Source organism: Lissotriton vulgaris, chromosome 1_1 (genome assembly GCF_964263255.1).
Source record: "Lissotriton vulgaris chromosome 1_1, aLisVul1.2, whole genome shotgun sequence".
Taxonomy (NCBI): domain Eukaryota; kingdom Metazoa; phylum Chordata; class Amphibia; order Caudata; family Salamandridae; genus Lissotriton; species Lissotriton vulgaris.
In genome coordinates, this window is record NC_141685.1 from 2,020,336,782 (window position 1) to 2,020,458,677 (window position 121,896).

The following is a 121,896-nucleotide window of genomic DNA, read 5'->3' on the forward strand; positions in this document are numbered from 1 at the left end:
ATGAAGCAGTGCTTTGTTCATGTGGAACACAGAGGAAGCAGCTGTAGAATGCCTTTTGGTTCTGCTAGGTTTTATTCCACATCCTCCTGGAGACACCTCCGGTGCAGGCAACATATTTTTTTGTTTCTTGACCTTTCTGAGGAAGTCTTCTGCTTGCTGAGGTGTATTGAAGATCATGTGCGTCCCTAGATGTGCGATGCGACGTCGAGCTGGATAGAGTAGGGCATAGTCTATTTGGGCCTGTCTACGTTTTTGCTTAACAGAGATAAATTTACGCCTTTCTTCTTGAACGTGCATCGTAAAATCCGGATACATGGTAAAGGGTACTCCTTCATAATTCAGCTCTTTTTTCTCTCTAGTCACTCGTAACGCTGTATCTCTGTCCCTATAATTCAAGAGGCGCGCGATGATGGGTCTGGGTGTGTTCCCAGGGGGTGGTCTGGACCCGAGTTAGCGGTGGGCCCGTTCAACAATGAAGTGTGGGGACAGGGACTCTGTTCCTACCACAGCTCTGAGAAGTTTTTCTACATACTTCTCCATCTTGCTTGTGTTCGTACTCTCCGGTATTCCCAAAATACGAATGTTATTTCTTCTACTGCGAGCTTCTATGTCCTTATTCTTGGTGGCTATGCTTTGTAACAGCTTATCCATTTGTGTAACTGTTTTCTGCATGTGGGCCGGCGTGTCTTCCGTTTCGAATATTCGTTGTTCAGCATCTTTTATGCATGTTTCGTGCCCTTCGAGTTTGCGAGGCATTGCATCCATACGTGTTGTCAACGTGTCCATCTTGTCTGCATTAGTTGCGAAGCCTTGTTGCACTTCCGAGAGCATTGACTTCAGATCTTCACCTGATTCTGTTTGGTGATCCTGTTGCCCGCCCTATGCACCACTGTCTCCTTCTATTGATTGTTGTCGGGTATTCTTCTTAGCCTCAAACGTGAGACGTGGTTGGCGTGTGTTCGATTTCCCCATTGTGGCGCCTAGAACTGCTGAGGGGCCTACCGCATGAACTGGGATGCCTGTAGGGCGCTCTGTGTGATTCAAATTCGATTGTCGCGATCGACACCAGGTATGCTATCTGTTTCTGTTACAGCAAATTGTGAGTTCATATGCTTATTTACAGTGTGGCGCCCTTGCCTCAGTAAGGTAGTGTGATCACGCACAGCGCCCTGCTCTTGGTCCACCTACGGGACCCTTCATTTGCTCTCTCTAGGCCACAGTCACATCAGTTCGTAATCCACTCAATGTGGTGGGTTTTGAAGATATCGCCTGTCTGACATCAATCCCCTCGCCTCCTCAATTCACCTTCTGGGGTGTGGTATGCCGCTTTCCCAATGTGGCGTGTCCGTTAATTCAAACTCTTACGGCCGCCCAGTAGAAGTTTTATCAGACCAGCCGTGTCCCTATCTGATCTTACCACCACACCGAAACGCCTTCACTCTGCTGTTAGGTTATTCAGAGCGCGTCCCAGGGCCCGGGTGAACAGACGCCGCACCGATCGTGAGCTTCTTCAATGCCTCAGCACTTCCATATTGTCCTGCCGGGCCAGTCACTGCGTGCGCGCCCCGGATCTTGCGTGCTCATTGTGCCCCACTCACAGCTCCAGGAGGACTAGAGGTGCGTCCCATTCTCAGCTGCACCTCGCTCTTCACTGCCGTAGATTACTGCAATCACCGCAGATTTCAGCTCCGCTCCTCCCTCATATGTTTTTCTTTATTTACCCGTGCTCTCTAAGGTACAACTGCTGGACTATAAGTCTCCACCTCGGCCTGTGAGGCCTGCAAAACTAAGTTACATTGCCAAACCAAGTAAACATGGCAGGCGGATTGCAACCCTCAGCCCCGAACACACAGAGACAGCCCCCACCCTAACCCTGCGGCTAAAGCCGTGTTCAAAGGACTGTTTACGACTGTCTGGAACTGGTCACTGATCAATGGGACTCTGTTATGGTGTGCAAACAGGCCTCGAGTGGGAAGGCTGAGAGCAGTGCATGGACAATCCCCACTTGATATGGTGTGCAAACTGGCCTCGAGTGGGATGGCTGAGAAAGATGCATGGACAATAATCCCCTGATATGGTGAGCAAACTGGGCCTTGAGTGGGGATGCTGAGAACGGTGCGTAAATAATGTTCGCTGGCTAGCTGGACGGGGCTTATGCTTTCAATTATATAAGATTGTGCACTGCGGAGTAAAGCAGCAGCCTCCGTCGAATTGTCTGAAGACCGTTCTGGGACTCTGTATTACTCAAGTTATTAGAACAATAAACTTCCTTCTCCCTTCAGCTGGTGTCCTGCGTCTCTGATTTAATAATTGCGGGTCCTCTAGGAGGTCCAGGTGAACCCGAAGATTTAAGATGAGCCCTGCACCGCTGACCCGGCCCTTCCTTGAGGAGGGGTCTTTGGGGGTCAGTTCTTCACAACGATGTGTTTGGACGAGGATAAATGAAGGATTTCGGCTGGACTGCGGGAGCCTCACTCAATGGCGGCCATTCCGCTCGTGCGCAATCTAGCGCCCCCAATTGTGTTTGTTACTTGAGTGGCACTCTCAGCCCTTATATGACCCAATTTCTTACACCTGCCAATCCCCCTCCTTTCCAAGTCATGATGCTGCACGATATTCACGTAGGCCCCAGGATCACCTTCTATAGACCTGTATGTGTAACCTTCTCGAGAAAACCCTTCAGAACTTAGTCCTGCACTCTGTTGGAGATGTACATATTTATCAACGTCATGGACTGGTGAAGTATCTGAATCTGTAATCTCAGAAACTTGCCTCCAGTTTCTCATCACCTTGGGTCTAACACCTCCCAGATTACCCTTACCTAGAATGATAACCCCTGCAGTTTTCGTAAGTGCAAAGGTACAAAATTGAGAGGGATGTGTTCTATGTTTAAGTCTGAATTGGTGCTTGTGTAGTAGGTGTGTTTCCTGAAGGAAGATACTGCCTAGGTCATGGGTTCCCATATATCTCCAGAACCTGAGCCTTTTATTTTGGAAATATAATTCTTTCACATTAAAGAAAATAAAATTGAATGTGCCTGTTCATGTAGTCTCCTTGAACCTCTTTCCAAATACTGGATCTTGTTGCCTGTACATAGCATTGCTTCCCCTAGCCCTTAAAGGATGTGAGAACAGACGTAATCTTACACTGCTATGCACAAGATACAATAAATGACCCTGGCAACGTTTTGTAGATAGAATTGTTTCGCAGGTTTATCGATTATACAGGTTGGGTTCGCTGTCTATTCAGGGAACTTTGCGTAATGAAGCTGAAATTGGATTGTCAGGTTAAACCTCCTCTTTGACAGCTCAATTGCAGGGGTCAATTTTGCCCCCACCCACACCATTCCTTACATAGGATAATTTCTGTGTAACCTATTTTGCAGTGGCCTGCAACACTGTTTTCACTGCTGTTATTGCTAACTTTCCTGTAATTAGCCACTAACGGTGCTCTCTTTGCATCTTTGTAAATACTTAGCCTCATAGTCCACTTCGCTGTTGCCTATTTTGTCATATTTGTTCTCTGCTGTACTGTTTTGTTTCGCTGCTACCCCAGCGCTGCCTGTTTTTCATGCCATTTTCACCCACTTTTCTCCCTCATGCACCCCCCTTCTGCCAGCCCTGCTAACCCCAACACCCTGGTGTTGTGTAGTTCCTAGGACCCCCCCAGAACCTGTGCGTTTTGTATGACCTAAACTGAGGCCTCTGTGTGCAGTCAGACTCTGGACGCCCTCACAGGATGAGTCAGCCATTAGACCAGCTAGCTCTATGATGCCACTACCACCCCCTGTATTCTTACAGTGGTGTATGTAGTTTCTGGCAGGCATTGAACATGACAACCCCGATTCCTCAGGTATCGTGGAAAGAATGTGGTATCTTTCGCTCAGTCACACATGCTTACTTTTCTCAGAATGCATAGAACGACGATTGGAATAGTTTCAATAATTATTTATTGGTCAAGCGTCAGTCTAGTATGAAACATGTTAGCTACGACAATCAAAAGACAGGAGCAGACAAATGTAATTGCTACTACCAATATTGTAAAAAGTAGATACATTTCTACCATAGTGCTAATAAGATAAATAAAAGCATATTACATAAAACAATAACATTGGTGTGCTCTTACGATGCATAGCTTACCTAACCGTGCCTAGCCTAGAGATGTAGGTGAAGCATGTATGTGTAAGTGCTAGGATATGTCCTAATGGAACCTAATGGAGCCAAGACTTTTCCGGGGAAGCGCTAACCCCTCACCTGATGGTTTTGAATGAAGGACCCCATCTCCTCGTCGAGGATGGCACCCCGCAAGGGATGTCAGATCTCTGCTTGTCGAAGGATCAGCTGGCAGAGCCTCGTCTCAGCTTGGAAGGAAATTCTCATATGTTTGTCTAAGGGGAAGTGAGGGTCTTTTATACTAAAGTGGTAATTTCGGGGGTTTTCTACAAATATGTTTTGGAAACATTTACTAATCCCCTGCTAAGCTTTTTCTAAACAATTGTGATCATGCACAGCTGGCTGTTGGCCATTGAAGAAAAAAATGGTGACCCTTGTACAGAGTAAATCTACTGTGCCTGGGGACATGTTATGTATGTCAGGTACAGGGATTAAGATATGGTACCAGGAGCCTGATGTCAGAGAGAGGGAAGTAATCTAATAGGTAAAAGGTCACCTGTGTAAGGCCATTGTGTCATGTGGATGGGACACAATGTATGTAAACGGTATGAACATGATGTGTTTTATCTAGGACCCCGATACCTCATGCCCCTATACAGCTATAATCAATACATATCCCTATAATGGCATAACAATCAGAGCCATATTTCAGTAACTCGCCTCTGCAGTCCATGACAGTCCATGACACAGCAGAAGCCACTTCCTTAGATTCCTAGATAGCACACCGAGTTCTTTCGACATACCAAACCCCCATCAACCTGGGAAAGCCCCGCTTGCTTTGTTTTGATTAGTAATAGAACTCCTGCGAGCACTGTAAGAACGACCAGTTCTTAGTGACATCTTTATTGACGTCTTATGTCCAGGTATAAATATACCAACGTTGCCTTAAGCAAGCACACGGTGGTAGTGAATACTGGAGCAGAACAGCTGTCCCTTGCAGAGAGCCCAACAGATGCGAGAAGCCCACGGACGCTGCCCCTCCTCCTTGACGCGCTGAGAAAGACGCTGTCTTTTCTCCTGCCGAGAAAATCCAGCACCGGCGTTTCCAGCCTACCCTTGTGGGTGACTGGGATATCGGGTCCTAAGAAGGAGATACCAGACCTCCTACATTCTATTCCAGAGGTACGGTGCTGACTAAACCCTTAGAGAGAATTCTTGAAACAAACTCTTGGCAAAACCAACTTAACTTAAATTGCTACCTACTTACTCCCTCCCATGTATTAGGCTTAGGTCAGGTACACCGGGGTAGGCGTAGTTAGAAGCACCAGTTGAGGTCGTTAGCTAATGTATATATGAATGTATATATTTTATTCATTTTAACTATCTTATGGCTAAGAAACCATATCAATGCTTTTACAGTATTATTTCGTAATACTCCTTTTACTGTACGCACTTTTTATAATAACAAGTCTTGCAATTGTGGCAATTAATTTCTCTTGCATGAGAAGGAAGACTGCTCAATAAATAATATCTTTTATTGAAAAACGCCCGTCTCTCCATTCTCTGCACTCTGGTGAAAGTAAATCTGCACAACTGACTGAGTGAAATAGCTGTCTATTGTTTCACACAACTCTAGAGATTGACTCTTATTCTGAGGAGCAAAGTTGTCATGTTTATGCGGTTGTCGGAAGCTGAATCCCTTCTTGTCTGAGCCAGGGAAGCTGATCACTTCCTATTCAGTCAAGAAAGTTTCCAGTGACCTCTGAGCTAGCTGGCGCAAAACTAAATTAAGTCTAACATAGTCAGTAGAGACCTAGAAGACCTCAGTCCTACGTCTACACTGCTGTTTATGTTATTCCAATGCGCAAGGCCTATAGGAAAAATAGGAACTACACTACAAACATGATGGGACTGACTGACCTAAAGGACATGACACTGGCTCTCCCACCACCCGAAGCTACATAGCCACCGAGCTCTGGGTCCTGGACCCTGCAACACCAACTGCTGCTGCACCTTACCTCGTTCAATGGTAGGACCTTTTACCTGCTGGCACAGTCTCTTCGCCTGCAACACTAGAGCATCAGCTCACACAGCAACCACCACAATGCCGACCACTACCACCCCAGAAAATCTCCACTGCTTGCTGCTCAATGCACACTCTCTCTGCAAGCACACCACTGAGATCTGGGACATCATCTCCTCTCATACACCGATGTCATGTTCCTCACTGAGACCTGACTCAACCCTGCATCTGTATCTGACATTGCCTCAGCTATGCCCGACGGCTACAAGATAACTCACCAAGACTGAATCAACAAGCACGAAGGTGGAATCGCTATCATCCACAAAGAATCCATACACTGCACCACCACCACAGATGTTGCCACCCCGTAAATGGAGCATCTCAACTTCCAGCTACACACTGATGGCAAAACCACAATCATAAGCCCACTCGCCTACAGACCCCATGCCTCGCACAAGCTTTGGCTACACCCTCCCTGATTTCATCGCACTGCACACCTTCAATTCCAAGAACTACATCTTCCACAGAGACCTCCACTTCCACCTCGACAACCCTGACAACACCACCAACCTTCTCAATAGCATGAACACCCTCGGCCTCATCCAACTAGTCACTGACCCTACGCATATCATAGGACACACACTCGACCTCATCTTCACAGTCAGTTACAGAGTCAAGTATAGCCATATTACCAAACTTACCTGGATAGACCACGCCATTGTGCACTTCACCATCATGGGTGTGAGAAGTTGGCCTGGTATATGATGCTCACTAGTTCTAGTGATCACCTTGTACCATGCCAAGCAACCCTTATGATGATTGGTTGTAAGTCAACCTTATAGACCAGCTATCCTAGTAGCGTGGACAAAGCAGTCTTAGGCTAAACTCTGTAAAGGCATGTGAAGCAAGCTGTTTTACCATACAAAATTCCCTTGAATACCAAATGAAAAGACACCACACAGATATATATTGAAAATATATATATATATTTATTTACTACAAAATCCCCTATACTCTTTATGAGCATAGAAGCAAATGCGTTAAAACAAAACACAGTTTAAATATACAAAAGTTGCACAATATGGATGAGCCCTAGGGGCCACCTAAACCATATACTAAAATAGGGGTATAAGAACCACCTAGCTGAAAGGAAGTAGGCCTAAGGCCTGGGGAATCGCTGGAGCTGTTCGGGACTAACAGTGATGAAGTCGGAAAGGCCCGCGGGACTCGGGTGCAGTGCGGAAAGTGCACGCATATACCAATGTAAGTCAATGGTGCGTAAAAGTTACAAAGTTAGTCATTAAGGAACCTTCCGAGTGACCTAGAGGAGTGAAACTTTAGACACAGACACTAGAGGTGTGTACGAGTGTAGGAACACCGGCGTTGCTGAGTTACCTCACCCACAGGAAGCGGGTGCACAGGTGCGAATTAGTGTCGGGTTTCGTCACGCAGGTCAATGGTGCTTGGAGCTGAAGATGCTGCAGGCCGCTCGATGTGAAGAGTTCCGGTGGATCCAAGGGTGGATCTAAAGTGGTGAAGACCTGAAAGCAGAGGGGACAATGTTCAAAGTCACTTGCCAGTGACTACCGTGGAACCAGGATGGAACCAGGCGATGTCGGGTGCAAACAGGCGATGAGGTGTAGTTTCTCTCTGCAGCCACGTGGACACGAAGAGGTCGAGGACGTCCAGGCGTCAGTCACGAGCTGTCCCACAAAGGCTCTAGCTTCTGGCCGTGTCGGCTTCTTGATCAGAGCAAACAGGCCTAGGCTAATGCAAGCCACGCAGGAAGTGAAAAAGGCTTATCACTCGGACCAGCAAGGTCAGAGAAGGTGCTCCTTTTTACAGGAGCGAGGGCAAGTCTGGATTAACGAGACCCGCAGTGTAGATTGTAGGTTTCGTCGCCAAGATGGCCGCTGACCACGTGGCAAGTGGCCGGGATGGCGCGTCGAGTGGCACGATGCAAAAGGGCCCCACGCAGATCGTGGAGATGCTGGGGGGCTGATCTTCAGTGCAAGGGCTGCTCGGTTGTGGGGCTTCTCAATCCCCAAAGCACAGCATCGAGGGTGCCTCGGGTGCTGCGCAGTCATCTTTTTGGGGGTCTTCTGAGATGTCCGGTCCCACGTCTCTCGTGCCTCCACGGGTCCCTTCTTTGCAAGGACTGTGGATCGGGCGGTGAGAAGTCTGGGAGTCTGGGTCTCGTCAAGCACTGGGCTCGGGCTCCGGCGGGAGGCGGCGGCAAAGCAGACGTTGAGTTGCTGGATGGTGCCTGTGTTCACAGGGTGGCCACTCCTAGGCCACAAGGGAGATGCTCTTCAGTCTTCTGTACAGCAGAATGTCGAAGTCCGGCGTCTTCTTAGTTTTAAGTTGATTTCAAGATGATCTGAGGTGCTATGGCACTGCTCCCACTCTTATTCCCAATCTGAGGGGTGGATCACCTGCTAGGTCCTTCCTCTGGGTGGGACCAGGAAGGGGGGCGGTTACACCCCATTTCCTTTGTCCAGCTCCTCGCCAGGCCTGGGTCTGGAAAATCCCAGGAACGGTTTGGACTGGCTTATGCACGAGGACACCTTGTGTGCCCCGGGCATGTCTGTTTCTATTCAGCCCTGTCCTACCCAATACACAAAATCCTGTCTGGGGTGGTGCTCGCACCTCTCAAGGCAGGAAACCCTTTGTCCAAGCCTCCCTCGCTGGAAGGACTCCCAGCAGCAGGTGGTCGGACTTGTGTCTGTGGTGTCAGCATCCATTTTGTGATGCTGAGGCTCTGGTTAACTTTAACCGGGGTTCAGGTTATGTACATGTCGTGTCCCTCTAGAAGGGTGGAATGCTATCCCCGTCGACAGAACTGTCGAGGGGATAGTATTCCAAATCGTATGCCACCTTACTCGACATGTTTTGATAAAGCCAAACCAAAGTTAGCATATAACCGCGAGGATTATAATGCACTTAAGAGTATATGGTATGGCAGTATCCCGGAACAGCTAAGGGAGTTGTTCCCGACAGCTGCATACAGGCTCAGCTCATGCTAGAGCACCATCTCACATGAAACCACGCACTCTGCCCCCAGGATTGCAGGGGCCTTCCATAGGAATGGCTTATAGGTTAACATGTGTCCAGTTACGGTTAGATATGCGGATACTATATCTAAGTAAGAGGTGGTTACACCAACTTACTCCAGCTGAGTGATCAGCCAGTTGTGTCAAATATGGAGGCCAGGCCAGGGGTGGCACAATACATGCTGCAGCCCCTGGTAGGCCTTGGCTACACCTATGCCCTGGGTACCTATGGTACACTGTTACAGGGGCCTATAAGGTGAACCAGTTCCAATTGTGTATGCACCTAAGGTACATGGAGTCCATTTTAAGGAGAGAGCAATTAGCCTGGGGCCCTGAATAGCAGGATCCCAGGCCAACTATGTCAAAAAACAGCTAAACACCAGGCAAAAAGTTTGGGGGTAAACACAGTCAGATATCCACCTTCCTACACAACCCCCCCAAACGAAAGGAGATAAGGCTATCCTTGACCAGGTAAGCCTATATTGCCTACGTGGCCATATAAGGAAGTACCAGCTCTGGCTTGGTTACCCCCTGTCTCATGGTCCACTACGCAATCCCTCACCCTAAGGGTATCTGAGGGTCTCCACCATAGAGAATCTCTACCTGTGGTGTGTCTTTGCAAAGTTAAAGGCTGGTGTTGGGATGGAGTACTGAAGTGAGATTCTTCTGTAGGACTCAGCTTCCTCCAATCACTCTCCACCATGTGTGCCTTTCTTTCCTTGACTGAGTTGCACTGTGCTCTCAGGGTCAACCTCTGGCTACCTAAAGCTGGAGGCTGGGTCCCTTTGTTTGGTTTACTGGAGGGACAGGTCAGGTTTGGGCCCTTTGGGTCCCAGGTTTGGCTGTGCCCAACAATATCCATCTGGGGGAGGTCCCTAACTATTTTTAAGGGGGATCCCTCAGGAGTTTTTAAAGTTTTCACCTGGCTAGGGCTGCTAGCTTCGGTGCCCCTAATCTGTTGATGGGGGTACTTTATTTGTCAGGGGGCCCTTTGGGGCTCACTGTCCTTCTTGTCCTCTGCAGCCCTGGGCTGACTAAGGCATGGTAGAGAGAAGCAGGTTACCTGCTCCAGACTGGGTCCCACCTGAGAAGGTTCCACTGCCATCAGAGGCTCTGTCAGGCCAGGCCTAACAACCTCTGGGACAGTTCCTTCATCAGGGGTAAGATCAGTTCCCTGAGGAGGCTGATCCTTTCCTAATGTCTGGTGGGAGGGAGATTTCTCTTCCTCCTCAATGCTCTCAGTTTGTGTGGAGTGATCCATCATTTCAGGCTTCACAACACAGGTATCAGTTTGAGTTTGGGCTGTGGCCATCACAGCCCCACCAACCTTTTCAGGAGGAGACTCAGTTTGGGTATGGGCTGTTACCATCACATCCCTGCTAATCTTTTCAGGAGGGAAGTTAGCTAAAGATGGGGCTGAGGTTTGCTCAGCCCTCCCAACCTTTTCAGGAAGGACATCTTGGATTGGGGCTGTAGCCATCACAGCCCCACTAACCTTTCCATGGAGATTTACCATTCTAAAATGGGTTTGCTGTTCAACCTCTGCCCAGGCTGAGATTTCCAAATCATTACCAAGTAGGCAATCTACAGGCAAGTTTGCTGACACTGCCACTCTCTTTGGGCCAGTGACACCTCCCCAGCTAAGATTGACTACTGCCATGGGATGTTTAGTTTCTATTCCATCAATGTTTGTCACCTGATATGTGGCATCAGGTAAAAGTTGCCTCGAGGGGACTAGACATTCAGCCACCATGGTGATGCTAGCCCCTGTGTCTCTAAAGGCCTCAACTTTCAAACCATTGATGAGGGGCTACTGTCTATACTTGCTCAAAGTGTTTGGGCAAGCAGGGAAATTGGCAAACCCCATGCCAGTTTCATAGACAAGAGTATCTGAGGTAGGGGACCTGGTTAGGCTAGAATCCACCTGAGCTCCAAAAGTAAACCCACCCAAATTCTTGGGGGTGCTCCCTATGACACCGTATCGCACCCGATCCTTCTGCGTCGCTTAGAGGAGGTTGGTGTCACCGGCGTGGCTCTCCAATGGTTCCGGTCCTTTTTAGCCAATCGGGCCTTTAGCGTGACCGTCCAGCCTTACCAGTCCAAATACCATCCGCTGGGCTTGGGGGTTCCCCAAGGCTCCTCGCTGAGTCCTACGCTGTTCAATCTTTACGTAAGGCCGCTAGCTGAGGTTGTCAGGCAATGGGGTATGACGATGGTGTCATACGCCGATGACACCCAGCTAGCGGTTACGATCAGCGGGGATGCCGATGTCGATGCCCCCAGGTTCCAACAAGGACTGCGGGCGGTCGCCGGCTGGATGACGACCAACTGTCTCCAGCTGAACGCTAGTAAGACCGAGGTCATGATTTTTGGCAAACAACCGGAGCTTTGGGGAGAGAGATGGTGGCCAGGGGATTTGGGTCCTACTCCCATCCCAGTTGCCGAGCTAAAAAACCTCGGGGTCTGGCTGGACCCTTCCCTTACGTTTGCTTGTCATACCAAACGTACGGCGGCTTGTTGCTTTGGCATCTTGCGCGGGCTCCGTCCTGTGCTCAAGTTTTTTGATGCCCCCACTAGGCAACTCATGATCCAAGCCACTGTCATCTCTAGGCTGGATTATGCGAGTTCCCTATTGGTAGGTCTGAACCAGGCAGAGATTGGGCGTTTACAACGGATCCAGAATGCCGCAGCAAGATCGGTGGTAGGATTACCTAGATCGTGCCCCACTTCTAGTACTTTGCGTTCATTGCACTGGCTCCCGGTGGCGCAGCGGATCCAGTTTAAGGTCCTCTGTGTCGCTTATAAGATTCTGAAGGGGTCCCCAGCTATGATTCTTGCTACACTTCTGGCCCATTACATTCCAGCCCGAGCTTTAAGATCTGCGGATTTAGAACTGGCTGTTGTCCCACGCTTTAAGCGGAGCAGGGCCGGTGGGCGTTCTTTTCAAGTTCGTGCGGCGGTTCTCTGGAACTCCCTTCCCCCGGCTATCCGTGCTCTTAGGGATCTGCTCTCCTTTCGCCGTGCGGTGAAAACTTTTTTATTCCCTTAGTTTAAATTTGTCTGATTTATTGTTTCGTTGTGTTGTGCAGCTGCCTTGTCGGGGGCCAGGACGCTCCTTGGCTGGAGCATCTGCGCGCCTAATAAAAACACATAACATAACATAACATAACATAACCTGGGGGACCACTGCTGACAGTGACAGGAGGTGTTGGAGCTTTACCTGGAGGTATATTTTCCTTGTTACCATTCTTTGGACAACAGCTGTCTGATTTCCAATGTCCAACCTGTTTACAGGCATGGCAGTAAGGCTTTTTCTCTGTAGAGGAAGTGTTTTGGGGCCCACCCTTTCCATTGGAATTTTGGGGTCCTGGGGAAGTCTTCTCTTTGGATTTATCCCCACCCTTCTCTTGAGGCTTGGTAGTCTTTTTCTTTTGGTCACCACCCTGGTTCTTAGGCCTGATCCTGGTTCTGACCCATTTGTCTGCCCTCTTACCCAATTCTTGTGGAGAGGTCAGATCAGAGTCAACCAGGTGCTGATGTAGAAGCTGATTTTGACAATTACTTAAGATTTGCTCTCTCATAATTAAATTATACAATCCTGTATAGTCAGTAACCTTACTTCCCAGCAACCATCCCTCCAGAGCCTTAGTGGCACATTCAACAAATTCAGACCAGTCCTGAGTCTGTGTCTTCTGGGTGTCTCTGAACATTAACCTGTACTGTTCAGCGGTTAAGCCTAACCCATCAATCAGAGCACTCTTCAGGACCAGGTAGTTTCTAGAATCCCCATCACTAACTGTGAGGAGTCTGTCTCGACCTCTACCTTCAAAGGAGAGCCACAAGATTGCTGCCCACTGCTCCTGAGGGATCTGCTGTACTTTGCAGGCTCTCTCAAGTGCAGTCATCCATTTGTGGATATCATCCCCAGCTTTGTAGGGGGGCACAATCTTACTCAGGTTTCTGTTATCAAAAGACCTGTATTTATCCTTAGGGATAACGCTGCAACCAGTGGATCCTAATCCACTCTCTCTAGGCTGTCTTGCTCTAGCAAGTTTCTCTTGGACCAGGGCAACTTCTAGTTCTTGCTTCTGGATCCTAAGCTCAGCCTCTCTCATTTTGTTCCCTTCTCTGAGGGCTAGTCATCTCCCTTCTGGAGCGACCATGAGAGCCTCTAGAAGCTTGGGAGGTGTTGGATCCACCTGAGTGATTCCTCCTCCTCCTTTGCTCCTGGTTAAGTCCACTTGGGGGTCTGAATGGGTTGGACCCACTTTCAGTCCCAAATAGGCTTAAGTTAGCCTGGTTAAGCCTGCTGACTAACACCTGACTATTTCTGCCATCATCAGAATCATAGCTCCACCCTTCTGTCTCCTCTTCTTCTTCCTCCTCATCAGGCTGAATATCTCCAGTGACTTGGTCATCCTCATCTACCTGGACTATGGGGACAGGGGTATCAGTATTGTCATCTTCAGTGGGAGAGCCTCCTTCAGCATTCCCTGTGGGGTCTGCTTTAGAGGTTTTTAGAACTTCAGACTGGTCTAAAAGCTCTCTAAGGTGGTCTGTAGTAGGTGTTGGCCCTGTCCTAAGACCTCTTAAGGCACAAAGCTGCCTTAGTTCCTTAAAGGAGAATATAACAAATTTGGATGGTGCCTTTGGAGGGTCACTCTCAACAGAGACATTCCCAGTGGAACCCTCTTCTCCAGACATTGCTCTAGTGTGGGTGGATATGTTGCAATCTACCTACACTGGTGTTTACCTACTAAACCTATCTAGTAGTTGTAGTCAGGGTGTGCTACTCCCTATCCTTGACAACAACTAAGTTCAGTAGAACTTAAGTATACTAGTCTTGTTTTATATGTACCTAGCAGGTAGCTGTATGATCTTTCAAATGATACTCTCAAAGATTGTAATGGTAAAACAACAGCAAGCTCAAATCCCAACCGCTGCTCACCATTGTGAGAAGTTGGCCTGGTATATGATGCTCACTAGTTCTAGTGATCACCTTGTACCATGCCAAGCAACCCTTATGGTGATTGGTTGTAAGTCAACCTTATAGACCAGCTATCCTAGTAGCGTGGACAAAGCAGTCTTAGGCTAAACTCTGTAAAGGCATGTGAAGCAAGCTGTTTTACCATACACAATCCCCTTGAATACCAAATGAAAGAACACCACACAGATATATATTGAAAATATATATATATTTATTTACTACAAAATCCCCTATACTCTTTATGAGCACAGAAGCAAATGCGTTAAAACAAAACATAGTTTAAATATACAAAAGTTGCACAATATGGATGAGCCCTAGGGGCCACCTAAACCATATACTAAAATAGTGGTATAAGAACCACCTAGCTGAAAGGAAGTAGGCCTAGGGCCTGGGGAATCGCTGGGGCTGTTCGGGACTAACAGTGATGAAGTCAGGAAAGGCCCGCGGGACTCGGGTGCAGTGCGGAAAGTGCACGCATATACCAATGTAAGTCAATGGTGCGTAAAAGTTACAAAGTTAGTTATTAAGGAACCTTCCGAGTGACCTAGAGGAGTGAAACTTTAGACACAGACACTAGAGGTGTGTACCAGTGTAGGAACACCGGCGTTACTGAGTTACCTCACCCACAGGAAGCGGGTGCACAGGTGCGAAGTAGTGTCGGGTTTCCTCACGCAGGTCGAAGGTGCTTGGAGATGAAGATGCTGCAGGCGGCTCGATGTGAAGAGTTCCGGTGGATCCAAGGGTGGATCTGAAGTGGTGAAGACCTGAAAGCAGAGGGGACAATGTTCAAAGTCACTAGCCAGTGACTATCGTGGAACCAGGATGGAACCAGGCGATGTCGGGTGCAAACAGGCAATGAGGTGTAGCTTCTCTCTGCAGCCACGTGGACACGAAGAGGTTGAGGACATCCAGGCATCGGTCACAACCTGACCCACAAAGGCTCTAGCTGCGGGCGGTGTCAACTTCTTGATCGGAGAAAACAGGCCTTGGCTAATGCAAGCCATGCAGGAAGTGAAAAAAGCTTATCACTTGGACCAGCAAGGTCAGAGCGGGTGCTCCTTTTTACAGGAGCGAGGGCTAGTCTGGAGCAACCAGACCCGCAGTGCAGATTGTAGGTTTCATCACCAAGATGGCCGCTAACCACGTGGCAAGTGGCCAGGATGGCACGTCGAGTGGCACAATGCAAAAGGGCCCCACGCAGATCGTGGAGATGCTGGGGGGCTGATCTTCGGTGCAAGGACTGCTCGGTTGTGGGGCTTCTCAATTCCCAAAGCACAGCATCAATGGTGCCTCGGGTGCTGCACAGTCAGCTTTTCAGGGGTCTTCCGAGATGTCCGGTCCCACGTCTCTCGGTGCCTCCACGGGTCCCTTCTTTGCAAGGACTGTGGATCGAGCGGTGAAAAGTCTGGGAGTCTGGGTCTTGTCAGGCTCTGGGCTCGGGCTCCGGCGGGAGGCGGCGGCAAAGCAGACGTCGAGTTGCTGGATGGTGCCTGTGTTCACAGGGTGGCCACTACTAGGCCACAAGAGAGATGCTCTTCAGTCTTCTGTGCAGCAGAAAGTCGAAGTCCGGCGTCTTCTTAGTTTTAAGTTGATTTCAGGATGATCTGAGGTGCTATGGCACTGCTCCCACTCTTATTCCCAATCTGAGGGGTGGATCACCTGCTAGGTCCCTCCTCTGGGTGGGACCAGGAAGGGGGGCGGTTACACCCCCTTTACTTTGTCCAGCTCCTCGCCAGGCCTGGGTCTGGAAAGTCCCAGGACCGGTTTGGACTGGCTTATGCACGAGGACACCTTGTGTGCCCCGGGCATGTCTGTTTCTATTCAGCCCTGTCCTACCCAATACACAAAATCCTGTCTGGGGTGGTGCTCGCACCTCCCAAGGCAGGAAGCCCTCTGTCCAAGCCTCCCTCGCTGGAAGGACTCCCAGCAGCAGGAGGTCAGACTTGTGTCTGTGGTGGAAGAATCCATTTTGTGATGCTGAGGCTCTGGTTAACTTTAACCGGGGTTCAGGTTATGTACATGTCGTGTCCCTCTAGAAGAGTGGAATGCTATCCCCGTCAACAGAACTGTCGAGGGCATAGTATTCCAAATCGTATGCCACCTTACTCGACATGTTTTGATAAAGCCAAACCAAAGTTAGCATATAACCGCGAGGATTATAATGCACTTAAGAGTATATGGTATGGCAGTATCCCGGAACAGCTAAGGGAGTTGTTCCCGACAGCTGCAGACAGGCTCAGCTCATGCTAGAGCACCATCTCACATGAAACCACGCACTCTGCCCCCAGGATTGCAGGGGCCTTCCATAGGAATGGCTTATAGGTTAACATGTGTCCAGTTAAGGTTAGATATAGGGATACTATATCTAAGTAAGAGGTGTCAAATATGGAGGCCAGGCCAGGGGTGGCACAATACATGCTGCAGCCCCTGGTAGGCCTTGGCTACACCTATGCCCTGGGTACCTATGGTACACTGTTACACGGGCCTATAAGGTGAACCAGTTCCAATTGTGTATGCACCTAAGGTACATGGAGTCCATTTTAAGGAGAGAGCAATTAGCCTGGGGCCCTGAATAGCAGGATCCCAGGCCAACTACGTCAGAAACCAGCTAAACACCAGGCAAAAAGTTTGGGGGTAACCATAGTCAGATATCCACCTTCATACAATGGGGCTCCCGGACCACCACCAAACAGCCCAGCACCTCTCACTGAAGCTGGAGCATGTTATCAGGGAGCAAATGGACCAACACCCTCAACCCCACCTGACACCTCAACCAATCTACAGCAAGCTGTCAAGACATTTTCTGCCTGGATCACTGACTGCGCCCACCAAATCACCCGTAAACCTAGGAGACCCTCCAAACAGGTCAGCTGCTACATATCGGAACTTAGAACTACTAAATGCATCTGCTAGCAACTTGAGAGAAGATGGCATAACAACAAGGACACCGCAGACTGGACATCCTACAAAACATCGCTCAACCAGTACCACCTACTCCTGAAATGGACGAAAAGGAGTGCTCTCGCCAACCGCATCAAGGCCAGTGCAAACCATAGAAAAAGCTAGTCAATGTTGTCAGAGAATTCTCAAACCCTCAGCCTCCGAAAGCATCATCACCTTCTCCCAGGAACTCTGCGATGCCCTGGCGGACTTCTTCCATGACAAGATCACTGCCATTTACAAAATCTTCAAGCCCGAACCCACTGCTGCTGACATCCTCAGCCTCAACATTTCCACAGAGGCAAACCCCGACCACCTGTTAAAGACATGGGACCAGCTCACCACTTAAAACACTACGTCCATCATGAACTCCATCCACTCAGGAAGACCAACAGACCCCTGCACCCACCACATCTTCAACCTTAGGAGCAAGACAATCAGCTACAAAATCACCACCATCTTGAAAGCATCCATTGCCATGGCCATCTTCTCGGACGAATGGATCCAAGCTTAAGTCAAACCCCTTCTCAAGTACTTGTCCGCCAACCCCAGCAAACTCAAAAACTTTGGTCCCATCTCTCAGCTCCCCTTTCACAGCAAAGTCCTTGAGAAAGTCATCAACCGCCAACTCAGGGAACACCTGGACAACAACAACCTTCTGGACATCTCCCATTTTGGATTCCTCACCAACCATAGTACAGAAACCGCCCTCATAGGCATCATTGACGACATCAGAGCACACCTTGACTGAGGAGAAACAGCAGTCTGATCCTACTTGACCTCTCAGCAGCATTCAATATCCTATTCCACCACACCCTTCTCAATAGACTCCACCACATCAGGATCCAAGGAGACGCCCTCAGATGGATTGCCTCCTTCCTGGCTGGGAGAATCTAGAGAACGCACCTGCCTCTCTTCACCTCTGAACACAAAAGAAACATCTGCAGCATCCCTCAAGGTTCATCCCTCAGTCGCACCCTGTTCAACACTTTCATGACCCCCCTGGCTGACATCTTCAGAACCCATGGACGAAAAATCTAATCCTATGCTGACGACACCCAGCTCATTTTCTTGCTATCAGAAGAGCCCTCCACCATGAGGACCAGCTTCTACAGTTGCATGAGGAACATCATAGACTGTATGTAGGACAAGTGCCTGAAACTCAACACAGAAAAGACTGAAGTGCTGAAGTCCTGGAACAGCACATCCCTGTGGAATAACTCCTAGTTGCCATCCAAATTAAGACCCTCACCCATGCCAACAGACCATGTCGGCAACCTCAGCATCATCATGGACAGCAAACTCACCATGAAAAAACAGATCAGCGCAATCTCTCCCGCCTGCTTCCTCACTCTTTGCATGCTCTGCAAGATCTTCAAATGGCTCCCTGTCAACATCAGACGAACCATCACCCAAGACCTAGTCACCAACTAGCTGAACTAAGGCAGGAATCAACTCACACCACAATCCGCTCACTGCATAGGAACAGCTCACAACCCAGAACACCACAGCCATCATGAACTCCATCCACTCTGGAGCACCCAGGGACCCTGCTCCTACAGTCTCTTCAACCTCTGAAGCAAAGAAATCAGTTGCCAACTCACCACCATTCTCAAAACATCCATCACCACAGCTACCTTCCCTGATGCATGGAAACACGCAGAAGTCAGACCCTCCTCAAGAAATCCTCAGTTGACCCCAGCAAGCTCAGGAACTACCATCCCTTCTCCCTGCTCATATTCCCTGCCAAGGTTCTTGAGAAGGCCAACAACTGTCAGCTCACCGAAAACCTGCAGAGAAACAGCCTGCTAGACTCCTCTCAATCCGGTTTCCACACCAACCACAGCACCGAGACTACCCTATTCACCGAAACCAAAGACATACGTACTCTCCTAGGCAGGGAACAATCTGTGGCCCTGATCCTCCTGGACCTCTCAGCAGCTTTCAACACCGTATCCCACCACTCACACATCAAGACACTGCACCACACGAGGTACAGGGTGACACACTCAGCTGGTTTGCATCCTTCCTGTTTCCTTACTACAATCTTTACCTGCAACCCGAGACTCCTATCTTGAGAATAAACCTTATGCTGTTTCCCCTTCTATACTACTGGCTACCCATTTATCACAGCCTCCCTGTGGAACGACACCAGGTGGCCCGGAGAACTCGGACCTACTTCCACACCAACAGATTACACCCGCACCCTCAGCATCATGAAACTCACCATAAAAAAAAAACATATCAGCATGGTCTCTGCCACCTGCTTCCACACTCTCCGAATGCTCCTAATGATCTTCAAATGGCTTCCGGTCACCACCAGGAAAACAGTCAGTCAAGCCATAGTCACTAGCAGGCAGGACTATGGCAACCCACTGTATGCAGGAACTACCTCCTAACTCCTCATGAAGATACTCCAGATGATACAGAACTCAGTGGCCAGACTCATCCTAAACATGCTCAAATGAAAACCCACATCCCCCCACCTCAGAAACCTCCAATGGGTCACCGTCCAGAAAAGATGCCAATTCAGGATGCTAACACATGCCTACGAAGCCCTCCATGACAAAGGACCAGAATACATCAACTCCCGCCTGAACTTCCACCAACCCCCCAGAGACCTCGCTTTGCCTCACTCGCACAGACACCACGCATTCCGCCGAAGTTTCAGTGGAGGCCGTTCCTTCTCCTAGCCCGCCGCCAAGTCCTGGGACAGCCTTCCCCACCACCTCTGATCAGAACCCTCTCTAGCGGAATTCAGGAAGAGACTCAAGACCTGGCTTTTCGACTGAGCACCACAACATAGGGCCTGGATACCCTTGCGGGTGAATAGTCGTGCTCTACAAATACATATTGATTGATAGTGACATATTGATTGATAGTGGTTAGAGATCAGTTACCAACATCTACTTCTAGAAATTGTCATACTGTTCAATACTGCCACATTCTGGATGGATAAATAGCTGAGTTCCTGTACCCAGTCAGATAAATCTGTCACCAATATCTGTAATTCAAGACCTGGCTGGCCTCACGATATTTCGCCCAGTATCAATCCTACAATGTTGTGAACTGATTTTTCTTTAATATCTCAACTCTTGATATATATTCTCCCATATAGCCTTTTACTTTGTGACATGCATGTTGTTCTTGATGATCAAGGGGCTAGCATACCCTCTTCACACCTGCACAGGGCAAGATTCTTGATCCAGGTGCATGCTGTAAGTGATAGCTCACAATGCCAATTTACAGTGCCTGGTAGGACATCCCCTAATTTGTGCCAGTTCTTCCCCTATCCACCATCCCTCCGCTTCCTTGAATGGGTTCTGAGGCAAAAGAGAGAGGGGAGTTTGTCTGCTTTAAAACTCAATGTCGACCAGATTCATACTCAAAAGAAAGTAGGTATCTTTATTTGCCTGACATTCCATCTACCCAAGCAAGTACCCATATTAGGTCTGTTTCCAGCATAACTGCAGTTGACACATGGATGAACATTTCAGTGCAGGCAAGATGAGCTAGCAGAGTGCCAGGGGAATGCCAGCAAATCAATGTAGGATCGTAGGTTGCCAACCCGGCCTTGAACTTGTTAATGGCCCATTTATCCCTAGAGAGTATTGGCGCCAAACTCACAAATGTACTCAGTCTATCAAATGCATGTGAACCCTCTGGGGTGATTAGCTGCGCTATACAAGTACAACTTGATTAATTAATTGATCCCTGGGAGCTTGAAAAGCTAAGCAACTCTGCTGGCACCCAAACCAATGCCCAGGAGATCAACCATGTAAATTGTAATTGTAATTGTAAATTGATACTTGTATAGCGCACTACTCACCCGCAAGGGTCTCAAGGCGCTTGTACGAATACCGCTGTGGAACCCATCCTGGCTTTCCCTGTAAGGCGTCCACTCCTGGGCACCCCCAAGGTGGAGGCCAGGCATCCTTAGCGTTGTGGGGGCCGTTGTGGAGATTAAGCAAGCTATTGCCCAGAGTTGCAGAGTGGGACTCCATGATTGGAATAGGCACCGAGGCGAGAATTATCAGGTCCGTGGAATTTTTGAGCCCAAGACCCACCGAGGCGGGGAATTGAACCCTGGTCCCGGGCTAGACCTCTGCATCAGGGTCTGCCGCTCTAACCATTGAGCCACACTTCTCCACCCATTGAGCCACACTTCTCCACCCATGCCTATTTACGTGGGTGCATCAGTCCACCTAGCATGATGTGCGCCTCACCCACAGTTCTTGCAGCTGAGGAGAAGAGTGAGACTGTAATTTTGTAGGCAAGCATTGTAGTTTTAGACGAAGTAAACCGAATCGACGCTATTTAGATCTTTGTTGTTCCTTGCCACATCCCCACAATTGAACACATCAGGTCTGTGGGGTAATCGTCCTAATTTGAGCCGAGTAGTAAAGCTGTTTGGCAGGTCCCTAATATGAGAACATGGTGCATTCCTAACACTTTTTCTGTATGCTTCTGAGGAATTGCGTCCTTGAACCTTAATTGCAAATATGTTAATAAGTTTTTGTCTGCTCATTGCTGGAGTACCATTGCCTTGTGCAACATCTGACTAGGCTACGCGGGGTACATATGGGACATTGTATTCGACTCTGCTGTAATCTGTAGCTGGAGCAGCAAGGATGGATACCAGAGGAAGTGGCAATCAATGAATCTGAACATGGACATCTGTATGGAACAGCAGTAAGAGAACCAAGCCAACATGAGTGAGGGTTACAAAGAAAGCATTAAAGGGTCACCGTACAATATGTAAGTCCTAGATAGCTTCCATCTGATGAGAATTATGACCCAGACTCACCTCAAATAAAATAACGATCCTTACAGTACTCCGTTTGTCAATTAACCAAGCAAGAATCTTGGTTTAAGCTCTACTCAACCAGCTAACGGGGCTTATAAAGGTAGGTCTTATCCTTTTCCCCAGATCTAGCATTGTAGTCAGGCCAAGGGTAGAAAGTCTACTATGAAACGTTACCTCGCTATGCCTCCATGAGCATCCCAAGTAAGGCATGCAAACTCAACATTTAGAATCGGTTTCCTTCCAACCACAGCACATGGGATTTTACAAGATGGCAGCACGAGTCTGCTCTGCTGAGACTTAAAGTGGTCCCGGGGCCTAACAATCGAGTGATAGATCAAGCACTATCAGTGTTGTCTTAAGGATTTTTGGGGCCGCCATGCAAAACATACTTTGGGGTCCACTGTCAATAATCGAGTTACATTTCATTTCCCGCTTTTGTGCTAGTTATGTTCCACATGATGCCAAACAAACATTCAAAAATGGGTTTCACAAAAAAACAGTTGAAGCATGTCTTTCTGAGGACCCCAAAAATCATCAAGATGACATGGGGCAAAGAGGGCCAGAGGTGGATGTAGGCAGAGAAAAGAAGAGATGTTCAGATATAGTTATGGGCAGAGTGAGGGGGGGCCTTGGAAAATGGGGTCCCTGGGCAAATGCCCACTTTGCCCATATCTTAAAACATCGCTGTGCACTATACTCATCCAAAGCACCCGAGATTACGGGTGGCACCTTTCCCAGAGAAAATACTGAAAGATTCTGAATAGGCCCAGGCATGGTTCTTAAGCAGAACTTTGTATTCTTTTTTTTTAACATGGTCTTTCTGTCTTTGTTTACCTTAATTATCAGGCAGTGGTCATTAGGACAGATGTAGCACACATTTAAAGTGTCTTTTTCTAACATTTGTGTTTAAAGTTTGTATTGAGAAGATGAAAAAAGGTGATTTATGTAAAAAAAAAAATGTGTACAGGGCATTTAATATTCTGGTCATGCTGGTATACAAAACCGGCCAGGTGGCAACCCTATCAGGGATAGAAGTATGGTACACCAAAAGAAAACATCCTATTCTTGTAAACTGAACAAGCATTTGCAATGCAATAGGTTTCGCATTTACGCAAGTTTGAGCTATGGCATTGTAAATGGCAATGCCTTTTATAAATATTTTGGTTTTTAAAATAAAAATAAAAGAAATTGTCATTTACAATGCTAATAGTTTAAACTCTCGCAAATGCGAGACCTATTGCATTCCAAATGCTTGTTTGTAAAAGCGCCCTATGCTGCGCTTTCACTTTAATAGCAGCCAAGCCCCTTTCTTTAGACGACCTTCATCCAAAGAAAGGTGCACGGCCGCCATTAAAGTGAATGTGCGGTATGGGCGCTTTTACAAAAAAAAGCATTTGTTTAAGTTGTAAAAAAAAAATGTTTTTGTAAAAGCTCCCCATGCCGCGCTTTCACTTTAAAGGCGGCCACCTCCCTTTCTTTAGAGGCTGCTCGTGTAAAGAAAGGTGTGCGGCTGCAATTAAAGTGAAAGCGCGGTATGGCGCGCTTTTACAAAAAAAAACATTTGTCTGTCAAGTTGACAAATGTTTTTTTTGTAAAAGCACCCCATACCAGGCTTTTACTTTGATGTTCACCATGCCCCTTTCTTAAAGACGTGGCTCATCTACAGAAAGGTGCGGCTGCCATTAAAGTAAAAACGCGGTATGGAGCACTTTTAAAAATAAAAAGCATTTGTTAAGCAGCATGACATTTGCAGAAGTGCAGATCCTTACAGGGAGCATTTTTGACAAATAAAGTGCAGCGTCCATGATCGGGCTCCACTCTGTCATGAAAATAGGGTGGGTTAGGGACAACCTGTGGTGCCTGCAAAAGGAGCTAGATTAAAGACATTAAAGAAAATACTGCTCACAGACTGTAGCACAACACATGTAAAACGTCCTGTCCTTATTGGGGGTTACAAATGCAGGCAAGGCATTCCTAATGCAGGATTAACAAATCTCTAAACTAATCGGAAGCAACCATTTAGAAAGGACAGTAGCAGGAGCCAATTGAAAAGATGGGCGGAGAGTCGGCATAGCTTCAAGTCCATACCTGAATACAGCATGCCTAGCAGAGCAGCACATGCGCTTCCCTGGCTCGACCTAATCAGGAGACACAAAATTGAACGACTCAAAACAACCACTTGTAAAGCACATATGCAGGGGGAACACGACTTTCCTCCCAGTATTTGCTGCCTAACAGTGGCGTAGCTAGGGAGGGCGGTCCGCCCCAGGCGGCACAATTTTTGAAGGCGGCCACGCGGCACTAGTAGCCTGTTTCGGCCGCAGTGCCCCTTATAATTTATTTGGGGACACAGTGTCCCCAAATAAATTATAAAGGCCGCCGTGGCCACAACGGGCCACCAGTGCCGAGCGCGCAGCACTGGCAGTTTGAAAGTGCGCACCTGACCGGCTGTTGTGTATGCCCAGCTCTTGACTGTTCTTCCGTCCCAGCCTTCAGGGCCGTCAATCAATCTTGTAGCGCACGAGCGCTACCAATGACATCCCCGAGCGACATGAAATGCTTTATTTTGACAGGGCCAGCCCTGCCCCTGCGATGAGAACGACGTAGCAGTGACGCGTCACGCGCTTCACCGCTACGCTCTCTCACGCTCCTTCTGGCCTGAGGCAGTCAGTGGCAGAGGTCTCACAGTAGTACACGAGAAAATAAGCTTCGCAAGCGCAGTGTTGATGATTTAAAGTCTTCCGATAGGTAAGTTTAAACACCAGTCGACGTCATCCAGGCTTCTACATGTCACATAAGGAAGTGTTGGGTCTTGTTTAATCTGAATGGTGGGTGTATTCGAGGCTTTGACCTAATGCATCGATCAGTTTGTCGAGGTTATCCACCTTCGTGTGTTTTAGTTACCGAGTGTTATGGGGGGCAGGTTATTTAAAATGCTTTTTCTTTAATACCGTACATGTTTCGCCTGTATAATTGTATGCTATGGGAACTGTGTTATCGTTGCAATGACGTAATGTATGCGGATAGACTTTCAAGAGGCCTTTTCTGCAGGCCACAGTTTGTTTGTCTCATCATTGAAACACCCTGAGGGCTTGAGTAGTGTGACCTGATGCTGGAGAAAATGTCGGTATTGGTCGTTAGATATGTGGTCTCTTGTGTAAGCTGCCGAGGAACTTAACCAAGTGAGTAAAAAAATCCTGAACAGGTGTACTTTCAGTGCTTTTTGTAGGCAGGTAGACATTCGCTGTCTCCCAGATATGACTCTGGTCATTTCCAGAGCCAAACATTTAAAGGCCGCCGTTCTATTAGGATTTGCCTACGGACAGCTTTTAGTTGAGCGCCGATAATTACATATTTAGAAATACCAACGCTTGTAGTGGAAATGTTGGTTATCCTAATGATTGGCTTTTTTGTCATTCATTGCTAATTGCAATTAAGGAATTTTAAGAAATCGCTAAAAAATTGTGATTTTTTATATACATACCATTTTGCAATTCTCAAATAGCGATTCTCAAAAAATTGCTATTTGAGAATCGCAAATAGGTATTTTGAAACATCTTCCCCTAAGAGAATAAGTAACGCGTCAGAGTAAGGCAGAAAAGTGACTCGATTGTAATGTAAGCCATAACCAATGCCTTTAGAACTATCCTGCCAACTCGAAAACTATGCAATAAAAATATTAATACAGATAATCCGCGAACCCGCCTGTAGTCACGGCTACACATAAGGACGTTAATGGGGGAAAAGACGTTCAGGCAAGGTGGTGATGTTGATTGGCATCAGCTGTCTGCCACCGTGCACAGACCAGTGGGTCTGTGCCTGCTAATATCTTGTGGAAGGTTTTACCCCTACTTTAGAAAATGCCACCAATGAAGGTCCGGAACATTTAGGGTCCTGAGAGCACTATAGTTCCACCAATTTAGAAGACATAGCATGAGGGCTCCTAACTATAAAACAGGGGCGTAGGTTCCATCGGTGCACCAGGTGCAGTGGCATCGGAACCTTGAGGCCTGAGAGGCCCACTGAGCCCTGATTATTGCTGTCATTTATAACCTATGCAGCGGCTGTGGGGCCCACTCCCTCCCTCGCGCTAGTGCCCACGATAGACTGGCTACGCCCTGAACTTTATTATAGATTTACAATTTGTTTGACAATGAACGCCAGCAGCGATCTTATTAAATTACCAAGCGAAGCACATTTTAAAAACTGACATTTACCAATTGTTAAATTTTTTGTATTGTTCAGTTTCAAGACTGATTCCCGCTACTGCCTTTCCTGGTAAATCACCTATATCTACTCGGTCTCTTGTTTAATTATATTACTTATTTATGTTTAACCTCATAAAACAGCAATATATAGAACTGCACTGCAACAATGCCCCACACATTAATTCACTTGTATGAAAGGCTCCTGGGGATGTTACATGGTATGGTGACTTCCAACTCCGTAGAACTTCCTGGACTAAATTGCCTGCCTCCTAAACTTTAGGACAAACAGTGCTGTAGGCACAGTTCGCTACAGCGGCAACGAAATTTAAGAGGCGATGTTGGGAGGTTGGGTTATTACCTTGCAGAAGCATCCTGTCCCAAATAATTGTAATTGTATTTATATAGCACTTACTACCGCTGACGAGGCGTTGGAGAGCTTTTCGGCGAGTAGCACACTACTCTACAACCCAAAAAGGATTAGTGGTGGGTTGGTATAAGGAAATATGTGTTCATTTGTGCGTGGTCATGTGAATCTGTTAGTTGGTTTGAATAGGATAATAGAGGATAGAAGAAGGAAGAGTCTAGAAAGTGTTATTTGGGAGATCATAGTAGTATGATTAGGTTTCGGATAAGTAAAAGTAGAGACAGAGGAGAGAAGAGTCTCTAGAAAGGGATTAGGGAAATGATAATACTAAAATTAGGTTTGGTATACATGAGGGAAGAATTTAGAAAGGGCTGTTTGGGAGATCAGAGTAGTAAAAATAAGGCTTCGGTCAGCCAAGGAAGGATTGGGAGCTGGGGGAGGGTGGGAGTCTACAAAGGTTTATTTTGGAGAACATGTTAGTAGAACGTGGTTTGGGATGAGTCAGAGAGTGAAGGTAGAGGATATATTGAGAGAGGTATAGGGTGAAAGAATAGCGTATTGCAGAGAGTCACGTTTTTAATTTTTTTTATTCGGCAGGCAGCGGGGCAGCGGTGCAGTGTGCGATGCCCTCAGGTCGACGTTGCGGGCAGCGGCTCAGTGACGGTCGTCCAGCGATGTCGGTGAGACCAGAGCTGAGGTGTGAAGTGATGCAGTGCTTGTCGCGGAGCAGGCAAGTCACGGTGCAAGCAGCGGCGGCGGCGTTGCTGAAGCGCTGTTATCAACTTGCGACCTGGAGTTGATGGTGCCGGCGTTGGTAGGCCATGGCTGCAGTGCAGGAGGATGACTGTGCGTCATTTAACTTACAAGCAGTGCCCTCGAACCACGCGCACGCAGCCATGTCTATGTGGAGCGGCCTCATCGGTGATTCCAGGGTGTCGGCATGAATCGAGGCGGTGCAGAAAGCGGTGCCCACAGGTCGCGGTGCAAGCAGCGGCTTGGTGGCAGCGTCAAGTGGCATCGTCGGTGAGACCAGGGTTTCTGTGCAAAGTGCGGCAATGCCCTCTGTGGTGCCTTCAGGACACGTGGTCAACAGCGGCGTCATGGATGGCATCGGATTGCTTTTTCTTCTTTGAACAGGGGGAAAGCTGTACCTCAAGCCCTTGGAGAAACTCACAAAAAAGGAAGTTGCAGAAAGTTCAGTCCAGACCTTTCACTGCCCAAGACAGAAGCATTCACTGCAGGACAACACAACAAAGCACACAGCAAAGTGGTAGTCCCTCCTCACAGCTTCTCCAGCTCTCTTTCTTGGCACTCTTCTTGGTTCCAAAAGAGTTCTAAAGTTCTGGGGTCTGGCACCAATATTTATACTCCAAATTAATTTGTTCTCTCAGGCAGAGAGTGTCTGTGCTTAGTCCAAACCAGTTTGGTCCTCTCTGGCCCAGCTTTCCAGGAGGAGGCGGAGACAGCATTGTCTACAGCAGACCAGGTCCATTCAGGTGCAAGGAAATCTCCTCCCATTACTCTAAATGCAGCCCAGGTCTATTCAGCCCAGCCCTGTCTCATGCAGGAAAGGCAGGACACAGCTTGTCCCCACCAATGGCTGTCTGAAGAGAATGCACATCCCAGCCCCTGTCACTCCAAAGCCAGAAATTCAATCCATAAACCCAGCAGAGGCACACAGGATGGCTGAGGAAGAAAATACCTACTTTCTGAAAGTAGTATTTTCAAACACAGAACATAAAAATCATCTTTACTAAAAGCATTCTAATCTCCATTTCCTTATCGTTTCCCAATGGGAAGTTATATTTATAAGATGTTATAAATAAACTCCCATTCTACATTATGGGACAGATAGCCTTTCAATAGTGAAAAATGAAATGCACTGTAATTCACTACCAGGACTTGTCACACACATCAGTACATGTCCTACCTTCAACATACACCGCACCCTGCCCACAGGGGTACCTTGGGCCTACGTTAGGGGTGACATGCTCCTCGGAGTGATAGTAGCGCTATATAAATGTGTGCTTACATTACATTACATTACATTACATATGTGTAAGAAAAGGGAAGATTAGGGCCAGGCAATAGGGTGCACTTACCAGGTCGACATGGCAGTGACAAACTGCGCACAGACTCTGCAGTGGCAGGTCAGAGTTACCTTTACAGGGCTACTTCGGTGGGTGGCACAATCGGTGCTGCAGGCCCACTAGTAGCATATGATTTACAGGCGCTGGCACTCTGAGTGCACTGTACTAGGGACTTACTAGTAAATCAAATATGACAATCATGGAAACACCAATCCATAACACAATTTACAACAGGAGCACTTGCACTTTAACACTGAACAGCATCGAGAAAGTGTGCAGAGACACTAAACCAGCAAAAACCAGGAGGTCAGAAATCAAAAAGACAGGGGAAACATGCCAAAAGATGCCTAGGTCTAACACCATGTTAATGGTTTATTGTTCAAATATGCATGGTCATTTCCACTTGTATGTAGGTTAAAGGAGATGATTGAATATTAACATTTAGTCACACCCTTAAGATAGCCTTCTTTATGTAGCAGAATTTCTGAAATGTTGATTGGTTTGTGTGAGATAACATATTACTACAGCTCATTTTACCACCTCACATTATGTGGAGGGCATGGTTTTCAAGCCCTGTCAGCCTATAAAAAGTGCCCTATTTGGGATGTGTGCAAGTGCTTTTTATCTATTCTTTCTAGGCAGACTTTATATTAATCTTCTTACAGACTGTACTTAGATGCTTTCACAACTTGTTCTGCTTTCTAAACGGAGCAGCCCAGTTTGCTCTCTAACTCTTTACTTACAGAGGTTCACCGTATATTATACCAGTGACAGCTGGCACGGATCGGGCTGGGGGGCCAAGGGGTAGTAAAATAAAAATAAAAACATATCTTATCGTCGGTCTCCCATCGTCCCTCCTCGTCGTCCCTCTGCTCTGTCAGGAAGCACCCAGGCTCCCCATAGCCTATCACAATGCTGAAATGCAGTGCTGTGATTGGTAAGCACTGAGGCTCCCCTGAGCCAATCACAAGGCTGCAATGCAGCATTGTATGGTCTGAGCGCTGTTTTTGGGTGCCAGCCAGGGACTGGGGGCCTGGGCATGTTCTCCACCCAGGCTGTAATGCAGCCTGTGTGGAGAACATGCAAAGTGTGCATGACTGTTTTACTAGTCCCTGAGCGCCGGCCAAACAGTCATGCACACTGATAACAGTGCATACCACTCCCTGTGGGTGCCTGTTATTCCCCCCTGGCCCCGCCCCTAAAACCCCGGGACACAAAATAAAATGATAATAAACCACGGTTTATTATCGTTTTCTCTTTTGCTGCTGGAAGGGGGGGGGTCGACGCTCTTCCGCCATAGCGGTGGAGCCCCGCTATGTTATACTCTTGCCTATTATGAATTATTGAATATCCTGAATCGTCTTTTTGCTTTCTGTATTGATTCTTAATTTTACAATACACCTTCATGGTTTTGTTTGAATCTTCTCTTGGGTAGGTTATCTTCATTTGGCAAGGTCCTTCCTCCTTTGGGACTCACATGACCTGGATCCGTCTAATTAGCCTTTTGAGTAGAAAGCACCGCCAAAGGAGAGTTAAAGCTTGTAGGCACACAAGGAATGACTTTCTAAGCCAAGCCATAACGGCAATGTACTAGCCACCAAGAATGCTTCTCCTAGATTCAAAAGGAAGGGCCATCAACTAGGAAAGGACTGAGAATCCAAATCACAGTCAGAAGAGAATGTTCTCATTAGGTTTGGGGGAGAGACTTTTGAGATGCCTTCTACATAATCCTTAAACCACAGAATGTTGAAGAATACACTTTTGATATGCCTTGATGGCTAATAGTGGAACTGTTGGACTTGGCCCTTTTTGCAAGGTTATCCCCAAACTTTTTGCTCCTTCCTCCTATTGTTTCCTGACCCATGTTTATTGGCTAACGGACTCTGGGCACTTTACCACAGCAATTCAGTACTAAAATGCATATGATCTCTGTATAAATTGTGTTTATGGATTCGTGTTTCCATGATTGGCATATTTGATTGACTGGTAAGCCCCTAGTAGAGTGCACTGAGTGTGCCAAGGCTTGTAAATCAAATGCTACTAGTGGGCCTGCAGCACTGATTGTGCCACTCACATGAGTAGCTCTGAAAAGGTATCTCAGACCGGCCACTGCAGTGTCTGTGCGCTGGTTGTTAACTGCCTTGTCGACTTGGCAAATGCACCCACTTCCCAGGCCCTAACCTTCCCTTTTCTCACATGTAAGGCACCCCTATGGTAAGTCCAAGGTACCCACCTGGGCAGGGTGCAGTGTATGTGAAAGGTAGAACATGTACCGGTGTGTGTGACATGTCCCGATAGTGAAATGCTGCCAATTTCATTTTTCACTATTGAAAGGCTATCTTTCCCAATAGGATAGAATGGGAAATGCTTTGTAACATCTTACAAGCATAACTTCCCACTGGGACAAGATAGAGAAATAAAGTTTAGGCTCTCTGAACTGAGAATTCAATAACATATCTTATAGTAAAGATAGTTTTTGAATTGTGTGCTTGAAAGTAGGCATTTTCTTGTTTAACCATTCTGTTTGCCTCTGCCTGTTAGTGGGTTTTGGAGTGACAGGGGCTGGGGATGTGCATTCACTGTAGACAGCCAGTGGGGGGTTGAGGTGTGCCTGGCCCTGCCTGGATGACTCAGAGCTGGGCTGAATAGACCCTGGCTAAATTTAGAGAAGTGGGAGGAGATTTCCTTGCACTTGAATAGGGCCTGTCTACCTTGCACAATGCCGCCTCCACCCACTGTGCTCATACTGCACCAGTGAGGACAGAACTGGTTTGGACTCGGCTCAGAGACCCTTGAACAGAGAACAAAGACAAAATGGGTTATAAGTATTAGACCTAAAACCCCAGAACTTTAGATCAGTTCTGGACTAAGAAGAACCTTTGCCAATGAGTAGAGCTGAAGACCTGTGAGGAGGAGTACTGCCCCTTTGCTGTGTGCTGTGTGGAGTTGGCCTGCAGTTGCTGTTTCTGCCATGGAGAGGACAAAGATTGGAACTTTGCTTTGAACCTGCTTGAAGAAGACCTCCAAGGGCCTGTGTGTGCTGGCCACCTGTTCTGAAGTCTCAAGGCCACAAAGACTTTAACCCCAGCTCTTCTAAACTCTATTGCTGAGTGTTCTGAACTGCCAAGGGTTCCTATTCCAGTTTTGGGCCTCTGGAGGTTGTTCCTGCTATTAAGAGCTGAATGCAACTTGAAAGAAGTAAGAAAACCTGTCTCCTACGCCATCAGTGATGCTGCTGTGATGCCGTGACCTGCACCGGGGCCCTGGGCACCACTCGTGAAGTGAACGACGCACCGCCCAGCCTGCACCACAGCTCCGACACCCTTTGACACCTGCCAACGCCTGCAGTTATCGGCTGTGCCCGAGGCCAGTGCTTGCACTGTCTCCATCATCACCAGCACCTGCACCCTGTTATCGCTGCCCCGATAACCGCCGAGGGTGACGCCACAAACTCACTGAGTTTGCATCATCACCGGAACCGACGCCTCACTGCTGACGCAACCATCTTCCCCTGTCCTGGACAAGACAAGTCGCCTCCTCGTGGAAAATATGCCTCACCTCTCCTGTGGCAGCCTGGGAGCAGGCTCGACCTTGGCACCGACTCCTCACCTCGATGACACCGTGCATCGTCATAGAATTTGTTTCCAAGGTACTGTTTGGGCGTCCGTGTGACTCCCTGTCTGACGCCGCGCTCCTCGCGGTAGGCGCCGTAGTTTGGATTTATTGCTGTCACAACGTCGTAATAGCCCCAGGTGGAGCTATTTGTTTTCTACAACCTTTATTTATGCAATAACTGTTCGAAAGTCATATCTTATTACCTATATGTTGGATTTTTTGTCGTTTTGGTCTTGTTGAGTATAGATTATGATACTTTATTTTTCTAAACTGGTGTGGTGTTATAACTGTATTACTGTGTGTTTTGAGTACAAATACTTTACATATTGCCATTGGGATAAGCATGTCTGCTCGTGCCAAGCTACCCAGGGGTGAGCAGGGGTTATCTAAAGTGTGTATCCCCCTTACACTTACTGGAAGAAAGGGTACCTATTTCTACAAAGGTACCTTCCTCTGCCAACTAGAGACCCCCATTTGTAAAAGGAGCCATATATAGAGCAGAGTTGTACGACTGACTTAAGTAAATAAAGAAGGTAAATCTGCGTTCTAAAATTGGTGCAATAACACCATGTGCTATTAAAGGGGATGGCCAACCACAATACAGCGTCCAGCATTAACACCACGTGCAATGCAGTTTGAAATGTCCACTGCACACACACGAGAACCTCTTTATCGGCCGGCAGGCATGGTGTATTAAGATGGTGCATGTATCGCTGCTGCTCCGAGATGACCGGCGAGAGAACACAACGAATGCAAGAATAGTCTTTGATTGTTGGTGCGTGTGTCGTCAGAGGATGGCATGCACCAAGGGTCAACTGCCTGTGCCCTCTGTAAATGGTCCATGATGTCACACCATCCGCCAGAGACCAAAACGGTGACATTAGCTTTGTAAAGACATTGCTCCAGCACACATGCGGCCTGGGGCATCCTGGGTATCTTAGGAGGAGGGAGGTAGGGGACAACTGGCCAATGGAATTTAACATTTGAGACTCCTTCCGCGCGCTCTGGCGCGGAGGAGACGCTAATTCCTCAATGTGTATCTTATGGTCAGCCTACTACGTGAGTGTGGGGTGAGAGAAAACCTTCCAGTCACCAGCCCTGGAGCTATCTATCACCAGCCGTGCTCCCTGGCGCATTCCCCACTCACAGCCTGGGATCCTGCTTCGAGTTATGTGTGTTCCTCGCTCTTATGGTGGGACTGGTCTTCTCCCTAGTGACCCCTGCAGCAGCCTAGGTACGCTGCCCATTCCACTTTGTGCTCTCCCACTTCTCAGCCTTGTTACAGCCTGTGGGGTTGAATACACTGCCGCCCCCACCCCCACGCAGCACCCACCGTAGAATCACACTGTCAGATGCAGTGCTGCCTCCGCCGCGAGGGCAGCAAAGCCAGCCAGCTTTGCGGCTGCCCGAGGCCACCCGGTGGCCATTAGGAGGGCGGGCCCCTTAGTCCCAGAGGGCTTCCCCCGCCCCCTGCATGTGTTCCTCCACTCCTCCCCCGGGCAGGGGGAGCCTAGTAGGCTGTGACGCTCGTCCAGGGTGGCAGGCAAGGCGAGGGGGTATATATCTCCCCCTCGCCATTTTAGTTGCCTCTTTGCCGCTCTGGACGCGCGTGTCGTGCATCGGGACACTCTTTTAGGACTTGCGGTAAGGTGGGCCTAAGGGACGTTTTCTTCCCCCTCCGCCTACTCCCTCTTTCTCGGGAGGTTGAGCCGGGCTAGGCGGCCTGCATAGCGGCGGGCCGTTGAGGATGCTGGGGCAGCACTGGGAACCGGGGTCGGCGAACCCACGAGGGGGTTGCGCTGGCTAGTGCTGCTGTCGTAATTTGACAATGGCCGGGTTAGCGCTTAGCTTTGCTACACGTTATTTCCCTTAACTTGGCCTTATTCGGAAACGCCATTTTGTACGCTATGGCGGCCATTTTAGGGAATGAGCGGCCTCGTGGTCAGCATGCCCTTTTGTCCTTTGTCTGTGCCGCTGACCACTCGAGTTTGCCCAGCAACAGGCTATTTTTAGTAATGGTCAAGCCTGTACATGCGCAGTTCCAACTGACCGGTCACCCCTCAGGAATGTTCCGCCAAAACTGACAAGTGGAGTTGTAACCCCTCCCATGAGTTGGCTATGTTCCAAAAATGACCATATATGTACCTAAACCCCGTAACCTTGTACCGCCTATCTTTTTTATTACCTGTAAATTGTATAAAAGAAGGACTCGCACCAACGTTCGGTGTGATACTTCTTGCATTGCCGAAGGGTGCTGTAGGAATGTACCACCACCCCATGGGGTCCTAATAAACTTGTCTTTTGTACTTTTCACTTTCCGTGCCAACAGTTCTTTTGGTGTAAGTGGGTATTTCTGCGGAGCATGTAGGCCTTGGGAACCCAACACCACAAATTGGCGACCACGAAGGGACTCATCGGCGACTCGGATGCCCGAAGAAGATGTCGTGACGAAGGATTGGAAACTCGCCATGGACGCGTACGCTGCCACTGAGTGACCCGAGTCTTGGCACCCACGGTGTTTTCTTCCCTTCCTTCTGATCTGACCTTCCAGGTGGCGCCGGTCCCCGACTGAGATCCTGATCGTCTGCGTTGCTGTGCAGTGCCCGTTTGGCTGATTCGATTAAAGACCTTGGCAGTTGGAATCTGGATATTTGAGATTAGGTAAGATTTGTGATCGGTAAGGTAGTCTACGGACGCTTACTGAAGTTCTATGATTGTGACTAGGATTTGAGTTAGCTAACATTTTGACTTTGTGAACTTAGAATATATATGTGTAGTGCACTCCACATAGGCAGGCATGTAGAGATGTTTCTCTAATTTTGTTTGTACTCTGAGCGGCACATTTGTGTGAAGTACTGTAAGTGCCATTTTTTATGGTATCACGCTTTCGTGGTACTTTTTGAACATGCCTGTTTTAAGCACACTCCGAGGGATGTGCTGTCTTGGAAATGGTACCACAATTAGGTTAGCGGAATCTCAGCCGGCTCCTCCAGAGGGAACTCCCAATCGTGAGATGTATGTGAAATTCGGCCTTCCCCCTATACTGTACAGTACATTATGGCATAAATACACTAGAACCGATCCTGAGTTGCAATGGCCACTACATGGGTCGTTTGATTTGCGAAAGGTTCAGTTTGTGGAGCAATGTTTGTTTCAGCGCAGGTCTAGACAGGACATGTTCGATTGTGTGCGAATGTGGGAGAAAGCGGTGCGTGAACGAATGAAACGTGAAGTTGCCTTGGCGGACAAAGAGCAGCGCAAGGCTGCTCGAGATAAAGCTTTACAGCTTGAGGAAAAGGAGGCACAGGAAAAGAAAGAGAGGGAGGCACGGAAACGTAATCTGCAAACGACCGGTCAATTTCCTATTCGACGACCGCTTTATCCTGTCCTTAATAATGAAATTGATGATTTTTCGTTATTAGATCGATCTCCGCCTCCGTACGTTCCTCCTACGGCTCCGACTGAAGATTCTGGTGACGAAGAACGGGATAAGTCGGATGGGAAGGATAAATCAAGTGTCAGGTTATCTGCGGAGAGAGCCGCAGATTTGCGTAGTTATGCTAGAAAATTAAATTTGAATCATATAACTGTGTCAGATGTTGTAACCGAAAGGAGTAAATGGACAGAACGAGAATTGATGTGTTTTTTGAATACTTTTGCAGATGAAGTTGTTACTCGATTTCGTAAATATTCAGAGACGTTAGAACCTAAGGTAGTGTCAGTCCATCGTGAGAATTTGGATAAAGGTTTATTTGTTCTTGCAGATGTCGATGCCCTTTTCAAACAACTGCTCCAGCTACGGGATGAGGCGTCCAGGTTGCGGGAAGAAGGGAAAAAAGATAAGGAGTCCGTGCCGGGGTCGACGGAGCAGTCCAAACAGTGTTCTATCCTGGGTTCAGATAAGAATTCTAAAGTGCATGTTATGCCTATGCGTGAAGCCGCACCTTTGTATGTTCCCCCAAAAGGGGCCGGTACGGATGAGGATAAAACATCGGCAAATGCAAAGGGGTATTTTATATATAATTGGGTGTATACGCCTTGGAACAGAGCAGATGTTATGGCATTATAAAATGCTTTACCTGATCTTCGTAAAAATCCAGCCGCCTTTTATGAAGGGGTGGAAGGGGCCATTTCCTCTTGTGTTATGACTCTTGTTGATATAGATCTCTTCTTTGGGTTAATTCTTCCGCCTGATATGTGGAGATCGATTCGTAAAACTAATGACCAAACGACGTTTGGGGCAACTTGGAAGGAGATAAGCCAGGCTGACTTAGACAGGGAACCTGCATGCAAACCGTGTGATCTAATTTTAGACCTCCCAGCAGCTATTTTGAACAAACTAAAAACGCTTGTTCCTCCTAAAAAGATCGATTGGACTATGTTAGCTTCGTGCAAACAAAAGCCAGATGAATCGGTATCAGATTTCTTTACACGTTTCGAAGAAGCGTTTCATGATTACAGTGGTCAATCGTTAACAGATGATACGGGTAGGCATTTGTTTGTTGATAAGTATGTGGCTAATCTCCTATCTCCTACCGGAGATTGCAAAGCGGTTAAAAACGAGTGAAAGTTCCTGGACCACGGCGACCCCTGCGTCTTTGTTAACAATGGCTCAGTATTATGAGCGGCAGGAATTAGAGGCTAAAGAAAGTGTAGATAAGAAAACGAAGGAATTGAAAACGAAGGTGATGTTGGCGCAGGTTCGCGGTGCGCAATCTAGAGGAAATGATAGAGGCAGGCGAGGAGGGGGTAATGCGTCGTCTGGTCGTACTGACATTGCTGAGGACCAATGTGCATATTGTAAAGAGTTTGGGCATTGGGCTGAAGATTGTCCGGTACTTCGTGAGCAACGTAGTCAGCGTGGTCGAGGAGGTGGAAGGTCGAGGAATAATTATTCAGGAGCGAGAGGTGGCGGAAGTGATCGTGGTAGGTTTGAAACGAGGGGCCGTGGTCAGGATGAACGAAATACTTTTGATAGACGAAATCAATATCAGATATCGGAGGGTGAGAATGTGGAGCATCAGGATTATGTGCATGCATAGGACTGCGTAGGATGGGGTACGGAATCAGTTGAAGTGCCAGTAGATCAAAGAGGTCCATATGTATCAGCGGGCATTTTGGGTTCTACTGATCAGTTTTTAGTTGACACAGGAGCTACTCGTAGTGCTTTGTCCAAAAACTTGGTTCCAAGGGCTCCCCTGTCTGGCGAAACGATAACATGTATAGGGTTTGATGGCACACCCTCTCCTAGCCCATTATCACAACCTCTTGCACTTTGCATTGACAAATTTTTCAGCTTTTGTCCATTTTTGTTGTCACCTCACACTCCAGATAACATTATGGGCATTGATTTGCTCAAATATTTTCGAGCAACGATACGCTGCGCTCCTGAAGGAGTGCGGGTTATTTTGAATGACAATTACCCAGATTCAGACAGATTTTGTACAATGAAAGAAATTGAAGCACTAGCCTCTCTCTCGCACACTTTGTGGGCGACCTCAGATACGGATGTGGGACAGATGCTTATTCCACCTATTCGAATTACTGTCAAGGAGGGAGTACTTTTGCCACGTGTACCACAGTATAAGATATCGAGGGAAGGTGAAATTGCCCTGACGCACATTGTTCAGGATTTGATCATTGCAGGAGTAGTGGAGGAAGTTCCTTACAATGTCTGTAACAGCCCTATTCTTCCGATTCTTAAGAAAGATACTGACGACAAAGTCTATCGATTTATTATTGATTTGAGAGAAATTAACAAAATTGTCATTCCCCAATACCCGGTGGTGTCTGATATCACGACATTGCTTACATTGGTCCCTCCAACAGCGACAACCTTTTCTGTCATTGATCTTAAAAATGCATTCTTTTCCATTCCCATCCATCCCGACAGCAGATACTTATTTGGCTTCACGTTAAATAACAAATCGTATAGATTTTGTCGTGTTCCCCAAGGTTACACTGAGAGTCCTAGCATCTATATCCAGGCTTTGAAAAGACAGCTTGACTCTTTTAAATTGCAATCCGGAGTAGCCCTTATACAGTATGTTGATGACCTCCTGTTGGCTGCAGACACTTATGCACAATGTGAGGAGAGTACGCTTGCCTTGCTTTCCTTTTTGGCTCAGAATAATCATAAAGTCTCTAAGAAAAAGCTACAATACTGTAGACCCAAGGTGACCTACCTCGGTCATCTTTTGTCTAAGGAGGGGCGTGCATTAACATCAGATCGAATTCAGGCGATCTTAGATACACCAGTCCCCCGCGCTCAGAGAGATGTACGCGCCTTCATAGGACTAACGTCCTTTTGTAGACAATGGATTATGGGGTTTTCGCACATTATCAAACCTTTGTTAGCGTTATTGTCCAAAACTACACCAATGCCCCTTGAGTGGACAGATGAATGTCAAAATGCTTTTGAACAGTTGAGACAGGCCCTTTGCTCTGCACCCGTGTTAGGTACACCAGATTACACAAAGATTTTCACATTGTACGTGCACGAGAAGGATGGGTGCGCGTTATCAGTGTTAGTGCAGGCACACGGGGACAAGCAGAGGCCATGCGCGTACTTCTCAGCCATTCTTGATCCTGTAGCACGAGGGTTACCTGGGTGCTTCCGAGCAGTTGCAGCAACAGCAGTAGCTATACGGCAGAGTGAGGGAATAGTTTTATCGCACAAACTGTTGGTACTAGTTCCCCATGCAGTAGATGCTCTGTTAAATCAAACAAAGACTCAATATCTTACGAGTGCACGTTTAACGGGATATGAGCTCACACTTCTGGTGCCACTTATCACACTGAAAAGATGTGCTACCCTGAACCCTGCCACTTTATTGCCTTATCCGGTCGAAGAGGGCCAGGAGGAAAAACATCATGATTGTGTTTTCCTGACTGAGGAACAAACAAAGGGTCGTGTCGACTTACAGGATATGCCACTTCCAGAAGTGGATGGGGAACTGTGGGTTGATGGATCGTGTTTGAGGCTGCCAGATGGCACGACTTCTGCAGCATATGTGATCACGACACTTAAGACGGTGGTAGAAACAGCACGAATACCTCAGAAATCGGCTCAAGCAGCGGAGCTGATAGCCTTGACGAGAGCCTGCGAACTGAGTGCTGGCCTATGTGTGAATATCTGCACGGACAGCCGGTACGCCTTCGGAGTAGCGCATGACTTCGGCTTACTCTGGAGAGAGCGTGGGTTTTTGACCTCTCATGGAGTACACATTATGCACGGAGAACTAGTGCGTGATCTCCTAAACGCGTTGCTTTGCCCAAAGAAAGTAGCGATAATTAAATGCAGTGCACATAAAAAGGTCACTGACAAAGTGGGACAAGGCAATGCCTTTGCAGACAGTATAGCAAGACAAACAGCTATGTCTCGAAATGACTCCCCCATGTATGTAGCGAAGTCGCAGGCCGAGCGATGGCATGATGCTAGAGCAGAGATACTAGACATCCAAAAATCAGCGACTGAAGCAGAACTTGCAGCATGGGCAGCAGAAGGGGTACTGGATGACGAGGGTTGTTGGAGGAGTAAGGACATGGAGAGATGGAAATTGCCTGCAGCTTACTTGCAAGCGATGGTCCAGATGACACATGGGTTGGCGCATGTTGGAGCTCTTGCAATCACTCGATTGTTAACACGAGTTTGGGAACATCCTGAGATTGCCAATACTGCTAAGAGAGTAGTGCAGACTTGTTTGATATGTTTACAGCACAATCCTGCAAAAGGGACGCATACTCCGAAAGGAGGGTTCGTTCCACCTTCTGCACCATTCGAGGTACTTCAAATGGATTACATCCAGCTCGAGCGTTGCAATAACCTTAAGTATGTCTTAGTGGTGGTGTGTGCTTTTAGCAAATGGGTTGAGGCCTTCCCCACGAAAGATAATACAGCTTTGACAACAGCTAAGGTTCTGCTCAAAGAGTACTTCCCTCGATTTGGAGTTTGCAAATTTTTGTGGAGCGATAATGGTCCTCATTTTGTTGGGAAAATTGTGGAGTATGTGCTAAAGGGACTGGGGATCCAGCAGAAGTTTCATGCTGTGTTCCACCCTCAGTCAGCAGGTCTTGTCGAGCGGTACAATGCCACGTTGAAATTGAAACTGGCCAAGATTGTGGCGTCCACGTCATTGAAGTGGCCGGATGCTTTGCCGCTAGCATTACTCTCTCTTGGATCAGTGCCCCACTCTCGAACTGGCCTCACACCGTATGAAGTGGTGTTTGGAAGGCCTATGAACATATGGGGCGTTCCTAAGCCGCAATTGTTACATGATGTGCCTTGTATAATGATGAACGATTATTTGGCACGATTAACAAATGATTTGCTTTCTATTCACCAACAGGTTCGAGAAGCGCTCCCTGACAATTCTATTGGAGAGGCTCATAATCTCCGTCCTGGAGATTACGTGATGATAAAGTCGTTTGAGAGAACGAACAGCTTGGAACCGAGGTGGCGTGGCCCCGAGCAAGTCCTCTTGGCGACTCGAACGGCTGTGCGAGTGACCAACAGAAAGCGGTGGGTGCATACAACTCACTGCCGTCGCGTCTCTTCGGACCTGGTGAATCCTACTGTGTTGTCCGACTACAAAGAGATCTTGGACAAAGAAAAGAGCCCAGCTGTAACGTCGGCCGAATCTGAGGGAGCCTTCCCGGACCACACTGTTTCTGGACGACAGCGCTACGACCTGCGGCCAAGATAGGAAGAAGATTTTTTTTTTGTGCAAGACTGGTTGGTTACCGCTCTGGGGTTTGTGAAACGGAAGCCGGGAATCTCAAGGGGGGGGGGATCAGTTCTGCCAAGAGTAGCGACACCCGTCTTGACCCCGGAGAAGAAAACAACGGCTACCTCGGAGCTCAGCACTAACGTTTTTATTTTTTGTAGTTGTGTATTTGAGACATTGTGAACTTTTGACCTATGGCGTCTTCTGCATCACGCGACAAGAGAATTCTTGGTGCCATCTTGTTCGTACTGACAATTGTGGTGATAGCAGTGATAGCCTGGGTAATAGAACTTGTGGTGCCTGTACGAGAACATTTGCTGCCGACTACCCCGGCTCCATCTGAACATTTTCACTTCACCTTACCCTATCATGAAGAACGACACCGACAGACTTACTTGAACAATAGCTTCATTCAAATCTTGCATCATACTCACAATATGACGAACACTTCTAACTGTTGGGTGTGTGGGATGTTGCCTGGGCATCAGAAGAAAGGGGGCACACCGCTCATCCCACTCCCGTTTTCCCATAACGATTCCTGCAATGCTTGGTATACTCTTTTATTCACTCTACGATGGCCAACAAAAGGGGGGGTGCTTTTCCGTTTAAACAAGATATGTTATCATGATCGGGACGGCTATCCACAAGCTGAGGGTACTCGATTTGAATGGGAAGAGTACCGCCCTGACAACGTGTCTGCACCCCGAATTTACAGCAATCAACGAAACATTAATATGTCCAGCTCTCATGTCATAAATGTTATAGATACTAAGGCTGATCTCTGTATACGTAATAAAGGTACAATCCCGGTTGGAAAAAGTGAATGTAACACCACACTTACATTTGACAGTCCGAATGGCATATCATTTGTGGCATCCCGAAATACATACTTCATTTGTGGTAATAAAGGCTATCATCAGCTCCCGTTAGGATGGCTAGGTACATGCTATATCTCTTTTGTATTGCCCCCTGTATTCATTGCCCCACCAATGTACCATAATGATTATGTCTTATACCATGATTTTGTGTTAAATAGAGTTAGACGTGCTGTGGTCTTGGATGATATTGACCAGACCGATACTGCCTTACAACAATATGTAGATTTTAATTTGGGATTGTTTTCCTTTGTGGGCGCTGCTTTGAATAGTCGGAAAATACGGCGACTGACCCGTGTTGTTGAGGCTGTAGCAAATGATACCGCTTTTGCGTTGGGAAATATAACGGAAGAACTTCAAATATCCAGAATTGTTACGCTTCAGAACCGAATGGTTCTTGATGTGGTTCTAGCCGATCGAGGGGGGGGCATGTAGAATTATCGGAAGTAGCTGTTGTGTTTACGTGCCTGATAACTCGCCATCTGTATATGATGCCATTTCCAAACTCCACAAAATCGCTGCTGAAATACACCCGGACAATGGTACATGGACCCTTTCAGGGTGGTTCTGGTCAATGCTTAGTACTTGGGGCTGGAAGCTACTGACGATTTTATGTATCATAGTTGGGATATTATTCTTTGTGTGTTTATGTATACAATGTGGCCCTGCATTATGTTCTATTTGTTTATCAGCTTGTATTCCATCTAGACGAGCTCTTGCCCAAAAGGAATTAATGCTTCATAAAGAAGTAGCTCAAATAATGTCAATTGATATTGAAGATGAGTATCCCGACTTCGTCCACTATGAGGTAGCTTCAGCTAAACGCTAAAAGGGTCGTCTGTCGTAATTTGACAATAGCCGGGTTAGCGCTTAGCTTTGCTACACGTTATTTCCCTTAACTTGGCCTTATTCGGAAACGCCATTTTGTACGCTATGGCGGCCATTTTAGGGAATGAGCGGCCTCGTGGTCAGCATGCCCTTTTGTCCTTTGTCTGTGCCGCTGACCACTCGAGTTTGCCCAGCAACAGGCTATTTTTAGTAACGGTCAAGCCTGTACATGCGCAGTTCCAACTGACCAGTCACCCCTCAGGAATGTTCCGCCAAAACTGACCAGTGGAGTTGTAACCCCTCCCATGAGTTGGCTATGTTCCAAAAATGACCATATATGTACCTAAACCCTGTAACCTTGTACCGCCTATCTTTTTTATTACCTGTAAATTGTATAAAAGAAGGACTCGCACCAACGTTCGGTGTGATACTTCTTGCATTGCTGAAGGGTGCTGTAGGAATGTACCACCACCCCATGGGGTCCTAATAAACTTGTCTTTTGTACTTTTCAGTTTCCGTGCCAACAGTTCTTTTGGTGTAAGTGGGTATTTCTGCGGAGCATGTAGGCCTTGGGAACCCAACACCACACTGCGGGCGGCTTCGGGACACCCAGTCTTCGGGGTTGTCCCGTCTGGGGCCTTGCCGCACATTATTTCGCCGATTCTCAGCGCTCCCTGTGAGTGCTTAGTGCCTTGTTGGGAGGCGCTGTCCGAAAGGTGTACATCGTACCGCGGGTTCAAGTCCCACAGTAAATAAAAACACATCATGATATTATTGGCGCATCTCATTGCTACCTGTGGCCCGCCTCGCTACATGTGTAAGGTGACCTTTCCCAGCCAGGAATGGGACTGGACGGCCGTTGTAGGCACGCGGTCCCTGCCGGTAGTTTAAGTGGCCTGGGGCGGCCCCGCGATTTTGATTACTGCCCCCGCACCCTGACGCGGCGCCGTTCGCAGCTGCTACATCGTGGGTAGTCCGTTGCGGGCCTAGTTCCACCCCGCTTCCACCTCCCCAAGTAGGGGCCACACCATGCGGGCATCGCCCGTGAGGGGCACCGTTTCAGCCGTAGCCCCGGCCTTGCCTCCTTCCGGGCAACTTTGTTAGTTGCAAGGCCGCGGCCGCACCCGGGGGGGAGGGCCTTCTTCCAGTGCGCTTTCATGCCCGTAATGGCAGCGCTTTACTTTAGGAAGGATAACGCTTTGCAATTTGTAAATTGTTCGGCCGCACCACCTCCCATATGCCACGGCTTTCTATGGGGGGGGGGCAGACCTCTTTTTCAGCGCCTTTTGGCCTGTAAGTGCTGCGCTTTATTTTGGCTTAGGATAGCGCTTTAAATTTGCGGTAGTTGTTCGGCCTCAGCACACCCCCACACGCCTATGTCTCGGCTCTCTGGGGGGGTAGGCCTATTTCTCGGCGCCTTTAGGTGCGTAAGGGTAGCGCCTTACCACGGCCTAGGACAGCGCTTTATAATTGCTGTAATTTTATTTTGGCTGCAGCACCTCCCCCCACGCCTATGTCACGGCCCCCCTCTGGGGGGGTTAGGCCTATCTCTCAGCGCCTTTAGGCCTGTAACGGTAGCGCTTGGGGTTGGCCGAGGACAGCGCTTTACAATTGCTGCATATTGTCATGAATCGTCTCCTTTTCTGTCCAGGTACAGTGCTACATTTCTTGTCATTCTGCTGTTATTAAGTTTCAGCACTTACATACCTACACATACAAGCAGCGCTTTAGTGGGCAGGTATTGTCCGGTAACGAGTTCATTACTGTATTTCTTTGAAAGGGAGAGTAATACGGGACTGGCCACAGGCAGTAGGAGCCACCCCCCCCCCCCACACTCGTTTGGTTTTGGGCGTTCGTGGTGGGGCTTGCGTACTATACCCTGGGAATAGCTCAGCGGTCTATACGCCTTTCGGCCTTGCTCATAACGGAGGAATCACCCCATTATGGTGATATGGGAGACTGTACCCGCCCGGAGCGGTTAAAGCGGGCAGTATTTTCCGGTCTCACAGGCCGCCCACACATCGTGGGCCACCTTCCCCCACCCCTGGTAGGCGGAGAGGTGTGGATATCCCAAAATGGGTATTTGCGAGCCACGGCGGTACCCGCAGCTATCAGGACGCAGTGCCGTTTGAAATCGCGTGGCACTTGGCATATTGCTCAGGGACTGATTTTCCTCGAGGGGGGAATATGCCCTCATTTGTGGTACCGACAATGCCGTGCGGAGCCCCGAGGGGATATGGAGGACAGACACCCTCCTTCAACCTGCGCGAGCGGGGGGTATACACCGGGTCGCAGCTCGGGTCAATGAGCAGCGGAGCGCTAGTGCGGCGGGAGGATTAACACCTGCATGGGCGGCGCTTTGCTTGATCACTTTCAAATGGTGTGCTGGCCTCTATTGGCCGCTTGTGGTCGGCGCATGCCGGAGGTGCATGTCAGCAGCTTGACAGGCCAATTGCGGCGGTATGCCTTATTTAGCGGGGACAGCCGAGCGTGTTTTCACTGGAAGGGCTGCCGACCTGGTGCATGAGACCAGGGTTCGAGTCTCGTGGTGGCGTCCACATCCAGTGATTCGGGGCTAATCACTTAAACTCCCCGTGCCGGAAGGTGTCATGTAAATATGGTACTCAGTTATGCGCTCCGATACATTCGGGTCAGGCTTGCGCTATGGTTGTTTAATGTAAACACGATGTTCGTGTTTGGATTACCACAGTGGATCCCGGCGGTTTTGAGGGCACAGGTCAACAAAATAAAAGAGGTAGCAAACGATGCATTAAGAAAGTGACAATCGTGAGCCAACAAAATACAAGAGGTAGCAAACAGTGCATTACAGGAGGAAAAAGTGACGTGTGCAGGTTCAAAAGCGTACAAGTGAACATAGTGGTATAATACTGCAATATATGGAGGACACTCACGCACAAGAACAAACGTTACGTAGGCTCTGGTGCAGATGTCAAAACTACGAAATGTAAGAGGTAGCAAACAGTGTGTTACAAGAGAAAGTGACGGACGCATGTTACTCACGAAAACACAGGTAGAAGGATAATACTGCAATTATGGCATGCCCCTGTAGTGGCTTCCTTTGCCCCTGCGGGTAAGGGGGGCCGTGCAGAAGCCCGTGGCAGTGGGCAGATGTGAGCTTAGTGCCTTGGGCAGCGCCAAGCACTGGAACCCCTCCCCCCGGGCCTGATTGGTTGCAACCGGTGCTCAGGTAAGCGCAGGTCGCATCACGCTACGTAAACAACAAGTGGGGGATACTTAGATCCAAAAGCACAGTGCAAGAAACAGCTCATTTCTGATAGCACGAATAACGGGCTAAAGGTTGTTCGTCTCGGGGTCAGTTGAAGACGTTCAACACTTATCGAACGAATACGTAAAAGGAAGCGGGAAATAAATATATACACGTTTCGCCCGTGCCTGAAGGTGTAGGCAACCGGCGATCTAGAAGCGTGCCATAAAAAACTGAAAAATACTTCTGTCTCTGCTTGCTGGGACATCGCTCTCCAGATCGGGGAAGGCTCATTTGGTACTAGGGAGCTATATCGCGCCGGGCCATCCTGTGTGTTCGGCAGGGTCCTAGAGCCGCCTGTTCTTGGGGAGAGCGTAGTTGTGAGCTTCTCCCCGGACTTTTCCCGGGTTCCGGTTGTGACCCTTGTCTCATGCGCGGGCTCTCTTGTGCATGAGCGTATTGCCCCTGGCGCAACGGGAACCAGGCAGCGCACGTTTTACTGGGGCCACTGGCTATCTCTTTGGCGCCAGTAGGATTGAGGTCCCGCTTTCTTCACGGTACCAAATAATTCGCTAGTATAGCGTGCAACTTTTGTTTAGCCTGCACCAGTTCCCGAGCGCGACCACGCCACCGGACATGCCCTTGGTAAGCCTCTGGAAGGCCTCCGGCAGGCCTCTGACTCAGTGTATTCTGATCATCACCTGTTGTCTACCCGGCATACTTGGATATGGGCGAGAAGTACGGAGTTAATCTAGCTCACAGATTGTTTCATCTCAGAGTGGCCGCTGGGCAACTCAGATAGGTGCGTTTTCTTGTGCAGATGCTGCCGACAACTGTCACACGCGGTCGTCTCTCGTTGCTACTCAATTCAAATAAACGGGGCGTTATTTGAGTAGGCCAGATGTGCACACGGGTCTCCGCATGACAGGTCATGTGGTATCCAGCACCTCCATCCCACGCTGCATTGGAAATTTGTGCTGCCTACAAGCATTGTTGGGAACTTTAAGTTCACACCCAGTATATACGAGGAATGTTAACAACCAGACACCTGGTCGTGAATGTTAGTCGTTATGACTATCCTTGGATGCCCTCCTCTACACTGTGCTCCTATCTCCCTTGCTCCCCGCATAAACCCAATGTTGGCCGCCGAGTATAACTTACATTTGACGACTTGCTCGTGGTGCCCAAGGGCATGATGTTTCGTGAGTGTGGGTGTAACACTTTGTGTCGTAGAGGCGCGGTGGTGCCATTCTATGAACACCACGTGTGGTCGGTTCTTGGGTAGTACTTGCATTGAGGAGTTTGCCGGACTGAAGAAGGCTGGGATATTATTACGGGCAATTACATATGTATTATCGTGGGCATAATCAAATTTTGCAAGGATATCCGTGTTCCGACAACACTAGTCATGCCTTGCCAGTGCGGATTCCTTAAATGGATCCCTTATGTCGGAGCTCACGTTAGAGATTTGAAGCGGTCGCGCGAATGTTTTGGCTATCATAAGCAGGGCAATTATTTGGGCTAGTTTGTACGTTGTACATGACACAGACCCATGTACATTGTGCCTGCCCTTATGGCCCATTGGGGCTGGGACAATTATCCATACGGTGGGCCGCAGTATTCCAAGGCTTTCACACCGGCCCCTGGCTGGAACTTCATGTCAGGAGGAGTTAAGAGATGTGTCTTTGACAAAGGGTGTCCCAACGATGATGGGTTAGGTGCCTACGCCAGATTGTATCCCAAACTGTTTTCAAGTTGGACTTCGGAGACTGTTGAGCAGTAGTGGCTGAGCGTGAAAATAACCGATTTTTGTAGTATATGCTCGAACAAGTCTGTTTTTCTCAAGCCCAATAAGTTTGTTTGGAATAAAACGCAGGCCAGCAGGGACTGTGTTCACGTCCATTTGCATTGAGCGGCGCAAACAGAAGCTCTAACTGTCTTGGATAGCCAAGAAGGGTTTAAGATTATTTTGTGTTGCAGCCAGCGTTCGTGCACATGTTTTATATCATAATTGTGGTCTTGCGCGGGGCGGTCAGTTCACGCCGCGGTAGTTCAAGCCGCTACATGACTTTTGTCGAGGGCTAGTAGGTGCTTGTTTTAACCCCCCCTTCTATCCTGGGTCTAGGGGTGCTGTTAGCCCTGGTACTTTGGGTCGTCACTCAGGACATGGGTGTCAAGGACCCGGTGATGCGCCAGCCTCGCCCACAGCATAGCAGCGCAAACAGTTTCAGCAAGTCGCTTCCGTGGGTTTTCAGTCACTCTTGCATAGCTTGTCCCAGTAGTGAGAATTCCACTCACCCCCCTTTCGCAGCATCAGAACATCCCCCCCCACATCAGGCATAGCGCTCGTCCTGGGGGGCCCTCCGTGGTGTTGGGCAGTTCAGTGAATCTGGGGTACCCTGTTTGGCGCCGGGGTGGCGCGCACTGTGAGAAGCCTGTTTTGTGGTGCCTTTCCGTGGTGGTTGGAATTTCGGTGTAAACTTTGGGGTATGGTTTTGGCGCCGGGTGGCGTGCACTGGGAGAAGTTGGTTTCGGATGATGGCTTGAGCGGAGTCTCGCTGCTTGACTAACATGGTCCTTTTGCTACCAGGTGTCATTCTGTATGTTCGATTGATGCAGGCGCCATTGATGACACTTAGAGATTGTTGGTCAGTCCTGGCCAGGACTCTGCAGTATTGTATCTACTTCTTCAACGTTCTGGTGCATCAGCGGCCACGAAGCCAAATATACGTCACGGGGCGCTGCTCATACTATGGTGGCCATGTCACACAAGGCACAGAATGGTGTGCGGTGTCAGTCATTTGGGGTAACCCGAGGTAGCGATTTTACAAGTTTGATCTGGTCGCTTCAGTGAAGGCATATCCACCCGCGCCTTAGCAGGGCAGCAGGCGGGGGGAGGTAGTTGCATCTACCAAGTGTTGTGGCACAGAAAGTTAAGTACACAGTGTAGAGCCAATGGCGACAGGGTCCGTTGACCTTAGCATGCCCTCTTTCTTTATTCTGGAAGAGGGCACACAGTTGCAGTATACGCCATTGCTCTGGGCCGGATGTACCAGGGAGCCGCTCAGCAGTGGCAGGTGTAGAGCTGATTGCACTGCAGTATTGTGGGGCATCCTCCCTCTGACATGCACTAAGGGTAATGATGCATACAAGCGGCTAATTACCTCAGGCACATATTCCAGCAGGCGACGCTTTACATCCTCCTACTGGAGGCAGTACAGCATCACGTGCAGCGTGTAGTTTGTGTAAATAAGCTATTGGAATTACCTTTTCAGCTATGGTGGCACTCTTAAATTGCTGTGCGAAAATTCTCCTGGGCACCTTAACTTATACAATGTACAGATTTGCTGTCTGGGCTTACTCCTGTGGCGCTCAAGGGGGAGTGGCCCGCACTATTTTCCCCGCTTAGTTTTCGGGGGATCTCACTGATCTATCTGGTGACCCAACACTCCTTTCCCCATTGAGAGAAGTTGGCCTGATGATGATGTCTCCAACTCTCGGGGCACCTTGTAGCAGTATAAAGCCCGGATAGCTCAGTCGGTAGAGCATCAGACTTTTAATCTGAGGGTCTAGGGTTCAAGTCCCTATTCGGGCGGAGGACATTTATGTTTTTCAAAGTAATCCCTTAGGGTGGTGGTTGGATGTCAACCTTATAGTCAAGCTATCCTATTGGTAGCATGGACTAAACAGCCTCGAGGCCAAACTCACGAGGGCATTGTGAAGCCAGTGTTTTACCTTTGCAATTCTGTGATATCAAATGTAGGGACTCCACACAAGTTATTTATTAAAAAATATATGTAATTTTCACTATAATGATCCCTTGTACTCTTTGAGTATGGAAGCTCAAGCGTTTAATCAGTAGCACTTTTTACTGATTATTCGGGGGACCGCGTTACGGCAGTAGTTGAAACTTACTGGGGTGTAGTCTGCTGACGCTTTGTGTAGGTGTGTGGTTGGGTCTCAGTGGCGTGCGCAGGATCTCCTATTGTTCAGATTACAGGAAGCGCTATCAGCATTGGGGGCCCCTCCTCAGCGCTTGGTCCTTCACCGGGTATGACCCCATGTACCTGGGACGGTCTACTCTAATGCTGTAGAGGCATACAGACCCGGGGGTAATCTGCAGATTAGTGACAGAGGGGCTTTGTTTCGTCAGGCATGTGTTGATTCAGGACAGGATCAGGTCACTTTGAAGTGGAAGGGGTACAACTCTCTCCTGTCGGTTATGACTTGTTCCCATTGGACTGACGAGAAGCTCTGCAGAGCAAGGGTTGCAGGTTTCCCTAAGTAGCGAAGTGGTGGGGGGCCCGGGCGGCGACGGTGGCCGCCGGCCGGGCTGTGGCGGAGTTACAGGGTGATCCGGAAGCAGAGAGGTGCAACATTGTACTTCAGCGGGCACATAGGGGTGCCAGAGCCTAACCTCGAACCGGCACCCCAGTAGTCCTTCGGGCGGTTGTGGGCCTGTGCAACCGGGGGTTTGCCTAGATACGCCCCACAAGGGGCGTGAGTAGAGTGATTACCATAATGGCGCAGCAGATGGGTGGTTCGCCACTGTGCTGCTTGGCTCATCAGGCGGGCAGGTGGCGAGAATGCGGCCTGCCCTTTGATCGTCCGTAAGATAACCCACCGTGATTACATAACGTTGTATGTAATAAACCTTCAACAACTTTTTCCCAATCTAACACTGGTTTCTGTGTGTTATTTACGGGATGTTGGGTATGTTGGGGGCGGGGGGTTCTGTTGACCTGATGGGACTATGTCCCATCTAACCTCCCTGCGAGGCGTCTGCACTGGGGTCTGCAGCCAGGTCGATAGTGTGTTGGGCTTTCTCCATCGACCTGGTGATGGCTAGCTGACCCTTCCACTGAAAGATTGAACGACAGGGAGAACCCATATTTATAGGCCAATTCTATATCCAGACGGGAATGCATATATCATTTGTACCCTGGATCAAAACGAGGGCTGGAAGTGTGCACGGCGTCTCCCAGAGGTCCGGAATGACCCCGTTAGACACCGACTCTGATTTGTGCAATACACTACTTAAAAGTTTGGGGATGTTGCATAGTTTGGGAAACTTGTTAAACTTCCTGAAGTTCTTCCTACATTCCAAGCCTCGCTATAATAACTGATACGATTAAACGGCACGGCCCTGAGGTTGGTGAAAAACGGGCTCCGGCTGTGCTCAGTCACCCCATCAGGGAAGGCTCGGAGCGCCGCGCGAGGAATGCGCCCTCACAAGGTTATCTTCAAGGGCTCTTGCTGGAGCGAAGCTGCTGTGTGTCCGGGCTGAGCGCCCCCTGTCCAGTGGGAGGATTCTCGGCGGCTCTCAGGGCCATATCAACAAGATTACAAACAAAACAGCGGCCTCTGACTCATCAGACACTGCACAACAGACCGCTCCTCAGTCAGCGGCGCCCACCCTTATCAGCGATTGAACCCCCAGCCAATCACCCCTACTGCTGTATTCCCAAAGGACTGTGTACATGTGTACGACGAGCTAAGGCCAGCGATGTATGCGTGTTTATGAATTGTTTGTGAAAAGAGTATGTGTGCTTCCGGGTGCCTTCTGAATCCTCCCTGGGCACCTCAGTGGTACTTTATACGACAGAAATTCACAGGAATATATATATATAGATATATATATATATATATATATATATATATATATATATATATATATATATATATATATATATATATATATATATATATATATATATATATTCACTGAAAAAACCATAGGTTTCACACCAGTTATAGTTAGGAATTAGCATTTAAAAAACCTATTAAATTCACTGAAAAAACCATAGGTTTCACACCAGTTATAGTTAGCTGGAAATTTTACTGATATAAAACCATTGAAATTCCCACGTTATAGTTAGTCGGACTCACTATAACTTGCGCGTGCAATGCACTGCTGATGACATCACATATTACATCACTCATGACATGGTCAGTGACATCACTCATGACATCACTGATGACACCATCCAGTGAATATGTGTCTTTCTGAAAAATAAATATTAGTGAGTTATGTTTAAATATTTAAATACATATATTAGTGTTTCACTTTGTGTATAAGTGGCTACATGTGTTGATAAGTAGCTACATGCGTATGTATATGGGTTATTTGATATTTTTAGTAGTATCAGTATGAGTGTCTATATGGTTTGGTGGAGGTATTACTTAGCACATAGATGCATGAGTGACTGACTCTTTGTTTGTATGTGTTTTGAAGACAGCATATGTACAGGACTGTATGGGTGGATGAGTGTCTATATGTGTTTGTTAGTGAGTGAATGACTGTCTCACTAGTGTCTTTATCAGTAACTACATATGTTTTAATCTAGTATATATGAATATTGATGTATATAAGTGAGTATATGTGAGAGTAAGAGATTGTAAGATTTCCTGTTTAAATAAGTATGTGTTTCTATAAGTGATTGTTTAAGAGAATAAATATGTGTAATTTTCAATAGAAGTAAGGTGGAAGTGTGTGTATAACTCTATATTCAAATAAATGGATGTCCAATAGTTTATTTGCACGTGTGAATATGTGTGTGAGTAACTTTTGGATGAATGTCGGTGTGTAACAGGATGTATAGGTGTATCACTTCATATGATGAGTGAGTATATGTATGAGTGACTATATAGAACTGTTGGTGAATGAGTGGATGTGTATATAGATAGTGGAATTATTGAATTGCTTGTTGTAACTGATATAGGTATCTCCATTTTTTTAAAAATTTCAGTTTCTATTTTTGAATATGTGTCTCAAGGGTTACATTATAGTGAAAGGAGGTCTGTCACTATGTCACAAGGATGGTGTCATGAGTGATGTCACTGACCATGTCATGAGTGATGTAATATGTGATGTCATCAGCAGTGCATTGCACGCGCAAGTTATAGTGAGTCCGACTAACTATAACGTGGGAATTTCAATGGTTTTATATCAGTAAAATTTCCAGCTAACTATAACTGGTGTGAAACCTATGGTTTTTTCAGTGAATTTAATAGGTTTTTTAAATGCTAATTCCTAACTATAACTGGTGTGAAACCTATGGTTTTTTCAGTGAATTTCATAGGTTTTTTAAATGCTAATTCCTAACTATAACTGGTGTGAAACCTATGGTTTTTTCAGTGAATTTCATAGGTTTTTTTAATGCTAATTCCTAACTTTTTATTCATACTCATACCTATGTGTTTTTTAGTGAATTGCTAAAGTATGTTTTTGTAAAAATGAACACTATAATGTATATTGAGATAATATTTTTAATTTAAAATATTTTTTTTTTATATTTCACTTCGGTGCGCTTTCGGTGCGCGCACCGGTGCGCGTACCGTCAGCGCACTAACAAAAAAAAAAGAAAAAAAAATGAAGGAGGGACTGTGTAATAGATAGTAAGACAGATAAAAAGTGTAAAAGGAAGTAACTGAGAAAAGAAAAATGAATAAGGGAGCAAAAGAAAGAAGAAATAGGAAGAAGACTAAAGCAGAGGTTAAGGGAGAATGTAAATGGATGTTGAAAGTAAAAAGAAGGACAGTTAAGTATGGGAATGTCAGGTAGTGACGGAATCAGAGGAAAAGAATAGCAGTGATTGAGGGAAAGTAAATATCAGTGAATATAAGTAAAGAGGGGTGAAAGAGGGTACATGTAAGTGAATAAGGGTAACACATGGGGAGTAATAGAGAGAAAGAAGAGAGAGAGTAAAAGAAGGACTGTCACAAAGGGACTAAGTGAACCAGTAAAAAAGGTAAGTGAAGGAGTGTGCATAGGCAGAAGTACTGTAAGAAATTGAATGTGGTCGGAAGTAAACATGGAACAAAAGAATAAGTGAGGGAAGCAAAGTAAGGAAATAGGTGTGCGGTAGGGTGACAGAAAAATAGTGAAAATAAAACAAAAGGTGATAACAAAAAACATTTTACAAACACACTTACCATATAATCTATGCAAATTTGTATCTGTGAAAGATAAAGGAAAAAACATGTTATAATTACATAAAAATGTATAATAAAATAGAAGAAACAGTTCATGAGGTTTAAAAATCTACAAAAGTTTACTTAGAAATGAAGCAATAGTGAAGGATACAAAAACAGAAAGAAAGTAATGTAGAAAGAAAAAAAAAAAGGAAAAAGAAATAGTTGGAGAACAAATTCCTAAAGGTAAAAAAGATACTAAAAGAATGTAAAATATCAAAACAAAATGAGTAAAGATAAGAAACTAAAAGAAAAATGATTGAAAAGGAGAGAAGTCAGATTGATAAACTATAAATAAAATAGAGGAATAGAAGATGATTGAGAGTGAGTGAAGTGAAGTCACAGAGTGAAGGGATGAAAGAAATGAAGTTATTATAGAACGATGGATAAAACAGGAGTGAGAGAGTAAGTACACAGAAAGACAAAAGGAAGAACTAACTGAACTACAGTACAATGAGTGTGAAAGAAAAAAAAATGGAGAAAGAGAAAGAGTGTTAGGAAACTAAAGCAGAGGTACTAAGAGAATATGAAAAAGATAAAAAGTGGTGGAAGGAACAGAGGAAATGCAGATAGTTCCTATCAGATTAAGAAGTTGTGAATGAAGTGCAGTAAAGAAACAGCGATGAAAAAAGAGTGTAAATTAGTAAAGAGAGGTAAATAAGGGTGAAAAAGAAAATGAGTGTATAACAATGTGAACACAATATAAATTACACAATGCAAACTACACAATAACTTCTACAATATGTTACATTATTTATTTTTGCTGTTCTCAGAATATATTGAATTCCACTTAAATTAGTGAGTTCAAAGTCTTCATCATATAACAGCGGGAAAAAAAAACACAATCTAAAAGATTGTGTTTAAAAAAACCCATTCAAACATACATCTCATATATGTACACTAATCTTTGATTCACTTACTTTTCCATGAGGCCAAATAGAAGATAGTGAAGGTCCTTTTGGTGGAAAAAAAGTCTGCTGTTCCTTATAAGTTCCATTTCATTGACTTCCTATGAAAAAAGATCTAAAAACATCATACCTTACACAATCCTCACGGCCAATTTGTGTCTGATATATCAGTATTTTTTACTTTGAGATCCACTTAAAGTATCTACATGAGATAAATAATTTAAAATATTAGATTAACTAACTAACTAACTAACTTTTATTAACTATTCCCGTCTTCAAAGGCCAATTCCCTTTACTAAAACTTTGGTTTTAAAAACACTAGATAAGAATTTGTAGAGTCATAAGGCAAACGTTGTTTATAAGTTAAATGAGAATCATTGCAGTAACTCCATCCATTTTCAGATTTTAAGTAGCATGTATAATGTCCTGAGGTGGTCGAAGATCCATCATGATAAATAATAGCTTCAGTTGTAAAGGTCCTTCCAGAAATTGATAACTGAGAAGCCACAAAATTTTTGATAGAAGTTGTCAATTTAGTTCCATCAGGTCTACATCGTTGGAAAACTAAAATAATATACTGCCCATACCTTTGTATAAATAATGTGGACAGCATTGTACAGTTACATTGGGTACACACCATATTATGATCTGCTGCTTTAACTAGATTTTTAAAAGACACTGATTTGCAGTCTGGTAAAGTCAAATATATAAATCTTTCAGTGTCTATTCTAGTAGTACTTGATAAACTACAATTGTGGCAGTCATGCTGCCATTGATAAGAAAGACTGAAAAGATTATCTACATCTACACCTTCATCTTCCAAAACACCAAACATATACATTAAAAATTCCTGACAATCCTGCTGAATGTTCTGTGAAAATTTATCTTGACCAGAACACAAATCTAAAATATTTCGAATTTCTGTTACACTTTCTATTTGTGCTGTAACACTGCTACATTTCTGAAACACAGAATTCAATAAACCACACAATCTTTGATCCCGATTTTCAACAATCTGTTCTTGTAAACTTTTAAGAAAAAAAACAACATTAACCACTACATTAGCATAGCAGTTGACACCAGAACTATTTTCAAACTGAAATCCAACAACATTTTCTCCACAATTCTTTTTCTTCCTGTTTTCAATTACAGTTTTCTCTACTTTTTGTCTTTTTGCAACTACCTCACTACAATTATCCTCATTTCTTCTTTTTCGGCCTACCACACGTTTTTCAAACAGAGGATATTGAGGCAAATGTGGAGCATACTCTCTTCTTAACCTATTGTATTCTTTAACACAATCTAGATCGGCAGAAATCTTTGTCTCATCACACGCAATCAAGTACAATCCTGATAAAGTTCTGACTCGAGATAATGCCACATATGCCATACCCTCTTTAAACACAGATCTTCCAATGTTCACCAATGCACTATCTACACTTAAACCTTGAGATTTATGAATTGTCACCGCATACGCTAAACAAACAGGAAACTGTTTTCGGCGAACATATAAGTCTTTTACAAGTAAAAATCTAGCAGAACAACGACTTATTTGTTGTACTTGTTCAATGCCATCAAATTTTATTTTTAAAAATTCAATTCCATCTCTATTTCTGTAATTCACAAAATCAACAACATAACCCATTGCTCCATTTACCAGACCGCTTTCAACATTTAAATTCCTTCTCAAAATGATACGACAATTTAAACACACATTCAGAGTCTTTTCAAAACCAGCTGTTTTTGAAATACTTTTCTCCAATGAATGCAATTTAGTTTTCAAATTTTCTGACAAAACAATTGTTGCACCCATATGCTCTATTTTATCTATTGCTTCCAGTTTCACAATCTCTTCATTTTCTAAGTCTAACATTTTTTGGTTGAAGATGGAACATTCTTGCAGAGTTGGCATCAAACATATCCCAGATTTCTTCTCAGTCATTTTTTTAAAAATATTCTCTGGAAGAATGTTTTCATTTGGATACAAATTTGAAATTAATCGACTATGCAAGGCTTTTTTCCCTTTCTCAGTCATTTTTCCAATTCTTACATCTTGTAGAATATTTTTATAATCTTCATCCTTGGCCTGTCGCATATTTTGAAGCAGTTCAGCATATTTAAAATTTAGCCATATATTAACATTTCCAATGCTTCCAAGGGACTTCCTGGTATCTTCATGCGTGAGCATTTTAAACACTGGTTGTCCTTTTACTGGAGTCAACTGCAATAGATCTCCAAAAACAATAATGTGTTTTCCTCCAAATAACACATCATAGTCTGTTTTAAGAATTTCTTGCATTCTCAAATGCACAAAAGCAAGCATTAGATTTGAGACCATGCTTACTTCATCTATGATAAGAAGTTTCATTTTCTTCAAGACTCTTGAAACTTCAGAACACGCATCTCCAGATAGCTTGTTGTAATGCAATTTATTATCATGTTCAACTGGCAGCATCAATAAACGATGTAGAGTAATCCCTTTAATGTTATGTGCTGCCAGACCAGTTGGAGCAGTTACAACACAAGACAGTGGTGAATCAGTCCTTTTCTGCAGATAACTTGCAACGGCTTTAATTAGAAAACTTTTTCCTGTCCCCGCTTCTCCACTTACATACAGTCGGACAGGGTCAAATAATATACATGAGCACTCTTTTTTCTCATGTCTGAATCCATGTTCAATCTGCTCTGTGACTTCATCATATATCTTTTTCTGCTCAATGTTTAGTTGCTTTACCAAATCTTCTAAGTTAACTCCATCCTCTTGAGCTTGTTCCATAGCTCTTTCCACCTCATCCATGGCAGTGGCAGCTTCATTTTGGATAATTGGTCCTCCTAGTGGATCCTGGCTCAATGAAGTAGAACTCTGACTATCTTGAGAACTGTTTCTAGCTATCTCTTCAGCAATTGTGGTTTCTTGCTCCATTTCTTCATTCAACATTTGCAGATAATTTAGAAAAATAGGACATTCTATGGTATCCTTAGTTGCATTAAAAGAGTCTTCATAACAGAGAAAATCTCCAAGTAGTTCCTCTTCTGTACGCCATGGCTTAAAGAGTTGCAAAAGAGCTAAATAGTAAAATTCTCTTTTGTCTAGAACTTCACAACTCAATTTTCGATGATTAATCAAATGGCCTTTTTTCTGCTTCACTAGACATCCTTCATAGCCAATGAGTGCATATTTTCCATTATTGATATCTTCTGTGATGTTCCTCTTATAACTGTAGTTTTGAAGAACTTCATACAAACATGTGTTCTCAAGGTGAGTACTTCTATTTGGATAGTATGTATCCAACATATTTGTCTTCAAAATATCTGTACTGTTTGGTTCTTTTTCCGCCAAATATTCAATTTCTTGTACAGATTTCAAAACTCGGTTTCGTGTTGCAGCAAGACCAAGACTCACCCAAATGATTGTTCTTGATTTGGCATAGAGACTTGCTGATGATAACCGATCAGAACATTCATATGCTCCAATTTCTCGATGCGACAACATCTTCAGACTGAAACTGTATAATTTCTTGCTTAGACTCTTTTCATGTGAAATGTCCTCCCACATTTCCTTCAGTTCTGTCTTTTCTTTTTTGGTGATGTAAGATGTCACATATCGAGCCACAGCAATAGAGTTGTCAGCAACGAACTGAATATCCATGTTAGCATTCCACATGGACAAAATCACTGGGTTGTAATCGTTGATGTACTTAGATTCTTCATTTCTTTTCAAATTATATGTGTTTTTGGGAGATTTTCTCGTCACAGTATGTCGTAGAGATGACATCAAATTATTTACTCTTCCCTTAGAAATCACTGGTCGAGGAAATGCAAAACGACATTTCGTGTAGTACTTTTCCTTGTTTTTAAATTTTCGACGACAGTACTTTCCACAACGATGAGATTGAAAACGTAAAACTTGTTGCCTTAAATTGTTTTCTTCAGTAGATTTTGGAACAGCACATGTTGAATACTCTTCAATGAAACTCATCACTGTTTCATCTGAATCTGATCCAAATTTGGGTGCATCTTTAATCCACAACAACATATGTATATGAGGAGCACCTCTCGCTTGATATTCCTTCCTCCAAAAGAAATCCAAAACCTCTCCAAGGGGAGGATTTTTTTTGTTGGTAATAAAAGACATCATAGCTTCAAATCTATGATTAAAATATCTGCAAACATTCACTGGATCTAAAGAACACAGTTCTCCTGGTGTTTTCAATTCTATATTTGATATGTTTTCATTTGCCTCTCGTAGAAATTGAAGTAAATCGTCCCATGCATACTCAGCACAGCTAAGAGTGAGGAACCATGTAGGAGTTCCTAAGTTTCTTAGCATACATTTCAATTCTCCATGACGACGAAACCAATACTCGTTGGTTCCACGTTGACATGCCATGAGATTGATTAGCTGAGATTCCAAAATACTGTCTTGCAGATTAACTTTCTCCATAAAGTCCCTTGCACAAACATTCTGCAAATGAGGTCCACTTTTTAATATATGATTAACTGCATAAGAAAGCCCAGACAAATCACTTTCAAACAGTAGATGAAATAAATATGGAATGCATTGACGAAACCTTGGATCTTCTGCATATAATCTTAGAGTCCGGTATTCAGCTGCAGGAATTTGAACTGGTCGATCATCATATCGTCCACCACAACCTGTTGGAAATAATTGTGGAAAACAACGAGCTTCCAAACTTTCTTCCCATACACTAATGGGACTTCCTTTTGCTGCTTTCATTTGAAACAAGTCAATTGCATTTCCCATTACTTCTTTGGAATGCAAAGGATGAACAGTATAATGTTCATATATTTCTTCAGTTCTAGACACATCAACTTTTTCAATTTGACCAACTGAAGAATCACTATCTTCTTCTGTAGCTGTTTCCTCTACTCCAACACTTACATTTTTGTAGTACTCATTGTTTTTGACTAAATACAACGTTGCCTTCTTGACTTTTTTAACATCCACTAAATCTTGCCAAATTTTCTTACTCTTTGTTGGAACCCCATTAACTAGAATAACTAAAGGATCTTCTTCTACTCTTTCTACACCAATTGTATTAATATTTTTCTTTACATCTAGAGGCAAATAAACAACTCTTCCCTTTAATCCTCTCAGTAAATCTGATGGAGGCAATTTCCCTGTCTTAGGCTCCATGCGTACAATAGCCTGAAAAGGATGGACACATTGAATCAAAATAGATTCATAAGTATTTAGATCCATCAATTCAGAAGGAATATCTATCAACTGAAGATTATTATAAACTGCTCTTGCAGGCATTCTATTTTCATTTAATTTTTTCAAACAATAATTGCAAATACGCTGATCCAAACTCAAATCAAAAGAATTCTCCACCAACAAATAACTTACAAAATCCTCCCATTCACTATTATTTTCCAATTCACTTTTTGCATATAAATCAACTAACCTAGTCTGAATTTTATAATGAGTCCGTCGACAACACACACAAGTTAAATTAGGCCTCTCACTTGATTTCACCTTAAACTTGATAATTTCCTCATCAAACTTTTCAATACTTGAAATTTGTCCATTATCTTCTGCATTACCATCCATTACTATATCTATTTCTACACTGTCCTCTTTGTTCCCAAAATAACAAAACTCAATTTCTTCACAAATAGTCTTCACATCCACTTCAGATCCATGCAAAAGAGCACTATTTAACTGTTTAAGCTTAAGTGCAGGACTTTTTGCATAATACAACTTCCTCACTAATTTCCTTACGTTATTATGATGCACTGCTAACATCCTAAAATGATGAAAAACACTCCGACAAACTTTTCTAGAAAGACATGCTAGTGAATGCCCTTGCAAACCTGTGCTTTCTCTCACTCTGCAAGGATCTAACTCTTGCAGGATCTTCATTTTTTGTTTGAGACTTTTTTTACTATATGTACGTAAGAAATTTCGAAGCAAATCAATTGATTCCTGTCGCACACTACAAATACTACTGCATTTCCATGTGTACACTGGACCCTTAGTACGTCTCCCTAAAACTTCATCAGCTAACACCTCTTCTGCATCTCTAGATACAAGTTTCTCTTTTTCCATCACACAACTATCTTTCACCTCATATGCACGACCACTGGTGTCAACTGCATGCACCAAATCATTTTCCTGAAAGTAACTCTCCTCATTAAAAAAAGGCTCAGAACTTGAACTATGCATCCATTCACCAGAAAATACTTCACAAAAATTACTCCGATTAATAATTCTTTTCCATCTACTGTTCGATTTGAAAACATCCATTGCCTTATTAAGTATCCTAATTCTATTGATTATTAAAATAAATAATTTTTTCTTAACTTCAAAAGCCTGATCAACAATCTTTTCTACACTTTTCTTTTTCTTGTAAAAAGCAGCTTTTAGTTTACTTTTCTTATCATTTTTTAGCAAATTTAAAACTACCCTATTGCGAAACATTCGCCTACGAATGTCCCTAAAAACATTTACCCTTCTATTGCTAACCATTCTCTTCTCTCCTGGTCCAATGGAAACATTTTTTGTGGGCTTCTCTTTCCTTTTTAGATTTGTTGACTTTTTCTGTATATTCACATTAGCAATTTCATTTTTTTTCCTACGACATATGTTGCGAAGAAAAGACTTAATTGGCTTACCAGAAGCTTTTCTGGTGTTTTTTGAAGTACTTGTTGGAGAGGATTCCATAAAGTCTGTTGTTGATGTTCTCCTTTTCCGTATGGTATTTTTGATATTTCTTTGCCTTGAAGGCATTTTTGCTTCCTTTTCAGAAGTTGATTTGAATCTGTTGTTCTGTTAAAAAAACACATGAAAGACCACTATTAGCAAACAACAAAGTAATGTTAAAAAGCAAACAATATAAACAATAAATTGCAACATATTTAAGTTTATACAATAGCAACTCATGGCTTTATTTTTAAAGGCCTTGCGCCACCAGTGCGTCACTTATTACCCATGTTTAAAGTGATGCATCAGCTGCACATGGCATTCATAAATAAGGGCCAAATACATATACCAATCAATTGCACCCAAAAATCGATTTTTGAATAACATGTAAGAAACACTGCGCAGAACCTAAGTACAACCACTCAATATCATCAAACAAAGTCAGGGTCTGATTTATAAAGGCCTTGCGCCACCAGTGCATCACTTATTACCCATGTTTAAAGTCATGCATCAGCTGCACATGGCAATCATAAATAAGGGCCAAATACATATACCAATCAATTGCACCCAAAAATCGATTTTTCAATAACATGTAAGAAACACTGCGCAGAACCTAAGTACAACCACTCAATATCATCAAACAAAGTCAGGGCCTTATTTATGAAAGCCTTGCGCCACCAGTGCGTCACTTATTACCCATGTTTAAAGTCATGCATCAGCTGCACATGGCAATCATAAATAAGGGCCAAATACATATACCAATCAATTGCACCCAAAAATCGATTTTTCAATAACATGTAAGAAACACTGCGCAGAACCTAAGTACAACCACTCAATATCATCAAACAAAGTCAGGGTCTGATTTATAAAGGCCTTGCGCCACCAGTGCATCACTTATTACCCATGTTTAAAGTGATGCATCAGCTGCACATGGCAATCATAAAAAAAGGCCAAATAAAAATAGCATTCATTTGCACCCAAAATCGATTTTTCAATAACATGTAAGAAACACTGCGCAGAACCTATGTACAACCAATCAATATCATCAAACAAAGTCAGGGCCTTATTTATGAAAGCCTTGCGCCACCAGTGCGTCACTTATTACCCATGTTTAAAGTCATGCATCAGCTGCACATGGCAATCATAAATAAGGGCCAAATACATATACCAATCAATTGCACCCAAAAATCGATTTTTCAATAACATGTAAGAAACACTGCGCAGAACCTATGTACAACCAATCAATATCATCAAACAAAGTCAGGGCCTTATTTATGAAAGCCTTGCGCCACCAGTGCGTCACTTATTACCCATGTTTAAAGTCATGCATCAGCTACACATGGCAATCATAAATAAGGGCCAAATACATATACCAATCAATTGCATCCAAAAATCGATTTTTGAATAACATGTAAGAAACACTGCGCAGAACCTAAGTACAACCACTCAATATCATCAAACAAAGTCAGGGTCTGATTTATAAAGGCCTTGCGCCACCAGTGCATCACTTATTACCCATGTTTAAAGTCATGCATCAGCTGCACATGGCAATCATAAATAAGGGCCAAATACATATACCAATCAATTGCACCCAAAAATCGATTTTTGAATAACATGTAAGAAACACTGCGCAGAACCTAAGTACAACCACTCAATATCATCAAACAAAGTCAGGGCCTTATTTATGAAAGCCTTGCGCCACCAGTGCGTCACTTATTACCCATGTTTAAAGTCATGCATCAACTGCACATGGCAATCATAAATAAGGGCCAAATACATATACCAATCAATTGCACCCAAAAATCGATTTTTCAATAACATGTAAGAAACACTGCGCAGAACCTATGTACAACCACTCAATATCATCAAACAAAGTCAGGGTCTCATTTATAAAGGCCTTGCGCCACCAGTGCGTCACTTATTACCCATGTTTAAAGTGATGCATCAGCTGCACATGGCAATCATAAAAAAAGGCCAAATAAAAATACCATTCATTTGCACCCAAAATCGATTTTTAAATAACATGTAAGAAACACTGCGCAGGACTTATATACTAACATACAATTTCACTTCTAAAACAAAACTATCTGCTTCCAAATATTCTCCATAGAGCAAATAAATCTCTATCTAATTTAAATGAATCATTACTTACCTTTACAAATGCTTTTGGAGATTGAAAACAGTGTCAGACACACACACCAATTTTTCTTTAGCAGAGGAAAAGGTGTGCTCTCAATACACTGAAACCAAGACTGGCATAGAAAATCTCTATCTTTGTACACATATGCCTTAATTCAACCAATGAAAACTCTTCCCTCACTATTTTCAAACCAACACCCATCCCCCTCTCAAACCTTTCTATCTGTTACCATAGCAACTCCCTCCTAACTGAACTGTAAGGTTCAAAAGTTTATCTTACAATGTTGCAAATTAACTCAGCAAGGATGTTTGACCTCTCAATACAGCAGCCTATACAGGGTATTTTTGCTTTTGGTGACTTTTTTTAAACCATTCAAATTGCTTCTTTCACACAACATAACCATGCACCCTAACTTTCAGTTTTCAACTATCTGAATCCACCAATCATTGCTTGTGATTCAAGAGCAGAGAAACTCCACAATTATTTTTTTGTGAACTCCTATTGTTCCAACTGCCATTTCATTCCCACACTTCATCTGACTGGACCAGAACCTTCTCACATCATGTACTCTGTTTGGATTATTGGACATAGCTACATCCACTGGGCTCAAAGGTATGCAGCTAGCAGAAATTTTCATAACCTTGATTTATCAAATGTGGAAATCAAGTGGATTGGCCACAGATTATTAAAATGTCACCAATTGATACCATTGGTGAAAACCTTTTTGCATCTGCCAGAACCTGACCTTATAATTGTGCACTGTGGTGGAAACGATCTAGGCACATTAACTGGGGTAGGTCTGGAAATGCTATTAAAGGACACCTTTCATCAATTGATGATACTTTTTCCCCACACTGCCTTGGTATATTCCAATATATGCCAAAGACAGAAATGGAACTGGTCCAACCAATTTGGTCCACAATTTGAGAAAGCACGGAAACATGTAAATAAATCTGTTTCTGCTTACATGAGAGACTATGGAATGGGTTCAATATAAAATAATAACTTGCGTTACAACATGCAAGACATCTACAGAGGAGATGGAGTGCACTTCTCAGATGAGGGGAATAGAATATTCCTCCTGAATTTAAGAATGTGTATTGGAACCTACTTGTAGGTACCTAAATCAACCACAGAACCCAAAAGCTCTTCTCAGAGCTACCCTACCTCTGATCATTCAAAGCGTTTATTTTTTTCTAACTTTTTTCACTATTTTTCACCAAAGTACGCTTTCGGGAACGCTTAACGGTGCGCGCACCGGGCGCTCCCCCCGTGGAAAATTAATTTTTTTTTTTTTTTTTTTTTTTTTTACGTTTATGAGCCTCCTAAGCCCCCCTCAGAAAACCTAGAGGGTCAAGAAGTCTCTACAGTGCCCCCTTCTACCCATACCGAACATTGTTTACCCTCCATCTTGTGTCTCGATTGTACCGAAACACAAAATGGAGGACTCCCGTAACGCTGCCGGTGCGCGTAAAGGAGCGCGCACCGGTAAGCGCTCGATAAAAAAAGGTGGGAAAGCAATTTACAAAAAAACCACTGGAGACACTTTCATCAAATATAGAATAGGCCCTACTACATAGCAGTCCCTCCAATTTACCCAAATTTGGTGAAATTCCATTGAGACATTTAGGCTACAGGCCTCTCTAAATATCCTGAGGTAAATTACATGACAAAAACACACTTGTAATGTTAGAATTTACAACCAATTAAAAAGTATCTTTCATTTTCTACGATTATTTCCTGACGTTTGATTGGTTAAGTACAAGAATATATATAAAAGAAGAGAGGGAAACACAGCCATTTTGACTACTGCTTCCAGAAGTACATTTGAAAACAAATTTCACTGACAACTTCAACTGATTTCTCTAAGGTAAGTTCTAATTATGGAAGTATATTGTACACTTTAAGTTAATTTCTGAAAAAATATTCTGTTAGTGATATGCTATCCCTCTTTAATAGTTAGAGATAGAGATAGACTTCTCTGTAATAGTTATGGATTGAGTTAGGCTTCTCTGGTATACAGTACCCTAACTCTACTAATATAGTTAATTTGTATGCAATTTTCAGAAAGAAAATGGAAGGAGAAAATCAGGCAAATGATACTTCTATCAAAGTAAAGGTGGAAAAACCAGAAGATCAAAAAAAAGAAGTTGATTTCATGGATGACTCTTTGGATGAACAGTTTATAGAATGTTTGGAAGAAATGGAATCATGTACATATAATTATGAGGAAATTCCGGACAATATTATGTTAGAAATTTTATTAAATTATGAAAAAGAATCAGAGGAATAAATTTATCTTTAATAATTTCAAATTGTTTCAGACAATATTCTTTTTTATATGTAATTCATAAAGTATTACCAAAAATGTTTAAAATATAAAGTGAGACTTATAGTATACTGTTCAACTATTTTTCTGTTACATAGTAAGTTTACTCATAGTTACTACCTTTCTCCCACTATATTATCTCATATGAATATTTTACACCTCATTTTCATAAGTGAGCAGGATAGACTACTCATGATCCCCTAGAAATTCTCAGGGAGTGCTTAAAAGATCTGTTTCTCCTTTCCAGACAGACTATGTCATGAATTCCATATACCACAAAAACATACAATAACAACATGCAAGATATCTACAGAGGAGATGGTGTACATTAAATGAAAGTCTCTGCATTGGTACCTACATGTAGGTACTTACATAAAATAAAAAAAAACAATTAATAAACATACAATTTTTTAAAGTGATTATTTTTCCATAGTACCCTCCTTGGAGCGCTTCCCGGTGCGCGCACCGGGCGCTTCCCCCGCGAAAAACGCAAAAAAAAAAATTTTTTTTGAGGCCCCGCGGGGCCCTTTAATGGCCCCCATATCAAACCTAGGGGGTCAGGGGGGGTCTACCCTGCCCCCTTATGGTCAATTCCACCCTTTGTTTTTGCCACCTCTTATGACTAGATTTTACCGATAGACAAGATGGCGGCCGCTCCGGACTGTTTAGAATGTTTACAGACAACTGAGAGCCAATCAGCTTTCTGCGCGCAAGTCGCGTGTCGCGCCTGGGGCGCTCACTGGTGCGCGTACCGGAGCGCGGCTACAGATATATATATTTTTTTGGACGTTAATTTCTCAAAATCCACTGAAGCACATATCTTGAGACATAGCAAAGGCACATCGGGCTACCAGTCCCTACAATTTTGCCAAGTTTGGTGGAAATCCATTCAGCCGTTCGGGCTAAAAGTGAAATCGACCGCCCTATGGAAATTAACATGGGGAAAACGCGTTTTGGGACCCCCCTTTTATCTCGGCCCCCGCTTAACGTATCCCCCCCAAACTTTCAGGGAAGGACCGGAACCCCGCGAGGCCATTTTCAGGAAATTTTCAGGCAGATTCGTCAACCGGCGCCAAAGTTATTCCAAATAGAATTTTCAGATTTAACATTGAAAAAAATCCTAACTATAACTACCTACTGGCGACCGCCAGTAGGTAATATATATATATATATATATATATATATATATATATATATATATATATATACATATATATATATATATATATATATATATATATATATATATATATATATATATATATATATATATATATATATATATATAGATAGATATATATGTACTGGTACATTTTAAGTCACTTCTTATCACCAGGAAAACGTTTTACCCTAGGGAGAAGCCCCCTCCTTTCACCTCGCAAATTATAGGGTTGTACGCTTTTCTTTCCCAACACAGAAAGGCATTTACTCCTTACTTATATATCAGTAAATATATGGGTGCGCTCACCCCGGAGCGCCTACATTTCCACACAGACCCGTTTGCTCACACTCATAGACCGACCTGTAAGCATGCATAAATGTGTCTTGTTTGTTTGGCGTGACCCAGAATTAGAATTCAAACCCACAGATCATTTTTTTACACATGCATTCTACAAACAATTCATTGTGAATTATGCCCTAAATATTTACTTTAAAAGAAAACAAAAATTGGCATATGTATTTGATGTTACAGGTATGGAAATAAACCATCCTCTCTTTTTTTCTGTTCACTTTGCATTCCCCTGTAATCCTGAGTCAATATTTGCTTAGCCTGCCCTTCCTCCAACCCCGCCCTCTCTTAGCTCCCTCCTTCCCTTCCTCCCGTTGCTGCTTCATTTTCTCCTCCCTCGGTGCAGGGCACTCGACGTCCAGCTGAGTCCTTCTAGATACAATCAGAGCAGGCCTACAACCCTAGCCACAAGGGAGCAGGGCGCTGTACAGGGCACGAGAGATTCCAAACGAAGGTGCTGGGTTCTTCTGGCCGTGGGGGACTATTTAATGCATCACAATCTGATGATTTTTTTTTTTAAAGAGGCGTGCCTTCAACTGTTTCGTAAACTGAAGGAGGGCGAGGTTGGTCCTGATGGAGAAAAGGACATCCTACTGTCTTATCTGCAATAGAGGTACTACAGCAAGAATGTGGGGTTGGCTTCAATAGCTTTGCCACGTTCAAGCCATGTACTGATGGAGGGAGGACTCAGTATCAGTGTGGGTGTTGGTGGAATCCTGCACTTTATTATTCTTTGTTAAGTGATGTCATACTGTAGGCTATTATAGTTTAAATATGTTGTCAGAACCCCTTTCAGAGACCGCTGGGCACGCAGGGGTTACTGGGCCCAACCTGGTGATTTAAGACTTTTACTCCTGACAAGCAGGCAGGTGCTGGTGCTCCAGATACAGGGCAGGTGGGTGATTTCCCACCCCCAGCAGGGAGACCAGCAGGCCTTTGCCACCAGTCCTGGTCACAGGCAGGAGTCTTGTAGAGCTTCTTCTTCTCACACCGCCACTCTGGCTGCTTGGCAGTTGATAACGTTTGGGGTCTCTACCTCCCTTTCTTAGAGTCCATTTACAGACACCAAATGTGATTTAGAGTCTGGGTCTTTGAAATTTTACGTTGGGATTCTGCTTCTTTAGCTTTTTTCTATTGTACCAGGGTGTGCTATTTGCAAAAGCGCACACTGCCAGCGCACACACTCACCATGTGGGCACTGCACAACACTGCACCATTCAGTATTCTGCTTCAAGCAAGCACACATACAGCCAGCACATACATTTCATTTAGCATGCACTGTACAGCACTACATCTTTCACGTAATGTATTCCTTTCAGGCATACATATACTCAGCACATGCACTCATCTCACATGTACTACACAGTACTGCTGTAATCCCTATACTGTACTGAATGCTTCCCAGGGACACATGCATCCATCGCAAAGACTTACTCCCTCGCTACTCAGCACTCCACATCTACTTGATATATGCCAGCTGTGAGTTAAGCACAGCAGAACCTTTAAAAAGGTGAGTGTGCCTGTAGGTTTACCTTCAGTGACATAGAATTAACAAGCATTTGCAATGCAATAGGTCTCGCATTTGTGAGAATTTAAGCTATTGGCTTTATAAATGACAATGCCTTTTATTTATCTATTTTGTTAATTAACACATAAATAAAATGCATTGCCACTTACAATGCTAATAGCTCAAACTCTTGTAAATGCAAGAGCTATTTAAAGAAGTGGCCGCCATTATACCGGGCTGCTCAGAAAGTGAAAGCACGCATGGCGTGCTGAATGTTGCAGAAAAGCATGTCGTTCCTGCAGTAGGAGAAACTCATTAAATAAAATAGTGCTTACAGACCAAAAAAGACGTACAGTGTAACAACCAAAGTAAAAGGGCCAGTCCTCGTGGGAGGTTACAAATGAAGACAAGGCGGTACAAAGGAGGGACTAACTAACCTAATATGAATCAGAAGCCAGCATTTACGAAGGACAATGACACAAGCCAATGACAAATATGGGTGGAGAGTGGGCGGGGCTTTAAGTGCATACTCCAATGCATTATGCCTCGCAGAGCAGTGCATGCGCGTTGTCTCTAGGCTCGTCCTAACAAACAGTTGAGTAAAGGTGCCTATTGACACCAAGGCGGGGCTTCTAGGGTGTGCTTGTGCTGTGAATTCAGACACCTTGCCAAACAAACCTTCATTCCCTAACAGATATCTCCAAAACTGATGATGAGGCACCCCATCTCAAACCCTTCTGCTACTCAATTTTGTCAGTTTATATATGTACGATTTCATTAAATAACCCCTTATTTGCAGATATTTAAACCTCCCCACCCAGGAACTGATATTCATTTTTAAGATCATTACATGTGCATATACTGTTCTTTGTCAAATGCTCCAAGTTGGACAGCTCCTCTTTCTGCCCATTTCTGGGCCATACTATCATACAAAATATCAAGTAAATAAGTATGTATAGTGATTTATGTATATCTGTTGAGTAAGGGTATATCTAGGGTATTGCCCGCTGTTGCCAAATATTTCTAGCATACCTAACCACCTTAAACTTAACCTATTTATAATAGTTGGGATCAGAGTGGAGGAGTATCCAACCATGTGCATTAGAACATAAGCAAACTATAAAGAGAACTAGAAAGTCTATTACCAATGACAGCCTAGTAGTAGAATCGAAAACCGGGTAGTGACCACCCTCCTTCAGCTCATGAGTTTAAAAGAAATTTGGCTGCCAGACATACTTTTTTAACCCTAGACAAAACTAGATATAGCAGCCTCCAATTGCTTTGAAAAGGTTAGCAGAATATGTACCAGAATGGAGGGAAATAGATATAAAAATGTGGGAAAAATACTCATCTTAGCCAAGTTACTTCTTAGCGATATTAGAAGCCAAGCCCCCCTTCTCATTAACTCTTTTGAGTCTTTTAAAAGTGAAGCATGATTTAATTCGCCCAAGAGTTAAGATGGCCGCCCCCGGTGAGTTCCTCACCACTTTACCCCGATTTTCGACGAAATAAGATGACTAAATGCCTATTTTTACCTTAAATTGAAGGTAACAGCTTCCTGAAGCCTTTGCTTCCCTGTAAGGTGTTTGGTTGCCTCTGCCTTACATAGCAGAAGGTATTTATATGTTCCTCAGCTCTACCACCGGTTCTCTGGAGCAGGTGCAGCCGAGTATTTCAGTCAGGGGGTGGAGCTATATTCAGGAAAGGACTAGGCTGTGGCCTAGTCACTCCCACAGTCAGATTTAGCTGCTGCACCTCCTCATTCTGACTGACTTTCCTTACTATACTTATTTTCTGCAATTTATAATACATTTTACTGCAGAATTTTAATTTAAGGAAATATGGAGGACAAAAATACGCAGTTTCAACATAATAAAAGAAAGCAAAATATTTCTTCCACCTCCATTCAAATCAAAATTGATGGAATCCAATGAACATTCTTTGGCTCTACTATTGGACGACATTCAAGCTATTCATTCCAGGACAGATACTATTGCCTCTGAAATTAAAAAAATATGAAAAGACATGGCCATGCTATCTATGAAAACAATATGACAATGCAATTAAAAATTAAAGATAATAAAGCTAAAATTGACAGTTGTTCACTGTAGTGGCAAAAATACCTGCTATGTCTAATCTTCTTCTTGAATTGGAAAATCGTGCTAGACAGTATAATGTACCTATCTTTAATTTACCAGAAGATGTGGAAGGTAACAACTGTAGATTATACTTGGAGAATTTGATACCTGGTCTTTTACTTCTAAAGTTTCCTGAGAATTTCGAAATTAATAAAGCTCACAGGATTCCCTCTCAGCGCAATCCTCACCAAAATAAACTTTGACAAATGATTTTTAAAGTTTTACATCATCATCAATTCGCGATGATAAGAAAAGCAGCACATGAAATCCATTCATTAATGGTTAATGGCAACAACATATTCATACATCAGGACTTTGCAAGAGAAACAATTAAAATTTGCTAACACTTTTCTTGTCTTCGACCACGATTGCATAGTCTTGGCTTCAAATATGGTCTTTATGACCCTTCGAGTATGCAAATTTGGAAAGACGGTTTCTCAAAGTCCTTTTTAACTCCCTGAAGATCTTTGTCATTTTTTGGATCAGAAACAACAGAGTCCCATGGATACACATGAGACTGCTACCTTAATATACCATTTTGTGATTTTTTTCTGACTAACTTCTTTGTAAAATGTTTTACAGGGCACTATTGGTCCGGTCATGCTTACGGAGAATGTGTGCATTTCTATATTGTTATTCATGTTTATATGTTGTCTTTTTTATGTTTATATGTATCTTTCCTTTTCCTTTTTTTCTTGTAGTTCATTAATAGAGCTGCGTTTCACCCCTTCATGTTTTAAAATTCTTTGCATCTCTTCTCTGCATTCTCTACATTTTGTTTTCTTCGACGTGGCTAATTTCACTAATTTTAACATTATATCCTTAAATGTTAAAGGTTTAAGATATTCTGCTAAACATATTAAAATGTTAGATTATTTACAAGGTTATAAGGCAGACATTTGTTGTTTGCAAGAGACACACATAGATGACCCAGTTTTAGATTACATGAAAAAAAATGGGTTGGTACTTTTCTATCTTCCCCTGCTGTGCATAGGAAAAGTGGTGTTGTTATTCTTTTTGCAAAAAGCCTAAACTTTCAAATACTGAGCAAATCTTCAGATTCCGAAGGTCGGTATATTATAGTGAAACTTAAAATTCAAGATACGATTATGTTTTTAATTAATGTTTATGGTCTGACCAATGACGACCCCAAACTTTGGTCTCTTCTTTAGACAGAAGCGCTCAAATTAGGCAATATGCCAATTATTGTCGGAGGAGATTTTAACCTTATATGTGACCACTTATTAGACAGAATTTACCAAACTAAATACCGACCACCCAGAGCTTTTTTACACTAAAGTCTTTTTTTAAATCAACTAAGTTGGTTGATATTTGGCAGCTGTATCACCCTACTGAGAAAATGTTTACTTTTTTCTCAAACTCTCATTCAATATTAGATTAAGTTTTATGTTTCTCGTCAATTAATTCACTCAGTTATTAATCCGCATATCCATAATATTGATATTTCTGACCACGTCTTATTTATATGACCTTACAATTTTGGTTAGATTCTCAAGATCAATCCAGATGGCATATGAATTCTTATACTGTTCTTAGTGGCGATAATAAACCAAAAATTTTACCAGCACTACAGGATTATTTTGATTTTAACCCAGAAGGCTCGACGTCTTTGGTAACTAGATCGGATGAAATTAAGGCATATATCAGAGTGGGTGAACAACCTTTACAACGAAAAATTTACAACGCACTACCTTTACGACGCAACCATTACAACGCAAACCATTACAACGCATTGCGCTGGGGGGGCGCTCTAGGATAGGGAATAGATTTAATTTACTATCCAACACTTTCCCTACTATCCACGGGGACTGGAGTTGGAATAGTAAAAGAAACTATTCACTATCCAGCACCCCAAAGCTCTATGCGTTGTAATGGTATGCGTTGTAAAAACTGCTTTGTAACGGCATGCGTGGTAAAAGCATGCGTTGTAATGTCATACATCCATCAGAGTGACATCCATATCTATTATGGCTCATGCAAACAAATCTAAAATTAAAGATTTAGATAAACAAATTGCGACATTTGAAAGACTTTTTATAACAATTAATGATCGATCCTCAAATTAAAATAAAATTGCAAAAGCTGTGTTATGATTGTAATTCCATATTCAGCAAAAGAACTGGTATACAACTTTCTAATACTAAATCTAAATTTTTCTTTAATGCTAATAGATCTGGAAGGCTCTTAGCTAACTATTTACATATAAAAAAGATAAAGCCCAGATCAATTCAATCTATGGTCCCAATGGGAAGATTGCATTATCCCAAAAGGATATTGTTAATACATTTTTGTATTATTACTCAACCTTATACAATAAACCTGATTTAGAAAAACCCTACCTGATTGACTCCTTTTTACACAACTGTGGATTACCTAAAGTTTTGCAATAAAACAAAGACAAATTAGACTCACCAATCACTATGAAAGAAATTGAATTGGCTATTAAATCTCTTAAACAGGGTAAATCTCCAGGTCCCGATGGAATTCCTGCTGAATTTTATAAAGAATTTTACTTGCAACTTATTCCTCATTTATTTAAACTTTTTACAATTTTTGGTGCCTCAGGTTCAACTTCTGGTTCCTTTAGGAAAGCTTTGATTATAGTTGTTCCAAAACAAAAACCCGGCCATTGTATCAAATTATCTCCCCATTTCCCTAATAAATCAAGATTGTAAACTTTACGCTAACATTCTTGCTACCAGATTGACTTCAATATTAGATTCCCTTATTCATCCTGATCAATCTGGTTTCATGAAAAATAGATATTCAGTTAATAATACTAGAGTTTTACTACATACTATTGAACAAAGGTCTTCTTTATCATTACCATCTGGAGTGCTTGCATTGGATGCTGAAAAAGCTTTCGATAAAGTTCATTGGCATTTTTTATTTCATACATTATCTGCATTTAATTTTGTTGATCTATTTATTCGCATGATGTCAGCTCTCTATTCTAGTCCTTTGGCTAGACTATTTATTAATGGTCACATTTCTAATCAGTTTTTTCTTTTTTGAGGTACTAGATAAGGTTGTCCCTTGTCACCGTTGTTATTTCTCCTTGCTATTGAACCCTTGCTTACTACTATTAGAACATGTATCAATATCACTGATATTAATATTAAGGATATTACTATTAAAACATTAGCATATGCAGATGATATTCATTTGTTAATTAGCAATCCTGAATCCTCATTCCCTCCATTAATAGATAATATTTCATTTATATATTTATTTTATTTAAAAGGTTTTATATAGCGCTACTGGACCCAAGAGTATCAGAGCGCTTTACAGATAGGTAAACACATAGAGACAAAATTACATAGTGAATTAAACTAACATAGAATAAGGCATTTCAGTTAGACGAGGGAAATGAGGAAAGAAATTAACTAGGAGATAAATAAGGGAGACGAGGAAGGTTGAAAAATAGGAGAGAGAAGGGAAGAAGGAGAGGGGGAGAGAAAGTAGGAGAAGGAAGAAAGAGGGGTGTGTTGAGGAGAATACAAAATAAGGACAGTGTCATTACAGCGACGTTAGGTACCCCAATATTTGTTGAGAAGAAGCAACTTGAGTCTTTTTTTGAAGAGAGGGTAGGAGGGGTTGCAGCGAAGATCTTTGGGGAGAGAGTTCCAAATCGTAGGGGCATTACCTGAGAATGCACGTGATTGGATCTTTTTACATTTGAGTCTCGGGGGGATGAGGACAAGGGCGTTAGTGCTTCTCAAGGACCTAGAGCAACCAGCTTTTTTTAGTTTGTCAGAGAGGTAGGAGGGGGTGTTTTGGTGAAGGGCTTTGTGAGTGATACATGCCATCTTGAAGGTGGATCTACCTTCAATTGGTAGCCAGTTGAGGTTTTTGAGGACAGGAGAGATGTGATCAAATCACTTACAGTCAGAGATAAGCCTGGCAGCTAGGTTGAGAACAGATTTAATCGGGGCAAGGTGCCTACAAGGGTGGTGTTACCATAGTCAATTCTGGAAAGTACAAGAGATTGGACATATTCACAGCTTTCAGGTTATCAATTAAATGCTAACAAAACTGAATTATTTCCTTTAAATTCTCTTTGCACACCTGATATGTTACCTCTACAAGAAATAATTTGGAAAAAGATAAAATGAAATACCAGGGGATTCAGTTTACTAATTCTGTTTTAAAAAAATCGCATTAAATTGCAAATCTATTGTAAACTATATTAAAGAAAAATTCTCCAAATGGCCTGCACTACATTTTTCATGGTGGGGAAAAATTGATTCAATAAAAATGGTAATTGCCCCCAAAATTTTTTATTCCCCCGCTATGATTCTTAGTCAATTTCCTGTGCAGTTTTATAAGACTATTGACTGATGTTTTTTTCAATTTCTTTGGAACAATAAAACTCCCTGTATGGGCTACAAAAATTTTAAAAATGGCTAAATGTAATGAGGGCTTGATTTACCTGATTTTAATGATCACAAAGCGTTATATTAAAACAGAGTTCTCTTTCGTTTAATTATTCCCATTTTAATAATATCCCTACCTGGCTTCTTACAGAAAAGAATCTGATAAAACCTTTCTCCTTACCTACTTTACTAGCGATGTCTAATAAGTCAATATTGCTTAAGAATTCTACTATTTTGAAATATACAAAGTTAATCTTTCATGATTTAGATGCTCTTTTTCAATCAACTATTTCCTATTCTATTAATATGTCATTATGGCATGATCGTAAATTAAAACGATATCTATCAGTGACATATTGGAATTCCTGAATCAGAGCTGGTATTTTGATGATCTACGTCATAAATGTAACTTATCTCCCGCTGATTTAGTTAAATATGAAATCTTATGTAATTCTATTCTAGATTCCTTTCCTAATGTTTCACCATTAAAAATGTCCTTCTTTCGCTTTTGGGGGCATTACAGGAACTCTGCATCACCAGGACCTGTATCCCGCCTTGCATTACCACTGTACTGTATTTGTATTATAAAATTTCTCAATAAAAACGGTTGAAATAAAAAAAAATTATTTCAAATTCCATGTCCTATATTCATGCAGTTTCTTATTCATCTCATGCTGTCTCATTAATTTATAAACAATTGAATAATTTTCAAAATAACAATATTGAATTGATTTCATCATTTTGGAATAATGAACTCTCAACATCTTTCTCTCTTGATAAATGGAAGAAAATATGGTTAAACAATATTTTGGTCTTTTTATTTTTTTTAACTGCTTATGGACTCCATTCAAGTTATTTCAATCTAAACTTATACCCAACTCGATTTGTTGGCATTGTAATTTATGTCTAGGCTCGTTAAAACACATGATTTTTTAATGTAATTTTATTCATTCATTTTGGATAAAAGTTTGGGAAGTCATAAAAAAATATGCAATTTTTCTGAAATGCTTTCATTTAATATTTTGATTTGCAAATCCAATGCTCTTTCTACAAAATTGTCTGATTTAAAATGTTAATTTTTTAATTTTCGGCTGCTTTAAAGTCTATTACTACATGTTGGAAAGATGTACCTTCACTGTTGTGTCATGTTTGGTGCTCATGGATTATTTTTACTAGAAGAGATGCTAATTTATCTTTGGCTTTGTACGTAGTAGTACTTCCTATCATTTATTTTGGCACCCGATTGATGATTATATTGCTTCTTACCTATAATTCAATTTCCTCAATTAATTATAACTAGTATATGATATCCATATGTAGCTCTGTTATTAAGAAAATTGTATTATATAATAATATTATTTTCCGTTTCTCCCATTCCTTTTATAATTTGTTAATCTTCTCACTATATTGTACCTCTTATTTTCAAAAATATTGTTCTTGATAGATAGATTTTTTAAGGTACTTTATCGGTACTCTTTTCTGTATTGTCCTTGTTTATCATCAAATTCAATACATTATTTTGAACACAAAATTTAAGCATGATTTAAAAGGAAACTCTTATATATATTGGGCAGAATGAACATGGCTATGTATTTCACAACTTCAGACTTTATATCTACATTCTAATTTGAGATGTAATCAGTAGGGGCTTCAGTTTTTGCCGTGTTCAAATCATACTTCAATAATCTGCTGAATTGTCAGGTAAACGTCTGAATTCCTGGAAAATATAGTAACATCATTCGCCCATGTGACTATATTTAATTGACACATATTGAGGTTTACCAGAATTATGGGAGGCTCAGCCTTTTGCATTAATAAATAGGGCACCACATGTGAGCCAAACAAAAATGGGGAAGATTTTCATCCCTTCGATTTCTATGCAAGTGGAAGTTTTACCCATTACTGCACCTCCCAAGTCTTTCCATATCATGTGTCTGTATGAAAATTGTTTTACACACATATCTATCAACCTTTAGGGGACTTGTACAATAAGTAACTATATAATGTCTCTCTGAGTCAAGTAAATGTGTTTCCAGATATTGGGCCAAATTTAGCAACTCCTATCTCCAGGTTGGCATCATAAAAGTGATAAAACCGGCACAAAGTCTTGAGCTTAAGGTTTGCTTTCCAGCCCAAAACATGTTTTGTACACTTAAGTAGCCCTAAAGTAATGCAACGTTCCGCTATTATGCTTCAAGGAGGCATACCATGGGTGGTACATAGGCATTGCAATGTAACTACCTGTTAGACCTGGCACCATTGGCGTGGGTCTCCCTTCCATTTTTTGCTGTTGCCTCATGTGTCCAGTGCCACAGTGCGAGTGCTCCCTACTGTAACTTGATGTATTGATTAGTGGTTCCATGATTGGATGTTTGGTTTACTTGTCAGACCCTAGTACAGTGCACTGAGTGTGCCCAGGGCGTGTAAATCCAAATGCCGCTAGTGGGCTTGCAGCACTGGTTGTGCCATCTACAGAAGCGGCCTTGTAAAATGTGTCTAAGGTCTGCCATTGCAGAGCCTGTGTGCAGTCTGGTACTGTCATGCTGACTGGGCAAGTGCACCCACTTGCCAGTCCCTAAACCTTCCCTTGACTTCATATTAGTCACCCCTATGGTAGGCCCACAGGCAGGGTGCATTGTAGGTACAAGGTAGGACGAGCCCTAATGTGTATGGCATGCCCTAATAGTGAATTACAGCCATTTTCGTTGTTTCACTATTGCAAGGCTACCTGCTCTCCATAGGCCAGAATGGGCTGCTAGATTATTACATGTTTATAATCCTAGCAGACTCCGAGAACATGGTAGAAATTCGAGTGTAGTTTGCTTGGATTCAGAATAATAAAATACATCTTTTAGTGAAGTTTATTTTAATATTCTGAGTTTGCAAATATCACTTTTAGGAAATAGGTATTTGCTTGCCTAACCATTTAAGCCTGCCTCTGCTAGGTTGTGTATTCCTTTGTCTGGTTTTGTGAGTGACAGGGCTGGGGGATTCCCAGAGACAGGCTGGGGCAGCCCGGTGGTGAATAGGGAGATCTGCATCTAGATGGGAGGGAGGAGCTGCACCTGGGACCTGAATAGGGCTGGGCCTTCCCTCTACAATGCCGGCTCCACCCCCTGTGGTGCGTCTGAGGTCTCTGCTCTGCAAACTGAAAGAAGAGAAGGAAGTCTGTCAACAAAGTGCTCCAGGACTGTACTTGCCTTCCACAATGCTGTCTCCACGTCCCGTGGGACGTCTGATGTGCCTGCCCTGCGCTGTGAAAGGAAAGGAGAAGTCTGGTAAACAGAGTGCTTCAGAACTGGTTCAAAAGGGGGTGGCTGGGCACAGGCCCCTTTCCCCTCAGAGAACAAAGGATTTTGGGGTATAAGTATTTGGACCCTGATCCCATGAGATTAGATCACTTCTGGACTTCCAAGACGAAACCTCTGCTGAGGAGAAGGAACTTGAAGAAACTGAGGAGAGACTATTCCCAAGCTGAAGTGCTGCTTGAGGAATTGGCCTGCAGTGGTTGCCTGACTTCCAAAGGGAGGAGAGAGAACTTTGTGGACTTTTCTTTCAACTTGTGCAAAGATCTCCAAGGGCTTGGAAGAGAGCTTGCCCCCTGACCGAAGTTCCAGGACCAGTGGACTTCACCAGACTTTGTGAATTGTTGCTGGAAACAAGTGGCTACAGAGGCAGGGAGCTGTGACCGACTCTCGCGACCGGCCCGGTGTCCTGTAGGCACCGCATCAAGCAACGTCTGCCTCAAACTGTTGTATAGCGTTTTAGGACCCTAGTGTAATTTTCCCGAGTCATGCCCTTATATAGGTATAAAATACTGAAAAACAACCGCAAAGGTGCACCACAATTTTCTTCAAAACACAGTATTATTAATGAATTGCGGAAAGGTGATATTTTTCTTGTTTTTTCAAAAAGTCTTTATTTTCAATCATTAACACCGTACAGCCGACGCGTTTCGTCCCAATGGGACTTCTTCAGGGTTTGTTTACTCAAAAGGAGTGCTTTTCAGTCTATAATCCACATCAGGAGTCTATAAGGTGCCTTTCCATGTGTCAGAGGTCTTTGTAAAGGCTTGTTGTATAATTAGGCCGAGTCTTTTGTTAGGTCTCGGAAGCAGTAAAATGTGGGTGATGCAGAGTCATATGGATCAATGTTGCCACGCAGTAGAAAAATATTTATAGATCATGCGAATCTGTATTAAATTCAAATGTCCAATGGATATACTATTTTATATATCACTTAAGACGAAGATGTGAGCACTGGACATCAGTAGGCCGATCGTAATAAATCATCCTACAGTCATCCACAAAGCCTTCGTCCTTTCTGGAGTCCGCCACCGATCCACCCAGACAGGTATAAAATACTGCATCCTTATATAGGCATAGAAATCACAACCAAATTAAGAAATAGCTCAAGTAGTCCTAATAAGGCTTGGCTACTTCCACTAGTTCCAAAAATCTACAACGATTTCTTGGAAAAACCCGCCTTCGGCAGTCAGGGATTCCCCCTGCATGAATATTCAGTTATCCAAGAAATCATGGAGTTTTCAGAGACTCAAGTCTCTAATGACGTTATTATGTCCAATCTTACATCAAACTCGGCACCTTCAAGGTATAAATGTGCCCACACTTGTCCAAACAAACACACAGTGGTTTGGAACAGTTTGACTATCTACTTGCCCGACGCGCCCTGCTGCAGCAAGTGCCAAAGGAAGCCGACCCTCCAGCTGAGAGACGCTGTACTTTCTCCAGCCGAGAAATCCAGCTCCAGTTTTCCAAGCTACCCTTGCAGGTTGCTGGGAAATCGAGTCCTGAGAAAGAGATACCAGACCTCATTCATTCTAAACCAAGGTACAGAGCTGATTAGACCCTAAGAGAATTATTAAATTAGATTCTTGGCAAACAATACTAAAAGTAAGCTACATCTCACTTACATCTTCCCTTGTACTAGACCTAGGTTAGGTACACCGGGGTAGGCCTATTTTAGAGGCACCAGTTGAGCATTTTTAGTTATTATTTATCACTGTCTGTATTTTATGCATTTTTGGTATTCTATGGCTTAAAAACCATATCATGCTTTTACAATAATATTTTATAATACCCTTCGTACTGTACGCTCTGTACTTTACCGCAAGTATTACGATTGCAGCAGTTGATTTCTTATGCTTGAGAAAGAAGACTGTTCAATTAAAACATTTTATTGAAAACACCTGTCTCTCTATTTCTCTGCACCTCTGGTGAAATGAAGCATGCATGATTGACTAGTGAAATAACTATCTATTGTTTCCGCGACTCTAGAGAATGATTTCTTATTTTTGGGAAACAAAGTTGTCATGTTTTAAGCGGTTGTCAGAAACTAATCCCTTCTTGTTCACCGAAGAAAGTTTCTAGTGACCTCTGAGCTAGCGGGCACACATACAATTAAGTTTAGTATATTCTGTAGAGACCTAGTCGACTTCAGTCCTACCTCCAAACTACAGGATACACTATTCCAATGCACAGAACCTATTGGGAATATAGGAACTACACTACAAAACAATGCAAGCTCTGCGCTCACAGACTCCGCCCTGACGCCATCACCGAGCCGTAGCCTGCACCGCGACTGGTAGACACCGCGACGTGCACCGCCTCGCTACACCGAACCGAACTGGTCTGACTGACGCGGTCACTGCTGCTGACTTCGAATCTTGTGACGGCACCGGAGTTGAGCAACGCCTCGCACGCTTTGCGACGCACTGCCCGACTCGCACCGCTGTCCGGACTGATCGACGCCAGCTCCCAAACTCCATCTTGTTCACCGTACCGCAAGCTGCACGCACTGTATCGAAGCACCGTCTCGCCCTGCAACGCAAGCCTTGGATCCACCGAATCTGTCAACGGGCCGCTGCCTGCATCGCATCGAGGGACAACACGTCCTGCAACGCTTCCTTTCTGCACCAAGACGATCACCGGAACCGGCTCGCACATCTGTGCCGGCCACCCCAAGTAAAAGGTAATGTGACTGAGTCTGTCGACATTTGAGTGGGCCCGTACCGACGCGGTCCGCTGGATTTGCTAGACTCTGTGCTATTTTCAACAACGCAGTAGCCGGACCAGGCTACCGACTCGCACAGAACCTTGATTTAAGCCTTTTCAACAAGAACTCTAGAAAGCTAACAGTACTGTGGATTCTTTTTGTCGTTTGTGGTAACTCTATATAAAGTATAACTTATTTTTTTATATAAAACCTGCGTGGTGTCCATTTGTAGTGTTGTCACTGGGTTACTGTATGTGGTCATAAATGCTTAGCTTACACCGCCTCTGAAATAAGTCTTGACTGCTCGCGCCATGCTACCTAGAGGGTGAGCAGGGGTTATTTTAGGAGTGTAATCCCCCTTACTCTGACTAGAGGAGAGGGTCCCTATTTGTGCCAACTAGAGACCCCAAATTCTAACATTGGTAGTCAGCGAAGGGATTCCGAATTTGCATTTGTGACTCATGTACAGTGATTGGTGAACACTACTAAGTGAGTGCAGACCATAACGCAGCCACGCACTTCTGATACTTGTTTGGCCAGAGATCTCCATTTTTTATTAAAAATCATGCCTGATTCAGTCATCGTGGAGGAGACAGCTTCAGTTGCATCTGTTGACTATGATTGGGAGGAAGAGAAACTAGAAAGTTACACCAACAAGCGGCTCAAGAGCTTCTGCAAAAAGTTTAAAATTCCCTGACCGGAATCACCAAGAAGGAGCAGTACCAGAAGGCGCTGAGGGCCTGAATGGCAGCAAGGAATGCCCCTGGTGATTTAGTAGAATATGAGGATGCAGAGCAACAGCTTGGTGGGCCACTGGGTCCTGAGAGGAGGGGTGCACCCTCCCCAGTGGGTAGCAGTGTTTCTGCCTGAGGTCTGTCCCCAGAAGAGTTGGCAGACAGAAAAGAAAACAGGATGCATGAAATGGAGATGGCCAAGCTCAAATTGAATGGGCAACTGGAGCTAGAAAGCAAAAAGATGGCTCTAGAGGAAACGAGATTACAGTTGGAGCATGATAAAGTTTTGAGGGAGTTGGATCTGAAAGCCAGGAGCCTAGAGATTACTCCATCTGGAAGCAGCACGCCGTCAGCACCTGTGGTAAAGGAGTTTTTTTAAGAATGACGATATTGGGCAGTGGTTCAGAGCCTATGAGATAGCCATGTCTTCCCACCGGGTCCCTGAGAGAGATTGGGGAGCAGGGTTGTGGGGAAGGTTCCTTAGTGATGGGCGGGACACACTGTTGGACTTGCCTTCAGAAGTCCATAACTCCTATAGTCACATGAAAGAGGCACTCATGACTAGGTATGGTTTGACCCCTGAACTCTATAGGCAGAGGTTCAGGAAGTGCAAGAAGATAGAAAACAGTACCTGGGTGGAGTATATCACTTTCTTTCGCAGAGCATTGGATGGTTGGGTGAAGGGCAGCAAAGTTAATGATTTTCAAGGTCTCTTGGATTTGATTTCATGGGAGCACTTGTCTGATAATTGTTTTCCAAAGCTGCGCCAGCACCTGATTGATAGCAAGCTGACTAACCCTAGGAAGCTTGCTGAGGAGGCGGACCGCTGGGTCAGTACCAGGGTCCACAAGGGGCACATGGGAGACTCAGCCAAAGGTGGGCAGGGTCCCCAGCAGAAGAGTGGGGGGGATAAGGGTAAACAGAGGGAGTTCCGCAGAGGGCCCCAAAGTAATTCTCAAGGGAACCCAACTAAAGGTTCCCAGCCTCCCTCTGAGAAAAAGCCAGTGGTCCCGACAGGTAATCCTTTTCCACACGGACCCCTGAGATGTTACAGGTGTGGGGACCTGGGTCATAGGGCAAATGATACCAGGTGCCGCCTGTTTGGTAAACCAGCACCCACTGGTGCCCCACCCCGGAAGATGGCTAGTGTAGCCTTTGGGGAGGAGGTGGTAGTCCAAGATTGGTGGGGTCCCGCAGAGATGTCCCTTGTCTCTTTAGGAGACTGTGAGGTAGTCCCAGAGAATCAACTGCTCAACAGCACTAAGAAATATGGGCAGTGGGTGACCATCAATGGCCAAAAGGTGGAGGCTCTTAGAGACACAGGAGCCAGTGTCACAGCTGCCAGGTGTCACCTGGTGTCTCAAGAGCAGGTTGTCCCACATGCATTCTGCCGAGTTGTTAACGCCGACAACACAGAGAGTCATTGTACAATGGCTCAGGTTCCCTTTGAGTGAGGGGGGGGGGGGCTCTGGTACTCTTCAGGTAGCTGTGAGGCCTGCCATGCCTGTTGACTGTTTGTTGGGGAACGATTTGGAGAGCTCGCATTGGGAGAAGGTGGAGAAGAGTACTCACCTGAGAATGGTGGGTCTGCCTGACTGGGCGTGCGTGACCACCCTGTCAATGACAGCCAGTAGGGGTGCTCAAGAGGACGTGGAGCCTGAGAGGGATGCCCAGGAACCTGCCTTAGAGAGAAGAGGCAGGGGGTGTGGGAAACCGGCCCCCGAAGTTCCCACGGCCCAGGAGGAGGTAGACCCTGAGGGGGATACCCAGGAGCCTACCGGGGAACAAGTAGCTGAACTGGGGGACCTGCCTGAGCTGACCCATTGGCAGCAAGAAGGCGGCTCCTCCAGGGAGAAATTCTGCAGGGAGCAGAGAGAATGCCCCTCTCTTGAGGGCTTGCGGCAGCAGGCTGCAAGCCAGGCAGCAGGTGATCGGTCTGGGTCACATTGTATCTATTGGGAGAATGGTTTCCTGTATAGTGAGCCTAAGGTTGCTGAGCCTGGGTCAGCCTGTGTGCTGGTGGTACCCCAGAGCTTCAGAGCCTTCCTACTGGGGCTGGCTCATGATGTGCCATTGTCAGGACATTTGGGACAGGACAAGACCTTTGAGAGGCTTGTCACCCACTTTCATTGGCCCCAAATGCGCAAGAGTTCAGACACTCATTGCAGGACCTGTCAGACTTGCCAAGCAAGTGGAAAGAGTGGGAGGAAGCAGAAGGCTCCTCTCCAGCCATTCTCTGTGGTCAGTATCCCGTTTGAGCGGGTGAGGATTGACATTGTGGGGCCACTGGACCCTAAAACAGCCATGAGCAACAGGTACATCCTGGTCTTGGTGGACCATGCCACCCAGTACCCGGAAGCCATACCTCTGAGGACAGTGGCAGCCCGAGCATTAATGGGAATTTTCTCAAGAGTAGGATTCCCTCGAGAGGTTGTGTCCAACCGGGGCACCAGATTTATTTCTAAGTACATGAAGTCTCTGTGGCAGGAGTGTGGGGTAACTTACAAGTTCACCACTCCTTACCACTCCCAAGGAAATGGGTTGGTTGAAAGGATCAACCGAATCCTGAAGGGCATGATAATGGGTCTTGAGGAACCCATGAGGCATAAGTGGGACGTCCTCTTACCATGCCTGTTGTTTGCATACCGGGAGGTGCCGCAGAAATCTCTAGGGTTCAGTCCCTTTGAGCTTCTCTATGGGCACCCAGTCAGAGGACCTCTGAGTCTGGTCAAGATAGGCTGGGAGCAATCTCCCAGGAAACCTCCCCAGGATGTATATAGCTACATGCTGGGCTTCAGGAACCAGACTAGGCGTTTCAGGCAACTCGCTGAGGCGAATCTGGAAGCCAGCCAGGAGGAGATGAAGCAATGGTACAACCAGAATGCCACTCTGGGAGAGCTTCAGGCTGGTCATAAAGTGTGGGTCATGGCCCCAGTGGAGCCCTGTGCGCTCCAAGATAAGTAGACCAGACCATTTGAGGTTGTGGAGCGCAAGAGTCCGGTTACTTACTTGGTGGACTTGCGGTCTTCCAGGAACCCCTTGAGGGTCCTGCATGTCAACCGCCTTAAGCCCCACTTAGGGAGGTCTGAGGTGGGCATGCTCTTGGTGACAGATGCTGGAATGGAAGAGGAGACTGAGCCTCTTCCTGACCTCCTGGCGGCCACAGAGCAAGATGGGTCAGTGGATGGTGTTAACCTCTCTTCCACCCTGACCCTTGAGCAACAGAATGACTGCCGCCAGTTGCTGGGATAGTTTTCTTATCTGTTCTGCCTGGTTCCTAGTATCACAGACTGGTGCGTCCATAATGTGGATACAGGTGACAGCTTACCTGTGAAGCGCAAGTCTTACAGGGTAACTGACAGGGTAAGGGCTTGCATCAAAGATGAGGTCTCAAAGATGCGTGCGCTAGGGGTGATTGAGTCCTCCATCAGTCTTAGGGCCAGCCCAGTGGTCTTGGTCCCGAAGGCTGCAGTGCCGGGTGCCACACCAGAACTCCGGTTCTGTGTGGACTACCGAGGGCTCAATTTGGTCACGAAGACCGACGCGCACCCCATCCCTAGAGCTGATGAGCTCATTGATCTGTTAGGGGCTGCCCTGTACCTCAGCACGTTTGACTTGACGTCTGGGTATTGGCAGATCGCCTTGACTGTTGGGGCAAACAAGAGGTCAGCATTCTCCCCACCAGATGGGCATTTCCAGTTCCGGGTTATGCCCTGTGGGATGAAGAATGCCCCTGCCACCTTTCAGAGGTTGGTCAACCAGGTGTTGGTTGGACTGGATGAGTTCAGTGCCGCCTACCTGGATGACATCGCAGTGTTCAGTGTCACTTGGGAGGAACATCTGCGCCACCTCTGGGAAGTGTTTTTGGCACCGCGGAAGGCAAGCCTCACGATCAAGGCGAGTAAGTGCCAGATCGGGCAGGGTTCTGTGGTGTACTTGGGGCACCAAGTTGGGAGCGGCCAGGTGGCACTCCTACAACCCAAGATTGAAACCATCCCAGCTTGGGAGCCGCCCAAAACCCAGACAGAGGTGAGGGCCTTTTTAGGACTCACAGGGTACTACAGGAGGTTTGTCAAGGGGTATGGCAACAGTCTGTCAGTCAGTCAGTCAAAGCTTTTATTTTGGTTAAAAACCATAAAAAGACATATTGCAAATTCATAAGTTGATATAAAAAGTACAAGTTAAAACCATTTAAAAAGACTTCACAATAAAAGCTATATCACAAAATGTACAAAAGGACGATTGGGGACAATATAGAAACACACACCCGTATCGTAATGTCAAGCATGGAAAGTGTGGATAGAGCCCCACACAGATTTCCCAAGAGGAGAATGCCCCCACCATAATCAAGAGGAGCACCCTTAGCTGATGGGGCGTGTTCTTAAACTTCCTTTTAAGATTGCACACCTAATATACCACATGGATAAAAGGAACCTTGATGTTGCAAACACCGCCAGGACCGAGGTGTCCGTTCTTAAAATTCTCAGCACTTCCTTAAAATTTCTGAGACCCCTGGACCTGCAGTACTGTACTATCCACTTGGCCCTCGCTCCCTGGTACGAGGGGCAGAAGAGCAGGACGTGCTGATCTGTCTCCTCTGCCCCCCCTCACCCGGGGCACGAGCACACAAGATGTGAGGTCCCAGACCACCTGTGCGTGAGGCCCCTAAGGGGCAGTGCACCGAGCCTGAACTGGATGTACAGTTTTCTGGTCAGGGGTGGCTGGATGACGTCCTGGAATTTCTCAAATCTGGGGAGTGCCTTAAAATCAAGGAAGTGCTCAGTGAACCTACCCATGGAAGGACTTGTAACAACACTAGCGAGACGATGTTGATTTAAAGCTAGACTCAAATATTTTTGGGAGATCTGAGGGCAGGCCACCTCCGGGGATGACCACAAATCCCCCATTCCTAGTGTTAGAGTGAGGTGTTTGATGTGGCTCAGCCATGGTGTCTTTCCCACACCACTTCTAGACAGGAGATCGCGCAGGTCCTCTCTGTAACTCTCTAATTCTGGAGTAGACCAAAGTCGTCTCCAATATAGGAGCGGGCGATTCGAAACAATTTCCTGTATGGGGACTAAGCCAAGGTCAAACCTTAAAGGGGTTAGAGGGGTGCTCCTAGGGAGTCGCAAAATGTGTCTAATGAAGCTGTTCTCCGTGAGGGAAAGCGAAGGAGTATTAACATGCCCCCAGAGATCAGCTCCATAAATCGCACCCCCTCGCGCCTGCACTTTGTATATTTCAACCGGCGGACCCGCCAGTTTCTGAGACGTTTCATTAAAAACTTTTCAAATGCCACCCGAGGATTGAGACAATTTCAGATTAGCCCTAGCTACGTGGGAGGTCCAATCCATTTTATCATTAAGGGTAACCCCCAAATAGTCGAATGTGGACACTCGGTCCAAAGGCAATCCATCCATTTGGGGGTGGGGACAATTTGTTTTCTTTGGATTATACACCATGTATTTGGTTTTGGAGATATTAATCTCCAGGGCCCTCTTCTTACAGAAGCCAGCAGAAGGCCTCCAATGTTCGCTGGACACCCCCAAATGATTTAGACAATAGGAGGGTGTCATCAGCGAACATTAGGGCCGGTATCCTTCGCCCTGCTAGGCGGGGGGAATCCAAGTCCCTAGCCCCGGCTAGATTTTCGATCAACCCGTTCAGTTATAGAGAGAAGAGCGTAGGGGCTAGGACACACCCCTGTCTCATGCCCCTATTGACAGGAAACGGGGCAGACAATTCTCCACCTTTTCCAAACCTGACCCTGGCATAGTAGCTCTCGTGCATGCGCCTTAAAAGATCGCACAGATAAGGTGGGGCACCAAAGCTTTTCCCTGTTGACTAGATCAAATGCGGACCTAAGGTCCACAAAGATCAAGTACAGACTACCCGTCCCTAGATTAACAGTCCTCTAGTATACAAGCTGGAGTCTGAACAGTTGATCGATCGTGGAGACCCCCGCCCGAAATCCTGCCTGCAGGGAGATTAGGATTTGGTGGTCGTCCATCCAGTTCTGCAACCTGGACAGTAGGATTCGAGCAAAGAGTTTCTGAAGTACGTCGATCAAGCTGATAGGCCTGTAGTTTGCAGGGTCAAGGGGGGAAGCCTTCTTATAGATGGGGATAATTTCCGCACCCAACCATGTCATCGGAATATCCAGACCCTGCATGATGGCATTAAACACGACACAGATATAGGGCGCCCAGACCCTTTGCTCCGACCGGTAAAGGTCGCCGGGGAGTCTATCCAGGTCTTGTGCTTTCCCTGCAGCCAAGCTTTTAAGCGCTGCATTGCCTTCCAGGAGTGTGCAAGGATGGTTTACTTGAACTGTACCACACAAGGGCACAGTAGCCAATGGTCTTGGTAATTCCTGCACAACAACTGGGTGGAGTGGGGGGGCCAAGTGAGTATAGGGGTTTAAAATGGGCAAGCCACATGTCCTCACTGAGATTAGGCAGTATGGCTGGCGACTCTGCCACCGATCCCCCCCCGGACCAAGTTCCAGAAGGACCTATAGTCCCGGACAGCGAGCGCCCTGCTCACCATGTCCCATCTGTCCGCCTCCCCTTCAGACTTGGCCTCCATGACTAGATTTTTATAAATTAGTCTTGCCTTCCTAATCCGTGTGGGTGACACAGTTTTTACCTCTTTTACCAGTGCAGTTTTTGCCACCCTGCGAGTTTTGTTAAACCAATGATTATCGTTCTTCCGGGCCCCAGACCTACCAGGCTTAGTAGTCCGAAGTAGTCTGCCAATACGGTAAGGAGCTCGTTATGAGTGCGCTGGAGGGCCAGAAGGCTTGATGGATCTAAGTTAGACCCTGACAAGTCACTGGCCACTGATAGAGCCCCAGCTATATGATTGTAAATTTCCGCTAACGTATCCGGGGTTAGTGCCACCTTCGCTCAACGGATTCGTCTGCCTCCTGCCGTTTGCAGGTAATTCTCATTATGTGAGGGTTCCACTGCAGTCTGGGTTTGGTGCGCCCCTAGGTGGATAACCAGTTCCAGGGATAAGAGATTGTGGTCACTCTCGACCCTGGGGATAACCTTAAACGTTTTTACTTTTGCCCAGAATTCCACATTAACCAAAATGTTATCTAGTGTGGTACTCCTGTCTGGTCTGTTGACGGTGTGGGCTCCCGGTATATCTGGTAGCAGTCTGCCATTACATGCTCTGAGGGAGTTAGATACCACCAAGTTATTAATGGCAAGAGCTAGTGGCGATAATCGCTTTACTGGATACATATGACATTCAGAGATTGACCAAATCTCGTCCTCCTCTGCAGTTACCGAGGGGATCCCCCAAGTGGTTCAAAGTGACAGTTGAAATCTGCACCTATCACCGTGTTATAGGAAGAGGGGAAGGATGAGAGTAGTGCATCCAGGGCCTCTAGAGTTGATAATCCTGGCTTAAGTGGGATCGGGCGTAAATAGATGTTAATCACAGCCACCACTGAAGCATCTTTAAAGGTAAGGAGAATACAGAGTATGTCTGGGCTGTGTGTATCAACTACCTTAGCTGAGCACCCCAGGTGCACTGCCACCCAGGTGCACAATCCACCTGATGGTCTTCCCCTGGGTCCCTGTACTGCTGGTATATGGTAGTACGAGAATCCTATCCTTAATGGGGCAGACAGGAGCCAAGTTTCCTGAAATAGGCAGAGGCTGTAGCCATCCATCAAGTCTCCCCACTCTGGGATCATCAGTTTTGCCCCCAGACCTGCAATGTTCCAGGACCCAATTAAAGAGTGGCCATGTGATCCCTGCCCAACAGGAGATTCCGGTAGTATGTCTAGGGGTGGGAAAAGGCCACCCTGACAAAAGCCCTGCTCCGGTCCCCCCCCAGGGCCGTTCAAGGTCAGTGGTGACAATGGGGGTGAGACACCAGCTACTATGGGGCACTTGTTTAAGTTCTCAGGCATAGTCTCGCCACTAGGGCCTCCCTTAATCGACCTCTCTGGGAGATGTCTAACCTTTGGGTCATCATTCTCATGTGGTGATAGTCAATCAACATGGCTCAGGGCCCTATACCTATTGCCCACTGGGAGATTGTACTCCAGGTCATACCCACCAAAGGGAGGAAGAGGCTGCACCATTGTCTGTGGATAGAAGTACCCCAGGTGGTGAGTATGAATTTTGCTAGTGTTTTCCAGTCCCCCATTGCCTAAAATGTGTTTGACCACCTCTCTGTCCCTAAAATTGACGATCACACAGTCGCCTCCTATGGCCTTGTGTCTAGTACCCAGACAGCTGACTCTACGAGCGAATAGAATCTCCCCCTGCCAAGGTCCCTCTATAGGCCTATGCCGGTTTAGCCAGAATATGACTTTGTTTTTTAACTCTGGGTAGGATTAGGTGGTGCTTGTTTCTAGGGGCGGAACTCCCGTAAGCACTACCACGTAAGGCATGGTCCCAGGCGGTAGCTGAGGTCGAGGAGCAGATTTAGTTGTGCGTTCTACCTGCCGTTTCTGGGGGGCAGTGGGCATAGGTTTACTGTCAGCACGTGGCTGGTTCACAAAAGCTACCATAGGTGGGGGCGGGGCACAGGTTGGTGGGACAGTTATATTGGGTACATCTGGGAGACTAGGGGAGCCTGCAGGTTTGTTCGATACAGGAGTAGGTTTTTGCACTACTACACGGGCCATAACATGCGTTGGTTTGGCTGCTTGTTTACAGTGCTCCAGACCCTTGCCCACAGTAGCATTCAAAATAGAGACTGGGCCCTCTCCCTTATCGTGGTTCCCCTGTGAGCTGGCTAGGTGGGGATTCCCTGGGCATTTGTTAGTGATAAGGGAAAGGATTCTGTCTAATCTTGATGAGAGGGATTTTACATGAGTACTGTGAATTTGTTCATATGTGCCTGCAGATCAATCATTATATGTGTGACCCAGAGGGGTGGAGCAAAAGAGGGGTGGGAGTGTACTAGCTCAGACTGCACACCAGTAGGTGGGTCTTTATTCTTTTTTGCATATTTTCTTGTGGGTTTAAGTTTTTTCCTTTTAGGACTAGGCTTGAGGTCACTAGTTTCAGAAGAATATGGAGCCATTGGGGAGGGTGGGGCAGAGACGATCACCTCTGGTATCATCTGGGCACACGGTAACTCAAAGAAAGAGGGCATTTGAAATGCGGTCGATTCAAACGGATTGACAGTTACCATGGAGGCATCCCTTTCTAGCTGGGGGAGGGTTAATGCAGGGGTTGAGGATAGGCGCCTTTCCGTGTCTTCAATGGCCGTTGCTACAGCTCCTATAGTTTTCTGGAGCATTAGATCAATAGCTGTAAGGGTCGGGAGTGGTTGGCCTGTTGCCTGGTCCTAGGGCATGGAAGGGAGGGCTTGATGTTTTTCCCCATGCTGGTCATACCCAGTGATGGGATGCCTCATTCACCTCCAAACCAGCAGTTAGGATGTGGGATGGGAGGGACTATAGTTTTGGCTAAACCCCTTTCTACACAAAGGCTAAAAAAAAAATAATAATAATAATATTAAAACTAAGCTTGACTGTTTGTAACAAAGCCCAGTTTGTGCACTGGGACGATGGTAAGACTAAACTTTTGGTTTGGAATTAGCAGCGGTTAATAAAGGATAAAAGTTAAAAGACCAAAAGTTTATAGTCTTAAGTCTTACAGTTCTGTGATGAAGTTTCAAGGGGGGTGGCCCAGCCTCGTCCTGCCCCGGACTGCCACAGACTGTCCCGCCCTTGTCCCAGGCTTCTCCCGCGTGCGTCCCGCGACGCAGGAGCTCTCCTTCAATTTTATGCGCCAGCGGGCACGGGCACAGCGTCAGCGGCGTCCTGGCCGCAAGTGTTGCCGGGATTTGTAGTCCCCTGGTCGGCGAGCACAACAGAGGTGACCCGGTGTTCTCCGTGGGTCTGTGCGAGGTCAGTGGTGGCAGGAGGTGAGGAGCGTCGTTCTCCGGTTACTGCCCATGTCTCAGTTCCGCATCCTCCGCTCCCCAGGAGCTCTCCTTCAATTTTATGCGCCAGCGGGCGCGGGCACAGCGTCAGCAGCGTCCTGGCCGCAAGTGTTGCCGGGATTTGTAGTACCCCGGTCGGCGAGCACAACAGAGGTGACCCGGTGCTCTCCGTGGGTCTGTGCTAGGTCAGTGGTGGCAGGAGGTGAGGAGCATCGTCCTCCGGTTGGTGCCCCTGTCTCAGTTACGCATTCCCCGCTCCCCAGGAGCTCTCCTTCAATTTTATGAGCCAGCAGGCGCGGGCACAGCGTCAGCGGCGTCCTGGCCACAAGTGTTGACGGGATTTTTAGTCCCCCGGTCGGCAGGCACAACAGAGGTGACCCGGTGTTCTCCGTGGGTCTGTGCGAGGTCAGTGGTGGCAGGAGGTGAGGAGCGTCGTCCTCCGGTTGGTACCCCTATCTCAGTTCTGCATCCCCCGCTCCCCAGGAGCTCTCCTTCAATTTTATGCACCAGCAGGCACGGGCACAGCGTCAGCAGCGTCCAGGCCACAAGTGTTGCCATTATTTGTAGTCCCCCAGTCAGCGAGCACAACAGAGGTGTCCAGGTGTTCTCCGTGGGTATGTGCGAGGTCAGTGGTGGCAGGAGGTGAGGAGCGTCGTCCTCCGGTTGGTGCCCCTGTCTCAGTTCCGCATCCCCATATAGTTGCCCCCTTGACTGAGCTGACTTCCAAGAAGCAGCCCAAGAAAGTGATTTGGTCTGACACCTGTCCGAAAGCTTTTGAGGCCCTGAAAGCTGCCATGTGCACAACGCCTGTGCTCCTGGCACCCAACTTCTCCAAAGAGTTCATTGTTCAAACAGACGCTTCAGAGCATGGTGTGGGGGATCCTTTTGTCACAGATGAATGAAGAGGGCCTAGATCAACCTGAAGCCTTCATCAGTAGGAGGTTACTTCCACGGGAACAGAGGTGGAGTGCTAATTAGCGTGTGGCATTTGCTGTGGTCTGGGAACTGAAGAAGCTGAGACCATACCTGTTTGTGACGCACTTCCTGGGTTCAGACAGACCACAGGCCCCTCAGATGGTTGATGCAGATGAGGGGTGAGAATCCAAAGCTGTTGAGGTTGTCCATTTCCCTACAGGGTATGGACTTTACGGTGGAACACCCCCCCTGGTACAGAACACGCCAACGCTGATGGCCTGTCCAGATTTTTCCGCCTTAGTGATGAGAACTCCCAGGAGGTAGGGTAGTTCTCTCCACATTTCAGCTGGAGGGGACACATGTTAGACCTGGCACCATTGGCGTGAGTCTCCCTTCCATTTTTTGCTGTTGCCGCATGTGTTTTTGCTGGTGTTAGATGCTTTGGGCACTGTGCCACTGCTCTCCAGTACCACAGTGCGAGTGCTCCCTACTGTAACTTAATGTATTGATTAGTGGTTCCTCGATTGGATGTTTGGTTTACTTGTCAGACCCTAGTACAGTGCACTGAGTGTGCCCAGGGCGTGTAAATTCAAATGCCGCTAGTGGGCTTGCAGCACTGGTTGTGCCACCCACAGAAGCAGCCTTGTAAAATGTGTCTAAGGTCTGCCATTGCAGAGGCTGCGTGCAGTCTGGTACTGTTACGCTGACTGGGAAAGTGCACCCACTTGCCAGTCCCTAAACCTTCCCTTGACTTCATATTAGTCACCCCTATGGTAGGCCCACGGGCAGGGTGCATTGTAAGTACAAGATAGGACAAGCCCTGAAGTGTATGGCATGTCCTAATAGTGAATTACAGCCATTTTCGTTTTTTCACTATTGCAAGGCTACCTGTTCTCCATAGGCCGGAATGGGCTGCTATAATAGTACATGTTATAATCCTAGCAGACTCAGAGAACATGGTAGAAATTCGAGTTTAGTATGCCTGGATTCAGAATAATAAAATACATCTTTTAGTGAAGTTTATTTTAATATTCTGAGTTTGCAAATACCACTTTTAGAAAGTAGGTATTTGCTCGCCTAACCATTTAAGCCTGCCTCTGCGAGGTTGTGTATTCCTTTGTCTGGTTTTGTGAGTGACAGGGCTGGGGGATTCCAAGAGACAGGCTGGGGCAGCCCGGTGGTGAATAGGGAGATCTGCATCTAGATGGGAGGGAGGAGTTGCACCTGAATAGGGCTGGGCCTTCCCTCTACAATGCCGGCTTCACCCCCTGTGGTGCGTCTGAGGTCTCTGCCCTGCACACTGAAAGAAGAGAAGGAAGACTGTCAACAAAGTGCTCCAGGACTGTACTTGCCTGCCAAAATGCTGTCTCCACCTCCTGTGAGGCGTCTGATGTGCCTGCCCTGCACTGTGAAAGGAAAGGAGAAGTCTGGTAAATAGAGTGCTTCAGAACTGGTTTTGGCTGGGCACAGGCCCCTCTCCCCTCAGAGAACAAAGGATTTTGGGGTATAAGTATTGGGACCCTGATCCCATGTGATTAGATCACTTCTGGACTTCCAAGACAAAACCTCTGCTGAGGAGAAGGAACCTGGAGAAACTGAGGAGAGACTATTCCCAAGCTGAAGTGCTGCTTGGGGGAATGGCCTGCAGTGGTTGCCTGACTGCAAAAGGGAGAAGGAAGAACGTTGTGTACTTTTCTATCAACTTGTGCAAAGATCTCCAAGGGCTTGGAAGAGAGCTTGCCCCCTGACCGAAGTCCCAGGACCAGTGGACTTCACCAGCCTTTGTGAATTGCAGCTGGAAACAAGTGGCTACAGAGACAGGGAGCTGTGACCGACTCTCACGACCGGCCCCGTGTCCTGTAGGCACCGCATCAAGCAACCTCCGCCTCAAACAACGTAAGCTCTGCACTCACCTACTCCGTCCTGACGCCGTCACCGAGCCGCAACCTGCACCGCGACTGGTAGACACTGCGACGTGCAGCGCCTCGCTACACCGAATCGAACTGGCCTGACCGACGCGGTCACTGGTGCTGACTTCGAGTCTTGTGACCGCACTGGAGTTGGTGACCGCCTCGGACGCTTTGCGATGCACCGCCCGACTCGCACCGCTCTCCGGACTGATCGATGCCAGATCCCGAACTCCGGCTCGTTCGCCGCACCGCAAGCTGCAAGCACCGCATCGAAGCACCGTCTTGCCCTGCAACGGAAGCCTTGGATCCACCGACTCTGTCAACGGGCCGCTGCCTGCACTGCATCGAGGGACAACGCGTCCTGCAACGCTTCCTTTCTGCACCGCGACGATCACCGGACCGGCTGGCACATCCATGCCGGCCGCCCCAAGTAAAAGGTACTGTGACTGAGTTTGTCAACATTTGAGTGGGCCCGTACCGACGCAGTCCGCTGGATTTGCTAGACTCTGTGTTATTTTCAACAACGCTACAGCCGGACCAGGCTACCGACTCGCACAGAACCTTGATTTAAGCCTTTACCACAAGAACTCTAGAAAGTTAATAGTACTGTAGATTCTTTTTGTCGTTTTTTGGTCTTGTGGTAACTCTATATAAAGTATAACTTATTTTTGATATACAACCTGTGTGGTGTCCATTTGTAGTGTTGTCAATCGGTCACTGTATGTGGTCATAAATGCTTAACTTACACCGCCTCTGAAATAAGTCTTGTCTGCTTGCGCCACGCTACCTAGAGGGTGAGCAGGGGTTATTTTAGAAGTGTAATCTCCCTTACTCTGACTAGAGGAGAGGGTCCCTATTTGTCACAAGTACCTCCCTGTGCCAACTAGAGACTCCCAATTCTAACACTACCACCATAGGTAGGCCTAAAAAATATGCCTCTTCAAGGCATGTTTATCTTTAGAGAAAGCGTTCTTTTCTCCTAACGGTTTAGCATCCGTTTTTGGGTGAAAAGCTGCGATAATTCTATTGCACTATCGGCAAGGACACGCTAACGCAGGTTCCCATGCCTCAGTGCCCTTTCCCTTAACGCCCAGCTTTGCATCTCTAATGAGATGCAAAGTGGGCGTTCCGCACCAAAATAACGTGAGGAATGTCGTAAACAGACATTTTCCCTTTCAGCAAACTTCCCGCTAACCTGCATAGCGATAGGAAAAGTAGCGCTAACCAAGCTTATTGCTACTTTTCTTACACCTGCTCTCAATTTGACTTAGCCATTGTTTACAATGGAAGGTGGATACTATGGCTAAGTCCACCCTGCCCTATCAATGAAGTATCGCCTTTAGCTGTGCGATTATCGCTGGATTTCCAGCGATAATCTCACAATTTGTAGCTAACTCTGGAATTTTTATCGCTTTTGAGATAAGCGTTGCTGATATCGCGCCATCTCAGCGATAAAATCCAGCAGTAGCCTGTGATAATTATCCTCGCGCTAAGAGTGCTTATCGATAATTATCGACGGCTGTTGCTGATATGCTCCCAAATTTCTAACTTTGCATGTTGATGTACTCTACAATGGAGCGCACACAGGTGCAAGGCAGCCTAAAGTGAATCAGTGCAGGGAGAGAGAAAAACAATGCTATCACCCTTTTCCCATTCATGTAACACAGCATCTTTTGCATAACCTACGCATAGGGAGCAGAAAAAAACATTGCACCTTCTATATACAAGGAGAGCTCCATAACGATTATCTCCCTAATCCTGCTGTTTTCATTCCTAGTGCTGCAGAACGCCACATTCATATTTCTGCCCTCAGATTTATCGATTCGAGGGAATTCCATAGTTCACTGCAGCATTCATATATACAAAAACTTATTTTCCCCTAAGGCTTCAGAAAAAAAACGCAGAAATCAGAGTTAGCCCTTCATTTTCCTCTTGTAATTCTAACATTCTGGTCAATATTCCATGGACATATTCGGTTGAAATATATGTCAAGGAAAATCCCCAATGGCATGTCTCTACTGCATTTCATATCATATCGATTCAGCTGGAATCTCCCATGTCCACCCAAATTGGTAATCCGTCGAAACATATAATAGGGGTCTCAGACGTAAATAGCAGAGCTGTGTGTGCCATCGCCCATACTATATTCCACATCCTCACTGCTTACAAGCATTTCCATATCATGTGTTTGTATGGTATTGTTTTTATGCATTCCCTTCAAAATTTGAATGACTTGTACAATTTCCACATATGTTGGTTCTATTAGTAAAGTATATTCGGTTTCAGATATTACCATTAGGTGGAAGCAGGCTGTAGTTACACCTATTTTGAAGAAGGCCACCCTTCACCCCCTTAAACCTGAGAACTACCGCCCCATTTCCTTGCTTCCGTGGGCTACAAAAGTTGCTGAGGCCCATGTGAATGGCATTCTCGCAGACCATCTTACCAGGGCTAACATCCTTGTCCCTTCCCAGAATGGGTTCCGTGCGGGCCACAGCACGGAGACGGCCCTACTTTCTATGGTCGAACATCTGCGTTCTGTGCTTGATGCGGGTCGCACGGCGGCAATATTGCTATTAGATCTCAGTGCCGCGTTCGACACAGTCTCGCACAGGATTTTGCTTCAGCGACTTGAGGAAGTAGGTGTCACGGGTTCTGCCCTATGCTGGTTTCAATCTTTCCTTGCGGAAAGGTCATTCCAGGTTGCGATTCCACCCGGTAAGTCCAAATCCTATCCGTTGGACCTGGTGGTCCCACAGGGCTCATTGTTGAGTCCCACTCTTTTCAATCTTTACGTGAGGCCGCTGGCTGTGGTCGTCAAGCAATGGGGCCTGACGATGGTTTCATATGCAGATGACACACAGCTGGCGGTCACGTTGAGTGGGGACTCAGACATGGAGGCTCCCAGGTTCCGTGACGGTTTACGGGCAGTGGCCAACTGGATGAACTCCAACTGTCTCCAGTTAAACACCAAGAAGACTGAGGTTATGGTGGTCGGCAAGCAGGCGGGGGTGGGGTGACGAGTGGTGGCCTCCTGAACTAGGTGTGACCCCCTCTCCAGCATCGGAGATAAAAAATCTTGGGGTCTGGCTTGACCCAACCCTCAGTTTCATATGTCACACCAAGAAAGTGGCGGCCTCTTGCTATGGCATTATTAGAGGACTCAGACCTATCCTTAAATTTTTTGATGCCCCCATCAGACAATTGGTGGTTCAAGCATCAGTGTTGTCCCGGCTAGACTATGGCAGCTCGCTTTTAGCTTTGATTAATCATTCAGAACTTACCCGGCTGCAGCGAGTTCAAAATGCTGCTGCCAGAGTGGTGATAGTTCTGCCTAGGCGGCGCTCGGTCTCCCAATCTTTGCACTCTCTCCACTGGCTCCCTGTAAATCAGAGGATTAAATTCAAGGTTCTCTGCCTTGCGTTTAAAATCCTCAAGGGTATGTCTCCCCAAATTCTGGAGAATCTGCTGACACCGTATGTACCCTCGCGAACCCTCAGATCTCTGGGTCAGAATCTGGTTGTGGTTCCGCGCTTCAGGCTGAGTAGAGCAGGTGGCCGCTCTTTTCGAGTGCTAGCGGCGAATTGGTGGAACTCTCTTCCTCTTCATATCCGAGCTATTGATGACCTTCTTCAGTTTAGACGTGCCATCAAGACCTTCTTATTTGTTTAGTTCTCATGCTGTTCCTGTGGCCCTTCTGTTTTTCTTTTGGTGTTGTGTTTGCCTTGTCAAAGCGCCAGGACGCCCCTTCGCTGGGGCAGCTGTGCGCGGTATAAGTAAAAATAACATAACAAAATAACATAACATATCTGGCCACATTTATCAAACCCTTGCAGCAGCTGCGCTGCATTACGTTATGTCTGTGTCTGTTTGCTCCTCGTTTAGGAGTCTTCTGAACCTGGCTTCCCTAACTTCCAGGGAGAATCTAACGTGTCTATGTTATGTTAATGTTAATGTTAGGCTGAATTTATAGAGCGCACTGACACCGGAAGTTTCCTAGCGCTGAGATTGAAATTGGGGTAGGACTGAGAGCTAATGGGAGTTCGAGAAGAGCCAGGTCTTTAGGCTCTTTCTGAAGCTCAGCAAGGTGTCAGAGGTTTTTTTTTTATGTTCAGAAAGGTTTTATTAAGTTTTAAGACAAAATGAAAAGAACAAGTACAATACAAAAAAGAGGAAGGAATTTACAAGCGTAAGCAATCAAATAATCAATATGAAATGCATTAAACCAAAATACGCAATATAAATATATAATAATAAAATAGAATCGCAATTAAAGAGGAAGGGAAAGGAGGAAAGGGAGGGAGAGGGGAAGGAAAGCACATGTCATAGGGTCATAAAGTCAAAAACTACAGAGTTACAATTAAATTGTAATGCAAAAATAGAACATAAGAAAATATTTAACAATATCATTGCAAAACATATGAATCAATAGGAAACCAAAACGACTGAAATGATTGTGAATTATGAGTAACGCCTTTAAGAGATAGCTGTGCACCTCTTCTCGTAAAGGTAATCCACGACCACCAAGCATGGACTGAAAGAGAAGAAGCATCTTTCCAACAGAAGGTGATGGATTTTAAGGCAGCTGTTATCAGAAAATTAAACAATTTTGCCTCAGACTCAGAAAGGGGATAAGTTAGGGCAATCGATTTGCAAATTAATAAATTAAAGGAAATATCATCTTGTAAAGGTAAAATTTTTAAAATAACACTCCAAACTTCCAACCAAAATTTCATAATAACTGGACAGTCAAATAACATATGGCGAAGTGAACCTGGGCTAGCATTGCAGTGCCAACAAACATCAGAAAGTAACAGTTTAGCATGAAATAGACGTGAAGGAGTCCACAAAGTGTTAAATAATATATAGGCATTGGTTTGATAAAGGGACACTGGGAGCCAGCCAGAGATACTGTCAAGCCATATAGAGGACCATGAATCGTCTGACAGGGAGATAGAAAGTTTCTTGTTCCAGAACGATGAGATAGTCTGAACATTGGAGCCCTGTGAGGTAGAATTTTTTTTATAAAAAACAGAGACAGCTTTAGGGGACGATGTTGCAGCTGTAAGGTAAATTAATAGGTCATTTGTGGTGGACGAGGGAACACCATTAGGAAAGGAATCCAAAATAGAGTTACATAAGAATTGATATTTTAAAAGGTCAGTAGCTGGAAGACCAAACTTTAACTGTATCTGCTCAAAGGGAATAAAAGCATTACCATCAAAAACATCCTTAAGATATAAAATTCCCTTTGAAATCCAAGAGGACCAAAAGGTAATGTTTCTGTTCAGTTTAAGTAGTGCACTGTGCCATAAAGACAAGTGGATTGTGGAACGTAGGGGTAATTCAAAATTAGAATCTAAATCATTAATTATCAATCTGGAGGACTTAATGATAGAGGAAAGATGAACAACCTTCGCTGTGGAAGACATTGACATCAATGAAGGCAAAGAAAAGGGTCGTACAATGGAGGCTTCAATATCCAACCAAATTGGAGGCTTTACCATATGTGAAGTGTGAAACCAAAGGGAACTCTGCTTTAAAATAAAAGCTTTATGGTAAAGGTGAAAGTCTGGCAGGGAAAAACCAGCCTGAGCCTTAGTAAATTTTAACTTTTTGTAAGCAATACGAGGGACTTTGTTACACCACAGGAATTTAGATAAGAGTGTGTCAATAGATTTATAAAAACTAAGAGGAAATTGGGTGTGGATCATTGCTAAGGAGTAGAAAACTTTAGGCGCTATGTTCATTTTTATAGATTCCATTCTTCCCCACCAAGTGAGATGAAGGGCAGACCATTTGGACGTTTTGTTTTTAATGTAGTCAATTATGAAATCGGAATTAAGTTTTAATGTAGCTGGCAGCGATGAAGCAAGTAGAATACCCAAATACTTAAGTTTGGTTGGTTGCCAAAGAATATCTGTGTTTGGGAGCATCTCTGAGGTACAAAACACATTTAAAGGAAAAAATTCAGTTTTGCTTACATTTAATTTGTAACCTGAAACCATAGAGTATTGAGCAATAATGTCTAATAGGGAAGGAACAGAAGAGAGAGGGTTATTAATAAATAATAAAACATCATCTGCATAAGCTAAAGTTTTCACAGTAACATCATTGATCGTAATACCCTGAATGTCATCACAAAGGCGAATATAGTTAAGAAAAGGTTCAATGCCTAAAAGAAATAACAGTGGAGAAAGGGGACAACCTTGCCTAGTTCCTCTAAAAAGAGGAAACTGACTAGAAATTTGACCATTAATGAACAGACGAGCAGTAGGGGCAAAATATAAAGCAGAAATCATGCGAATAAAAGGGGCACCAAAATCAAAAGACAATAAAGTTTTAAATAAAAATTGCCAGTGAATCTTATCAAATGCTTTCTCAGCATCTAAGGCCATCACTCCCGCAGGAGAGGACAGGTGAGAACTTTGTTCAATAATGTGTAATAGAGTTCTAGTATTATTAGCAGAATATCTATTTTTCATGAAACCAGATTGATCTGGATGAATAATGGAATGGAGTACAGGAGCTAATCTAGTGGCAAGAATTTTCGCATAAAGCTTACAATCCTGGTTAATTAGGGAGATGGGGCGATAATTAGAGACTAAGGTAGGATCTTTATCAGGTTTGGGCAAAACTATAATTAAGGCATCCGTGAAAGAGCCTGAAATAGTACCAGAAGATCCAAAATGAGAGAAAAGGGTATTCAAATAAGGAAGGAGATGAGATTGGAATTCTTTGTAAAATTCTGCTGGGATACCATCCGGACCTGGGGATTTATTCTTGGGAAGTGACTTACAGCCTGATTCATCAAGCTGAAATCGGCTCGCAAAGGGTCAGATTCTGAGAATCTGGCCCTTTGCGAGCGCTATTTTTGCATTTGGGATTCATCATCCCAAATGCAAAAATCGGTAATTGCTAATTCGCTAAATTGCGAGGAATTACATTTAAGGAATCTCTATTTGAGATTCCTTAAATGCAATTCATCAACCATTTTTAAATTGCTAATTCGCAATTTCGGGCCGCTATTTACCGAGAGGTCAGACCTCTCGGTAAATAGCAAAAACTTAGAAAAATGCTTTTAAAAGCATTTTTCTAAGTTGCATGTTGCACACACACATGTCCTTTGGACATGTGTGTGTGCAACACCTGTGTGAAATTTCATTTGAGGGGTGCTACAGGGTGTCCTGTGGACACCCCTGGCACCCTTCAAATCGCAATCTTATTTGCGATTAGCTAATTGCTAATCGCAAATAAGGAATACTCCCCATTCATTCCTATGGGCCTTTTGGCCCATAGGAATGAATGGCGAGTTATTCCTTATTTGCGATTAGCAATTAGCTAATCGCAAATAAGGAATTGTAAGGAATCGCATTTTTATTGCATATTCCTACTTGAATCCCGTTTTGCGAGTCCTTAATAGCGATTCGCTATGAATCGCTATTAGGGCCTCGCAAAACGGGAGCATGATGAATCAGGCGGTTGATGGCAAGCAAAATCTCTTCAGATGTAATTGGGGAATCTAAACCTGTTCTATCTGATAAGGAAATATGGGGTAAATTGCAGTTACTTAAAAAAGAATCAATTAAAGATTCAGGGCAGTTGTCAGGTTTACTATAAAGGGTGGAATAAAAATTTAAAAATTCTTGTACAATATCATTATGAGAAATAGCTACATTGCCTTGTGTACCTCGTATTGAGGTAATCTGAGTTTTATCTCTTTTAATTCGTAAGTAATTTGCGAGGAGTTTTCCTGATCTATTGATGTTAAAACGAAATCTAGCATTGGACTTTGAAAGTTGAACACCTGCTCTTTGACTAAGGATGGCATTATATTCATAGCGAAGTTTTTGAAGTGTAAGTTTGTACTGGGGGTCATTAGAAGAGATAAACAAACGCTCAAATTTAGCAATTTGCTTTTCCAAATGCTTAATGTTAGCGTTAAATTGTTTGTTTTCATGAGCCATAATAGAAATTGTGGTACCTCTGATGTAAGCCTTAAATGCATCCCATCTGGTGACAATTGACGTGGAATCTTCAGGGTTGAACAAAAAATAGTCTTGTACAGCTTGTAATAGTTTAGGTTTATGCTTATCAGTAAGGACAATACTAGAGTTCATACGCCACCTATTTTGTTTAGTAAAAGTAGAGGAGATATTTAAGACAAATGATATTAAAGCATGGTCTGAAATGTCTATAGTGCCTATAACAGGATTTGTAGCTGACTGAAGTAAGGATGGTGAAATCAAAAAATAATCAATCCTTGAATGAGAGTTATGAGGATTAGAGAAAAAAGAAAACCATTTTTCAGTTGGAAAGTGTAGTCTCCATACATCAGCCAATTTGGTTGTACTAAGGAAAGTTTTGAAAGCATGAAAAACTTTATGGGGCCTAAACTTGGTAGTAGAAAGTCTATCAAGTAGCGGATCAATGATCACATTAAAATCCCCTCCAACAATCAAAGGAACTTGTCCCAACTTCAGAACTTCAGTAGATAAGTTAGACCAAAACGACGGGTCATCGGCCGTGGGGCCATATATATTAAGCAAAAAGAAGGTTGAGTCATGAATTTTAACTTTAACAACAATAAATCTACCTTCTGTATCTGTAAATTTACTAATAATCTGACAGTGTAATCTCTTAGCAAAGAAAATCGCAACCCCATTTTTCTTACCAAGGGCAGGCGATGAGACAATATTGTCCACCCACTTTTTCTTCATATAGTGCAAAATGGTATCATCGACATGTGTTTCTTGGATAAAACATATGTCAGCTTTAGGTGCACCCAAATAGTCTAAAATTTTAGTTCTTTTAACTGGATGCCGTAGACCTTTAACATTAAGAGAAACAATTTTGATATCATGTGTAGTAGCCATAAAGAAGTAAAAAGAGAACAAGAAGAGATGGTAAAGGAAGAGAAGAGAGTGAACAGCCATAGAAGAAAAGTAACTCTACGTAGAAAGCTAGAAAAGGCAAGGAAGGATACAAAAGGAGAAAACAGAAAAGGAGGAAAAAGCTACAAACAGGACACATAAATAAGGACACAGAGACGCACACCCGTTTCACAAGCATGGCCAGATACCGTTGGAGCCCATGAAGAAAGAAGAATCATCAGGAATGCTCAGACTAATTGCGTTCAGGTAATAGGAGCTTGTGTCTCCATTGATGACGAAGCTTGTTGGTCCAGAAAAAGTCTCAAGTCTTCAGGACGATGAAAAGATTTTGAGAAGGTATCCTTCCAAACTCGCATTGTAGACGGATCAAATAGACCATACTTAAAACCAAGGCTTCTCAATTGTGGACGCAAAGATGAAAATTCCTTGCGAATAGCAACCGTTTCCTTTGCAAAGTCTTGATGGATAAATATTTTGGAGCCATTTACCAGAAGCGAAGGAATGTCTCTAGCTGCTTTCCTTATGAGGACCAAGTGATGGTGACGCAAAACCTTGAAAATCATTTGCCTGGGTTTTGCATGTCGTGGATTCCTGTGTGAGGGAATTCTATGCGCTTTGTCCACCTCAAATTTTTCCGGAAATTTGATATTTAGAAGACCAGGCAGTAAAGACTCCAGGTACAGGCGACAGTCAGAGCCCTCAACTTCCTCCGGCAAATTGAAAATGCGGAGATTATATTGTCTATTACGGTTTTCCAATTCCAATAGCTGGTTATGCATTGGCACTATTTGAGCCATCAAAGGTGTAAAAGCGTCAAGTTTGGTTTTATTGTCCAGACTTTTGATAGAATTATCAGAAACTTTCATGGACATAGACGCCATATCTTTGCGAACATTTTTCACTTCGTTTGCAATAGTATCAGTATTGATGCGCAGCGCTTTAATTTCTTCCAGTATCAGGTTAAGTGAAGGTTCAGAAGTTTCCACAACCTTAGATTTGTTTGGGGGAGGAGACACCTGCTGCTTCCTTTTGTTGTTAGCTAAAGTTTTATTATCCATTTTGAGGAAAAAAAATAACTTTTTGTGTCAGAAAATTGTAAAAAACAAATCCACCTCAAAATTTTAAGAAATATGAGGGAAAAGGGTATTAAAAGCTCAAAAAGTTGTAGAAGAAAAGGCAGCTGAAGGGTTAAGTTGAGCCGTGGGAGTGGCTAGGCCCAAGCCAGGCCCTTTCCTCAGAAGTGCACCGCCCCCTGTGTTGATGCAATCGGCAGAATCTGAGCAGAGGCTGGGGAGAGGAGCCAGGAAGCAGACTGAGGGACCCTCACGCGTTGAAAACGCTTAAAAATCACAGCGAAGGTAGGGGGCCGGCAGAGGAGGCAAGCGCCATAAAAACTGAGCAAACCTTGTGGCAATAATCGTCGATAATCAGCTCATTAGGCTGAAGTAATTACGGAGCTCCGGTGGCGGCGGACATCTTGTCGACGCGCTCGCGCGACTCTCCAGGTGTCAGAGGTTTTGATGTGTAGGGGGATGGAGTTCCACAGCTTGGGTGCCAGGAAGCTGAATCTCCGGCCACCCAGTTTTTTTAACTTGATCGCTGGGACGGTGAGAAGGTGAAGATGGGCAGAACGGAGGTTGCGAGTGGGGCAGTGTGGATTAATGAGGGATTTCAGGAAGGCCGGGCATTTGGTATGCCGGGCTTTGTAGATTAGGCATCCAATTTTGAAGGCAGCCCTTTGTTCAATGGGCAGCCAGTGCAGCTTGGCCAGAAAGGGTCTAGCAGATTGCCATTTGGGGACTTTACAGATGAGTCTTGCTGCCTGGTTCTGCACCATCTGGAGGCGGTGAAGAACGGACCTGGGTAGGCCCCAGAAGAGGGAGTTGGAGAAGTCGAGGTGGGAAAGGACGAGGGAAATGACGATTTGAACCAAGGCCTCGTGGGAAAGCAGGTGAGAAATTTTTCGAATTTTACGTAGCTGGAACATGCTAGCAGAGATGATAGCTCCGACGAGGGTTTTAAGGGTGAGGTCTCTGTCAATGGTGACACCTAAACATTTTACTGCACTCGACGGAATAGGGGCAGTGCCCAGCTCAACTGGCCAGAATTGAGGTCCCCAGTGTGCCGAGCTAGTGCCAGGCAGGATAAGTTCCGTTTTTTCCGGATTTAATTTAAGCTGGTTAGAAATCATCCATTGTTGGATGTGCAGCATTACTGCCTAGAAGTTAGATGCGGCATCCGGGGTGCCTAAAGGAAAGATGATCTGCATGTCATCTGCGTAGTTGAGGACAGTGCAGTTCCAGTTACTGAGTGAGTGAATTAGCGGACGGAGGTATAAATTAAAAAGAAGAGGTGAGAGGGAGGATCCCTGGGGGACTCCACAGGTGGTGGGTACCTGGGTAGCAGTGAAGGGGCCTAGATGGACTGTTTGCACTCTGCCAGAAAGGAAGGACTTCATCCAATCCTGTGCAGGGCCCTGGATGCCTGCTTGTCCGACACGGTGGAGGAGAATGTCATGGTCCACCGTGTCGAACGCGGCCGAGAGATCCAAAAGGACAAGTGCCTGTGGGGACCCTCTGTCGGCATTCTCCCGAAGAGTATCGATGACTTTTAGGATAACTGCCTCGGTAGAATGGGCTGGCCTAAAGCCTGCCTGGTTAGGTACCAGAAAGTCAGAGCTTTCTATAAATGCCGATAGACAAGAGGTCACATGGGCCTCCAACAGTTTAGAAGAATAAGGTAAAAGGGAAATAGGCCTGTAATTGGCGGGATTGGCAGGGTCGGCTCCGGCTTTTTTTAGGAGGGGAACCAGTATGGCCTGTTTGAACACAGAGGGGACCGTGCCAGTACTTAGGGAGGTGTTCAGGAGGGGGAGTATGCTGTCAGGTAAAGCTGAAAAAACTGCCCTAAGGACCGGGGGGGGACAACAGTCCTTGGGAGAACCTGATTTAATACGGGTTGTAAGCTCAGTAAGGGTACTGGGAGTAATAGCTGGGAACTGAGTGAAGGTGTAGGGGTTGAGAGGGGAGGAATCTGAGGAACTAAAGGGAATGGAAGGGGAGATGGCGTTCTTGATGTCAGCGATTTTCTGAATAAAATAAGTATTGAGCGCATTGCAAGTGTCTTGGGTTGGAGCCTGGGAGGGAAGAATTCTTTGATCAGAGGAGAAATCATTCATGATTTTAAAGATTTCTTTGGATTTGTTAGAGGCTGAGTTGATTCTTTCGGAGACATGTGAGGCCTTAGCTTTAATGATAGCACTTTTATATTCATTGCGGGCCTTCACATACTCAGCACGGTCCTCCGTAGAGTAACCCCGTCTCCATTTGCGTTCAAGGTGGCGTAGCTTCAATTTTTGTGCTTTAAGTTCCTCAGAAAACCAGCGATGGGAATTGCCACACCTCGTGTGAGCAAATCTAGTAAGAGGGGTGAATTTGTCACTGGCCGCTTGCAGCCAGGTGGTAATTGCACCTTCCATAGAATCGATACCGGATGCTAGGTTGATGGTGGGGCAGGTGTTAGCTGCAAAGTCGAGAAACCCCTGGGAATCATAGGAGTTCCATTTGCGACATTGTCCGCCAGGAAGGGTAGGGGCCTTGATGCTCCCTTTAATGGTGATGGTAACCTCTATCAGGTGATGATCTGACCAGAGGCAGGGGGAAATGTTAGGGTGGGACAAGGCAAGATTGTGGGTCCAGACGTGATCAAGAATGTGGCCTTTGGAGTGGGTAGGTGAGGTGATGTGTTGTGTAAGGTTCAGACAGGTCAGGGTTTCAAAAAGCTCTGTAGCATGAGGCCCTGCAAGGTCGTTGTCGTACCAATAATTGAAATCGCCAAATATGGCGATTCTCGAGTTGTGCGTAAGCAGGTCAGCTACCTGTTCACTCAAGGATAGAGGAAAAGATGGCATCGACAAGGGGGGACGATAAAGTAGTACAAGTGCAAGGGCACCACCTCCAGTTTCCAGACTGATGACTAAGTTATCTGTCCCAGGTAGGGTAAGTGAAGCGGAGGTGAGAAATCTGAACTTTTTGTGAATGATAGCCGCTACTCCGCCTCCAGGGCGGTTCAAAGGGCGATTGACATTGAGGATGTAATAGTCTGGAGGAAGGGCAGCTAAGATGTCAGGATGAGAGTCCGGAGTGAGCCATGTCTCGGTCTATGACTGCTGGGTACCAGCTATCTGTTTCTTCAGTTCGGTTTCCCCAAGTCATTGGCCTACATGGACGTTTAGGTCTGGCTTGACAGTGCAATGTTTACACTTTATACTCTTTCAGATCCAGGAGCGTGTAGACTTTTGGACATTGTCATTTACCGGCAGTAGAATATTAGAGCACAGCACGCGCCATCACCAACCTCTTGATTCTAGTCTTCGGTTTCAAATGTCTCCTTTTCTCTCATCGTTGTCAATCTGTTATCATAGTTTACAGACAGAGTGTTGGGAGAGGCGTACGGATGTGCTGTATGCATCTAGCAGAATCGCTTTAACTCTTTTGATGGTGGTGAGCAAATGTTTTCTTCCACTCAGAGGATAAACGCTGCTTTCATGTTTATCTTTTTTAGGCATCTGCCTACAGACAGCCTTCTATGCCTGTTCCATGGAATAATGAGTTCCGTACAGTACATGGTCGGGCACATGGAACAAAGGCACATGCCATTCACTTGCCATTTTGTCAGCAGTGGTATGGCTTAATATTTTTCAGCTAAATAACTTAACAAGCATGGCATTCTGTTGCCACCAAGTGGCCGCTGCTGGTAGTAAAGGCATGCAGAACACAGGTGAACATTCCTAAATGTTTTGTTTTTTAACCTCGGTGCTTGGAATTATATTACTCTATAGCTCTCAGAATTTAAATGTGCTCCTTTCTGAACAGCACTGTTATTGCAACCAACATAAGATTTGAACTTAAATTATTGCTCTTTGCTTTTAACATAAGCTTTGCTGCCACCCACTTTTAAACAGTCTGCATTTTCACATGTAACATTTAGGGCCTCGTATGAAAACAGTATGACACCTCATGTCGCAAGGAGTTACAGATATGTCAGTATTTCTGACGTATCTGTAGGCGCAAAAATTAGGCATTGCTGGAGTGAGTCACAAAAGTGACGCAACTCCATCAATGGGTCATTTCACATGGGCAAGCCCCACTTTAAATGTGTCTATGTCAATCTTACGCCTGCTGTGAGGCAGGCGTAAGATATTGACGCATTTGTGTTCTAGAAGTGACGCAGTGAAATCTCACGGCGTCACTTCTGCGAGGCTTACTTGCGTCAGAACGCCCACCCTGCATACATTAGACCTGGCGCAGGTAGAATGTGGTGCAGGGATTTACAAGGTCACACATATACCTAGATGCGCCACTTTATAAATATGACTCACAATGGCGCATTTTATACCCTGCTGGTGCGTCACAAAAAGTGACGCACCAGCAGCGCAAATGTGACGTAAGGGCTCTTAAATAAGCCCCTCAGTTTTTGTCTTACCCATCGAATTTCGGGTAGGGCTTTGCACTATTCACCTCCCTGCTGTTCTTCCGTCTGGCCGTGTGGATACCACAAACAGGGACACACTCACTCCTGACAAACAGTCATCGACGTCTGGCTCCATGTCCTGACCGAGATTCTCTACAAATGCCAATAAAGTCTAGTTCTGGTGCCAGACATCTTGCTCTGAGAAGATGGCTCTGCTTGTCTGTCTCTTACAAAATCAAAAGGCCTGGTGGTGCACCACAGCGCAGCAGGCAGAGGGTCTGTGCTGTGTTTTGCTCACCCGACGAGAGCAGAAATGCATCAAATCCTCGAATAAATGGCACAGCTCTGCTCTCTCATTGTGCTGCAGTGCTTAGTGCTGCCTAGCGCCAAAACAGGCACCTTGGTGCCATCGTGCAAGATTGTGTGTGTTGTGGTAAGGACGTTTTTGTACGTGAAAGGCTATGTACCTTCCTGCACAAAAAAGTATCCTTTGAGGCTACTTCCTCTTTGCATGTGTGCTGCAGGATGGGCCACTGTGCAAAGATGCCTGCGTTACGAGCATGATTGTTTTTGTGCAGGAAGGAATACCTTTCTGCACAAGAACAATCCTGAAAGACATTCATTTTCCCCTTTGTGTGGGTGCTGCTGAACGCAGCAGGAATGCAAAGAGTGAATAACAAAGAGAAATAAAGAGATTTCTCCTTGTTACACTGAGGTATGGGAGGTACACCATTTTGGTGCAATCCCAGGTTTACATACCCAAATAAATCTGATATAGTTTCAAAAAACGTGAGTAAATGTGTTGGAACACCCACATTCCACCCATGGAACATCTATCTGCCGCAAGGCAATGCAAGGCAGCAAAATGTGTGGTCATGTGTTACTTTAGATTTACTAAACCACAGAGCTAAGCAAGTTGGCTTTGCGTGGCTTAGTAAATACCAGTTATGGAATCACGTTTCTTTGCGACGATTTGCATTACAAAATGACAACGCAAGCCCATAGTAAATCTGCCCCTCTGTTTTATGACCAGTGCTCTCACATGGGCAGAACCTTTCATGTCCGATCTCTGAGTGGTCATCTTACCTCCTGTTTCATCTATTGTAGACTTCCTTCTCTCTGCACTGCTTTTTAATCTTGTAAATAAGCCCCATTACTGTTAATTTATGTGACGTTCACAAGTAAAAATCGCCCTGATTTGTTATTTCTTTTTTTAGTTATGCCCTGTTTTCATTTACAATGAACACTTATGCAAATACAAAACTAACAACTGTTTATACTAGTAGACAAGTGCAGTGTATCATTAGCATACAATGCTGTTTGCCTTTCAGCATACATGCTTATGTAGCGTAGAGTGCCACCCAACGTGTGCAGAAGTGCTATAGCTGCCCATTTAACTGTTGGCTGCAAAATGCATTCACAGAAACACGGTACAGATGCATTAAACCACCAGCAAATGATGTGCAAAAGGAAAGGGCATCGGAACAGCAGTACACGGTACCCTGCTCACATACAGTAATTTCGCAGCCCTAGGCAGGGGGCATGAAATGGCTGCGATCAACAAGCCGTGCTCCTGACGCAATAGTGTGCGTGCTTAGCCTGGGGCCCAGATTCCGAGAAGACCCCATCCATCACCCAGTAGTCGAGGTTATTGTCTCACTGCAGAGCAGCACCAGGGGCTTTGTTTTTACTGAGTGTGAAGTGCTTCTGATGACAGGATTTGGCTGCCACAATAAGCTTTTTTAACATTAACAGAACGATGTTCAGGGCTGCTACTATTTCTGGCACAGTTTTTCCTAATTAGACAACTTCTGAAGTGACATGAATCTTGGCAAAAAAGTTTTTAATGGAAATATAAAGGTGTCTAGAACTACAGAGAAGTGCATTCAGGCGGATAGTGAGGACTGAACTATTGGACCTCCACCATCCTGTCATTTATCCTTCCACAGTCCCTGTGGCACTAACAAAGGACTCTTCACTTACAGTTCGCCATGGCTTCCTTGCTTCAAACTGTTTCAGAGACTGAACAATACAAACCTCCTTTGCCAGTCCCGGGGTACCCGGGTCTCCTCCGGGGCATACTTAGTTAATTCTCTGAGCATGTGCTATATTGGAGACGCCTTACCAGATCACCCCACATTTGGCTATTTATCTGTGGAAGTGTTTTCCAAAATGCACCATTTGTGCCACTCCCTCCCCCTCACTCCCACACTGCTGAAGGTGTTTGGCCCCTTTGGGATGTTTGTTTTTTAAGTGCCAGTTGTGTTTTTTCACAACCTCTATGCTTTACTGCGATGATGTAGATGGGCTGCACCCCCACACACCCCACCCCGCCCTGAACATTGTTGCTGCACTATTGAAGCCGGTAAACCCACATGGGCTCGTGCACTAAATCAGCCCCAGCCAGAAGAATCTGATGCCCTCGATACATCTGTGCCTCCCTTTCCACATCTATCCAGTGCCCACGTGTTTTATCACACTAAAACATTTGAGGGGATTTCTGCTTTATCAATTGGGCCGATTACCCCCTTTATCCCTTTCAGACCACCACTGTTAGCGTATTTACTGCAAGTAAAATGGACTCGATGGAGCAAGGACTCGTAGAAAAGAGACTTGCTCGGAAATAATCCTCTTGTTTAATTTCTAATGTTGTATTAACCATGTATTGTGTAAATTAATATGCACAACATTATACATACAAAAAAGAGAAACTTACATACGTGTGTTACTAATAAGTAATATGTGAAATGGCCGCTAACGGAAAAACTGTACTGCGCATGCGTCAGCGGCATCTACACAGTATGACGAGCTGTCGCTTGGAGGGAATTTCTTGCGCTTTCACAAATGTTATTAAGATGGCTGCCTGAAAGCTCACATGCTCAGCATCCACTTTGCCGAAACTAAAACACGCTATTTTACTAAGGGTAATGTGGGGAAGCATAAATAAATGAATGGGATAGATATAGGTGGTATACCGTGAAACCATTTATGTTCAAATTTAACATATATCTTTTTGACTCTTTTACTAGTGCGTGTCTTGGGCCTCTCGTGTGAGACTAATGTCTGTGGGTCACCTGATTCTTCACGCATGCGTGAATGACCAAGCTGAAAGAAGGGGTGTGATTCTTGAACGTCGTCCAAGGCCATAACGGATACATACCCTGGGAAACAGCTTGAGAACCTCTACGATTAATGGGAAATAGATGAAGTTTATACTTTTGTTTCTAATGTGATGTGAATATGGATGGGAATTAAAAGTTGTGTTGTGAATAAAAATTAAGGGATGGGATCTTTAAACAATGGACTGAAAGACTAAATTGGAAAATAAGAATGGTGTGATGATCATCCCCCTTGCCTGTCCAATCAGAGTTAAGAGTTTCATGATATTGAAACATTATTGGGAGGTACATGAATATTGTAGAGTATAATTGAGGTAGTTCTTAGCTAGTTAGTAAGCATGAGACTGGGATGCTGCCTGAGATAGAGACGTGGATGCTGAATGCTGCAGAGCTAGGGATGCTGTCGGAGTGACGAGAGAAGCTAAAGAATAGAATGTAGAGCTACTTTATCTTAAACCAATTTACTCAGAAGAAGATCGCGGAAGAATCTCGTGTAGGAAGAGAGTGTCAGAGAGGGATGCTACGCAAGCGTTGGTGGGAGAGAGGTCATCTATCCTGTCCTGATTCCTGTCCTGAAGCCTTTGTCGCCTGATCTTTCCCGGGGTACCCTAGCTCCTTGGCCAGGGGCCTGGTTTTCACACCATCCTTGGTAACTATATTTTCGTGTATGTGCTGATGCGCTTTTCTCTCTATCCTCTCCTTTCTGAGGAACGTCATTGCAGAGAATGATATATATTTGTTTGATTGATTGATAAATTGAATCTTCCTTCCTATGAGTGACGGTGTCTGTACTGTACTTTGTAAGTGGGTCACATGAAATTAATTAAACCCTCGGGTGAACGTGCGCTCTATAAATTTTTGATATGATTTAGATAATGATTCAAAATATTTCCAGAGTCTGTGGTTATTTCATCAAATGTAAGAAGATAATAATTATGGCATTTCACCATCAACTAGTTCAACTAATTTGGTTCATTGACCAGAGGAACAACATTTTTGATCAGTGAAAGATTAGTTAAGAGTAAGAAGTGACTAATCTTGAAGGGTTAAAGAGGTACAACCAATTGACCTCAGGGGTTTATTGCCAGGTAGTGTGTATGTGTGTTTATGGGCCCAGGAGAGTATATGGTATTAGAGTGCCTGTTGCTAGTAACCCGCTGGATCTAACTGACGCAGCAGTATCTAGTCCGACCTGACGTTCTGCTGGCAGGAGTCACCACCACCATTTGGTAGGTGGACCTTATTAATGTCAGAAAAAGTCACCAGCCATTAAATATTTTCACAGACTGTCGTTCTACAAAAGAAATAGTTATAAGGCCCTTTCTAACTCCAACTGACCATTCTAATGAATTGGCCTTATTTTCAGACTTCTGAATGCACGTGTTACCAAACTACACTCCTCTTCCATCCACTCGCCAGAGTTGGAAGGGGGTCTTTACAAGCTCCACTTGCAGAACTTTGCAATACTGCCTCCCCCAGGCACCACCAGGAAGAAAGTATTCACCTAAAAATTGGGAAAGCATTGAAGGCCCACCTCTTTCCGCAGTAGGCACTGTGCAACAGTAGCTCCAGTAGTTTTGTCATCGGGACTTTAAGTGGGTCGGGTCCTGATGGTGTTCAGCGGGGCATTGAAGCAGACCTATTGGGCTCTGTTTCGATGTCCCGGGCTTATGCCCGGTCCTGGCAAAGAAACCTGTAGGTCACACGGAACAAACATGGCTCATGCAGCACTACGTGAGCCACACCTAGCATTTCAATTTGGGGTTTTAAAGGCATACCAGGCAGGCCTTTCTCCAGGGTTGGATTGGCAAAGGTGGCAGTCGGCCGCTGGCCGGGGCCTGCTGAGTGACAGCTGTGTGCCAGTTTCTTGGGGGGCAACAGCCCAAATGTCCTACTGGCCACCCAGCCCCCTCTGTGTGCACAAACTCAAAGCACTGTTATACAAGCCAGGCATGAGCAGGCGGTATGCAGGCACACAGTGCTGTGCTTAGAGGTAGGGGTTGGAACGAGTGAGCATGCAGTGGCATTGTTTTTAAAAAAAATGTGTTTATTGGTGAACATCACAGTCATGTATACAGAAAAGGACGACAATTTTGACTTGCATAAATATAATAAATGGACAATCAGTAGACAAAGATATATATTACATCACATCTGCACTTTCTGTACTTCTATGCATGTCCAGATCCACCATCGGAGACACCACTGGATCTCCTCGATATTTATTCCAAAGCGACCATTTCCGACCCCACTTTTTCGGGCACCCCCTTGCTAAAAAGACTTCAGTTTCCGCCAGTATGCATCTATCAAGCTCTTTCTCCCATGTGTGGACTCGTGGTGGGAGCACTCCCCCATCCTCTCGCTATCTCCTGTTTAACTAACGTGTATCCTAGCGTCGTGAATTGCTTATCCACTTCCGTGAGGTCGGTCACCTCCCAGATATTCAACAATCCCAGTGGTGGTGTTAAGACAGTCTCCTTATGTAGGGCCGCCTGCATGCGTTCTGAGGCCTCTTCCCATAAGATACAGATCTTTGGGCAGCTCCAGAGAGTGTGGTAAAATGTGGCCTGCTCTCCACATCCCTGCAGGCATATGTCGTCAGCTCTGGACCCTATTTTCGCTAGTGTCTGCCTGTCATGTATGAGAGGTGTAGTATCCTCAATTGGATCAACCTAAACTTAAGTGTAATGGCTGACTCCCGAGGGGACATAAGTGCCTCCTGCCAGTCCGTGTCACTAATCAATCCCAAATCACCCTGCCATCGGTCCCTGAGTCTTGGAAAGGTATCCGGGAGATTATTACATAATTTCTTATATGTGAGAGATATTGCCTTCGAATTTAGGGGCCCATCTAGCAGCCTATCCTCGAGTGGTGAAGATTCTGGTATGTCCGCAAAGGACGAGAAGGCCGCCGAAAGAGCGTGCCGGATTTTCAGGTATCTATACGTTTCTCCCCGAGCCAGGTGATATTGCTCCTGGAGGTCCTCAAATGTAAGTATAGCTCCCTTTCTGACTAGATCTTTTACTGCAGAGATACCTATAAGCTCCCACTTATCAAACCCGGGCTGGTAACACAGCATGCCCAATTTCTGTGTATACCAAAGTGGCGTTGCCTTATTGAGGATGCCAGCCCAGTCAAGGCGAGGAAGCACTGTTCGGCAGATCTCTAACGTGTGTTGGGTGGGCCCGAAGAATCAACCCTTTTTTTTCTTATTGCTTGTGTAGAGGGCCCCGAAGTAGCCGGATCGATCAGTTTGGAATCGGTCAAGAGCATATGCAGGGTCATCCGGAGAAGGGTATATCCAATGATTAACAGTTACTAACTGTGCTGCCCAATAGTAGAGTTGCAGGTTGGGAAGTGCAATGCCTCCATCGTACCAGCTTTTAGTCAGCTTCTTTAGTGCCAACCTTGGGGCCTTCCCACCCTGAAACAACGTACAGACCTCTCCCTCCAATGCCTTGAAATAAGAGTCTGGAACTCTATATGGGGAGTTATGAAGGATATACAGGAAGCGAGGGAGGGCCAGCATCTTAAAGAGCGCAGGTCTTCCCAGCAACAAAAGTGGAAGAGATCTCCAATGTTTCACATCCGCTCAGAATTTAGCCAGCGGGGGGCCAAGTTAGAGCTGTAAAAGAGGTTCGGGCCGGACGTGATAAAGATTCCCAAATACCGAAACCCATCCCCGGCCACCACTAGAGCGCATCCTACCGGAAGCTTAGGGACCGGGTCATGCAGCATAAACAATATGGACTTATGCCAATTGATCGCATACCCGGAGTATTTACCAAAATTTGTAAAGATGTCAAGCACCACCGATATAGAAGCGGGCTGAGAAGATGTACCACTCAAGTCAGGGAGTCTGTGGGGTTTCTCCAGCCTGGCTGCTCAATGCAGCCGGGGTGGGGAAACCGAAGTGGGCATGTGTGTTAGGCCGACCTCAGACAGCCAGCCAAACACACATGCGCAGTTAAAAGTGCACCTGTGCACTCCTCCCATGCCTCTGGGCCCGCCCCTCCATGCACAAATGGGCTCAGAGCCGGCAAATGAAAAATAAATCAATACTGAGATATTGTTTTATTTTTCACTTGCTGGTACCAAGCCATTGGGGTGGCGCTCCTCAGCCATTGTGGAAGAGCCACCCCAGGGGGTAGTGTTGGTCCTCCGTCGGGAGGAGTGTCCTCACCGCCGGACCCAAGGCACATCACATGGGTGGGCCTTATCCACCTCAGCAGGTCTGCGGTCCAGATTCTGTCTTTTATTATGCCTCAGCCTCTCTTCCAGCCATTCCCATGCCTTCTCAGGACTCTGTAAAAAGAGAGATTTTCCTTGGTACAGGATGAGGTCCTGTACCAAGGAAAATCGCTCTTTTTCCAGAAGAAGAATAACATGTATTGTAATTGCAGATTTCGCAGTTTAGCTTTCACTGAATCGAATGAGCGCTGCTGAATCTGAACCTCACTTGTGTAGTCCGGAAAAATCATAATTCTGGAGTTGTCATGGCGTACATCCCCTAACTTACACACCTCTGTAAGGATCATATCTCTGTCCTGCAAATGTAAGAAATGGGCTATTACTGGCTTCTGGGGGCCTCCATTGGCGGTTTACCCCCCAATGCTCAGTGGGCCCTTTCAATTACAAAGCAGGGAGTTTGTTTGTCTTGTGGCTGAATACTTTGCAACCAAACATCCAGGAATCATTGAATGTCAGTGCCTTCAACCCGCTTGGGGAATCCAGCGAACCGGAGATTTAGTCATCGAGTTTAATTTTCAGCATCCTCAAGCCTCCCTGTTCGTGGCTCGGGCCACCGCCATATCCTTTTTGAGGCTCTGTACTGAGTCTTAAAGTTCAGATAGTTTATTCTACACTGAGGTGACTCTCTCCACACATTTCAGAGGTACTGACGTGAAAGAGAAACCTCATAGGTGAAACTTGTACCTCCGGTTCAGTCCAGTACTCTCCCCACATACTCCGCTCCATCGCCACATTACCCAGCTGCAGAGCTCTCCCTTCTCCAGGATTCGCACCAGCAGCCGGCCGCTGACACAGGTGATCCAGTCACCAGCCCCCTGGTGTCCTCCTCGCCGCCTGCTCATTTGTGTCCTCATGTTTACCTTTAATACCTGTTCTCCTGTTTTAATTTTACTTGGGCATTTCATTTCTCTCAATTGAATTTTTGAGCATTTTCTGCCTTTCCCGCCGCTGCTGCCCCTGCTTCCCCGACACAGCCCTTGCTCCCGCCTCCCTTCCTCCAGTCTCGCCCCCTTCCCCTACTTAATGGCAGCCGCTGCGTGGTTGCGCAGATGAGCGTGCAGCAAGTGCACCGCTGACGTGCCGGAGGGGGGCCTAAAGCAACCCTGTCTTTGCCTGTCCACGACTCGAACGCGGCTAGCACCAGCAACCCTGGATCTATGGAACCCCGCAGATACTCTCCACTGCCATCTGCACACTCAACCCTGGAAGACTGGATGGCTGCCAAAGAGCCACATCGAACACCACCCAAGGACAGTTCTCCTGCAGACACTGCCGATGATCCTTCACCACTGACTGAGCCCCCAAGACCGCTGAAACTTGCTGGACTCCCGCACCACCGGAGCCCTGATATGCATCCTCCTCAATGTACGCTCCCTACACACACATGCTATAGAGATGTGGGGCCTGCTCGACACCCTCTTGCCCGACATCACCTTCCTCACCGAAACCTGGAGTAATGCCACCTCCGGCCCAACATCGCCACCGCCATCCCCGAAGGATGCAAGATCCAGAGAAGGGACCCCCACCACCCAGGACGAGTACTCGCCATTGCTCACAAGATCTCCCTTCCCCTCTCCACCTCCAACACGAGCGACCCCCACTCCAATACAGAACATCCCCACTTCCAAATCCAGACCAACCGCAGGACCACGCTATGGGGCACCCTTGCCTACAGACCCCCCCGGACCATACACCCAGTCCGCAACCACCATCACCAACCTCATGGCACCCCATGCTATCGCTTCCATAAACTACATTCTACTCGGAGACCTCAATTTTTACCTCGACAACCGCAGAGACCCCGACTCCATCACCCTCCTCGACAAACTCTCCAACCTCGGACTGAAGCAGCTTGTCACCACCCCCAAGCAGAGCTGGACACACCCTTGACCCCATCTTCGCAGGAGGGATGAACATCCATTTCAGCCACACTTTGCAGCCCCCCTGGACGGACCACGACTGCGTACACTTCACCTTCAACACATCCACTGAACCCAAACCCCCCCACACCCGCCTCGAAGGAACTGGAGCAAGATCACTGAGGAGCACCTCAGTGCCACCCTCCTCCTAGACCTACCCTGCACCATGACCGACTCCAACTCCGCAGACCATGATCTCCAGCTGTGCAGATAGGCTCACACCCCTCCACCACCCTGGCACACAACGCCCCCTGAAAGCAGCTTGGGTCACCACCGACCTTCAACCAGCCAGGCCTTCCTGCAGACGCCTCGAGAAAACCTGGCAAAACCGGAAAACCATGGCAGACCCGAACAGCTACCTGAACCCCTGAAGGAATACCACCAGCGCTTAAGCAAACAGACTTTCATCAGTGACAAAATCCACACCAACGCAACCAGCGATAAAGAACCCTTCAACATCATACAGCAATCCACCAAACGCCCCAGCGAAGCCACAGACATCACACCATCTCAGGAACTCTGCAACAAGCTCAGCTCCTACTTCTACTCCTACATCTGAAAATCAAGGCCCTCTACAACAATTTCAGAGAACCGATGCCAGACCCCACCTCACGCTCCACCACTACCGATAATGAGACTATCATCGCTACGTGGAATCCTGCCACCGTCGAACTCACCACCGTGACCATGAAAAACACCCACTCAGGAGCCCCCACCGATCCCTGCCCACCGCACATCTACCACAGGGCTGCCTCCTCCATCGCACCCAAACTATGAAGCACCATCAGCGCCTCTTTCAAATCCGGCATCTTCCCCGACGACTGGGAGCGGGCGGAGGTCAAATCTCTCCTCAAGAAGCCCACGGCCGACCCGACAGACCTGAATAACTACCTGCCCATCTCTCTCCTCCCCTTCGCTGCCAAAGCACCGAGAGACTCGTAAACACCCAGCTGACTGCCTTCAATGAAAAAAATTCCAACCTAAACGCGTCCCAGTCCAGATTTCGCAGCAACCACAGCACAGAGACGGCCTTCCTCGCTGCCACCGACGACATCCGCATGCTACTAGACCAAGGGCACCCCACAGCCCTCGTCCTACTAGACCTCTTCGCAGCTTTCGGCACCGTCTCACATCGCACTCTCGCAGCCAGACTCCACGACGCAGGGATACGAGGAACCACCCTCTACCGGATCCGATCCTTTCTCTCCGGCAGAACCAAAAGGATCAGACTCCCTACTTTCCTCTCCGAACTCACACAGATCAACTGCGGAGTTCCTCAAGGATCATGGCTCAGCCCCATGCTCTTCAACATCTGCATTGGCCCCTCGCTGCCATCATCAGACAATACGGGCTCAGCATAGTATCATACGCCGATGACACCCAGCTCCTTTCTCTCCCTCACGAAGAACCCCGAAGACACCAAACTCTATTTCCAGGAAGGAATGAGAGACATAGCCACCTGGATGAAAAGCAGCTGCTTGAAGCTCAACTCGGAGAAGACTGAGGTCCTCATCCTCGGACCCTCCGCCTGGCACAACACCTGGTGGCCCTCCGCCCTCAGGAGTCCGCCCACCCGACAGACCACGCACGGAACCTCTGCATCATCCTCGACTCCTCCCTCACTATGACCCGCCAAATCCACTCCATCGCCTCCACCAACTTCGAGTGCCTTCAGATCCTCCGCAAGACCTTCAAATGTATTCCCCCAGAATGCAGAAAAACCGTCACCCATGCACTCATAACCAGCAGATTGGACCACAGCAACACCCTCTACACCGGAATCAACAGAACCCTCATACACATGCTACAGACCATCCAGAATGCCTCAGCCAGAGTTGTCCTCAGAACCCCACGGCATGAACACATGACCGAACACCAACGTGACCTCCACTGGCTCCCCGTCGAGAAGAGAGTTACCTTCAAACTGCTCACCCATGCCTTCAAATCCCTACACAACATTGGACCCAAATACCTCAACGAGAGAGTCTCCTTCCACATACCCAAGAGGAACCTTCACTCCACAGACCTCGCCCTCGCAGAACCCCCCCGCATCCGCAGAACCAGAGCAGGAGGAAGAGCCTTCTCCTATGTCGTACCCAAAGCCTGGAACGAGCTCCCTGTGAATATCAGACACTCCCCCACCCTCCACACCTTCAGGAAGAACCTCGAGACCTGGCTCTTTGATTGAACAGGAGCTGCACTGAACCCACCCCCCCAGCACCTTGAGACCTTCACGGGTGAATAGCGCACTTTATAAATCCGCTGATTGATTGATTGATTGATGGATTGATTGATTGATTGATGGATAGTGCACCTCTCCCACCCCTCACGCCAGAGTCTCCCTGGAAGACTGGATAGCCAGGAGAAGAGCAGAGTTGTTGTGTTCCAATGGCAAAGCCACCTCCGCTGTGGGTACTTCCATCTTGGCGTTTCTGTCCATGTTGCCCTGTTAGGGAGATTTTGGTTCCTTATCCCTGGCAATGTTCTGGTTGGCAAGACGTCAACGCTTCTCAGTGGTCTTGATGGAGGACCGTCCACAGACAATTTGCATTTGGTGAAAGGAGAGCGGATAACCGGATCAGTCGGCAAGAAGGTGCCCACTGTCTCACCTTGACCAATCCTCTGTCTCTAGATACCAGGACTCGTATGGTTCTACACATCTAGCTCCCACTGACCAATGGTGCAAGAACCACAGGAAACCGAAGGGGAGGCTCGAGTGCCATCAGCAAAGCATCTGCCCCAACATCTCATACAGGCCCATCTGGGGTTGATCGGGGCTCAAGTCCAGGGAACAGAGGCCTCAGGTAATTCCTGGGGTGGACCTCTGTCCAAACAAGTCTCTCGCACAACTTAGTCTTTAGAGGGGGAGCTTCTTCAACACACTCTTTCCCCCATTGCACAACCCCTCCCTCCAGCAGTCCAGGCGGCTCCCCCAATTCACTTGGCGTTATGTCCACCTCCCCTTTGTTCCAGAAACTCCCAGTGGGCACGACCTTTCTCCACAGGCCCAGCAGGTGTCCCAACTCTGATCTCTAGCTCCTTCCTCAGGGTCGAGGCCTAGAAATCCGGATCGCTCCCAACTGTACGGCAGTCCCAGGCCCAGCCGCTGGCCGTAGGCTCCCCTTGCCCGCACTCCAGCCGACTCCAACAATGGGGGGACGACAGAGGTCTGCACCCGCTTGGCTGCTCCTCAGGCCCAGCACGCTTCTTGCTACACTCTTCAGGTGGGATCTATCTCCACCTGATCTCAGCAGGTCTATTTCAGGCCACACCCACTCGGGCCCTGTCCACAGCACTCACCATGGTCCCTCAAAGAGGGGGAGTC

General features: G+C 45.4%; 1 protein-coding gene across 1 annotated transcript; it reads right to left on the bottom strand.

Moving 5' to 3' along the window:
* Positions 1-17,916: 17,916 nt before the first annotated feature.
* Positions 17,917-107,720, bottom strand: LOC147751546 (uncharacterized). Its single transcript, XM_086933415.1, has 3 exons — positions 106,374-107,720; positions 104,378-104,886; positions 17,917-18,037 (listed from the first exon to the last, which is right to left on the bottom strand). The coding sequence occupies exons 1-3, from the start codon at positions 107,718-107,720 to the stop codon at positions 17,917-17,919; spliced, it is 1,977 nt and encodes a 658-aa protein (XP_086789541.1).
* Between the last annotated feature and the right edge of the window lie 14,176 nt (positions 107,721-121,896).

Bases quoted from the DNA above. Each gene is read 5' to 3' on its own strand.
- LOC147751546 (XM_086933415.1), bottom strand. From the start codon at position 107,720: ATGCCATCTTTTCCTCTATCCTTGAGTGAACAGGTAGCTGACCTGCTT. The intron at 104,887-106,373 runs GCACTTGTCCTT...TGACACAAAAAG, and splicing joins CCGACAGAGGGTCCCCACAG to TTATTTTTTTTCCTCAAAAT. The intron at 18,038-104,377 runs GCAAATGATTTT...TTTTGTGTTCAG, and splicing joins CCACGACATGCAAAACCCAG to AGGTGAAGAGAGGCAGGTGC.